Source organism: Bos indicus, chromosome 9 (genome assembly GCF_029378745.1).
Source record: "Bos indicus isolate NIAB-ARS_2022 breed Sahiwal x Tharparkar chromosome 9, NIAB-ARS_B.indTharparkar_mat_pri_1.0, whole genome shotgun sequence".
Classification (NCBI taxonomy): domain Eukaryota; kingdom Metazoa; phylum Chordata; class Mammalia; order Artiodactyla; family Bovidae; genus Bos; species Bos indicus.
The window spans coordinates 87,201,028-87,342,967 of NC_091768.1; the positions used below are offsets into that span (position 1 = coordinate 87,201,028).

General features: G+C 47.9%; 4 protein-coding genes, 1 long non-coding RNA gene and 6 pseudogenes across 7 annotated transcripts; 4 read left to right on the forward strand and 7 right to left on the reverse strand.

Annotated features, from left to right (window-relative positions):
• Window positions 1–866: 866 nt before the first annotated feature.
• Window positions 867–56,115, forward strand: LOC139184970 (uncharacterized). The gene is made up of 3 exons (XR_011568530.1): window positions 867–1,068; window positions 53,735–53,804; window positions 54,138–56,115. It is a non-coding gene; the product is annotated as an uncharacterized lncRNA (long non-coding RNA).
• Window positions 11,370–23,416, forward strand: LOC139184957 (UL16-binding protein 3-like; annotated as a pseudogene).
• On the forward strand, window positions 11,649–20,186 carry LOC139185007 (tyrosine-protein kinase RYK-like; annotated as a pseudogene).
• Window positions 29,162–33,356, reverse strand: LOC139184951 (endogenous retrovirus group K member 113 Pol protein). Its single transcript, XM_070796340.1, has 2 exons — window positions 31,384–33,356; window positions 29,162–29,929 (listed from the first exon to the last, which is right to left on the reverse strand). The coding sequence occupies exons 1-2, from the start codon at window positions 32,647–32,649 to the stop codon at window positions 29,177–29,179; spliced, it is 2,019 nt and encodes a 672-aa protein (XP_070652441.1). The 5' UTR covers window positions 32,650–33,356; the 3' UTR covers window positions 29,162–29,176.
• On the reverse strand, window positions 33,604–36,781 carry LOC139184953 (uncharacterized). The gene is made up of 2 exons (XM_070796343.1): window positions 35,979–36,781; window positions 33,604–34,959 (listed from the first exon to the last, which is right to left on the reverse strand). Exon 2 carries the CDS (start codon window positions 34,957–34,959, stop codon window positions 33,619–33,621), a length of 1,341 nt encoding a protein of 446 aa, XP_070652444.1. The 5' UTR covers window positions 35,979–36,781; the 3' UTR covers window positions 33,604–33,618.
• A 1,482-nt stretch (window positions 56,116–57,597) lies between the features above and the next one.
• On the forward strand, window positions 57,598–73,709 carry LOC109564043 (UL16-binding protein 3-like; annotated as a pseudogene).
• On the reverse strand, window positions 61,891–63,351 carry LOC139184956 (tyrosine-protein kinase RYK-like; annotated as a pseudogene).
• Window positions 73,710–82,252: 8,543 nt separating the features above from the next.
• LOC139184852 (UL16-binding protein 1-like) lies at window positions 82,253–85,221 on the reverse strand (annotated as a pseudogene).
• Window positions 85,222–89,183: 3,962 nt separating this feature from the next.
• Window positions 89,184–100,908, reverse strand: LOC139184969 (UL16-binding protein 2-like). Of its 3 annotated transcripts, none has more exons than XM_070796363.1 (5): window positions 100,112–100,454; window positions 99,878–99,989; window positions 95,965–96,737; window positions 94,899–95,031; window positions 89,184–89,841 (listed from the first exon to the last, which is right to left on the reverse strand). In XM_070796363.1, the coding sequence occupies exons 1-3, from the start codon at window positions 100,205–100,207 to the stop codon at window positions 96,466–96,468; spliced, it is 480 nt and encodes a 159-aa protein (XP_070652464.1). In that variant the 5' UTR covers window positions 100,208–100,454; the 3' UTR covers window positions 89,184–89,841; window positions 94,899–95,031; window positions 95,965–96,465. The 3 variants fall into 3 exon arrangements, 2 of the variants coding, with proteins under 2 accessions (XP_070652464.1, XP_070652463.1); XM_070796362.1 differs by having other exon boundaries at window positions 89,184–89,857; XR_011568529.1 differs by lacking the exons at window positions 99,878–99,989; window positions 100,112–100,454 and adding an exon at window positions 100,494–100,908 and having other exon boundaries at window positions 89,184–89,857.
• Window positions 100,909–114,468: 13,560 nt separating this feature from the next.
• On the reverse strand, window positions 114,469–121,667 carry LOC109564044 (UL16-binding protein 1-like). Its single transcript, XM_019967586.2, has 6 exons — window positions 121,347–121,667; window positions 118,566–118,604; window positions 117,636–117,899; window positions 116,985–117,260; window positions 115,747–115,879; window positions 114,469–114,597 (listed from the first exon to the last, which is right to left on the reverse strand). The coding sequence occupies exons 1-5, from the start codon at window positions 121,432–121,434 to the stop codon at window positions 115,764–115,766; spliced, it is 783 nt and encodes a 260-aa protein (XP_019823145.1). The 5' UTR covers window positions 121,435–121,667; the 3' UTR covers window positions 114,469–114,597; window positions 115,747–115,763.
• Window positions 121,668–136,758: 15,091 nt separating this feature from the next.
• LOC139184853 (UL16-binding protein 1-like) lies at window positions 136,759–138,289 on the reverse strand (annotated as a pseudogene).
• Window positions 138,290–141,940: the final 3,651 nt, after the last annotated feature.

The following is a 141,940-nucleotide window of genomic DNA, read 5'->3' on the forward strand; positions in this document are numbered from 1 at the left end:
TCCGGTTCTAACTGCTGCTTCTTGACCCACATACAGATTTCTCAGGAGGCAGATAAGGTGGTCTGGTATTCCCATCTCTTTAAGAATTTAGCAGAGTTTGTTGTGATCCACACAGTCAAAATAATGGGTGAGAACCATTGTAGAAAATGACCCTATGTTCCCTCCACCCTTCCACAAGGTGAGTGCACCGTGAGAAGACAGCCCTCTGTGAACCAGACATCTTCCAGTGCCTTGATCTTGGACTTGCCAGATTCCAGAACCATGGGGAAAACTTTTCTGTTGTTTGTAAGCCACCCAATGTATGGTTACTTGTTATAGCAATCCCATGGGACTAAGTCAGGGAGGAAGGGCGCTCTCAAAAGCCTGGTGTCTAAGACACGGGGTTCAAGTCCCCTGAAAGGCAGGACAGGCAGAGGGGACCCCAGACTTAGTGTCTTTCCACCCTTCCCCCATCCTCACTGATGTCTCCATTTAACCCCTGATGTTCTGTAGCCACTATGGCTGAGGACTTCCCCAGGGTACATGCTGATCCCAGTACAGTAGCCCTAACACACATTGGGGAGAGGAATCAGCTACATGGAAAGGAGAGTGCCAAGGGCAGGACATGTGAAAAAAAAATATGTGACCCTGTCTGAATCCCGCAGTTAATAAGCTAACTGAAAAAACAAACCATCCCATGGAAAGTAGTGGTAAGTATTAGGGCGACCTCTTCAGGACAGCAGGGAGGGCTTAGCAAGGTGGGTATTGGCTCCAGGGTTTCCTGGAGGGGGGCCAAGGGGTGGTGTGGGAGGAGTGGGGTGGAGTGTGGTTGGGGTGGAGAGGGAAAGGGAGAGGGAGGGGGAGGGCGGGGGGAGGGAGGGTAGGTTGCATTTAAAAGCTGCTGGGGAGTAGTCTCCAAGGTCACAGCTCAGGCTCCCAAGTCCCCACTTTTCTGTGGAAGCTGCTTCTATTCCCTCCCAGGACACATGGGCTGTGAGTGTCTGAGGGTGGGTCCGGGGGTCTTGCCATGCAGGCTCCTGGCTCCCCACCAGAGCTACTGGAGAGATCTGAGAACATCTGCGATGAGCGGTAAGAGATGAGGGAAGGTGGGGAGAAGGGCGAGGTGGGGAGGAAGGAGTTGGGGGACAGTGAGGAGTCTGGGCCTGGAGAGGTGGGAGGGGCAAGGTGGAGAGGGTTGGGTCCCCTCGTCCACCTGTCTTGCCCCCCACAGGAGTCCCTCCCCCTGAGCTTAGTAGGCAGGTGGGGATTGAAGGGAATCCTATTGCTCAGAGGCTCCAAAGTGAAAGTCACTCAGTCAGGTCCAACTGTACAGTCCATGGAATTCTCCAGGCCAGAATACTGGAGTGGGTAGCCTTTCTCTTCTCCAGAGGATCGTCCTGACCCAGGAGTCGAACCGGGGTCTCCTGCATTCCAGGTGGATTCTTTACCAACTGAGCTATCAGGGAAGCCCCAGGCTGACTAGAAACTGAGGGAGACAATGCAGTTCAGCCCCTGGGCCTGGGGGAGGTGTCAGCTGGTGAAGGCAGGTGACCCCAGTTGACACCTGTCACAAGGCAGATATTCTTGTGTGGTGTTTCAAGCTAAAAAAAGAAAGTACATGATAGGGGGTATCAGCTTCTTCCCTGTCCCTGCCAGTTTTTGGTTCCCTTGGAAACTTGGGGTCCAGGCCAGAGGGTCCAGGCCCAGAGAAAGGAGAAGCTGGGGAGCCGGTCACCACTGAGGCCTCTTCAGCAACAGTCCTGACACACTACTCACCCCACACTCTCCATACACACCTGTCTTCCCACACTTCAGCCCCCACAGTTACACACACAAGCCCCCTCGCCATCACACTGCCCTCCATCACCCACAGCCCAGCCTGACTCTCCAGCCTCCCACACAGCCCCCTCACACACACGTGTTCCCCACATAGACTTCATGCTTCTCACTTACACTCCTTCCACCCTTGTGCACGTCACCCTTCCTGAAATTTTCCATGCAGGTCTCCTCACACCCCCTTCCCTCTGTGCACACCCCATCCCCCACCCTCCCACACACTTTCTTTCACACACAAGTGCCTGCTTGCCTGCCCCACTGGCTCTCCACTCTCTGAAAATTCACACCGCGTTCCCTTCCCTCAGGGACCCTGGCTTCCTCACACTGTCTGTACACACTCCTTCACACAAATTCCACACAGAAGGCTCCCGTCTACTTCCACTGCCATCCAGAAACTTTCCCCTCACAGCCATTTCCCTTCACTCTCTTCCTCCTCTCTGGGTCCCCCAGGGCATCCCCCTCAGGGCCCTCTGCATATGCATACTGTCTTCTCCCCTTCTGTCCCAGGCTCAGCTGTCCACAGTCACACACATACACACACATCAAGGTTCCCTACATTCTCACACACCAGTTGTGGCTGCTCCCCACACATCCAACACACTCTTTCCAGCATTCCCTCCCTCTCTTCACATTCACCTTCCTCTCACAAATTACTGGCACTGCCCCACACACACCTAAGTAGGAAATGGCAACCACTCCAGTATTCTTGCCTGGAGAATCCCATGGACAGAGGAGCCTGGAGGGCTACAGCGCACAGGGTCACAGAGGCAGACATGACTGAGCACCTAACACAATCACTCCTCTCTTCTGCCCTCCTCCTCTCACGCATACCCTCTCTGTCTCTCTCTCTCTCTCTCTCTCTCACACACACACAGTCACCCTGACCAGTTCTCCCCAAGATACTGGGCCTTCCAGCTGCCGCAAAGCCACACACAGCTCGGGGTGGTTCTGGGAAGGGGCTGGCTGCCAGGACTCCGTCCCAGGGTCAAGCAGGGATTTTAGGTCTCTGTCTGGGTCCTACCTGGAAACGTGCTGTCTCCTTTTTAATGCCCCAGCCCCATATCTACAACTACTCAGCAAACGTGCTCCTACTGGCATACAGCCCCGAGCCCGCACAAACAGTCACCTTCATGCGTTGATCAACCTAAAATGAACGTTTGTGTGTTGTGCTAAATAGAAATCCTCTTTTAGTTACAGGATCAGCCAGTTCTCCCACTGTCACGTATTGAGCAGTGTACCCTTCGCTGGTATTTCTTTCCTCGTCTACTAGGTGTCTAGAAGTCTACTAGGTGTCATGTTTCTTGACGTCCCTGGGTCTGTTTCTTGGCTCTTCTCTAAAACTGCTCTCCTGCCTTCTTCTTGCTCACCAGTTTCCTTTGTGCTGGGAATGCAGTCTAAGCCCCCGCAAGCTTGGATGGGACAGTGAAGTCTTCATAAAAAATTACCACAAACTCTATGGCTTGAAACAACCAAAATTTATTCTTTCAAGATTGTGAGGGTTAGAAGTCTGAAATCAAGCTGTGAGTAGGGCCCTCTTTGAAGGCTCTAAGGGAGGCTCCATCTTTTCTCTTCCTGACTACTGGCGGCTGCATGGAGAAGGAAATGGCAACCCACTCCAGTATTCTTGCTTGCAGAATCGCCATGGACAGAGGAACCTGGTGGGCTGCAGTCCATGGCGGCGCAAAGAGTCGGACATGACTGAGGTACTGTGCACAGCACTGGTGCTTGCCTAAACCCTTGGCAGTGCGTAGCCCCAGTGTCTATTTCTGTCCTTCCATGATGCTCGTGTGTCTTGTTTTCCTATATCCGTCTCTTCTTTGTGCGTCCACATTTCTTTCAAGGCATGCCTCCTGGTAAAGGCACCAGTCTTTGGATTAGAGCCCAACCTAATCCACCCTGACCTCACCTTGGTTGGATTACATCTGCACACACCCTATTTCCAGGTGAGGTCTCCTTCACCTAATGGTAGGACTTCAACACTTTGAGCCCCTAAAATAAAGGAGTTTCAATAAACATTCATGTGATTCTCACTGGGCAAAAAAGTACAATGTATAATTGAATTCTCTGCATCACTGAATATATTCCTGACAGGAGAAAACTTCAAGTTTGTCTAGACATGAGTGAAAACTGAAAGGTTAAAATTTTTCCGATGTTGTCTTCTTCTTGTCCTGGTATGAATGTATGAGCTCAAACATCTTCTTTGTTTGAGCATTGTTTTTAGGTGTTTCTGAGGTCAGCAGTGTTCTCTGTTAGCCAGTTCAGTGCAGTCGCCCTTTCTAAGTGGGAAATATTAATCCAAGAGTTCATTCTCTTCAGTTTTGTTGTGCATGAGCTAGTTTAGAGCACCTGATAAGGGTCCATCTAGGTTGTGGATAGTCCTTTAAATAATATCTTTTCCAGTATGCATAATTTCCTGGTTGTAAGTCATGGAACATCTAATCTTCATCCATAAATTATTGAGATAAGATTTAGAATCAAGCTTAGAATGTCTTTTTAATAATTCGATTAGGGGCTTCCCTGGTGGCTCATTGGTAATGAATCTGCCCGCCAATGCAGGAGACACGAGTTCAGTCCCTGTCAGGAAAGATCCCACATGCTGCGAAACAACTAAGCTCATGGGCCACAAATACTGAGGCTGTGCCCTGGAGCCTGGGCGCTGCAGCTACTGAGCCTGTGTGCCCCACCTAGTAAAGCCCACAGCATAGAGCCTGCGCTCTGCTACGAGAAGTCATCACAGGGAGCTGCTCTTGCACCGTAACAAGAGAGCAGCAAGTAGAGAAAGCCCGCACACAGCAGTGAAGACCCAGCACAGACAAAAATAAATACATCTTAAAAAAACAATTCAGTTAAACTTCACAATAATGTAACACAACAAATAGGAGTACCATAGCGTATATATTTTTTGTGTTCAGCACTTGCCTCTCAACTCCTTTTTATGAGGCATCTATGGTTTTACTGCGGTAATGTATTCTTTATTTATTGTGTTATACTGTTCCATTCCTGGCTATATCACACTTTATCCTTTCTTCTGTCCTGGATACATTTTTACGTATTAACATGTTAGTATGTTAATACATATATTAATCTACATGATAATTCAACTGGTAGCCTCATACTTTTGTGTCATGACATCTAGGCAGTTAACACTTGATTGCAGTTTCTGCATATGTATTAGTCTGCTAGGTCTCTAAAGAAAAACTACTTTTCTATACTCAGAACACCAAATATGACACCAAAATGTGGGTTTTAGAAACTCTGATCCAGGAACCAGGACTCCGACCAAACGTACACCTCCTATTGTACCACAACACAGACTATAACCACACACCACCGACTGAGTGGTTTCAACAAGTCTTCCTGGAGGTGAGGATTTTATCACATGAATTAAGAAGAACATTCAGCCCATAAAAGCATGCGGTAACTTAACTATACATGAAAGTGAATGTGAACACATAAATTATGTCTCATTAAATCACATAGTATATCCCTAATGCATTATCTTCTTAACAGAATTAAAAAAATGCCAACCCCCGCCCCCCACCCCAATTCTACCCCACATGAAGGCAAGTCTGATGGAAAGAATAGCATTGGAAGTTTTAACTGATTGTGAGCAAATATTTGACTTTTGCAAATCCTCAAAATGACCAAGTCAATACATCTTAAGGGCCCATCAACAGTCCTGGAAAGTGAAGGAATTCTTAAGCATAGGCTTCTTTAGCTTCTTGTTAAATCCCACTCTGAGTAGAAGGTAGTATATTAGATCAACAGCCAGACTGTCATCAAGGGTCAGTTTTTGCCACCCAGAGTTGGTTTAACATTGTAACTATGTACCTTCTCATAGTCCAGGGAGAAACATCCAGATGATGGAATAGCTGTTAGACCCACTGGGGAAAATGTTGAGCTAGAGAATGCTACCATCAGAGAACAAAAGGTTTTTTTCATCAAAGGTCTGGGAAAGCCTGAGTAAGATCTCAGGACAACACCCCACCCCACCACATCTACATCTTGTACCCAGGGCCCCCAAAAGGAGAAGACACTTGTCTTCATCCCCACTCCCACTGCACTGTCTTGCTGCCCACACCAGCCTCTTCTACCCCAACAAGAGAGTGGTTCCCAACCCTACAGGGAAGTGTGGGGGCCCAAGACAAAGACAGAACATCATCTTGATAAAGATGGTTCCAGTGGACAGGGGCTTGGTGAAACCCATGGCTTACCTCTCCCAAGTCCTGACCAGAACAAACCTGCCTAGGAGCCAGAGGCCGGCTGGCTTCTCACCTGCTGTGGTCCCTGATTTCTTCATAATATTCATGACGAGGAAGCAATTAGAACTAACTGGGTGATGATCAATAGGATAATGCAAGAGACCAATCGGATGGATGCAGACTGGCTGATATCTGGGGCCATTATTAGCGGTTCTAAAATGAAAAAGCAAAAGCCTTGTCAAATCTAAGAATACACCTTCCTCAGCACCTGCTGTCCTTAGCACATGTTCCCCATATAGTTACTGACTCATGTGAAGCCACTCTTCAGATCCAGGTATGGAAAGATTAATGGGCTTGTGCTCTGTCTTTGTGGAGCTAATATCTCTCCCGAGTTGTGTTAGTCGCTCAGTCATGTCCGACTCTTTTGCGAGCTCGTGGACTGTAGCCAACCAGGCTCCTCTGTCCCTGGGATTCTCCAGGCAAGAATGCTGGAGTGGGTTGCCATTGCCTACTCCAGGGGATCTTCCCAACCCAGGGATTGAACCCAGGTCTCCTGCCTTGCAGGCAGATTCTTTACTGTCTGAGTCACTGAGACAGCAAATGTCCATCTGATTATCTTTCAGGTGGACCTGTTTAGTGTGAGGAGTCCTTTTTGAGGAGGAAACAACTGGGGGCACTTAATTCTGTCTGGGAAGGGATAAGGGCTTCATTAAGTGACATTGGAGCTGCTTAAAGGATCAGTACGACAGGCGGGAGAGGCCTGGAAACATAATGCATATATAGGTTTGGGGACCATCGAGCAGTGCCTGGGGTCTGGGTCATTGGTTAATGAGGAAGGGGGCTCCTGTGCTGAGGGAGGTGGGTTGGGAAAGGAGGATGCTGGCCAGTTCTGTGCTATGCCCATCACTGACTCTCCAGACAGGAAGTCCACCAAGAGATCAGTCACTCCATCCATCATCACATTTTCAATTACACTAACATATGTGCTCATATCCACACATGAAGGCACTAGACCTTTGAAGAGAGCTGCCACCTCCCCCACGTCCCACTCAGTTACCTGTGGGCTCTGGGAGCAGCATCTTCTTCCAGTGTTTCAGGAATTCCCTAAGCCAATAACTGCAGTCTCCTGTTTAAATGGTCCTGAAATACTCTGCCAGTTCCTGGTTGTTCTCCCACTCCTCCTTGATGCCTGTGGCTCCAGGATCGATGACTGTCCAGGTTATGCTCATGGTGTCAAGGAGAAGAGCTGTCCGTCCATTGAGGCTGAAGTGCAAGGATGCACCAGAGCATTGCTCGGCTTCACGTTGACAACACAGCTTTACCTGCAGGGTGGGAGGACCTGTGCCCCCCATACACAATGAATCTTTCTGGACTCTCCACAGTCCATCCTCCCCAGTCACTCAAGTGTGTCTGCACATCTAGGGGCTCGTGATCTTCTGACCATGACCTGCCCCATTTTACCCATCAGGTCCACCGGGTCTCTAAGGCTGGATCCTGTTCAGTCCTTTCATAGGAATGCCCTCCCTGCATGCACTCTTTCTCTTGCTGTCTCCAGCTCCCCACCCCCTTCCCATACTTACCCCTTGTCTCATTTTTGTCCAGTTTGATGACAGGCAGGACCATCCTGAGCTCTCTTCCTGCTTCTATCAGCGTTTGGCTTATTTCAGTCCACGCTTTCGTGTCGTTTACCTCCTTTCCCAGGAAACCCAAAGGTTTGACCTTGTTGCTGGCACTATCATACTGGAGGAAAGGCTTTGTGTCCACGGAGCCCTGGACTTGACACCAGGGCTGGCCAGGTCTGGACTGAGATTTGACAGTGAGGTCAAGGCACAGAGAGTGGGCATCTGTGAGAGAAAACCACAGTATGGCTGGGAGTTTCCTCCCCAAGGGCCTGGTTGCAGAGGGAGGGGTCTCTATCCCAGATGCCCTCCTCTGCTACATCCTCAGTCCTGCCTCACCTGTAACTGTCTGAGCTTTAGTTAAACATTTTGATGCCACCGTGGATGTTTTCTGTCCATATGCTATTAGCAGGAAGATTTATCTGCTATATGGTGGCTCAGGCAGTAAAGAATCTGCCTGCAATGCAGGAGACCCAGGTTCAATCCCTGGAGAAGGAAATGGCAATCCACTCCAGTGTTCTTGCCTGGAGAATGGACAGAGGAGCCTACAGAGTCCATAGGGTGGCAAAGAGTTGGACACACCTAAGTGACTAAGTATGCACATGCCAGCTTGTGAGGCAGCAAAAACAGAAGACAGTGTCTGGTTTCTAGAGACTTAAAATCTATCTGAACAGATAAGACTTTCAACAGAATGGGGAGAAGGATGCCATAGGACACATGCCACATTCACGATGGGTCCCTAGTCATCAGGAAGGTTTTACTGCAGTAGGAGGTAGGACTTGCCAGGAGAGGGAAAGCTGCTATAGGAGCACAGGCCCAGGCACCATGCCTTGGGTGGGGTCCTGGAAGGCAGGGTGTCACCTCCTGGGCAGCCAGTCCAACTAAACCACACCCTCACCATCCTAAGAGCAGGTGGACAGGGGCCCACCAGGGTGGAGCTCCTTCCCTCCCCATTTTCTCATGTCCCCCTCACCCACCAGAGCCCCAGATCCAGGACACTCACTGCCCGGAGTCTTCCTGGCTTCTATCAGCAGCAGTATCAGCAAAAGATGACCTGCGGTTTGTGCCAGTGACATTCCTCCCTGCAGTTTTAGGAGAGTGACCAGCAAAAGGTAGCCTGGGGTGTGTCTATACCTCTGTCTCCTGGCACCACCCAAAGTCTTCAGTCCTAGACTGAGGAAGCCCTGTTGAAAAACAAGAAAAATAACACTTATACCCAGGAAGTATTTCTTAAGTTTCAAATGTAATTACTCATTAAAAAAAAAAATACTCATGACATTACAAAGCCAAATTCACTTTGAATAACTATCCTCTCTCCAAAACAGCCCTTTTCTGGTGTGAGCAAGAAAAGCCCACGTTCTGTTGGCTCTTCTGCTCATTCGTTGAACCACTTCCTGCTCTAATCTTTCTTTGAACTCCTTCCTCCCTCACCCCCACCCCACAGCCGCTGCCATCTCCTGCTCAGTTATCCCTTCTTTTCTTCTACATCCACTTTCCATCTTAACCTCTCAAACCTTCTCTGTAATGATAACGATTCACTACATGTTAGTCACTCAGTCTTGTCCGACTCTTTGCGACCCCATGGACTGTAGCCGGCCAGGCTACTCTGTGCATGGGATTCTCCAGGCAAGAGTACTGGAGTGGGTTGTCATTTCCTTCTGTTAATCAAACCAGCAGCAGCCGACCCCACCAGGTCTGTCATATCGGAGGAGGGTGTACAACAGAGTCCAATCGTCCTGTTGGAGCCGAGCTCCAGAACCGCCGGGAATTTATTACCGTTCGCTCACCCGCAAGTGGCAAAGTCCTCCCAGGGCCCCGAGGAGCAAGCTCACCGCAAAACCTTGACGGATTTTCCCGAGTCAAGCAGCAGCGGCCCCCTCCCGCCTTTCCCAGCCCCCTCCCCTGCGCTACCCGTCTCCAGCACGACATCAGCCGCGCAGGTGGCTCAACTCCGCGGTCTCCGGGCTGGTGGCTTCGCTGTGGCGAGAGAAGACAGAACATTTGCGGGGGCCCGTCCTGGGTTCGCACTCACCGCCCACTCCTTCTCCGCACCCGGCTCCTGCTATCGGCGGGGCGCGGTCCTCGCCTGCCCGGTCCAGCCAAGATCGCTTTCGAGCAGGTGGAAACCCCGAGAGAACAACCACAAGAGAAATCCTGAAACTCTCCTCGGGGTTTTGAGTTTGAATCGCTCTTTCGAATCTCGGCCGGACGCCTCGTGGCCCCGGCTCGGGGGAAGCTCGGCCGGCGGCGTTCGGAGAGGTGTCGCTGAAGCGGGGATCCCCGGGCGGGCGCCGAAGAGGGGCCCCGGGCCGAGGTGCTGCGCTCGCGGGACGGCGCCCCTGGAGGCCCGCCCGGTCGGTGAGTGAGTCTTTGTAAGGAAGTGCCCAGGGTTGCGGGGTGATGACGAGGCTCTTTCTGGTTGTCAGTCTGGGCGCCGCCGCGGTGCCTTCGGGGACCCACGAGCTGGGACGAGGCCCGGCCAAGGAGCCACGGGCGATTTCTCCGTCCTTCCCCCGGGCGAGTTTTCAGGCGCTCTGGCTCCGCCCCTCTCTTCTCTACCATGGCATCTTGGGTTTCCTAAATCGATGTTACCCTGGCCACCTGTCCAGCTGCCTCAAGTCAGTCCTTCATGGATGGCATTCCTTACAAGGGCAGCTCAGTTAGAACTGGACATGGAACAACAGACTGGTTCCAAATAGGAAAAGGAGTATGTCAAGGCTGTATATTGTCACCCTGCTTATTTAACTTCTATGCAGAGTACATCATGAGAAACGCTGGGGTGTAAGAAGCACAAGCTGGAATCAAGATTGCCGGGAGAAATATCAATAACCTCAGATATGCAGATGACACCACCCTTATGGAAGAAAGTGAAGAAGAACTAAAGAGCCTCTTGATGAAAGTGAAAGAGGAGACTGAAAAAGTTGGCTTAAAGCTCCACATTCAGAAAACAAAGATCATGGCATCTGGTCCCATCACTTCATGGGAAATAGATGGGGAAACAGTGGAAACAGTGGCTAACTTGATTTTTCTGGGCTCCAAAATCACTGCAGATGGTGATTGCAGATGTGAAATTAAAAGACGCTTACTCCTTGAAAGGAAAGTTATGACCTACCTAGACAGCATATTGCAAACAGAGACGTTACTTTGCTAACAAAGGTCCGTCTAGTCAAAGCTATGATTTTTCCAATAGTCATGTATGGATGTGAAAGTTGAACTGTAAAGAAAGCTGAGCGCGGAAGAATTGATGCTTTTGAACTGTGGTGTTGGAGAAGACTCTTGGACTGCAAGGAGATTCAACCAGTCCATCCTAGAGGAAATCAGTACTGAATATTCGTTGGAAGGACTGATGTTGAAGCTGAAACTCCAATCCTTTGGCCACCTGATGCAAAGGACTGACTCATTGGAAAAGACCCTGATGCTAGGAAAGATTGAAGGCGGGAGGAGACGGGACAACAGAGAATGAGATGGTTGCATGGCATCACCGACTCAGTGGACAAGAGTTTGAGTAAACTGCAGGAGTTGGTGATGGACAGGGAGGCCTAGCGTGCTGCAGTCCATGGGATCGCAAAGAGTCGGACAGGAGTGAGCAACCGAACTGAATTGAAGGAACAAGAGCGTTTCGGTCTCCTGTAACCAGCGCACGTGGGCGCCCAGTGTAAAAGGTAGGTAGGCCGCTTTACAGGAAGGCTGGTTTACAAGAAGGCAGGCAAGTGAGTGAGGGAGCAGGCAGGAGTCCCCGCCCAGATCTGGTCGAGGAGCCTCCTCGCGGTAACCTGCGCGGGGCCTTCCGGCAGAGGGGCCGCCAAGGCAGTCAGAGCAGAGGCGGAGGTCCAGGCCACAGCTGTGGGCTAGCGGGAGAGGATCGCGGGTTCTGACTCGGCAGCCTCGCACTCCTGCAAAATTGGGATCCAGGTGGCAAAGGGAGAAATGGGTGGCTCCAAGAGCAGTCTTGACTTCCTCGTTTTGCTTCTGATTGTGTTGTTCAGCGGGACGTCCAGCGGTGAGTTCGGGGATGAACCTGCTGGGGAACGCGAGGAGGTTGGATGGGGGAAAGGGGATGGGGGTGGTGTCCGTGGGGCTTCGCGAAACTTCTTGCAGCGTGTCGCCGCCGCCCCCTCCTCTTTCCCTTCCCTCGGCCCCTTTGCTCCTCGGTGGCTCCTCCCGGCTTCTTCCCGGCTCTCTGGGCCAGAACAGGGGTGCCTTGGGTGTAGTAGTAATGCCGGGAGTTTGGAAGGTGACGCTGGGAAAAGAGGGGGCCGGGACGCGGCAGGAAATGCGGCCGAAACCCCCCAAGGGTGCAGCCCACCCCTGGGAAGTGGGAGCCCTGGAGCAGGGCCGTTTGGGACCAGTCGGCCTTCCCAGGGAGAAGGGACCCAGACCCACCCCGAAAAGCACACCCTCCCGCCCCGACCTGTGCAACAGAGACCCTTCTGGTCCCTCCATCTCCCGGCCCTTGAAGGACCGCGCTCTTTCCCGGCGGTAAGTTATAAACGCAGAGCAGACCCCGGCGCCCAGGCGGCGGCGGCGGCGGCGCGCTTCCGGGTGAAACGTGCTTGAGTTGCTCTTGTCCGAGCCGCAGCTGCTGGCTCCACTCCCGGCCCCTGGGCTCCGCGGCGCGGCTCCTCCCCGATCCCTGGGCTCCACGGCGCGGCTGCATCCTCGATCCCCGAGACTCCGCGGTGCGGCTCTACCCGCGATCCCGGGGCTTCGCGGCGCGGTTCCTCCCAGATCCCCGAGACTCCGCGGTGCGTCTCCACCCGCGATCCCGGGGCTCCGCGGCGCGGCTCCTCCCGGATTCCCGAGACTCCGTGGTTCGGCTCCTCTCCGAACCCCGGGCTCCGCTGCGCGGCCTTACTCGTGATCCCCGGGCTCCGCGGCGCGGTTCCTTCCCCAATCCCGGAGCGGGTGTGAGCCTCTTCCTGATCAGGGACCACGTGCGCTGACTCATTGGTCTAGATGCAGAACTTTTTTTATTAGAGAAGTGATCTTGTTGGACACTACGCCTATCCTTTAACCTCTTCGTACCCAGCGAAACAGATGTCCTGCCTTTCACTTGGCCTGCAGAGTCCAAGTTGAATATAAGCAGGTTTCCAGGTAGACAGTTTCGTGGACCTGCCCCAGGTCAGCATTTCTGCTTGGTGGTGGTGGGGCGTGCGAGGGGCACGGGGTAGGGGGATATCCACGCACTATATCAGTGATTTGGCTCTAGCTTTCCTTTTCTGCAAAGTAGATGATGAGGTTATGATACTAAATGCAGCTCAACTTGACAGTAAATTCTTCAAAAACTTCCCTTCTTCAAAAATTTGAAAAGAAGGAAAATGTGTTACAAAAAAGCAGAACTATTTATGATCCTGTTCATGCAGCTCCAGCTTCTTCTACCCGCGTGTTTTATATCAGCGCAGGGGTTTGCCGTGCAGTTATATTTCTTGTAGTAATAATATTAGCTGTTTTGCACCTTCATAGTGTGACAAGAATTGAACTGGAAGACAGCATCAGTGTCCAGTAGATCCCAAGGGTTGTCTCAGCCATGTCCCAGATGACTCAGTATCTGAGAGGAGACACACCCAACAATGGTACTTCCATCCCCTTATCCTACCTTGTGGGTGGGTAGAGGAGTGTTTTGAGAAGTGCCACTCTTTTAGCGGCCAAAGCTAAGGTGAAGGATATTGAAATATCCAAGGAGAGGATAACTCTATCCTTGGAGAGGATGTACTCCAAGAAGGTAGTTTAGGGCGTATTTTCCATGGGATTTATGTAGATGAAAAAGATCCAAATAAAGAACAGCAATCGTTTATAAAAACAGAGATTAAGCTTCTGAAATTCAGGTGACAATGATGCTCACTGAACATTGCAAGCTATGAGATCTTCATCACAGAAATCTTCCTCCTATTTCCCTTGTGTGTATAGAAGATAGAGAAAACCCCTGGTGATATTGCCTTACATGAATTGGGAGAATCCTAAATAGTTTTCACAGCATTGCAAATTGTGTGTGTGTGTGTGTGTATTAGTCAGTCAGTCCTGTCCGATTCTTGCACCCCATGGACTGTAGCCCGCCAAGCTCTTCTGTCTGAGGAATTCTTCAGGCAAGAATAACGGAGTGGGTGGCCATTCCCTTCTCCAGGTGATCTTTCCGACCCAGGGATCAAACTTGGGTCCCCTGAATTGCAGGCAGATTCTTTACTGTCTGAGCCACCAGGGGAGCCTCCAGCACAAATTAGTAGAGGCCAATAATCCTCAGGCAACTTCTCAACAGGACTTGGTCCACAAGGTCAGATTGCCTGTGGAATGGATTACCTGGTCAGAAGAGAAGTCCTCCACAAAGACCTGGCTGCTAGGAGCTCTGCCATTGATGACAACCTCAAGTTAAGAGTACAGATAGCCCCTCTCCAGAGCCTTGTTCCCCATGGACTCTCACTGTCTGAGGGACAATGAAAACGTGGGATCGATGGATGGCTCATGAACGTCTGGTTAAGAATGAGGTCTCCAGACTTCCCTGGTGATTCAGTCGTTAAGACTCCACACTCCCAGTGAAGGGGCCCGGTTCGATTCTTGGTCGGGGAACTGGATCCTACATGCTACAACTAAGAAGTCAGCATGTTGCAGCTAAGAGTCTTCATGCTGCAAAAAGATCCCAAGTGCCACAACTAAGACCCAATAGAGCCAAAAAAAGATAGATATTAAAAAAATAATGTTTTTTAGTTCTCCAGTGCTAGTGATGTGTGGGCCTTCAGAGTGATAGTGTAGGAGCTCATGGCTCTGGGTCAAATACCCTACACAGATGTCGACTCTTTAGAGATGTGAAAGAAGGTCATCAAATAGCCCAGCCTATCAAGTGTCCTGATGACCATTTGCTGTGATGGCTTGTGCTGGGCCTTAGATTCGGAGGAGAAGCCCAGTTCCAGCAGCTGGCCCAGTGTCTCACAGGGTTCCATGCAGCCCTGGGGGCCTGTGTCTGACTGTCCTCTCACAGTCCCCCAGCATCAGGGGGATGGTGCCTGCTGAGGCCCACTTGGAGCCAGCCAGTCACATACATCACCCAGCACCGCAGAAGCACATTGTCTTCCAGAACACCGTGCCTTAGCAATGCCATAGCATCTGAACTTTCTAAGACAGACTTAATGATGTGGGATATTTTCTAGATAACACTTTCATTAGGTTTACTGAAAATGTTTGTGTAAATATTTTGACCAAGAAAGTTATAAACAGTATTATAAAATAAATAGTTTTTAAAATTGTTTCAACACAAATACTTGGACTAGCTTAGTGCCAAGTGCTTTTTAGTTTTTACTTCATCAAAGTAATGTAGTTGATTCACCCTTGAATGTGCTGGGCTTAGTTGCTCTCTCGTGTTCGACTCTTTGTGACCCCGTGGACTATATAGTCTGTGGAATTCTCCAGGGTTGAATACTGGAGTGGGTAGCCTTTCCCTTCTCTAGGGGATCTTTCCAACCCAGGGATCAAACCCAGGTCTTCCACATTGCAGGTGGATTCTTTACCATCTAAGGCACCAGGGAAGCTCAAGAATACTGGAGTGGGTAGCCTCTCCCTTTTCCAGATCTTTCTGACTCAGGAATTGAACTGGGGTCTCTTGCATTGCAGGTGGATTCATTACCTGCTGAGCCACCAGGGAAACCCTTAAGTTTCTTTCTTCTTCTTCTTCTTTTTTATATTTATTACTAGTCTTGGGAATTATTTGTCTATAAGATAAAATACTTTTACTTAGGGGAAAAAAAACCGAAAAAATGCTATTGCCTTGTACAGGAAAAGGCAGTGTTGGAGGAAGAAAACTTAAAAAAATAAAAGGAAAAAAAGAGAAAAATACAGTAGAAACAGAAACTACGCTTTCATGAAAAATTGCCTTTTAAATTTTTTTTTTAATAAAGAGGAGTTCTGCCTTCTTACTTTGGGGAAAGTAGGAGCTGAATTAACTGAAACATCTTAAATTTGGCAGATCCTAGCATATGGCACCCCACTCCAGTACTGTTGCCTGGAAAATCCCATGGACGGAGGAGCCTGGTAGGCTGCAGTCCATGGGGTTGCTAAGAGTCGGACACGACTGGGAGACTTCACTTTCACTTTCATGCATTGGAGAAGGACATGGCAAACCACTCCAGTGTTCTTGCCTGGAGAATCCCAGGGACGGGGGAGCCTGGTGGGCTGCCATCTATGGGGTCGCACAGAGTTGGACACGACTGAAGCAATTTAGCAGCAGCAACAGCAGCAGCATTTCTCAGAGCCAGAAGTGGATTTGGGGCAGGTCAATAGTAAACAATGGTGATTTTATTTATTTTTACTTTCTGGAAAAGGAGATAACACAATTCCAGAAGGTGCAATCATGTTTTAAGGTTAAGAATACCTTTTACCACACGTAGAACAGTGCTATGCACAGAATTGGTGCCTGAGTTGTGTTGGGTTAAAAAAAAAAAAAAGAAAAATTACATATGCATCGCAAGGAAGGCTCTCCATGCCTAGCCATTGATCAGCACCTCCCTGGAGTCAAAGCTCCTCCCAGACAGCTCAGGCTGTTACTAATTGAAGCTGGTTATGACCCAGATCCTACCACTGGTGAAGGTAACAAGTGGTGGAAAAGGAGAAGCTGGTTTGTTCAGGAGCCCTGGGAAATAGTGACCTAATGTCCTCAGACTGCCTCCAAGTTTCCAGGTTAGAAAGGGGGCAGAGGTGGCGGCTGTGGGGCGCATCAGCGTCTTGAGAACAGTCAGGGTGGTTGGCACAAGGCGAACGTTTGCGCACCACCAAATTATGGTTTCAACCAGTCTGGGGGTCTGTGTGCTTGCAGCCAGCAGTTTTTATGTGCTGGGTGTCTGCTTCCTGTAGAAACAACTTGAGGCTTGTGTCAGCTCTTTGTTATCTTTCAGGGAACTGGTAATTTCATGACACTGCTATGTGGCTGGTCACAGTCTAAATTGTTACCAGTTTCCCAGCACAAGGAGTATTCGTTTCTCCATCTTCACATGTTCTAATCCTTAACTGTTAAACCACTGTTGTGAGACTCACAGGAGGCCTGGCTGACTGAAACTTTTCTACAAACAAGAGGCAGACAGAGACCATGTGGGGTGGGGGGGGCAGGTCTTTCCCACCAAGGCCCCCTAGAGCCCTTTTGGTTACAGGACCATTTATTACCCACTTTTCCATGGTCCCAAGAAGCCCAGGGCCTCCAACAGCTTCCTATCTCTTGAAGAGAATCTAAATATGCCCTCTCTCAACTGGCATCTTATCCCTTTGTCTGATAACTCACCCAGCAAAACCCGCCGACCAGACCCCCAGGACCTAACTTAGGAGGGACAGGAACAGGGTTTCCCAGAGTATGACACAGGGCTCGAGGGTGAGGCTGGGCATCCCCACTTCTACGCTTTGGTCCCACATTCATAGTGTCTAGGAATTGGGACAGCAGCAGCCTATAATGGTTATTGATTAAGGTAGGAGTTGACAGATTTTTTTCTGCAGAAGAAAGTAAATCTCGAGGTCTCTTTAGGCCATTTGGTATCTGTCTCTGGGTGCAAAAGGACCTTCCACGTTTGTGGAGCAGCAGGAGTCAAATATAATGTGTAAATCAACTGAGAACCAGACTTGTCCACTGTCCTGGTTTCTGACCCCAGGAATGAGTGACCCATCCCGTAGAGAAGCATCCAAGAGCTGCCTCAGTTGTCTGTTTATGAACCAGAAACTTACCGTGTCCTGCCTTGTAGCTTCTGGTGGTGGGAGTGTGATAGGAGTGTGGATCTGGCTGTTATGGGCTAATGCGCCACCTCTGCTGTAGTCTGGCTTCCTTGGTTCAAGGAGCCATAGGGGATACTGTGTGAAGCCACAGGTGTGAGCACACCTGTATCAACTCTGGTGTCAGGCCTAGGTCACCTGCTGGCACATCTTATTTATTCCCTGTGGCCCTGGTTATGCCAAGCCACATAATCACTTCTATCCTATGACGGCTGGCCTATCTGAACTAATGGTTGGGGTTGGTGAGCCCAGATCATGATGGGCAGCTCTGACATTCCATGACCAGAGGCCTCATCTCTGCCAGGCCCCAGGACCATACCAGGAGCCGCACTGAATGGTATGGGCTTTCTCACTGCAAGTGGTATGTCCTTTCTTCAGGACACCAGGAGTCTGTGTTGTGAGCCTCCAAGCAAAATGCCACCTACAGCATGTAGCACCTTTCTGAACACAGGAAGCTATGATGTCACCGGTTCTGTTGGGTCATCTGCCCAAGAAGCAGGTCCAGCCACACTCATCATTCATCAATTGTGACTGACTTTGTGCCAGGACAGCAGTTGCAGCAGAGACCTAGGGTCTGTGAAGCCTGAAATGTGTCATATGTACCATTAGAGGGAACCTAGGACCTCAGTGGTAATTCAGTGGAGATAAGATAGGGACCACAGCTCTGCAGGCCTAGGGAGATTGTAGGTTGGTACTCATTTTCATTATTTCCTCCAGGAGATGATACTGTCTCCATGTACTATCGGGGGATGGGGAGTCAGGGTGAGAAGAATGAATGTGGAATTCATGACTATGGTACCTCACCCATGGCAGTTTACTAACAACACAGACTGTGCATTCGTGTCAGAAGTCCAGGACGTGTGCAATGGACACTGAGTGGATCTGTGGACCCAGAGATAACCACTGTCAGCAGGACCTGGCACAGGTGTCTATTAATTGCCTGGTCCTTGGAGCATCGCTTCACAGCACGGGGGCCATGACCATGCTACCGTTCCTGTGCGTGGTGTGAGTAACACACTGGGTCCCATATGAGTGTGGGAGTAGTTTCTCCTTCTGCAGTTCCAGTTCAGTTCAGTCACTCAGTTATGTCTGACTCTTTGCCACCCCATGGACTGCAGCACGCCAGGCTTCCCTGTCCATCACCAACTCCCAGAGCTTACTCTAACTCATGTATATCGCATTAGTGATGGCATCCAACTGTCCCATCCTCTGTCATCCCCTCTCCTCTGATCTTCAATCTTTCCCAGCATCAGGGTCTTTTCCAATGACTCAGTTCTTTGCTTCAGGTGGCCAAAGTGCTGGGCTTACGTACCCCAGTAAATAACCGTGTGGCTCATCGGGAGAGTAGCGAAGGACTTCTGCACTTGCTGTGGTGATGAAAGGGCCCTCCTCACTGGGACGTGGCTTCTTTCTCTGGTGATGCCTTCTGAGAAGTAGCTTGGTTCTGGAAATTTTGGTAGGGATGTTTGGTAGGGATGGCTGCTTTCAGCCTACTGATCATCCAGTCTTGTGTTTGTCTCTCCTTGTTTTCTGTCTCTCAATCAAGCAGTTTGCATCCAGGTTCACTGACCATCTCTCTGCCTCTAGGATCACCCTGTGCTATGAGCCAGCATTGTACTCTCTGCAGTCAGGCCCTGGCTGGCATTGGGACTCTCTAATCACTTTCAGCTTCCCTGATAGCTCAGTTGGTAAAGAATCCACCTGCAACACAGGAGAGCCCAGTTTGATTCCTGGGTCGGGAAGATCTGCTGGAGAAGGGATAGGCTAGCCACTCCAGTATCCTTGGGCTTCCCTTGTGGCTCAGCTGGTAACAAATCCGCCTGCAATGCGAGAGACCTGGGTTTGATTCCTGGGTCTGGAAGATCTTCTGGAGAAGGGAAAGGCTACTCACTGCAGTATTCTGGCCTGGAGAATTCCATGGACTGTATAGTCCATGGGGGTCACAAGAGTCAGACATGACTGAGTCACTTTCACTAATCACTTTGACCGTTGTACCAACTGTGCTCCTGACATACAACACTCCACCTGGAATCTGATCTTTCCCCATTTTCCAAGCCTGTTCCTGCTGGAAGCCCACAGGAACACGGTCTCCTACCACTATCCCTGATTTCCAATAGTCATCCTTGAACTATTGGAGATGCTTCTCATCCACACTTTCCTCTCAGGCTCCATGGAGTCCATCAGCCTTTCCCATGGCGCCTGGTGGCCTGGACACTTTCCTGCCCTTTCATACCATGTCCCCCTGGCAGATGATCCCTCCTCTACCACCTGCCTCAGAAGTTCTGGATTTTCTCTTTCATGCCATGTGGGCCAGGCCTTTCTCCAGGCTTCCAAGACCCATCCTAATGGGAGATCAGCAGTGTCTCCCCGGCCTTGCTAAGTCCTGTGACCCCTAGTTGTGAACTCTCCCTTTACCAACTTGGGGTTCTATGCTCACCCGTCCCCTCTTTGCCCCTCTCCCTGTGATCGTGCTTCCTCAGGAGCATCCCCTCAGGCTCCCCATCTCTCACAGGACACGGGGTTAGATTCTGACAGTCCTCTGTCATCTAGGCTTTTCCTGCATAGCAGCCTGGCACGTCTCTGCAAAGCTTATGATGCTAGGATCAGACCTGGTGGACAACGGGACACACTCAGGATGTGTGAAATTTGCCAGGCAGGGGACTCCTTCTCCACAAGGAGAGGAGGGGCACTGGCTGTATGGTGTGTGTTGTGGGGTGTCATGGCTCTGTCAGCCCAGCCCTGCACTTTACTCTGCTCTCACATAAATGGGGGAAGGGGCCTCAGGGTCTTTTTCCCCAACCTCACCCTCACTGTGTTTTGCCTTCACAGACGCTCATTCTCTTTCCTATAATTTCACCATCGATCCTCGGCCCAGAGATGGTCAGCCGTGGTGTGAGGTTCAAGGAGAAGTTGATCAAAAGGTCTTTCTCTCCTATGACTGTGGTAGAGCTAAGATCAAGTACCTGAGTCCATTGGGAGAGGAAGTGAAAAGTATGAACGCTTGGGAAACAGAGACTGACACACTCAGAGACACTGTGGACTTGCTCAAGGAGCAGATGCCTGACATTACACCGGAGAAACACACAGACAAGGGTGAGTTAGAAAGTCCAAATGCAGGAGGAGTAGACTGGGGGCTTAGGTGCATCCACTGTTTTTGGGTAAAAAAAAAAAAAGAGGATATTGCCCTTCCCTAGTAGTCCAGTGGAAAGAGCCGCTGTTGCAGGAGAGACCAGGGCCAGATTAGCTGGGCCCAGGGGAGGTGGACCCAGGTTGGGCAACGAATCTGTCAAGCTCAGAGGCTGAGCTCTTTCTTTTCCTCGGTGGGGTCAGGCCCTCTGACCCTGCAGGCCAGGATGACATGCTGGCAAGAAGACAACGGACACATCAGTGGATCCTGGCAGTTTGGCTTCAATGGACAACTGTGCCTCCTCTTTGATTCGGACAGTGGATACTGGACAATGGTTCATTCTAAAGGGAGGCGGATGAAAGAGAAGTGGGATAATGACAGAGCTGTGACAGAGTTCTTCAAGAATGTCTCCATGGCAGACTGTCAGCGCTGGTATCAGGATTTCTTGCTGAGCTGGGAGAAAATGTTGAAGACCACGAGTAAGTGAGAAGAGTAGGAGAAAGTGGTAGTTCTCTCATGGTGACATGGACCCACCCCTCTGTGTGTGTGTAAATGATGCGTCAGAGGTGAGCTGTCCTGGGAGAACAATGGCCCGGGGATGCTCTGTCATCCTCCTTCCTCTTCCAGCTCCTGATGTCTCTCTTCACAGCACAGGCCTTTGGACGAGTGAACATGGATTCCCACGGATCCTAAACATGAGAGCATCTCTGTGATCCCAATCTCCTTCTTACTGTTCCCTCTTTCCAGAATCTTCTTTCAAATGTCACCAATCTTTCTTCTGGAAATCTGTCAATACCACCTCTACTGTCAACTCCTGAGGACTCCATCCTCAGGTCACTGTCTCTGATGTCACAGCAGGACTGAGTGGCTGTGTTGGAAACCTTGCTCCCCCATTAGCTGTCAGAGCCCCATGAAGACTGGGCTCCTCCCTTCCCCCCATCTCACCTGAGGATCTATCTCAGGGGCCTCCATGTGATGTGTGTAAACTCTCTGCACAGTAGGGGTACCTGGGTCAGGGGGGCGAGCAGGCATGTGCTGAATTTGGGGTCTGGACAAGGGCTTCACTCTTATTCTCCTTGCAGGATCACAGACCACGGGACCCTCTACAATGCAGCCCATGGCCCCAGACAGCAGTTACAGCATCTGGATCCCCACCGGGGTTCTCACCAGTTTAGTCATAATCATCGTTTTAGTCTGTATCCATTACAAGAAGAGGTACTGAGGGCAGAATTCAGAGGGAAGGCAGGGGCACAGGGCCTGGTGTGAGGCCAGGGAAGGTGAATCCCAGCCAACCCCTGCCCCTCCGTGAACCTCCTCATCCTGAAATGAGCCGGTGAAGAAGACCCCATATCACCTGAGAGCAGAATTCGGACAATATCAGGCCTCAGTTCTGAAAGGTCCTCACTGTCAGATGACAGTGGGAAGTGAGGGGTGGCTGGGGCACGGGAAGGCTGAGGGCCTATTGATGCTTAAAGGGTTCAGCCAAGTCCCCTGACTGAGCACAGACTGCTGGCTGGCAGGGCCCCTGGTAGGTGGTGTGAGAACAGCAGGCACTCAGGGCGAGGGCAGGACTCACGGGGGCTGAGAGCCGCATGGGGGCTCCACATGATGTGTCAGCAGGGAGGGGACCCACCCAGGGGGCCAAGATGAGAGGGGCCGGGCTCTCATCCCAGGAGGAAGGGGTGGGAAGGCCTTTGCAGACCCAACTCCAAAGGCCTGTTCTCACAGGAAGTGGCCTGGGTCATGCAGGTAAGGCAGGAGCCCCACAGCAGAGACTGTGGGAAGGGCTGAGGCCAGGCCTGTGTTCCTGGAGCAGCAGTAGTTGTGACTCAGCCTGTGGCCTGCAGGTCACCAGCCTCCTGGGGACCCAGAGCCTCCATCACTGAGCGGCCCTGCCTTGAGCAGAGGTGCCTGGGGATGGTGGGCCTGAGCTGGGGTGGAGGCGCCCAGCTGGGGGTACCAGGAAGAGATGGGGGGCAGGGACCCTGGTCCTGAGAGCTGTGTGTGCTGCTGGCTCAGAGGCTAGAGGGGAGCAAAGGAAGGAGGTTTGCCTGCAGCCCCCCAAGGCTGTCAGGAAGCAAGGCCCCTCCTCCCCGGACCTGCTCCCTGGTCCTTTAGGCCCTCTTCGGGGAGGATGCAGACCTGAGTAAAGGGAGCAGATTGATTCCTCAATGGCTCTAGTCCTGAGCCTAAGCAGGGGGTGACTCTGTGATGCAAGAAGGAAGCCAGGAGGTGACAAGAAGCTGCTGGGCCTGGGGTGGGGGTGACGGTGGAGGACATAGGGGCCCCTCAGTGAGGGTGGGACTGGAGGGGGAGTTGGGGAAGGGTAGCCCCAGGAAAGTGACAGGAGTTCCTCAGCCTCCTGGACCAAAGCCTCTTTCTTTTCTGCAGGAGATGGTGCTCCCAGGAAGCGCGACAGGTGCTCTGTCTGCCTTTCTCTTGCTCTTCAGTTTAGATCCAGGAGATCAGACCCCATGAATCCTGAGTCTGTTTTCTGGTTACAGTGACACAGTAGATGCATCATCTCATGGGCTTCATCACAGTTGGGGAAGAAAAGATGCATGTATGGAAGTGAAAGTGAAAGAAGGTTAGTTACGCAGTCATGTCGGACTCTTTGGGATCCCATGGACTGTAAGCTGCCAGCTCGTCTGTTCATGGAAATCTTCAGGCAAGGGATACTGGAGTGGATTGCCATTTTCTTCTCCAGGGGATCTTCCTGACCCGGGGATCGAACCTGGGTCTCTTGTATTGCAGGCAAATTCTTTACCAACTGAGCCACCAGGGAAGATAGAGACATGTATGTGTATGTTAAATCCCTAGCCTAGCTTCTTTGTATTGCTCATTCAGGACGCCTGCACTCCTTTCTGGGTGTATATTTCCGCCTTGCTTCCCTCTTAAATAAACGAACTCTTTCTGTATGTCTCCAGTAATAACTTTGGTACCTGTTTTTACAGTTTTTGCCTCCTTCAGTTCAGTTCAGTTCAGTCACTCAGTCATGTCCGAATTTTTGTGACCCCATGGACTGCAGCAGGCTAGGCTTCCCTGTCCATCATCAAGTCCCGGAGCCTACTCAAACTCATAGACTTTTCAGTATGGCCATTCTGATCAGTGTGAGGTTCCTTGAAGGGGGAAGGAAAATAAATGTCAGAGAATGAGCAGTAAGAGCTAAAGCGTCTCGGCCCCAGGATCCAGGGAACCTCCTGGGCAACAAGGACAGCCTTTAGGAGACAGAGCAGGGTTGGTGTGCATAGGCCTCTCATAGCAGTGGCTCCTCTTGTTGCAAAGCACCGGTTCTAGTTTGCTTGGGCTTCCAAAGCACATGGGTTTAGTCGTCCTGTGGCATGTGGGATCTTCCCTGACCAGGGATCAAACCTGTGTCCCCTGCATTGGCAGGAGAATTCCTATCACTGTCCCACCAGAAAGCCCCCGCCACATCTTCTTTATCCATTCATTTTTCGATTGTCATTTAAGTTGCTTCTGTGGTGTCTCAATAGCTCAGACCGTAAAGAATCTGCCTACTATGCGGGAGACCTGGGTTCAGTCCCTGTGTTGGGAAGCTCCCCTGGAGGAGGGCATGGCAACCCACTCCAGTATTCGTGCCTGGAGAATCCCACGGACAGAGGAGCCTGGTGGGCCACAGTCCATGAGGTCACAAAGAGTTGAACACGACTGAGCTACTAAGCACACACACATTCTGCTTCCCCTGATGGTGTCTAGGCCCTGGTTTCCACCTCTTACCCTGGGCCCACAATTCTCCAGCTGAACGGCCTCAGGTTCTGAGTCCTTGCCCCATGTCTCCCCCAGGGTCTGGGTCTGTTCTGAGCAGGCCTTCAAGGCATTAATTTTCCTCCAAGAGAAGCAAGGGTTTGGCCTGTTATTGTCATAATGAAGGAAAGTCTGTTTCTCCAATGCCTCTGTGGAGCCTCCATCTCACATCAGGGCTGGAGTGACCATGAAGTTGTAGCCAAGTTAAGTGTCTGTGAAAGAACTCATGTGCTAGCTAGCATGGGGAGTGCTGGCTCACTCTTCATGTGCCCCACAAAATTCATCTGTTGCAACTTTGGCCCTGAATGTGATGGTATCAGAAGATGAGCGTGTCGGAAATGATTGATGTGTTCCTTTCAATTCAGTTCAGTCTCTCAGTCATGTCTGACTCTTTGTGGCCTTGTGGACTGCAGCACGCCAGGCTTCCCTTTCCATCACCAAATCTTGGAGCTTGGTCAAACTCATGTCCACTGAGTTGGTGATGCTTTTTAACCATCTCATCCTCTGTAGTTCCCTTCTCCTCCTGCCTTCAATCTTTCCCAGCATCAGAGTCTTTTCCAATGAGTTCTTCACATCAGGTGGCCAAAGTATTGAAACTTCTGCTTCAGCATCATTCCTTCCAATGAATAATCAGGAATGATTTCTTTTAGAGTTGACTGGTTTGATCTCCTTGCAGTCCAAGGGACTCTCAAGACTCTTCTCCAACACCACAGTTCAAAAGCATCAATTCTTCGGCACTCAGCTTTCTTTATGGTCCAACTCTCACCCCTATACATGACTACTGGAAAAACCATAGCTTTGACTAGATGAACCTTTGTCACCAAATAATGTCTTTGCTGTTTAATATGCTGTCTCGGTTGGTTGTAGCTTTTCTTCCAAGGAGCAAGCATCTTTTAATTTAAGGCTACAGTCACCATCTGCTGTGAGTTTGGAGGCCAAGGAAATAAAGTCTGTCACTGTTTCCATTGTTTCCCCATCTATTTGTCATGAAGTGATGGCACCAGATGCCATGATCTTTATTTTCTGAATGTTGAGTTTTAAGCCAGCTTTTTTACTTTCCTCTTTCACTTTCATCAAGAGGCTCTTTTGTTCCTCTTTGCTTTCTCCTGTAAGGGTGGTGTCATCTGTGTATCTGAGGTTATTGATATCTCTCCTGACAGTCTTGATTCCAGCTTGTGCTTCATCCAGCCCAGAATGTAGTGTGATGTACTCTGCATATAAGTTAAATAAGCAGGGTGACAATATACAGCCTTGATGTACTCCATTCCCGATTTGGAACCAGTCTGTTGTTCCATGTCTGGTTCTAACTGCTGCTTCTTGACCTGCATACAGATTTCTCAGGAGCGAGGTCAGGTGGTCTGGTATTCCCATCTCTTTAAGAATTTAGCAGAGTTTGTTGTGATCCACACAGTCAAAATAATGGGTGAGAACCATTGTAGAAAATGACCCTATGTTCCCTCCACCCTTCCACAAGGTGAGTGCACCGTGAGAAGACAGCCCTCTGTGAACCAGACATCTTCCAGTGCCTTGATCTTGGACTTGCCAGATTCTAGAACTATGGGGAAAACTTTCCTGTTGTTTATAAGCCACCCAATGTATGGTTACTTGTTATAGCAATCCCATGGGACTAAGACAGGGAGGAAGGGCACTCTCAAAAGCCTGGTGTCTAAGACACGGGGTTCAAGTCCCCTGAAAGGCAGGACAGGCAGAGGGGACCCCAGACTTAGTGTCTTTCTACCCTTCCCCCATCCTCACTGGTGTCTCCATTTAACCCCTGATGTTCTGTAGCCGCTATGGCTGAGGACTTCCCCAGGGTACATGCTGATGCCAGTACAGTAGCCCTAACACACATTGGGGAGAGGAATCAGCTACTTGGAAAGGAGAGTGCCAAGGGCAAGACATGTGAAGAAAAATATATGACCCTGTCTGAATCCCTCAGTTAACAACCCTAGATGAAAAAACAAACCATCCCGTGGAAAGTAGTGGCAAGTATTAGGGCGACCTCTTCAGAACAGCAGGGAGGACTTGGCAAGGTGGGCATTGGCTCTAGGGTTTCCTGAAGGGGGGCCAAGGGGTGGTGTGGGAGGGGTGGGGTGGAGTGTGGTTGGGTTGGTGAGGTAAAGGGAGATGGAGTGGGAGGGTGGGGGGAGGGAGGGTAGGTTGCATTTAAAAGCTGCTGGGGAGTAGTCTCTAAGGTCACAGCTCAGGCTCCCAAGTCCCCACTTTTCTGTTGAAGCTGCTTCTGCTCCCTCTGGACAGAGTCCAGGACACATGGGGTAGGGCCCCCTTCCCTCTGTGCACCCCCCATCCCCCACCCCCCACACACTTTCTTTCACACACAAGTGCCTGCTTGCCTGCCTCACTGGCTCTCCACTCTCTGCAAAGTCACACCGCGTTCCCTTCCCTCAGGGACCCTGGCTTCCTCACACTGTCTGTACACACTCCTTCACACAAATTCCACACAGAAGGCTCCCGTCTACTTCCACTGCCATCCAGAAACTTTCCCCTCACAGCCATTTCCCTTCACTCTCTTCCTCCTCTCTGGGTCCCCCAGGGCATCCCCCTCAGGGCCCTCTGCATATGCATACTGTCTTCTCCCCTTCTGTCCCAGGCTCAGCTGTCCACAGTCACACACATACATACACATCAAGGTTCGAACATTCTCACACACCAGTTGTGGCTGCTCCCCACACATCCAGCACACTCTTTCCAGCATTCCCTCCCTCTCTTCACATTCACCTTCCTATCACAAATTAGTGGCACTGCCCCACACACACCTAAGTAGGAAATGGCAACCCAGTCCAGTATTCTTGCCTGGAGAATCCCATGGACAGGGGAGCCTGGAGGGCTACAGAGCACAGGGTCGCAAAGAGGCAGACATGAATGAGCACCTAACAGGATCACTCCTCTCTTCTGCCCTCCTCCTCTCACGCATACCCTCTCTGTCTCTCTCTCTCTCTCTCACACACACACAGTCACACTGACCAGTTCTCCCCAAGATACTGGGCCTTCCAGCTGCCGCAAAGCCACACACAGCTCGGGGTGGTTCTGGGAAGGGGCTGGCTGCCAGGACTCCGCTCCAGGGCCGAGCAGGAATTTTAGGTCTCTGTCTGGGTCCTACCTGGAAACGTGCCGTCTCCTTTTTAATGCCCCAGCCCCATATCTAAAACTACTCAGTAAACGTGCTGCTATTGGCATATAGCCCCGAGCCCCCACGAACAGTCACCTTCATGCGTTGATCAACCTAAAATGAACGTTTGTGTGTTGTGCTAAATAGAAATCCTCTTTTAGTTACAGGATCAGCCAGTTCTCCCACTGTCACGTATTGAGCAGTGTACCCTTTGAAAGGTTGTTGTTGAATCACGCGAATACACCAGGATTCTTGGCCCCCGGAGGAGAAGAATTCAATCCGGAGCCAGAGACGAGGCTTGATCGCTCAGAGCTTTTGTGTAATAAAGTTTTATTAAAGTATAAAGGAGATAGAGAAAGCTTCTGACATAGGCATCAGAAGGGGGCAGAACGAATACCCCCCTGCTAGTCTTTAGCTGGATGTTATATAGTCACTAGCAGTCTGTTAATGAAAGAAAGGAATGTCTTAAAATTCAGAATGGCACCAGGCCCCTCACCCATAAGATGCACTTTGGGATAATCTTGGCACCAAATGGTTTATCCTGGGCCATAAAATGATTAACTTGAATCTTGAAGAAGGGCAGACCACCATACAAATAGTTTCATTTACATAGATTAGGGGAACAAAATCCATACTGGTTTGTCAAGTAGGTTCTGGGCCAAGAGGCGGAACCGACTTGGAGACAGAGTTTGGGGTAAAGGCATAGTACATTAGCATAGCTTAAGACAAACATTTCCATAAGAAAAAGGCATTGGTTATCCCTAGACTCGAGAATAGCTAACTTCAGGCGAAGCCGGGTGTCATTATGGCAACACAATATTTTAAGAGAAACCTCCCTTTAAATTTGTATAGAGAAGGAAAAAATATTGCTAGTTTGTTTCCTCCTGCCGCTTAAGAGAGATAAAAATGTCTGACACTTGCAGGCTATTTCCTCTATTTGGAGACCCCTGGCCTTCCTGCCTGTTACCCTCTCATTCCCCTCTTTTCTTTTAGGAGAATTATGTTGCCTAGGGAAAAGGGGCGTCGTTCTCATTCCATAACTACTTCCGAGCTGACAAGGGGCGTTGTCCCTAAATTGGTGAGGCAACATATTCTCCTAATCCTCATATTGAGGATATCTGATCCAGGGGCCCCAAATAGTAGCTGGAGGTAGCTACAGTAGTAGCAGGAGTTTGAGCAACCATTTGTAACTTAAAAGCTTTCATGCGGCTAGAAACAAATCCAGTTATACAATTACAGATGCAGGGAGCAAACAGCAAGAACAAAACAACCAGAATTATCGTAATTAAGATAGTTGTCCACCATGGGGAATTAGTTAACGTTTTCCAAAGTGAAGCAATTGAGGCTTCAGGAGTGTCCATGGCCCTAATCATGTTGTTCATGTGGTTAGTAAAATGAGTAACATTCGTGCTCATATCAGGTATATATGTACAGCATTGGGTATGAATAATGGCACAAGTTCCTCCTTGTGCAGCTGTCAGAATATCTAGAGCCAATCTGTTTTGTAAAACCACCTTTCTAATTTGTGCTTGTTCAGCATTAAGAGCTGAAATGGCCTTTTGAGAATCTTGTAATGCCTGTTGAGTAAAATTAGTTAAAGCATCCACTCATAACATAACATCTGTAGTTCCCAAAGAGGGAACAAACGCTGCAGCCAAATAATCATACCAATGAAATACAGACCTTGCCCACCGAGTTCTAAGGTGGGGTAAATTAGCAGGCTTTTCTGGAAGCTCAGACAATATAAAGCCATGAGTAAAGGCTAGACCCAGGGTGCATCTCCCTATCCAACCAGGGGAAGCCATGCCCATAGGTAAGAGCCACATATCCAATAAGTCCCGTTTGGAGCAAGCCAGCGCGACTGAGATATCCAGTCCCAATTCGTGCCTGGCCAGACAAAGGGAGAACCTGAACTGGGATTGGAAAACACGGGAATGATTACATTGCATGTTTCCTGAGACAAATATCCCATTTGTTTCCAATCATTGTAATTAAGTTGTTGGCTAACTTTTGGGGACGGCTCTGTTTGTTCCCAGCATATAGAGGCAGTAGATATTAAACGTCCTTTTTCAGGAGTTAGCCGTGTAACCTCATCCCATATTTGATAAACGTCAGGTAAAAAGCCATTAGATCTAGACCTATTTACCTTATATGTAGCAAAATAGTCATTGAACCGAGACAATGTATAATCAAAATTAAAAGTCACATTATGTCCATAGTTAGAGTACAAAGTGTTGCACCAGTCTATTTTAGGGTTGGTAGATGTCATCAGATGACGAAGAGGCATCGCATGTGATTGTTGTCGAAGGTATTCACAGACTTGGAGAAAGTCTTTTCCTTGAAGTGGGGATGTCCACCACGGGAAGCCTTCCACTGACGAAGAGGGGAGCGCTCCGCAGACCCAGCAGTTAGACCGATTGTGGAATGCAGCATAGGAGTGAGCCCAGGACAGGAAGACATTGTCTTGAGGATCCAACGGCAGACTCAGGATATTTGGAGTCAGCAGAAGTAAGCTCACATAGGTTATCAGGCCCATCTAAAAGGTACAAAGTCAGAGCATAGAAAGTAAAGACATAAAATGAAGTCACTTAATTTTGGTCAGGGTGCCACCTCTTAACTCGAGTATGATGTACCCACGAATCAATTCCTGGCACTTTGACAGCTGTGGGAGAGGAAAGAATAACCTGGTAAGGACCTTCCCAGAGAGGCTCGAGGGATGGCCCCCCAGATCCCACTGTTTTTATGAGGACCTCGGTTCCTGGCTCAAATAGAGGCCTGCTTGACTCGGAGCCTGGGTCAGGAGTCTTCTCCCGGAGTTCTGTTAATGTCTGTTGAAAAGCTGAGAGCTGAGTTACATAATTAGTTAATTCCAAGGCTTCAGGGTCTATAACAATGTCTGTGCGTAAGAAAGGCCTTCCATAAATACATTCAAAGGGGGACAGTCCCTCTTTTTTGGGAGTAGTTCGAGCCCTCATTAAAGCTATGGGTAGGACTTTAATCCATTTGTCCTGCGTCTCTTGAGTTAATTTGCGCAGATGCCTTTTGATAATGTCATTAGCTTTTTCAACTTTCCCGGAGGATTGGGGTCTCCAGGAACAGTGTAAGTGATATTCTATTCCTAGAGCTTTAGACACCCCCTGAGTTACAGCAGCTTTAAAGGCGGAGCCATTGTCACTCTGAAGGCTCCGTGGCAGCCCAAACCTGGGGATAATTTCATGGATTAAAATCTTTATAACCTCCTTAGCCTGTTCACTACGACAGGGAAAAGCCTCAATCCATCTAGTAAAGGTATCTACTCAAACTTGTAAGCAAGAATATCCATTAGCTTTTGGCATATGAGTAAAATCAATTTCTCAATCCTCTCTAGGATACTTCCCACTTCGTTGTAATCCAGATTTTGCTAGCTTTTCAGTCTTTGGGTTATTTTTTGACAAATCTCACACCTTTTGATAATATTCTTTAAAGTTTTCATTACATTTTTACCTTCAAACAAACGAGAAACCATTTGGTAAGTACTCTCAGCACCCAAATGAAAACTCTGATGTAAACCCTTAAGAATTTTCCACTGAGCATTTTCAGGAATTATTAATCGTCCATCTTCGGACTGTAACCATCTTTTATCAGTAATCTTTGCTCCTCGTTTTTCATATCTTTCTAATTCTTCTTCAGTATATTGTGGTCTTTCCTGTTCCACAGGACCTGTCCAGATCAAAGGCGTCTGTAGTGAAGGGTTTCGTAAAGTGTCGCTTTTCTGGCTTGACAGTCAGCCAGATGATTACCTTCGGCTATTTTACTCCCATCCCTGCTGTGCCCTTTGCAGTGTATAACAGCTACTTCTTTAGGACAATATATAGCAGTTAAAAGTCTCTCGATCTCTCTGAAATGCTTAATAGGTTCTCCTGTTGCTGTTTCAAAGTGTCTCTCTTTCCATATTGCAGCATGAGCATGTAAAGTTAAATAAGCGTACTTAGAATCTGTATAGATATTTACCCGCTGCCCTTTGCTTAACTCTAGAGCTCGGGTCAGGGCCACAAGCTCCGCTAACTGAGCACTAGTTTCCTGGGGGAGAGATTTTGCTTCTAAAACCTGTTCAGCAGTCACCACGGCGTAACCTGCTTTACGCTTTCCATCCTGAACAAAAGAACTGCCATCTGTAAATATTTCCATGTCAGGATTGTCTAATGGGATATCCTTTAGATCCTCCCGAGCTGCATAGTTTAAAGTTAGGAATTGAGAACAATCGTGATCAGGTGTTTCATTTTCCTTCTCAGGAAGGAAAGTGGCAGGATTTAAATTTCCACAAACTTTAAGCTTAGTTACTGGTCCTTCTAACAACAATGACTGATACTTAAGAAGCCTACTGTCTGTCATCCAAATATTAACCTTAGAATTTAAGATTCCACTCACATCATGAGAAGTCAGTACAGTAAGGTTTCGTCCATTAATTATTTTTAAAGCTTCAGGTGCTAATAAAGCCGCTGCCCCAATTACTCTTAGACAGTGGGGCCACCCACATGAAACTACATCTAATTCTCTGCTTAGATAAGCAATAGGTTGTTGGTGAGGCCCTCGGGGTTGTGTCAAAACTCCCAATGCCACACCTTTTCTTTCAGTGACAAACAAATTAAATTCTGACCCTGTGGGCAAGCTCAGAGCTGGAGCTTGCAGGAGAGCAGTCTGAAGAACCTTAAAAGCCTTTTGAGTTTCTGGAGACCAAACCAGTTTGTCAGTTTGGGCCTGCTGAGTTTCAGCTATAAGTTTATATAAAGGCCGGGCAAGTTCCCCATAACCCGGAATCCAAATGCGACAGTAACCTGTGATTCCCAAAAATCCTCTCAATTGTCTTAAAGTCATAGGTAGGGGGTGATTTAGTATAGGTTTAATTCTCTCAGGGCCTATGGCCCTAGTCCCTTCTGATATGATTAGGCCCAGATATCTAACCGATTGTTGACAAAGCTGAGCCTTTTCTCTTGATGCCTTGTAACCACAGCCTGCCAGAAAGTTTAAGAAATCTTCTGAGGCTCTCGAACAAGCTTCCTCTGTCTCAGCACAGAGCAAAATATCATCTACATATTGTAACACCACTGCTTCAGAGCTGTTAAAGTTTTGTAAATCCCGTGACAAACTTTGTCCGAATAAGTGAGGACTGTCACGAAATCCCTGGGGCAAAACTGTCCAGGTTAACTGAGAAGCTGGCTGCTTCAAAGGCAAATAGGAATTGACTTTCTTCCGCCAAAGGCACTGAATAGAAGGCATCCTTTAAATCAATTACTGAGAAATATTTGGCCCGTTCAGGAATTTCAGACAATAGAGTATAAGGATTAGGCACCACGGGGTGTAAAGGAACTACAGCCTCATTTATTATTCGTAAATCTTGAACTAGTCTCCATTTACCATTTGATTTCTTTATACCCAAAATAGGAGTGTTGCAAGGACTGTTACAGGGTATTAATAGTCCCTGTTCCTTTAAATTTTCGATGATGGGTTTTAACCCTTCTTTAACTTCAGGTTTCAGTGGATACTGCTTCTTATGTGGAAATACGTGTGGGTCTTTGAGCTTAACAACTACAGGAATAGCATTTTGTGCTCGACCCACAGATTTTCCATCAGCCCATACTCTAGGATTTACATTTTGTTCAACTAAAGGGAGAGAAAGGGAGGGCTCCATATTCATGAAAACAGAGGCATGGACCTTGCTCAGTATATCCCTTCCCAAAAGGGGTGAGGGAGATTCTGGCACAATCAGAAACTCGTGTGAAAACAGCACAGAATCCCAGTTGCAAGATAAAGAATAACTGAAATAATACCTTTTGGCTCGTCTAGACAGTCCCATTACGGAAGCGGATCGGGAAGAAAGTGGGCCAGGGGCTTCAGTAAGCACAGAATAAGTTGCCCCAGTATCTAAAAGGAAATCGACGGATTGGCCCCCCACAACTATTAATACCCGGGGTTCCTCAGGTGTAATTAGGACGGGAGCTTGTGTGGGGACTCCCGGGCACCTTCAGTCCTGATTGTCTTGAGAGTCTGACCCCGGAGACCTACGCCTCTGGGGACAGTCTCTCTTCCAGTGTGGTCCTTTGCAGACCGGACATGGAGCCGGGGGCGGCTTAGATGCCTGAGGGCAATCCCGCTTGAGGTGCCCCTCCTTTCCACAGCAGTAGCAAGCCCATCCCTTTTCACCTGGGCCTCTCTGGGCATTTTTCTCAGGCTGTTTAAGAACGTTTTTCATAGCCATGGCGAAGGCTTCCGCCTTTTCCTTTGTCTTTTTTTGCCTTCTTTCTTTTCTTCATATTCCCTACCATAATAGACTGTCTGAGCCAGTTGTAACAGAGTATCTAAAGACTGATTTGGTCCATACGCCTGTTTTAATAGCTTACGGCGGATATCTGGAGCCGACTGAGTGAGAAATCTATCCTTTAAGATCACTTTTCCCTCTTCACTTTCGGGATCAATCTCAGTGAATCTGCGAAGGCCTTCTCTCAGTCTATCTAGGAATTTACCAGGAGCTTCTTTCTCTTCCTGTTCTATATCTGCCAATTTGCCATAGTTTAAAGGCTTAGAACGCGCCTGCCTAAGTCCTTCAAGAATACATCTAACAAAATGACTCTGATCCCATCTTCCTTTAGCTGTGTTGTAGTCCCAGTCTGGTTCTATAGTTGGGACCGCCTGATTCCCAGTGGGGAGGGCCGCTATCTCGTTCTCCCTCTTCCCTACTGATTCATTACCAAGCCACTCATCTCCATAAGCAACCGCTTTTCCCAAAACTCGAGTCTTTGACTCAGGAGTCAGCGTTTGTCCCAAGATATACATCACATCCTTCCAAGTGAGGTCATAAAGCAAAGTAACACCTTTAAAAGCTCTGATATATTTTTCTGGGTCCTCTAAATAGTCTCCCAGATCCTCCTTGATTCTTTGTATTTCTTGATAAGAAAAAGGCTTATTAACTCTCACAGACTGATTATTTCTCCCGGTGGGTGTTTCATAAAGAGGCAACAGCTTGTGTGGCTGTTCCTCAGTCTCTCTGGCTGCTCTGCGCATATGATCCCGGGGATAGATTGGAGAAACCTGTTTTTCCTCTTTTCTTTGTCTCCTGTCCTCCATCTCATCGCTTACTTCGATGGTCTGAGTTTCTACTGAAACCAGAGTAGTCTGAGGTCGTACTGAGACAGGAGTTGTTTGGACCTCCATGTGGGCAGTTTGAATCCCAGTTTGGAGTCCCAGGTACGGGGGCAAAGTAAGAGGATAGGGGGGAGCTGAAAGTTTCACGCCCAAATCTATACCCTTAGGACGTAAATCTGGCATATTTCCCAGAGAGAAAAAGGGCAACACATATGCTACTTCTACCCATTTCCCTTGTTCCTTACAGAACCGGTCTAATTGTAGAACAGTATTATACTTAAGAGACCCTCCAACTGGCCACCGTTCGCCGTCCTCCAATGGATACCGTGGCCATGCAGTATCACAAAGGAAGACCAGGTGTGTCTTCTTTAAGCCCTGGGGATCAAATCTATCCCAGTTTTTCAGGATACAGTTCAAAGGAGTGAGGCTGGAATTGTTAGCTCCCATCTGTAAGAGAGAAAAAAAGCGACCAAGGCCATTTTTCTACCGGAGGCGTCCCTCCCTGCTCTAGATGGGGGTGTAGACAGACGTTACACCACAAGCTTTTCCTTCCTGGTCGGACTTAGTCTGTCCCTTACCGACGCAGGCCCCGTACTCGTCCCTCCCGGTTCTACCACCGAGATGGGGTGGGGATGTACCAGGGGTAGACTTGATAGCATCCCTACTTGACGTCCAGCTCTTCACCCTTAACCTTGCTTGCCTCTGATGTCACCCGGGGTGAATCAGAGTAACCTTCCGGAATGCCTCCCAAGCTAAGACCATTGTGGGAAACATTCGTCACCTGAGTGCCTGTGCACGACCCTGAGTATTTCCTGACCACAATAAGACCGACGCGAACATAAAAGTGAGATGTTCTTTCCAAGCATCACCACACCAGTATAACAGCCTCCTCTGATCCACTAAGAGCCGGCATTACCAAAGAAAAAAAAACCCATCGCAGTCCCAATCTGAGTAACCTTTAACCTCAGAGATGTTCTGGGAGCTAGAGCTCCATCTAGCTTCCGAACTTTCGATTCCTAGCGAGGCTAGACACTTTCTTGACTACCAATCCAAGTCTGGGACCTAAGCCACAGTACACAGTAACAGTATAGATCACAAGTCCCTTGAAAGTCTATGATCCGATAGATTAGGTTAGTACTTCTAATTCCCAAGGAGTTATGAAATGGTCAAAGAGACCGAAAAGTTTGACCGAGAAAGGAGAGTTCGGTCCACACGCTTTGCCCATTTCTGGTCGGTTCCCGAAGGAGACATTGGGTGCCTCTTGGCATTGGCAGGTCGGTATAACGCCCCGACAGGTTTCTGTCATAAGCCGTGTGAGATCACCATGGAACCGCAGAGCAGGGCTCCTTACTTGTTTCACGCAGGGCATGCCATTCATTCACACAAGCACACGGTTGAGTTAGTAAAGCACAGCAGAAAACGTGTTCGCTAAGAGAACAAAGAACTAAAGCTCCAAGCATCCTTACCTTGTCCTGAAGGATCCCGGACGAGCCCCCAAGATGAAAGGTTGTTGTTGAATCACGCGAATACACCGGGATTCTTGGCCCCTGGAGGAGAAGAATTCAATCCGGAGCCAGAGACGAGGCTTGATCGCTCAGAGCTTTTGTGTAATAAAGTTTTATTAAAGTATAAAGGAGATAGAGAAAGCTTCTGACATAGGCATCAGAAGGGGGCAGAAAGAGTACCCGCCTGCTAGTCTTTAGCTGGATGTTATATAGTCACTAGCAGTCTGTTAATGAAAGAAAGGAATGTCTTAAAATTCAGAATGGCACCAGGCCCCTCACCCATAAGATGCACTTTGGGATAATCTTGGCACCAAATGGTTTATCCTGGGCCATAAAATGATTAACTTGAATCTTGAAGAAGGGCAGACCACCATACAAATAGTTTCATTTACATAGATTAGGGGAACAAAATCCATACTGGTTTGTCAAGTAGGTTCTGGGCCAAGAGGCGGAACCGACTTGGAGACAGAGTTTGGGGTAAAGGCATAGTACATTAGCATAGCTTAAGACAAACATTTCCATAAGAAAAAGGCATTGGTTATCCCTAGACTCGAGAATAGCTAACTTCAGGCGAAGCCGGGTGTCATTATGGCAACACAATATTTTAAGAGAAACCTCCCTTTAAATTTGTATAGAGAAGGAAAAAATATTGCTAGTTTGTTTCCTCCTGCCGCTTAAGAGAGATAAAAATGTCTGACACTTGCAGGCTATTTCCTCTATTTGGAGACCCCTGGCCTTCCTGCCTGTTACCCTCTCACCTTCGCTGGTATTTCTTTCCTCGTCTACTAGGTGTCTAGAAGTCTACTAGGTGTCATGTTTCTAGACGTCCCTGGGTCTGTTTCTTGGCTCTTCTCTAAAACTGCTCTCCTGCCTTCCTTCTTGCTCACCAGTTCCCTTTGTGCTGGGAATGCAGTCTAAGCCCCTGCAAGCTTGGATGGGACAGTGAAGTCTTCATAAAAAATTACCACGAACTCTATGGCTTGAAACAACCAAAATTTATTCTTTCAAGATTGTGAGGGTTAGAAGTCCGAAATCAAGCTGTCAGTAGGGCCCTCTTTGAAGGCTCTAAGGGAGGCTCCATCTTTTCTCTTCCTGACTACTGGTGGCTGCATGGAGAAGGAAATGGCAACCCACTCCAGTATTCTTGCTTTCAGAATCCCCATGGACAGAGGAACCTGGTGGGCTGCAGTCCATGGCGGCGCAAAGAGTCGGACACGACTGAGGTACTATGCACAGCAGTGGTGCTTGCCAGAAACCCTTGGGATTGCGTAGCCCCAGTGTCTATTTCTGTCCTTCCATGATGCTCGTGTGTCTTGTTTTCCTATATCCGTCTCTTCTTTGCGTGTCCACATTTCTTTCAAGGCGTGCCTCCTGGTAAAGGCACCAGTCTTTGGATTAGAGCCCAACCTAATCCACCCTGACCTCACCTTGGTTGGATTACATCTGCACACACCCTATTTCCAGGTGAGGTCTCCTTCACCTAATGGTAGAACTTCAACACTTTGAGCCCCTAAAATAAAGGAGTTTCAATAAACATTCATGTGATTCTCACTGGGCAAAAAAGTACAATGTATAATTGAATTCTCTGCATCACTGAATATATTCCTGACAGGAGAAAACTTCAAGTTTGTCTAGGCATGAGTGAAAACTGAAAGGTTAAAATTTTTCCGATGTTGTCTTCTTCTCGTCCTGGTATGAATGTATGAGCTCAAACATCCTCTTTGTTTGAGCATTGTTTTTAGGTGTTTCTGAGGTCAGCAGTGTTCTCTGTTAGCCAGTTCAGTGCAGTCACCCTTTCTAAGTGGGAAATATTAATCCAAGAGTTCATTCTCTTCAGTTTTGTTGTGCATGAGCTAGTTTAGAGCACCTGATAAGGGTCCATCTAGGTTGTGGATAGTCCTTTAAATAATATCTTTTCCAGTATGCATAATTTCCTGGTTGCAAGTCATGGAACATCTAATCTTCATCCATAAATTATTGAGATAAGATTTAGAATCAAGCTTAGAATGTCTTTTTAATAATTCGATTAGGGGCTTCCCTGGTGGCTCATTGGTAATGAATCTGCCCGCCCATGCAGGAGACACGAGTTCAGTCCCTGTCCGGGAAGATCCCACATGCTGCGAAACAACTAAGCTCATGGGCCACAAATCCTGAGGCTGTGCCCTGGAGCCTGGGAGCTGCAGCTACTGAGCCTATGTGCCCCACCTAGTAAAGCCCACAGCATAGAGCCTGCGCTCTGCTACGAGAAGTCATCACAGGGAGCTGCTCTTGCACCATAACTAGAGAGCAGCAAGTAGAGAAAGCCTGCACACAGCAGTGAAGACCCAGCACAGCCAAAAATAAATACATCTTAAAAAAACAATTCAGTTAAACTTCACAATAATGTAACACAACAAATAGGAGTACCACAGCATATATATTCTTTTGTGTTCAGCACTTGCCTCTCAACTCCTTTTTATGAGGCATCTATGGTTTTACTGTGGTAATGTATTCTTTATTTATTGTGTTATAGTGTTCCATTCCTGGCTATATCACACTTTATCCTTTCTTCTGTCCTGGATACATTTTTACACATTAACATGTTAGTATGTTAATACATATATTAATCTACATGATAATTCAACTGGTAGCCTCATACTTTTGTGTCATGACATCTAGGCAGTTAACACTTGATTGCAGTTTCTGCATATGTATTAGTCTGCTAGGTCTCTAAAGAAAAACTACTTTTCTATACTCAGAACACCAAATATGACACCAAAATGTGGGTTTTAGAAACTCTGATCCAGGAACCAGGACTCCGACCAAACGTATACTTCCTATCGTACCACAACACAGACTATAACCACACACCACCGACTGAGTGGTTTCAACAAGTCTTCCTGGAGGTGAGGATTTTATCACATGAATTAAGAAGAACATTCAGCCCATAAAAGCATGCGGTAACTTAACTATACATGAAAGTGTGTGTGAACACCTAAATTATGTCTCATTAAATCACATAGTATATCCCTAATGCATTATCTTCTTAACAGAATTTAAAAAATGCCAACCCCCTCCCCCCACCCCAATTCTACCCCACATGAAGGCAAGTCTGATGGAAAGAATAGCATTGGAAGTTTTAACTGATTGTGAGCAAATATTTGACTTTTGCAAATCCTCAAAATGACCAAGTCAATACATCTTAAGGGCCCATCAACAGTCCTGGAAAGTGAAGGAATTCTTAAGCATAGGCTTCTTTAGCTTCTTGTTAAATCCCACTCTGAGTAGAAGGTAGTATATTAGATCAACAGCCAGACTGTCATCAAGGGTCAGTTTTTGACACCCAGAGTTGGTTTAACATTGTACCTTCTCATAGTCCAGGGAGAAACATCCAGATGATGGAATAGCTGTTAGAACCACTGGGGAAAATGTTGAGCTAGAGAATGCTATCATCAGAGAACAAAAGGTTTTTTTTAATCAAAGGTCTGGGAAAGCCTGAGTAAGATCTCAGGACAACACCCCACCCCACCACGTCTACATCTTGTACCCGGGGCCCCCAAAGGAGAAGACACTTGTCTTCATCCCCACTCCCACTGCACTTTCCTGCTGCCCACACCAGCCTCTTCTACCCCAGCAACAGAGTGGTTCGCAACCCTACAGGGAAGTGTGGGGGCCCAAGACAAAGACAGAACATCATCTTGGTAAAGATGGGTCCAGTGGACAGGGGCTTGGTGAAACCCGTGGCTCACCTCTCCCAAGTCCTGACCAGAACAAACCTGCCTAGGAGCCAGAGGCCGGCTGGCTTCTCACCTGCTGTGGTCCCTGATTTCTTCATAATATTCATGACAAGGAAGCAATTAGAACTAACTGGGTGATGATCAATAGGATAATGCAAGAGACCAATCGGATGGATGCAGACTGGCTGATATCTTGGTCCATTATTAGTGATTCTAAAACGAAAAAGCAAAAGCCTTGTCAAATCTAAGAATACACCTTCCTCAGCACCTGCTGTCCTTAGCACATGTTCCCCATATAGTTACTGACTCATGTGAAGCCACTCTTCAGATCCAGGTATGGAAAGATTAATGGGCTTGTGCTCTGTCTTTGTGGAGCTAATATCTCTCCCGAGTTGTGTTAGTCGCTCAGTCATGTCCGACTCTTTTGCGAGCTCATGGACTGTAGCCAACCAGGCTCCTCTGTCCCTGGGATTCTCCAGGCAAGAATACTGGAATGGGTTGCCATTTCCTACTCCAGGGGATCTTCCCAACCCAGGGATTGAACCCAGGTCTCCTGCCTTGCAGGTAGATTCTTTACTGTCTGAGTCACTGAGACAGCAAATGTCCATCTGATTATCTTTCAGGTGGACATGTTTACTGTGAGGAGTCCTTTTTGAGGAGGACACAACTGGGGGTACTTAATTCTGTCTGGGAAGGGATAAGGGCTTCATTAAGTGACATTGGAGCTGCTTAAAGGATCAGTACGACAGGCGGGAGAGAAGGCCTGGAAACATAATGCATATATAGGTTTGGGGACCATCGAGCAGTGCCTGGGGTCTGGGTCATTGGTTAATGAGGAAGGGGGCTCCTGTACTGAGGGAGGTGGGCTGGGAAAGGAGGATGCTGGCAAGTTCTGTGCTATGCCCATCACTGACTCTCCAGACAGGAAGTCCACCAAGAGATCAGTCACTCCATCCATCATATTTTCAATTACACTAACATATGTGCTCATATCCACACATGAAGGCACTAGACCTTTGAAGAGAGCTTCCACCTCCCCCACGTCCCACTCAGTTACCTGTGGGCTCTGGGAGCAGCATCTTCCAGTGTTTCAGGAATTCCCTAAGCCAATAACTGCAGTCTCTTGTTGATATGTTCCTGAAATACTCTGCCAGTTCCTGGTTGTGCTCCCACTTCTCCTTGATGCCTGTGGCTCCAGGATCGATGACTGTCCAGGTTATGCTCATGGTGTCAAGGAGAAGGGCTGTCCGTCCATTGAGGCTGAAGTGCAAGGATGCACCAGAGCATTGCTCAGCTTCACATTGACAACACAGCTTTACCTGCAGGGTGGGAGGACCTGTGCCCCCCACACACAATGAATCATCCTGGACTCTCCACAGTCCATCCTCCCCAGTCACTCAAGTGTGTTTGCACATCTAGGGGCTCGTGATCTTCTGACCATGACCTGCCCCATTTTACCCATCAGGTCCACCAGGTTTCTAAGGCTGGATCCTGTTCAGTCCTTTCATAGGAATGCCCTCCCTGCATGCACTCTTTCTCTTGCTGTCTCCAGCTCCTACCCCCTTCCCATACTTACCCCTCGTCTCATTTTTGTCCAGTTTGATGACAGGCAGGACCATCCTGAGCTCTTTTCCTGCTTCTACCAGCGTTTGGCTTATTTCAGTCCACGCTTTCGTGTCGTTTACCTCCTTTCCCAGGAAACCCAAAGGTTTGACCTTGTTGCTGGCACTATCATACTGGAGGAAAGGCTTTGTGTCCACGGAGCCCTGGACTTGACACCAGGGCTGGTGACGTCTGGACTGAAATTTGACAGTGAGGTCAAGGCACAGAGAGTGGGCATCTGTGAGAGAAAACCACAGGTATGGCTGGGAGTTTCCTCCTCCAGGGCCTGGTTGCAGAGGGAGGGGTCTCTATTCCAGACCCCCTCCTCTGCTTCATCTTCAGTCCTGCCTCACCTGTAACTGTCTGAGCTTTAATTAAACACTTTGATGCCACCGTGGATCTTTTCCGTCCATATGCTATTAGCAGGAAGATTTATCTAATGTATGGTGGCTCAGGCAGTAAAGAATCTCCCTGCAATGCAGGAGACCCAGGTTGGATCCCTGGAGAAGGAAATGGCAATCCACTCCAGTGTTCTTGCCTGGAGAATGGACAGAGGAGCCTACAGAGTCCATAGGGTGGCAAAGAGTTGGACACACCTAAGTGACTAAGTATGCACATGCCAGCTTGTGAGGCAGCAAAAACAGAAGACAGTGTCTGGTTTCTAGAGACTTAAAATCTATCTGAACAGACAAGACTTTCAATAGAATGGGGAGAAGGATGCCATAGGACACATGCCACATTCATGATGGGTCCCTAGTCATCAGGAAAGTTTTACTGGAGTAGGAGGTAGGACTTGCCAGGAGGGGGAAAGCTGCTATAGGAGCACAGGCCCAGGCACCATGCCTTGGGTGGGGTCCTGGAAGGCAGGGTGTCACCTCCTGGGCAGCCAGTCCAGCTAAACCACACCCTCACCATCCTAAGAGCAGGTGGACGGGCGCCCACCTGGGTGGAGCCCCTTCCCTCCCCATTTTCTTATGTTCCCCCCTCCCCCACCAGAGTCCCAGATCCAGGACACTCACTGCCCAGAGTCTTCCCGGTTTCTATCAGCAGCAGTATCAGCAAAAGATGGCCTGCGGTGTGAGCCAGTGACCTTCCTCCCTGCAGTTTTAGGAGAGTGACCAGCAAAAGGTAGCCTGGGGTGTGTCTATACCTCTGTCTCCTGGCACCGCCCAAAGTCTTCAGTCCTAGACTGAGGAAGCCCTGTTGAAAAACAAGAAAAATAACACTTATACCCAGGAAGTATTTCTTAAGTTTCAAATGTAATTACTCATTAAAAAAAAATACTCATGACATTACAAAGCCAAATCCACTTTGAATAACTATCCTCTCTCCAAAACAGCCCTCTTCTGGTGTGAACAAGAAAAGCCCTCGTTTTGTTGGCTCTTCTGCTCATTCCCTGAACCACTTCCTGCTCTAATCTTTCTTTCAATTCACTTCCTCCCTCACCCCCACCCCACAGCCGCTGCCATCTCCTGCTCAGTTATCCCTTCTTTTCTTCTACATCCACTTTCCATCCTAACCTCTCAAACCTTCTCTGTAATGATAACGATTCACTACATGTTAGTCACTCAGTCGTGTCCGACTCTTTGCGACCCCATGGACTGTAGCCCGCCAGCCTACTCTGTGCATGAGATTCTCCAGGCAAGAGTACTGGAGTGGGTTGTCATTTCCTTCTGTTAACCAAACTAGCAGCGGCCGACCCCACCAGGTCTGTCATATCGGAGGAGGGTGTACATAGAGTCCAATAGTCCTGTTGGAGCCGAGCTCCAGAACAGCCGGGAATTTATTATCCTTTGCTCACCCGCAAGTGGCAAAGTCCTCCTAGGGCCCCGGAGGAGCAAGCTCACCGCAAAACTGACGAATTTTCCCGAGTCAAGCAGCAGCGGCCTCCTCCCGCCTTTCCCAGCCCCCTCCCCTGCGCTACCCGTCTCCAGCACGACATCAGCAGCGCAGGTGGCTCAACCCCGCGGTCTCCGGGCTGGTGGCTTCGCTGTGGCGAGAGAAGACAGAACATTTGCGGGGGCCCGTCCTGGGTTCGCACTCACCGCCCACTCCTTCGCACCCGGCTCCTGCGATCTGCGGGGCGCGTTCCTCGCGCCCGGTCCAGCAAAGATCACTTTCCGGCAGGTTGAAACCCCGAGAGAACAACCACAAGAGAAATTCTGAAACTCACCTCGGGGTTTTGAGTTTGAATCGCTCTTTCGAATCTCGGCCAGACGCCTCGTGGCCCCGGCTCGGGGGAAGCTCGGCCGGCGGCGTTCGGAGAGACGTCGCTGGAGCGGGGATCCCGGGCGGGCGCGGAAGACGGGCTCCGGGCTGAGGTGCTGCGCTCGGGAAACGGCGCCCCTGGAGGCCCGCCCGGTCGGTGAGTGAGTCTTTGTTAGGAAGTGCCCAGGGTTGCGGGGTGATGACCGGGCTCTTTCTGGTTGTCAGTCTGGGCGCCGCCGCGGTGCCTTCGGGGACCCAGGAGCTGGGAAGAGGCCGGGCGGGCGACTTCTCTGTCCTTCCCCCAGGCGAGTTTCCGGGCGCTTAGGCTCCGCCCCTCTCTTCTCTACCATCCCATCTTGTGTTTCCTAAAGCGATTTTCCCCTGGCCACCTGTCCAGCTGCCCCAAGTCAGTCCTTCATGGATGGCATTCTTTACAAGGGCAGCTCAGTTAGAACTGGACATGGAACAACAGACTGGTTCCAAATACGAGAAGGAGTACATCAAGGCTGTATGTATATTGTCACCCTGCTTATTTAACTTATATGCAGAGTACATCATGAGAAACGCTAGGCTGGAAGGAAGCACAAGCTGGAATCAGGATTGCCGGGAGAAGTATCAATAATCTCAGATATGCAGATGACACCACCCTTATGGCAGAAAGTGAAGAAGAACTAAAGAGCCTCTTGATGAAAGTGAAAGAGGAGAGTGAAAAAGCTGGCTTAAAGCTCAACATTCAGAAAACAAAGATCATGGCATCTGGTCCCATCACTTCATGGCAACTAGATGAGGAAACAGTGGAAACAGTGACTGACTTTATTTTTCTGGGCTCCAAAATCACTGCAGATGGTGATTGCAGATGTGAAATTCAAAGACGCTTACTCCTTGGAAGGAAAGTTATGACCAACCTAGACAGCATATTAAAAAGCAGAGACATTACTTTGTCAACAGAGGTCAGTCTAGTCAAGGGTATGGTTTTGCCAGTGGTCATGTATGGATGTGACAGTTGGACTATTAAGAAAGCTGAGTGCTGAAGAATTGATGCTTTTGAACTGTGGTGTTGGAGAACAGTCTTGAGAGTCCCTTGGACTGCAAGGAGATCCAACCAGTCCATCCTAAAGGAGTTCAGTCCTGGGTGTTCATTGGTAGCACTAATGTTGAAGCTGAAACTCCAATCCTTTGGCCACCTGATGTGAAGAGCTAACTCATTTGAAAAGACCCTGATGCTGGGAAAGATTGAGGGCAGGAGGAGAAGGGGACGACAGAAGATGAGATGGTTGGATGGCATCACCAACTCAATGGACATGGTTTGGGTGGACTCCGGGAATTGGTGATGGACAGGGAGGCCTGGCATGCTGCAGTTCATGGGGTCGCAAAGAGTCGGACACGCCTGAGTGACTGAACTGAACTGAAATAAATAGATGAGCTAAATAAAATACATGGCAGCAGGCTGTTTATTCTTCCGACTGTTCCGTTACTCCCACCGCCCTTCTAGGCGATCTGTGATCAAGTCTGGGACAAGATAGAGGGCACAGGGCACCACCCCACCTCTAGGAACAGTCCCTCTCTGCTCCTCCCCCACAGTGGTTCCACGTTCACCTTGAACCTCCAGGGTCTGAGGGACACGGTCTTCCCCAGCACCCCTCACTTCACACTGCCTCCCACACGGAATGTCTGTTGTGTATTGGTTTGATCTGATTTCAAATCCACTTGCTTTTAACTTAAATGAGGTTGTACTACTTGTTTATGACTTAAGTCAAATGTTCTAGTCCACTTGTTTATAACAAAAACAAAAAAGTTAGTTTTTCATGGTAAAGTTATTTTGAGACTAGAATGATGTAAGATGTGACTGAGTGTCATTTCATCCGTTGTGGTTCATAAGCACTTTTTAGATCATCTGCCATGGGTCCTCCCTGGGAGCTTGTCCAGAGAACACACCCATTATGAAGTGTGAGTTCTTTATCTATTCTAGATGTCAGTCACTTACCAGATATATGTGTGCTCATTCTTGTGTTCAGTCGCTCGGTTGTGTTTGACTCTTTGCGACCCTATGGACTGTAGACCGTCAGGCTCCCCTGTCCATGGGGTTTGCCAGGCAAGAAGACTGGAGTGAGTTGCTGTGTCCTCCTCCAGGGAATCTTCCTGATCCGGGATTGAACTTGTGTCTCCTGTGCTGGCAGGCGGATTCTTTACCAATGAGCCACCTGGAAGCCCTACCAGACAGATGACTTGCAAATATCTTCTCTCATTTTTTCACTTTCTTCATGGTATCTTTTAAAAAGCAATTTTTAAAAAAAATTTTGAAAAAGTCTTTTTTTTTTCTGTTGTCATTTGTGGCTAGTGTTGTATTTAAGAAGAGTTTTGTCAAATGCAAAGGCAAAGATTCACTCATCTTTTCTTCTAAGACTTTGATAGTTTTAGCTCTTCAATGTATGTCTATGATCCAATCTGAGTTAATTTTGTATATGGTGTAAGGGGGTGGGTCCACCTCATTCTTTTGCATGTGACTCTCCAGTTGCCCCAGCACCTTTTGCTGAAAACACTCTTCTTTGCCCTTGACTTGAAAATCAATTGACCATTGTCGACTTAAAAAATAGTCACAACCTAAAAGTTGAGAGCTGTGTTTTATTTGGTGGAAATTTTTAAGACATGAATCCCGGAGGTAGCATCTCAAGTAGCCTTGATAGAAGTCTTCCAAGAAGGCAGGGGGAGGACTCAGGTGATGCAGGACTCAGGAGGGCAGGTAGTCTGCACATCAAAAGTATTTTTGTGAATTAAAGAAAACCAGATATCTCAAGTTAGGGAATTTAGTGCTTTCCTATATATGGGAAGATGCAAGAGTTTGGGCTCACTGAATTCATTCCTTTCATATGCATCTCAGCTCTCTGAGGCCAATGTCTGTGTTTTCACCTTCCGAGTTCCTCAGGGCTCCCAGTAGCAAGTGGCTGCAGCCTGATTCCTGCCATATCGCACAGGTGTTCTTTTCCCTCCTGAGTTCTCTGGAGGGCTGGAATCACTGATGACTGTGACATCCTTGTTTACTGACATAACAGGAAATATTCCATTTTCCAGTCCTTTCCCTTGGTCAGAAATTCGACCGATATTTGGGAGACATTTCATGACCAATTTTGGTCCCACGGTGCTGGGAGGCTCATCCCAGGTCAGGTGAAGGTTTTCGTTGATATATCGCTCTAGGTGTTAGTTTCTGGATTAGACCCAATGATAGACAATGAAAGATTTTCTGGGTCCGCTGTCTTTTAACCTATTGTGATCCAGGAGATAGTTCCCTTCTTTTCTTTTCCCATACCTAGAGTCACACTCTTATAATTATTGATCACACACAGAACTAAATATTTGATTAATTGTTTTAAGTCACAGTTACGTTTGTTGGAAGCCTGGTTATACACTCTGAGACAACAATCTTATAAAATAGAATGTAAGTAATGTAGCTATTAATAGAAACATTGACAGAGTCATAGTGTAGTAGAGACACAGGCATAAACAATTTGGAAACAAAAAATAAATTAAAACAAAGATTAGTATCACTAGTTGTAATAAACCATCAAATCCATAGGAGAACCAGCTGGAGAATCCAAATTTTGCCAGTATCAGGTAGAGAGAAAAAGTTAAATGTTTCATCTTTGTTTACAAAGGCTTGATATATCAACTTGTGACAGTATCAGAGAAAAACGTTTACTGGAAGACAGATTCAAGTTAGTATGTTTTCTAAAATCAAAGTTATAAATTATATTTATTTAGTCTCATGTACTTAATTCCTATTGATCTGCAGGAATTAGTCAGGTTTTCTATTAGAATGTGTCATTTATTATCCAATTTAGTGGCATTACCTAAAGGCTATCAGAAACTTACATTTGTTTAAATGGGTTCTTTTTATGAGTCTTTTTGAAAATCTTTATTTTATACAAGCAATATAAAATTATAATACTCTATGAAGGGCAAATTTAAAATAGTATAGTTAAAACTTTGAATACAATGTAATTAGCAGGAAACTTGGATATTTCTGTAACGTATAACCTTTTAGGATAATAACTAGAATTATGACTGATAACATTATATCAGGACATATCAGATGTTAGGGATAAATTTTGGAATATCTATATTAATGACATGTATCTATACATTACAACCTAAAGTTTACCTTCAATAACTTGACAATGTTTTTGAATTAAAAATAAACTTAATTTAGTATTTCTCTCTGAGATGTCTCAGAGATGTTTTTTTGAAGTATCCCTGAGTCAGCTGGAGGCTAAAGGAGCCTTAGTTAGATTTTACTATTTGGGAATTTTGTCAGAAATATTAAAAAAAAAAAAGTTTTAAAACACAACAGGATCATAGGTCACTAAAACAGTACTTATTCACTTCACCAAAATCACAAAAACAGTTAAGATAAATATGGCTCACCTAAGGGCACAGAAACTCATGCAATTTTTTTTCAAACAGGAGCACTTATAACAGAAAGAGAAATCAAATTCCAGTCTTGCATTAGCTTACTTAACAAAATCTGTTTAGTTAGCTTCAAGGCTCAGATGGCAAAGCATCTGCCTACAGTGCGGGAGACCTGGGTTCAGTCCCTGGGTTGGAAAGATCTCCTGGAGAAGGAAATGGCAACCCACTCCAATATTCTTGCCTGGAAAATCCCATAGACGGAAAAGCCTGGTAGGCTACAGTCCATGGGGTCGCAAAGAGTAGGACACGACTGAGCGACTTCACTTAGCACTTAAGCGTTGTTCATCCTAACTATGAATAAAATTTTTTTCTTCCTCAGGCTTCCTTTGCATAATCTCTCATCACTTTCTGTATTCATCCTGTCTCTCATTTTTCCATCTAAATATGATCAACCAGCTAATTTTTTTCCTCCATAAAATGTAATCTCATTTCTCATATCTTTTTTAACTGAAAACATTTATTTATTTATTTTTTTTTTTCTTTTTTTTTTTACAAGATGGCCACTTCAAGACGTTAGTCTGGCTTTCTGAATAGAATTGTGTTTCTTGCTTCAGTGTCTCTTCTCTTGGATTCATTGACTTGTCGTGCAGTGAGCAGAGTGAGCTTGGACTTGATAACAAAGGTTTCAATCTGGAATTGTGGGTGGGCCTGCTAGCTGAAGTGTAAGTGGAGAGGAAAATAATTCTGGGTGGCCCCTGTCAAATGCTCAGTGCATCCCCGGCAGGTGTGCTGATGGTTCAGCTCATCTCTCAGCACAGTGCTAAGTCTGGGTGAAAACATTTATTTTACTTCTTACTATATACTGAAATGTTACTGTATTATTCCTTATAGCTTTACTGACATGTTTAAATTAGAATCCTCAACACTTAAAACCTTAGTTTTTAGTAAAAGCTAAGAATTAAACAATGAACTGTCTTTTACACTAGCATTTTATAGACTGGTTATCATAAACACCAGTGATAAGATTTTAAAACTTTTGTTCTCTTATAGAGAACATCTCGATGTGATAGCAACATTTTTGGATATTTTTAAATACCTTTAGTTTTTTATTTAGTAATTGATGTTTCAGTATATTTTATTTAATAAACTTTTATCACTTAAATTAACACAGTTCTAGGACTTTTAGTCAGTCAGTCATTTCAGTTGCTCAGTCATGTCCGACTCTTTGCGACCCCCTGGACTGCAGCATGCCAGGCTTTCCTGTCCATCACCAACTCCTGGAGCTTGCTCAAACTCAGTTATCAAACATCTAGAAAGATTATTTTAGGTAGACATTTCCAAAGTATAATTATTTTAAAGAGTTTATCCCAATGTTTTTATCTCATTTACATTTACTTTCAGATTTCATAATATCAAGTTATTTTTCTTATAACAGATCTAGTAAGGTGTTATGCATTAAATCTAGGTACAATAAGGAGTTACATAATTTTGATGACTCTTGACATATCTATATCAGTTAGATAAACAAACAAACATTAATACCAGATATCAACTTAATATTGAATATTTGCCAGTTCACATGAACCTGAAAGTTACTTTAGCCACTGTCTTTAAATGAAAGTGCTTTTTATTGAAATTAAATAGTTATTTATAAATTTAATGTTGATAAAACTTTTTAGAAGTAGAGATGTCTCATGTATAATGTGTACACAGAAATATATAGGCAAAACCATAGATCTCATAGCTTCACTTAAAAGCTTAACCATGAATCGGGTATTACAATATAAAGTTATTAGTTTACAAAGAACAGCTGAAATACATTAACATTGTTTGCTCAGATGACTAAGGCTTTGCTATCTGTAAGGTTTGGTTAACAGAACATTCCCAGGGCCTTTAATTTTAAAGCTGCCACTTTTTCCCCTTGGTTTCAGGTCTTGTCTGATGGAGCTGATTAGGCTCAGTCTCAGTCCTTGTGGCTTGTATTTACATTTTGGTTTGTAAGAGATTTCTAAGAGAAAGCCAGTTGCTTTTATAGTTTTCTAAAGAACAGTTCTGTCGCCTAAAGATATTAAAATCAGTGATACAATCTTTATTTTTTTATTTTATTTTGTTTTATTTTTACTTTACAATATTGTATTGGTTTTGCCATACATCAACATGAATCCACCACGGGTGTACACGTGTTCCCAATCCTGAACCCCACTTCCACCTCCCTCCCCATACCATCCCTCTGGGTCATCCCAGTGCACCAGCCCCAAGCTTCCTGTATCCTGCATTGAACCTGGACTGGCGATTCATTTCTTATATGATATTATACATGTTTCAATGCCATTCTCCCAAATCATACAGGGTTACCATCTTTCTAAATTCCATATATATGTGTTAGTATACTGTATTGGTGTTTTTCTTTCTGGCTTACTTCACTCTGTATAATCAGCTCCAGTTTCATCCACCTCATTAGAACTGATTCAAATGTATTCTTTTTAATGGCTGAGTAATACTCCATTGTGTATATGCACCACAGCTTTCTTATCCATTCATCTGCTGATGCTCAGCATCACTCATTATCAGAGAAATGCAAATCAAAACCACAATGAGGTACCATTTCATGCCAGTCAGATTAGATCTTTAACAAAACTGAAATTTCTTTTACTAATTGTCTGTTTTAGAACTTTAGAGTTTAATTTACCATGCCTTCAAAGGTTTATATATAAAGTATTTAGCAGAGATACTTTGGAGTTTACAAATTAAACCCAAAGCAAAATCACTATTTTTATTAGTCCTTGTATTTTAGTTCCCAGGTTTTTTTTTTTTTCTTACTTGTATGGCTCAGGTAACATTATTGGTTAGTACGTTTAGTTATTATCTCCTGGGTGGCAATCTATGTCTCTTATCTTATAATACCACGCAGTAGAACTATTCTCCAGTGAAACATGTCTATCCCATAGTATAATTAAACAAGAGATTTAAACATTTTCTATAAATCCATTTAAATATACCAATTTTATATACTTTTATCTAAATTCCATTAACTTATATACCTTTTAACTTCAGTTTCTCTCGTCATTGTTGTTGTTCAGTAGCTCAGTCGCATCCGACTTTTTGTGACTCCATGGACTGTAGCCCACCAGGCTCCTCTGTCCATGGATTTCCCAGGCAAGAATACTGGGGTGGGTTGCCATTTCCTTCTCCAGAGGATCATCCTGACCCAGCGTTCAAACCTTGTCACCTGCATTATGGGCGGATTCTTTACCACTGAGCCACAGGGGAAGCACATTGGAAGTTTTTTTTTTTTTCCTTTCGTTCCCTGTCCATTTTATCTAGTTCTATATAAAAAGTTCTGGGATCCCCAGAGTGGGGTTGAGCCAAGATGGTCAGGCCCCTTGGCCTAACTCTTGCCCCAAATAACTGTTGGTCAGATATCGCAATGTGAATTTCTCTAGCCCCTTAAATAATGGCTGCAGCCTGATGGCCACTAGATCATAGGTGTTCTCCTTCCTGAGTGCCCTTAGGGCTCACCAGCTCTCATAGGAAGGCTGCAATCACTGGTGACTATAGCATCCTCGTTTGCTGGTATGGCAGAAGCTATTCCATTTCTCACTTTCTTAAACATCCTTTATTTCCTCTAAGCCTACATCCCTTTCCTCTCTCATTTCCTTATTAATGTGATATTTTGTGTGTGTATATAAACTGCTTCTTATCATGTATTAAAATTTTTTGTATTGTATTGAGATATCTATAAGTTTCAGGTATACAGCACAGTGATTCACAATGTTAAAATGTTATTCTCCGCTTATAGTTATAAAATATTGACTGTATTCCTGTGCTGTACAATTAAAGGTAGTATTTAAGTCTGAATTCTAAGGAGATACTCATTTTTCCCTGGGTATCTCCCATATATACATGAGGTATACATGTTAATAAACTTAGCCACCTGAGGCAAAGAACTGACTCATTGGAAAAGACCCTGATGCTGGGAAAGATTGAAGGCAGGAGAAGGGGACAACAGAGGATGAGGTGGTTGGGTGGCATCGCTGACTCGATGGACATGAGTTTGAATAAACTCTGGGAGTTGGTGATAGACAGGGAAGCCTGGCATGCTGCAGTCCATGGGGTTGCAAAGAGTCAGACACAAGCCACTGAACTGAACTGAAACTTTTGTTTCTTTTTCTCGTGTTAATCTGTCTTTTATTAGAGCCTAGAACTCAGAGGGGTAGAGGGGAAATTATTTTTCCTCCCCTACAATACGAATATTTTAGAAAATAATTTTATGTATCTATCTATGTAGTCGTGGCTGTGCTGGGTCTTCGTTGCTGTGAAGGCTTTTCTCTAGTTACGGAGAGCTTTCCTCTAGTCATGGAGAGCCGGGGCTCTTCTCCAGTTGTGGTGCGCAGACTTCTCCTTGCAGTGGCTTCTCTTGCTGTGGCGCACCGCTCTAGGGTGCGAGGGCGTCAGTAGCTGAACCACATGGTCTCAGGAGTTGTGGTTCCCGGGCTCTAGAGCAATAGTCATGGCACAAAGGCTTAGTTGCTCTGCAGCACTGGAACCTTCCTGGATCAGGCAACGAACCCCAGTCTGCTGCATTGACAGGCAGATTTTTTACCACTGAGCCAGCAGGGAAACACCCCTGTGTTTACAAAAAACTCATTCTTTCTCAAGCTGAGTGCTTTGTCTGGCTTTTGCTTGTTGGGCTTGAGAAGGTGCACCTTAGGTCTTAAACTAGAGTGTGCTTACTTGACCGCAAGCCCCAAGCTGAGCTCTGAAGTCCATCACTGTGTTTGTGTCAAGGTCATTCTCCCCATGTCTGCTCCCAGCCAAGAAGTAAGCCTGATAGTCTTGGGGGCTGAGGCAGACCCCTTCCTGGGGGACATGGATTCCTTGAGAGCCTTATGGAACTTTCCCCAGCTGACACGGCAGTGTGGGATGCCGCCACCCTGCCTCCCGCCCCTCTCTCCTTCACTTTGGGTCAGAACTGCGTCCATCTGAATGGTTCTCCAGCCTCCTCAGACTTCCTCCTTCTCTCTCACAGGGGTTTTCTTCAATGAAATCCCTGTAGGTTAACCCCATCTTGAAATCTTCTTCTCAAACCTGGACTACCGTCTGGATTTATGAACTGAATGCATCTTATTTATTGAATATCAGGAGAAAAGTAAGAGAAGGGGGAACACGTAAGTTAAGCAGGGCTGTCCAGGTTTGGAACGAGTACAGAGAGTGAAAAGGTAGTCCAGAGAGTGAGCAGCTGAGAGAGGAACACTCAGGTGAGCGCTGGGTGGGGAGAAAAGGATGCTTTATGTCCCCAGTGACCCTGGGACCACAAGGAAACCTCTGAAGGGCTGGGCCACCAGTGGGAGGGGCCTCCATTCTGGGTCCCAGCGGTCTCAGCCCCCAAATCCTCAGCCCTAACTCCTCTGACTCTCTGAGGTTCAGAAAAATTGGCAAATTCTGCACATCACTGAGAGCATGTTCTCTGTTGCCAGGTGCATTCCCATGGTCAGACGTTGGGGGAGCAGCTACTATAAGCAGAGCGTGAGGTAGGGTATGGGACAAATTATGACAGTACAAGACAGAGTCTGTCCTCCACCAGGGCTTCCCAGGTGGCTCAGCAATAAGGAATCTGCCTGCAATGTAGGAGGCATGAGTTGGATCCCTGTGTTGGGAAGATCCCCTGGAGAAGGAAATGGCAATCCATGCCAGTATTCTTACCTGGAAAATCCCTGGTGGGCTATAGTCAGTGGGGTTGCAAAGAATCAGACATGCCTGAGCTACTAACACACATATCCTCCAAAGGCTCACAGTCTGTCTGGACACACAGGACGTTCAGCGGATAGTGAAGAGGTGGAACATCCTGGAAAACATGGTAAGTGAACACAGGGCACAGGGTGGCCAGAGGCCTCCTGGGGAAGAAGGTAGGACACAGCAACAGGCAGAGTGAAGAGGAAGACTAGAGGGAGGAGTTATAAACCAAGGATCTGCTTTCCAGAAGATCCCGAGAGAGGCGCAGTGCGAGGAAGGATCTACCTTGGGGTCTAAGAGGCAAGATTCCAGAGTAGTGATGAAAGAGATTTTCACATATTGGGATATAAGGAAGCCATTCTGGCTTATACATGAGTTCACTTGAATTTTATGTTAGTTAAGATAGCCTGGTTGTGGCCTATCAAACATACTTTGTACGTCTGCTTTAATTACTAAGGAAAAGGACACCCTGACCAGAAGTAAAGAATGTCCATGCTAAAAATGAAGAATTAAATGCCCTTCCTCCTGGGATTCCAGTGCTGGTCCTTCTTTGATGGTAAGACGCCCTTCCCAGGGGCCAAGGCTGTACTGACTGGATGTGTACATGCTGGTCTGTTCTTTTTTGAATCATTGGAGAAATATAAGCCTCACTTCTTTAATGTTCTTTGTTCTGACAAGATATAAGACTGTGCAAAAAACCCCTGCTTCTCTGGAGCATGTTCTCAGAGTAATCTGAAAGCTGGCTACTGGGCTAGCTGTTCGTTTGGCTCCAATAGAACTCTTTTTTATTCTTATTATAAATTGTTTTTTGGTTATTTCTGTTGACAGAGGGCCAGGCTCTCTCTCAAACACTGGGAGGGGACAACTTCCCTGGTACCTCCTGGCTAACCTACAGGCCCCTCTAAACACACCTGGAAATCAGACAGACAGACACACGCACATCTGAAGAAAGAAACAGGCAAAGCCCCAAGCACCTGGCTCAGAAGATTGAGGGAAGGATGAGAAAGACTCATCTTCTTCCTCCACCAAGACAGAGTTCCCTCCTCCTTGGCTGAGGGGACCCAGCTCTGCAGAACGATGACCAGTTCCAGGAGAGAGAAAAGGCATCGTGCAGCCGTGCTCCACAGACAAGGCAGTGGCAGGAGCCTCAGCTTCACCTAAGGCCACAGGGATGGGAGGCCAGGCCTGAAGCTGCAGCCCCTCCTGCCTTTCCAGGTCCTGTGCTGCTGTTAGGGGTGGGTCCCCAGAAGTGGTACCGACCCGGGTTCTGGTGAGGTAGGCAACAGTGGGCCTCTGGGCTGGACACCTGGTATTTGTCAGGTGGAATAAAATTCAAGCTTTGTTCTCACTCCAAGGACAAAGTTAGTGGCAAAAGTTGAGCTCTGCTGAAGCAGAGATAAGGTGCCCACTCCTGAGGTTAAGGAAGACTTCCCTGTGTGCACATGTGCAGGAAGGCTTCTTGGAGGTCAAAAAGGGAGGCCCCCCATAATAAGTGTGAACATGTATGTATAGGCCTCTGTGATGGGATCCAACTTAGAAAAACATTTCACATGCTACAGTTCGCAAGGGGCTCATAGCGTATTGTTAAAATATGGCCCATTATGGTGCCCTGACAAACAAGGGATGAAGTCACAGTGGCCACATTTCCCTGGGGGCAGACTGTACCTTCCTTAAGGCGATATCCTGTTTTTCCCTGCTGGTGCCAGTTTCTCAAGACTACGTGACCATCCGACTGTGAGACCCCTTCGACTAAATGACCATAAGACCCCAGTTGCAGGCTAAAGATAAACTGAGGCCCCCTTCCTCCAGGGCACAATTTCCCATCGATAGGGTATTATAAGAAGGGTTGGCTGTAAAAAGAGAGCACTGGTTTCTCTCTATAGCCAGTCACTTTCTTTCTTTCTTCCTATAATAAATCTTTCTCTGCTTGAATGCCTGGCTCACTCTCTTTTTCATCGCGCTTGCCTTACGTTTCTGGTGCTGAAACATGGGAGGGAAGACCCACTGCGGCCAGGTGGGATCCTCTCCTGAGCCCACCTCTGGTAGTTCTCTCCCTTGGACCTTGCTAAGAAACCGAAGGGAGTCCCCAGGATGGGACTCTCCACTTGCCTTCCTGGATTGACATCCACACGCAGGCTCTAATTTCATCAGCTGCAGGGGTGAGTGAATTCCTGCTCTCTGGGATCCTCTTTCTCTGGTCTGGTTTTTGAAGCCCTAGAGCTAGGCAAAGGATCCCCTCAGCCCTTGGGCTCTGGTCTCACTTTGAAATAGGGGATGCCCACTTCAAAAAAATAAAATAGCTGAGCACCGAACAATTGGTGCTTTTGAACCGTCGTGTGGTGTTGGAGAAGACTCTTGAGAGTCCCTTGGACAGCAAGGAGATCTAACTGGTCCATCCCAAAGGAAATCAATCCTGAATATTCATTGGAAGAACTGATGCTGAAGCTGAAACTCCAATCATTTGGCCATCTGATGTGAAGAACTGACTCATTTGAAAATACCCTGATGCTGGGAAAGATTAAAGGCAGGAGGAGAAGGGGATGACAGAGGAGGAGGTGGTTGGATGGCATCACGGATTTGATGGACATGAGTTTGAGTAAACTCTGGAAGTTGGTGATGGACAGGGAGGCCTGGCGTGCTGCAGTCTATGGGGTCGCAAAGAGTCGGATACGACTCAGTGACTGAAGTGAACTGATTTCAAGGCAGACCCTGCCGCTGTCTGGCTGTCTGAAAAGCCTGTGAGAGTGGGTACGCCTTTTCTGTGAGGCCTTTCTCCTCATTTTTCTCTCGCCCTAGTTTGCCCTCCCTCCGCATTTGTCTATAATGGGAAATTCTCAGTCCCAACCTACAAAATCTACCCCTTTAGGCTGCCTTCTCCAAAACCTAAAAACCTTGGGTTTTCAAGGAGAGATAAGGCCAACATGGCTCACTTATCACTCTAACACTGCCTGGCCACAGTCTCGACTGGATATTAGGTTCCAATGGCCAGAAAACGGAACTCTCCATTCCAGTACTTTACGGGACCTCTATAACTTAGGCCGCCGCGATGACAAGTGGTCAGAGATTCCTTATGTTCAGGCCTTCTTTGCTTTCCACCCTTGGCCCTCTCTCTGTACTTCCTGTTCTACTTCTCAAATACTTTTAGCCCATCCCGGGCCACTTCCCCCCAATGCTATATCTCCTGATCCCTGTTCGGATTTTTCCTCCTCTTCTTTTGACCCTTCTGACCACAGTGCACCTCCAATCGCCTCTAATCCCACCGTAGCAGACCCGGTTCCCCAACCTCCACCTTAGGTTCCCCCTCTCCTCTTGCTCTCAGGTGCAGGCTGCCACCACTTCTCACCCTCCCTCCAGGCCTGTTTGGAAGGGGCTCTGGGGCTTTGATCCATCCCTGCTACCAGAGTCTCAAGTCCCATCCTGACCTCCCTAAATCCCCTCCTCACACCTGGCTGCAAAGGGCCTTAAAGAAACAGGACCCTGAATCCCTCCTGCTCCCCTCCTTCCCTTAGTAGAGGTGGCTGGTACAGAAGGCAGTGTTCGGGTACACATCTCATTCTCCCTCTCTGATTTATCTCAAATCAAGAAACGTCTTGGCTCTTTTTCCTCTGACCCTGGCACTTGTTTCAGTTCAGTTTAGTTGCTCAGTCATGTCTGACTCTTTGAGACCCCACGGACTGCAGCACGCTGGGCTTCCCTGTCCATCACCAACTCCTGGAGCTTACTCAGATGCATGTCCATCGAGTCAGTGATGCTATCCAACCATCTCATCCTCTGGCATCCCCTTCTCCTCCTGCCTTCAATCTTTCCCAACATCAAGGTCTTTTCCAATGAGTCAGTTCTTCTGTTTAGGTGGCCAAAGTATTGGAGTTTCAGCTTCAGCGTCAGTCCTTCCAGTGAATGTTCAGGATTGATTTCCTTTAGGATGGACCGGTTAGATCTCCTTGCTGTCCAAGGGACTCTCAAGGGACACTTTTATTTAAAATAATTTAAATACTTCACCCAGTCTTATGACTTGACCTGGCATGATATTTACACTAGACTGTCTTCTACCCTCCTCCCAGAAGAGGAAGAACAAGTCTGTCAAGCTTCTCAGGCTCATGCCATGAAATACATCAAACTGATGGTACTAAACCTGTAGACCTAGCTGCCATTCCCAGGGACAACCCTGACTGGGCCTACCAGGCAGGGCATCTGGGGTAAATAGCCCATAATCACATGGTGACTTGCCTTACTACAGCCCTCCAAAAAGCAGGACATAAGGCTGTTAACTTTGATACACTCAGAGAAATAACTCAAAGACCAGATGAAAATGCAGCACAAATTCTAGCTAGGTTAACAGAAGGCATTGTTCTGTTAACCTAGCTAGAATTCTGTCCCCACAAAAATATACAAAATTAGATCCAACTTCAAAAGAAGGTACTATTGTCCTGAATACCCATTTGATTCCCAATCGTCCCCAGACATTCAAAAAAAGCTAAAAAAAGGCAGAGAGGAAGGCCCGCAAACCTCTCAACGAGATCTTTTAAATTTGGCTTTAAAATTTTTCAATAAATGGGAAGAACAGGCAAAACTAGTAAACGCTCAAAGAGATTAGGCTAAATATCATCTCTGAACCTCTGCTCTACACAGCTCCAAACCTTAATCCTCTGACAGAGAAAAGAAATCATCTAGGCCCTGTTACAAGTGCAGTAAAGAAGGGCACTGGGCCCGCTCATGCCCAAAGCCCAGGTCCCCTCCGGGTCCATGTTCTAATTGTGGCATAAAGGGACATTGGAAGGTGGACTGCCCTAATCCTCTCTAGGGATCCGGACATCTCCTCCCAGTCCCGAGCAGGAGTCCTCAGACCCAGCTCTGCCCAGGCTCCTTGGACCGGCTGATGAAGACTGAAGGTGCCCAGAGCCCCAGGCCCCAACTCTCATCACCTTTACGGAGTCCAGGGTATCTCACAGTGGCAGGGAAGCCCATCTCTTTTCTTATCAACACAGGGGCCACCTGTTCTGCCACACCTGCTTATTCCAGAAAAACTAGTCTTTCAGATCTCTGTCGTGGGGTTGACGGTTTAGTGCCTACACCACAGATTACCAAGCCTCTGCCTTGCACACTTCAAAATACCCCTTTCTCTCATTCTTTCCTCATACTCCCAAAATGCCCCACTCCAATCCTTGGAAGGGATCTACTCTTCAAATTCTAGGCTTTCGTCACTGTTCCAAATCTTTCTCCTGACCTGGCCTGGCTACTCCTTCTTGAACCTACTATTTCTTCACCTCCCCCATTACCCTCCTCATCTGTAAACCCTATAGTCTGGGATACTCCCACCATACTCCCATTTATATTTGTCTAAAAGATCCAACAAAGTTTCCCAATCAACCTCAATATCCTATTTCCCAAATACATCAACAGGGATTAAAACCCAACATCTCTAAGCTACTGCATCAGGGTCTCTTGTGCCCTACTCACTCTCCTTATAAAACGCCTATCCTACTTGTTAAAAAGCCAAATGGCTCCTACTGTCTGGGTCAGGACCTGACCCAGGGATTAAACCCAGGTCTCCTGCATTGCAGGCAGGTTCAGAGCTACCATATGATACAGCAATCCCACTCCTGGGCATATATCCAGAGGTGATAGGTGATGGAGAGAGAGAAACTGGGAGTTTAGGATTGACATATGCACACTACCATACTTAAAATAGATCACCAACAAGTACTTACTGTGTGGCATAGGGAACTCTGCTCAATATTCTATAATAACATAAATGGGAAGAGAATTTGTAAAAAAATAGATACATGTATATGTTTAATTGAATCACTTTGCTATACACCTGAAACTAACACACATTTTTAATCAACTATATACTCCAATCAATATAAAATAAAATTTTTAATTAATTAAAAATAATAAATATTGATATTGAGCATCTTTTCACATGCCTATTGGCCATGTGTATGCCTTCTTTGGAGAAATGTCTATTTAGATCTTCTGTCCATTCTTTAATTGGGTTCCCCGTTTTTATTACTGAGTTGTAACAGTTTTTCGTATATTTTGGAAATTAAGCCCTTGTCAGCTGCATCATTTGCAAGTCTTTTCTCCCAGTCTGTAGTTAGCCTTTTTTGTTTTATGGTTTCCTTTGCTGTGCAAAAGTATGTAAGTTTGATGAGGACCCATTTCTTTATTGCTTTTCCTCATCTTTTTGTTTTCTGTTTCTACCAGAGTAGAAGCCATCTTGAACGGGCCTTCTGTCAGGAACTTTAATTCCCCTTAGATGGTTGCTGGGAGGAAGAGAAAGTTAGTTTTTTTTTTTTTTTGAATGACAAATAATACTGGATCATTATAACTTATGTAATTTCCAAAGTTGTACAATTATACAAAAAAAAAAAGGAGGGCACACAACCTGTAGAATTACACAGAATCCTCTTCAAAATGCATTGGCATTGAAATTTTGAAGGAAAAAATAAACAAATGGGACAGAAGCAAACTTGCAGAGTGATGAACTGGCCTAATTTCAATACTGTTGTGTCTATGGGACTCAGGAAGCTGGAGGAGAGGGAGAGGGTGAGAGAAGGGCAGGTCAGTGGAACGGTCAGGACACAGACGACGTTTATCAATTAAGTTTGCCACCTGAACTGGCACCGGAAACAATAACTGAGTTGGCTGAAAAGTTTCTTCAAGTTTTCATAAGATGGTATGGAAAACCCTAAGGAAACTCAATACAATGAAGAGGTCAGTGATCATCCAAGGCAAGCTCAAGATAGGGAAGCAGGAAGCCCTGAGCTCGCCCCTCCATGACCTTCTTGCCAGAAATTCTTCCCTGACGACCTCTGATCAATTTCTATTAATTAGGAAGACCAAAATGACAAAATGATCTAACTAGGAATGTTCTGGCTATCAGACCACGAAACGCTAAAATAAGTGGTTAGAGGAGGAAGTGGCAACATCCTGGTCGCGAGCTAGCAGTCTGGGGAAACCGCAGGTTAATGACTTCACCGGCCTGGCCCTGGGGCGGGGCGCCCGGGCTGAGGAACGCCCGCAGCGCCCCAGAAAGGATCCGCTCCTCTGACCTGCCATCCTCCACTCCTGCAAAATCGAGATCCAGATGGCAAAGGGAGAGAGAGGTGGCCCTGAGACGCGTCTTGGCTTCCTGGACTTGCTTCTCATTGTCTGGTTCAGCGGGACGCCCGGCGGTGAGTTCCGGGATGAACCTGCGCGGGGCGGGGGCGCGGCGCGGGGAAGTTGGGTGCGCGCGGGTTCGCGAAACTTCTTAAGGGGTGGTGCCGCCGCCCTCTCTTCTTTTCCCTCCCCTGGGTCCTTTACACCTCGGTGGCTCCCCCGGGCTACTTGCGGGCTCTCCGGGCGAGAACAGGGGTGCCTTGGTGAAGCAGTAATGCGGGGACTTTGGGAGAAAACGGGGCCAGAACGTACAGGAAATGCTGTTGAGGCCCGCCAGGGCTCAGCCCGGCCCTGGGAAGTGGGAGTCCTGGAGCCCGGGGAAGGGACCCAGAGCCGCCCTGAAAACCACAAGCCCATGATCTGCCCTTCTGCGCCTTCGCAGCCGCCGCGCAGCCGCCGCTCTCCTGCGCCAGGCTCCAGCAATACTGAACCTTGAATTTCCACATGATCAAGCTGGTTTTAGAAAAGGCAGAGGAACCAGAGATCAAATTGCCAACATCCGCTGCATCATCCTAAAAGCAAGAGAGTTTCAGAAAAACATCTATTTCTGCTTTATTGACTATGCCAAAGCCTTTGACTGTGTGGATCACAATCAACTGTGGAAAATTCTGAAAGAGATGGGAATACCAGACCACCTGACCTGCCTCTTGAGAAACCTGTAGGCAGGTCAGGAAGCAACAGTTAGAACTGGACATGGAACAACAGACTGGTTCCAAATAGGAAAAGGAGTCTGTCAAGGCTGTAAATTGTCACCCTGCTTATTTAACTTATATGCAGGGTATGTATGTATGTATATACATGTGCATGTATATATATCATATAATATATATCCATGGGATTTTCCAGGCAAGAGTACTGGAGTGGGGTGCCATTGCCTTCTCTGACCTCAAAGGCAACTATGTGTAAAATTTACATAAACATTTTCAGTTCAAGCTAATAAAAGTGATATTGAGAAAGTATTCCACATCATTAAATCTGTCTTCGAAAGTTCAGATGCTAAAGCATTCCTAAGGCACGTGTTCTGGAAGACAAACGTGCTTCTGTGATGCTGGGTGATGTATGTGACTAGCTGGCTCCAAGTGGGCCTCGACAGGCACCTTCCTCCTGATGCTGGGGGACTGTGAGAGGAGAGTCAGACACAGGCCCCCAGGGCTTCATGCAGCTCTGTGAGACACCGGGCCAGCTGCTGGAACTCCACCTCTCCTCTGGATCGAAGGCCCAGCACAAGCCAATACAGCAAATAGTTCATCAGGACAGTTGATAATCTGGGCTATTTGGTAACCCTCTTTCAGGTACTGGGCCACATCAAATGGGTAGATGTCCACTTAGGGCATTTGGCCAGAGTCATAAACACGTGGGCTCTTTTAGTAGCAGCATGCTGACTTCTTAGTTGTGGCATGCAGGATCCAGTTCCCCGACCAGGGATCAAACCCACGCCCCTGCATTGGGAGTGTGGAGTCTTAGCCACTGGATCACCAGGGAAGGATGGAGAACTCATTTTTAACCAGACTTTCAAAAGCCATCCATCGATCCCGTGTTTTTGTTGTTCCCCAGACAGTGAGAGTCCATGGGGAACAAGACTCTGGAGAGGGAATGGCTTTGCTCTTAACTTGAAGTTGTCATCAATGACAGTGATCCTAGCTGCCAGGTCTTTGTGGAAGACTTCTCTTCTGACCAGGTAGCTCATTCCACAGGTAATCTGAGCAGCCATGTGAACTAGGTTTTGTTGAGAAGTTGCCTGCAGACTATTGGTCTCTACATATTTGCACTGTCGTAAAAACAATTTAAGATACCCCCAGTTAATGTAAGGCAGTCCACCATGGGCTTTTCCACTTCTTCTGTTCACACGTGGCTAATAGGAAGATTTCTGTGATGAAGATCTCATAGCTCTCAGCTTTCAGGGAGCATCGCTATCAGCTGAATTTCACAAGCTCGAACTCTAACTGTTTTTACAAATGCTTGTTGCTCTTTATCTGGATCTTTTTCATCTACATAAACCCCATGGATACTACACCAAAAGGTACCTTCTGTGTATATCTTTTGAGTTCCTCTCCCTGGATAGATATTTTGATATCATTCACCTAAGCTCTGGCCTCCAAAAGAGCGACACTTCTCAAGTCGTACTCCTCTAGCCACAAGGTCAGATAACTGGAGATGGGAGTTGTATTGTTGGGTGTGTTGCCTCTCACATACCGAGACATCTGGGAACGACTGGGACTGAGACAGCCCTTGGGAACTACTGCTGGTGCTGATGCTATCTCCCAGTTCAATCCTTTTCACACTATGAACATGCAAAACAGCTAATACTAGTACTACAAGAAATATACCTGGACAGCAAACCCCTAGGCTGATATAAAACACACGTGTAGACATGGCTGGAGCTGCATGTACAGGATCATAAATGGGTTCCTCCGCTGGTCGTTTTGTCCAAGGCTGAAGTTTTCCTTCCTTGATTTCTGGATGGCAACTTTTCCTTTGTTTCAACTCTAAGATGTGAAGCTTTTTGAAGTTACTGTCAAGTTGAGGTGCATTTAGTGTCGTAACTTCGGAATCTACTTTGCCAGGACAGGACAGCTCAAGCCCAAACACTGATACAGTGCGTGGGAGTTCTGGGGCCAAAGGGCGCTGGGGCGGCAGGCAGCCTAGTGGACCCAAGCGGTACTGGCGGCGGCCTGCCGGATCCCCATCCCAGGGAGACCACCCTGCACATCCATCCTGCTGTGAGTGCCTGCCTCTACCACCCAGGAGAAGCCAGGCCACCTGATGCTGCCCACCTGGCCTGAGCCCTTGAAAGGTGAATAGCTCCTACCCCGGCCACCCTGCTGGTGTTAACTGATCCATGATAAAGAGCGCTGGTCCTTCAAGGGCCTAGAGCAGTAGAGAAGGGACCTATTCCTTCAGCAGTAGTAAGAAGGGACCAGAGAGCAGTAGGGAAGGGACCTCCTTCCCTTCAGCAGTAGTAAGAATGTCCCAGAGAGCTGTAGGGAAGGGACCTACTTCCCTAAGTAGTAAGACGGGACCAGAGAGCAGTGGGAAGGGACCTGCTGGTCTTTCAAGGGCCGAGAGGAGTATGGAAGAGGCCTACTTCCCTTTTGCAGTAGTAAGAAAGGACCAGAGAACAGTAGGGAAATAACCTACTTCCCTTTAGCCCCAGTAAGAAGAGACCAGAGAGTCATAAGGAAGGACCTGCCACTCCTTCTTTTGCCAAGAACAGTATGTAAGGGGGCTACTCCCCTCAGCAGTAGTAAGAAGGGACCAGAGAGCAATAGGGAAGGGACCTGCTGGTCCTTCAAGGGCCGAGAGCAGCAGGAAAGGGGCCTACTTCCCTCAGCAGTAGTAAGAAGGAACCAGAGAGCTATAAGGAAGGGAACCTGCTGGTCCTTCAAGGGCCGAGAGGTGTAGGGAAGGGGCCTACTTCCCTTTTGCAGTAGTAAGAAGGGACCAGAGAGGCTCAGGGAAGGGACCTACTTCCCTCAGCAATAGTAAGGAGGGACCAGAGAGCAGCAGAGAAGGGACCTGCTGGTCTTCAAGGGCCGAGTGCAGCAGGGAATGGGCCTACTTCCCTTCAGCAGGAGTACGAAAGGACCAGAGAACAGTAGGGAAATTACCTACTTCCCTTTAGCCCCAGTAAGCAGGGACCAAAGAGTCATAAGGAAGGACCTGCCACTCCTTCTTTTGCCAAGAACAGTATGTAAGGGGGCTACTCCCCTCAGCAGTAGTAAGGAGGGACCAGAGAGCAGTTCAGAAGGGACCTGCTGCTCCTTCATGGCTGAGAACAGTAGAGAAGTGGCCTACTTCCCTCAGCAGTAGTAAGAAGGGACCAGAGAGCAATACGGAAGGGAAACTGCTGGTCCTTCAAGGGCCGAGTGAAGTAGGGAAGTGGCCTACTTCCCTCAGCAGTAGTAAGAAGGGACCAGAGAGCAATAGGGAAGGGAACCTGCTGGTCCTTCAAGGGCTGAGTGAAGTAGGGAAGTGGCCTACTTCCCTCAGCAGTAGTAAGAAGGGACCAGAGAGTGTCAGGGAAGGGATCTCCTTCCCTTCAGCAGGAGTAAACAGGGACCAGAGAGCAGCAGGGAAGGGACCTACTTCCCTTCAGCAGTAGTAAGGAGGGACCAGAGAGCAGTTCAGAAGGGACCTGCTGATCCTTCATGGCTGAGAACAGTAGGGAAGTGGCCTACTTCCCTCAGCAGTAGTAAGAAGGGACCAGAGAGCAATAGGGAAGGGAACCTGCTGGTCCTTCAAGGGCCGAGTGAAGTAGGGAAGTGGCCTACTTCCCTCAGCAGTAGTAAGAAGGAACCAGAGAGCAATAGGGAAGGGAACCTGCTGGTCCTTCAAGGGCCGAGTGAAGTAGGGAAGTGGCCTACTTCCCTCAGCAGTAGTAAGAAGGAACCAGAGAGCAATAGGGAAGGGAACCTGCTGGTCCTTCAAGGGCCGAGTGCAGTAGGGAAGGGGCCTACTTCCCTTCAGCAGTAGTAAGAAGGGACCAGAGAGTCTCAGGGAAGGGATCTACTTCCCTTCAGCAGGAGTAAACAGGGACCAGAGAGCAGCAGGGAAGGGACCTACTTCCCTTCAGCAGTAGTAAGAAAGGACCAGAGAACAGTAAGGAAATTACCTACTTCCCTTTAGCCCCAGTAAGAAGAGACCAAAGAGTCATAAGGAAGGACCTGCCACTCCTTCTTTTGCCAAGAACAGTATGTAAGGGGGCTACTCCCCTCAGCAGTAGTAAGGAGGGACCAGAGAGCAGTTCTTAAGGGACCTGCTGATCCTTCATGGCTGAGAATAGTAGAGAAGTGACCTACTTCCCTCAGCAGTAGTAAGAAGGGACCAGAGAGCAATAGGGAAGGGACCTGCTGGTCCTTCATGGCTGAGAACAGTAGGGAAGTGGCCTACTTCCCTCAGCAGTAGTAAGAAGGGACCAGAGAGCAATAGGGAAGGGAACCTGCTGGTCCTTCAAGGGCCGAGTGAGTAGGGAAGTGGCCTACTTCCCTCAGCAGCAGTAAGAAGGGACCAGAGAGCAATAGGGAAGGGAACCTGCTGGTCCTTCAAGGGCCGAGTGCAGTAGGGAAGGGGCCTACTTCCCTTCAGCAGTAGTAAGAAGGGACCAGAGAGTCTCAGGGAAGGCATCTCCTTCCCTTCAGCAGGAGTAAACAGGGACCAGAGAGCAGCAGGGAAGGGACCTACTTCCCTTCAGCAGTAGTAAGAAAGGACCAGAGAACAGTAGGGAAATTACCTACTTCCCTTTAGCCCCAGTAAGAAGAGACCAGAGAGTCATAAGGGAGGACCTGCCACTCCTTCTTTTGCCAAGAACAGTATGTAAGGGGGCTACTCCCCTCAGCAGTAGTAAGGAGGGACCAGAGAGCAGTAGGGAGGGACCTGCTGGTCCTTCAAGAGCCGAGAGGAGTATGGAAGGGACCTACTTCCCTTTTGCAGTAGTAAGAAGGGACCAGAGAGTCTCAGGGAAGGGACCTCCTTCCCTTCAGCAGTAGTAAACAGGGACCAGAGAGCAGCAGAGAAGGGACCTGCTGGTCTTCAAGGGCCGAGTGCAGCAGGGAATGGGCCTACTTCCCTTCAGCAGGAGTAAGAAGGGACTAGAGAGCAATTCAGAAGGGGTCTGCTGATCCTTCATGGCTGAGAACAGTAGAGAAGTGGCCTACTTCCCTTCAGCAGTAGTAAGAAAGGACCAGAGAATAGTAGAGAAATTACCTACTTCCCTTCAGCAGCCTGGAAAATCCCATGGATGGAGGAGCCTGGTAGGCTGAAGTCCATGGGGTCACTAAGAGTCGGACACGACTGAGCGAGTTCACTTTCACTTTTCACGTTCATGCATTGAAGAAGGAAATGGCAATCCACTCCAGTGTTCTTACCTGGAGAATCCCAGGGATGGTGGAGCCTGATGGGCTGCCGTCTATGGGGTCGCACAGAGTCGGACACGACTGAAGCGACTTAGCAGCAGCTTTTGAGGTATAGGTATATTTTTACAAAATAGTTTTAAAAATTGTTTAAACACATATTTGAACTAACAATCTTACTACCAACTGCTTTTTATTTTCTTAACTTCTACAAGGTAATGTAGTTGATTCACCTTTAAAGTTTTGCTTTCTTTCACTAGTGTTGAGAATGATTTGTCTTCAACATGCAGTACTTTTTATTAGGTAAATAAAAACCATCCAGCAGTTATGGGCTAATGCTCCCCGCTTCTTTATTACAGAGTAGCTACCTTGGTCCAAAGTGCCATACAGGAATCCACAGGTGTGAGCAGAGGATAGTGGCCATATAACAACTCTGGGCTCACATCTAGGCCAGAGATGTGGGTCTTGTTTGTTCCTTGTGGCCCTGCTTATGCCAAAACACATAACCACTTCTGTCCTATGACGGCTGGCCTAGCTGAACTAATGACTAGGGGTTGATGAGCACACATCACGATGGGCAACCCCAGTCCCTGACCAGAGGCCTCATCTCTGCCAGGCCCCAGGACCACACCAGGAGCCACGTTTAAATGGTGTGACTTTCCCCACTGCAAGTGGCATGGCCTAGCTTCAGAACACTCGGGATCTGTGTTGTGAGCCTTCACATAGAAAATGGCACGTAGCACCTTTCTGGCCACAGATACCTCTGATGTCACCGGTTCTGCTGGGTCATCTGCCCAAGAAGCAGCTCCAGCCATGCCCATCGTTCACCTATTGTGACTGCTTTTGTGCTGGGACAGCAGGTTGCAGCAGAGACCTAGGGTCCGCAAAGCCTCAAGAATTTCTTCTGTACCATTACAGGAAACCTAAGGCCACAGTGGTATTAAATGGAGATAGGATAGGGACCACACCCCTGCAGCCCTCGAGAGGTTGTAGATTGGTACCTGTCTCTGTATTTCCTCCAGGATGTTGTACACACATACTATTGGGGATGGGGAAGTAGGGTCTGAAGTTTGAATCTGGAATTGACTACTACAGTAGTCATCACCCCATGATAATCTACTAGCTACTCAGGTCTCCATGCCTATCACAAGGCCAGGGCATGTGAAATGACCGCTGTGTGGTCTGTGGACCCAGTGATAACCACTGTAAGCAGAACCTGGGACTGCTGTCCACTGATGGCCTGGTACTCCAAGCATGGCTTCAACAATTAGGGGACCATGATGATGCTACGATTCCTGTGCCTGATATTAGAAACACACTAGGTGCAATGTGAATGTGAGAGTAGTTTCTGCTTCTGCAGGTTCACTTACCCCAGTAAATAACCGTGTGGCTCTTTGGGAAAGAATGGAAGGACTTTTGCACTAGATGTGGTGATGAAAGGACCCTCCTCTTTAGAACATGGCTTCTTTCTCTGGTGACACCTTCTGAGAAGTGGCTCAGATCCGGAAAATGGGCCTGGATCAGGTGTTTGGTAGGAATGGCTGCCTTTGGCTTCCTGATCATATCGCCTTGTGTTCTGTCTCTCTTTATTTCTTTCAATGGTACAGTTTGTATCTAGGTTCCTGCCTATCTGTTTGCCTTTAGGATCGCCCTGTTCTATGAGCCAGTATCATATTCTCTGCAGTCAGGCCCTGGCTGGCATTGAGACTCCCTAATCACTTTGACCACTGCACCTACTTTTCTGCGGCCCTAGAGCACCCCTACTTGGAATCTGATTTTTCTACAACTTCCATCCCTGTTCCTGGTAGAAGCCCACAGGAGCACGGTCTCCTACCACCATCCCTGACCTTCTGCAAAAGTGAACCTTGAGCTGTTGGAGATGCTTCTCATCCACGCCTTCCTCTCAGGCTCCATGGAGTCCATCAGGCTTTCCCATGGAGCGGGTGGATTGCACACTCTCCTGCCCTTTCACACCGAGTCCACCCTGGCAGATTCACTTCTCTGAGCCTTGGATCGCCTCCTCTACCACCTGCCTCGGAAGTTCTGGACTTTCTCTTTCATGCCCGATGGGCCAGGCCTTTCTCCAGGATTCCAAGACCTGTCCTAGTGGGAGATTACCATGTCTCCCCAGCCTTGCTAAGCCCAGTGACCCGTGATTATAAACTCTCCCTTCCCCAGCTCTGGGTTCTGAGCTCATCCTTCCCAACCCCAGCCTCACTGACTGTGATCCGCTTCCTCAGGAACAGCCCCCTCACCCTCTGCATCTCTCACAGGACACTCAGAGAGAAGCTGACAGTCCTCTGGGTTTAGGCCTTTCCTTCTGAACCAGCCTGGCCCATCCCTGGGAAAAGCATGTGTCGGTTAGTGCCACGTGCGGAGCTTGTGAGCAGAGTGGAAATGGGGCATATCCAGGGTTGTGGTGTTTCTTGCCTGACTGAGGCTTTTCGTCTTCCTCAGTCGTACCGGATGAGGGGCTGGGGAGGGCAGGCCGGGCCATCCTGCTCTGTCAGCCTAGACCTGCAGTCCTACTGTGCTCTCACAGAACTGGGGTGAGTCTTCTTCCAACCTCACCCTCACTGCGGTTTGCTTTCACAGATGCTCACTCTCTTTCCTTTGACTTCACCGTCGATCCTCAGCCCAGACCTGGACATCCGTGGTGTGAGATTCAAAGCCAGGTGGACGGAAAGGTTTTTCTCTCCTATGACTGTGGTCATGCAAAGATCATAATCCCAAGTGTATTGGGAGAAGAAGTGAAAACCATAAAGGCCTGGGAAACACAGATCGAAACACTGAGAGACATCAGGGACTGGATCAAGGACCACATGCATGACTTTACACTGGAGAAACACATGCCCAGAGGTGAGTTAGAAAGTCCAAGTACAGGAGGGCCAGATTAGGGGCTTAGCTACATTCACTGTTTATAAGTAAAAAATATAATTGAATACTGGTCCTTCCCTAGTAGTCCAGTGGAAGGAGTGGCCTCTGGGGAGAGCACAGGGCCACATTAGCTGGGCCAAGGGAGGTGGACCCAGGTGGGGCAAAGAATCTATCAAGCCCAGAGGCTGAGCTCTTTCTTTCCCATGGTGGGGGCAGATCCTCGCACCCTGCAGGCCAGGATGACATGTCGCTGTGAGGATGACAGACACGTCAGTGGATCTTGGCAGTTTGGCTTGAATGGAGTAATGATCCTCCACTTTGATTCGGAGAATGGACACTGGAGAGTGGATCACCCTGGAGGCAGATGGATGAAAGAGAAGTGGGAGAATGACAGAGCTGTGACCGACTTCTTGAAGGTCTCCATGGGAGACTGTCGGGGTTGGCCTCAGGATTTCATGGTGCGATGGAAGGAAATATTGAAGACCATGGGTAAGTGAGAAGAGGAAGAGAAAGTGATACTCCTCTCATGGTGACATGGACCCACCCCTCTGTGTGTGTTTGTGTCTCTGTGTGTGTTTGAGGAAGTGATCCGTAAGAGGTGAGTTGTTCCTGGGAGAGCAATGATCCGGGATGCTCTGTCATTCTCCTTCTTCTTCTACCTCCTGACAGCTCTCCTCACAGCACAGGCCTTTGGACAACTGAACATGGATTTTTGCTGATCCCAAACCTGTAGACATCTTTTTGATTTCTGGGATTTATTTTTCACTGTACCCTCTTTCCAGAATTTTCTTTCAAATGTCACCAATCCTTCTTCTGGAAATCTGTCAATACCACCTCTGCTGTCAGCTCCTGAGGATTCCATCCTCAGGTCACCATCTCTGATGTCACAGCAGGACTGAGTGGCTGTGTTGGAAACCCTGCTCCCCCATTAGCTGTCAGAGCCCCATGAGGAGTGGACTCCTCTCTTCCCTCCATCTTGCCTGGGGATCTGTCTCAGGGGCCTCCATGTGATGGGTGTAAACTTCTGCATAATAGGAGTACCTGAGTCAGGGGAGCGAGGAGGCATTTGCCAAGTTTGGGGTCTGGACAAGGGCTTCACTCTTACTCTCCTTGCAGCATCACCGACCACAGTCCCACCTACAGTGCAGCCCACGGCCCCACCCATCAGTCACGTCACCTGGATCGCCCCTGGGGTTCTCGTCAGTTTTGTCATAATGGGCATCGTAGCCTGGATCCTTTACAAGAAGAGGTACTGAGGGCAGAATCCAGAGGGAAGGCGGGGGCACAGGGCCTAGTGTGAGGACAGGGAAGGGAATCCCACAGGCTGAGTCACAACTGTTGCTGCTCCAGGAGTACAGGCCTGGCCTATCCCCTTCCCACAGTCTCTACTGTGGGGCTCCTGCTTGCCTGCTTGACCCACTTCTAATATGCCACTGCATATTAGAGCCTTTGGAGTAGGGTCTGCAAACACCTTCCCACCCCTTCCTCCTGGATTTGGGAATCCCATGCAACCCCTGCCCTTCACTGAACCTCCTCATCCTGGAAATGAGCCAGGTGAGTGAGACCTCATATAACCTGAAGCAAGAACTCAGACAAGCTCAGGCCTCAGTTCTGATAGCTCCTCACTGTCAGATGACAATGGGAAGTGAGGGGTGGCTGGGGCACAGGAAGGCTGAGGGCCTATTGATGCTTAAAGGGTTCAGCCAAGTCCCCTGAGTGAGCACAGACTGCTGGCTGGCAGGGCCCCGGTAGGTGGTGTGAGAACAGCAGGCACTCAGGGCGAGGGCAGGACTCACGGGGGCTGAGAGCAGCATGGGGGCTCCACATGATGTGTCAGTGGGGAGGGGACCCACCCAGGGGCCAAGACGAGAGGGGCCAGGCTCTCATCCCAGGAGGAAGGGGCAGGAAGGCCTTTGCAGACCCAACTCCAAAGGCCTGTTCTCACAGGAAGTGGCTTGGGTCAAGCAGGCAAGGCAGGAGCCCCACAGGAGAGACTGTGAAAAGAGGTAAGGCCAGGGCTGTGCTTCTGGAGCAGAAGCAGTTCGGACTCAGCCTGTGGCCTGCAGGTCACCAGCCTCCTGGGGACTCAGAGCCTCCATCACTGAGAGGCCCTGCCTTGTGCAGAGGTGCCTGGGGATGGGTGGGCCTGAGCTGGGGTGGAGGCGCCCAGCTAGGAGGGACCAGGAAGAGATGGGGAGCAGGGACCCTGGTCCTGAGAGCTGTGTGTGCTGCTGGCTCAGAGGCTGGAGGGGAGCGAAGGAAGGAGGTTTGCCTGCAGCCCCCCAAGGCTGTCAGGAAGCAACACCCCTCCTCCGAGGACATGCTCCCTAGTCCTTTAGGCCCACCTCGGGGAGGATCCGGACCTGAGTAAAGGGAACAGGTTGATTCCTCACTGGCTCCAGTCCTGAGCCTAAGCAGGGGGTGTCAGGGCCTGTGGTGACTCTGTGATGTAGGAAGGAAGGAGGAGGTGTCTAGAAGCTGCTGGGCCTGGGGTGGGGGTGGGGGTGGAGGACATAGGAACCCCTCAGTGAGGGAGGGGCTGGAGGGGAGGTTGGGGAGGGACAGCCCCAGGAAAGTGACAGGAGTTCCTCAGCTTCCTGGACCAAGGCCTCTTTCTTTTCTGCAGGAGACTGTGTTCCCAGGAAGCCCCTGACAGGTGCTCTGTTGGCCTCAGGACTCAATGTTTGCTTGGCTGCTTTTGTTCTCCTGCGTTCACTTTAGAGCCAAGAGATCAGACCTTAGGAGTCTCAAGTCTGTCTACCAGTTATGATGACACAGTGGCTGCACCATCTCGAGTCTCTTGTCAAATCTGATGAGCATCCTCCTCAACATCTTTATTTTTTTCAAACGTAGTTTCTCTTGGTGCTGAGTGACGGAATCCCTGAACTGAAACTTTCAACTACTTGAACAAGAGATCTCCACAAACAGAACTCTTTCAGTCTTCTTCTAATTTTTGGAAAATTAGACTTTTCCCTGCATTGTGACCTTATTCTTACAAATGATGATATTGCTGGAAAAATACATCTGTTACTACAGGACTCAGGGATTTTTTTCTATGTCCAGAGAAACAACTTCAGTGTATTTTCAATGGAACAAAATTTTACGTTGACTGATTCCCTTCATAATTTATTACTCTATTGGCACTGAGTCATGTTTGATTCTTTGTGACCCCATGGACTGTAGCCCACCAGGCTCCTCTGTCCATCAGATTTCACAGCAAGAATACTGGAGTGGGTCCTTATTTCCATCTCTAGGGGATCTTCCTGACCCAGGGATGGAATCCTTGTCTCCTGTGTCTCATGCGTTGGTGGGCCAATTCTTTACCACTAGCGCCACCTGGGAACCCTTTATGCTGCTGCTGCTGCTGCTGCTTCTAAGTCGCCTCAGTCATGTCTGACTCTCTGCGACCCCATAGACAGCAGCCCACCAGGCTCCCCCGTCCCTGGGATTCTCCAGGCAAGAACACTGGAGTGGGTTGCCCTTCCTTCTCCAATGCGTGAAAGTGAAAAGTGAAAGTGAAGTCACGAAGTTGTGTCCGACTCCTAGCGACCCCATGGACTGCAGCCTACCAGGTCCTCCCTTTATACTGATCCTTAAATTAATATTGCAAAAGAGTTAAGTACTTCGTGCCTGTTTTCTAATCCAGGAGAAAAGTCATGGTATTTCACCATTCCTCCACATTATGAGACTAAATAAAACCAATGATAACGCTTTATTTCTTGTGGAAACAGAGAATTTAAAGATCACTCCTAAACAAACATGCAGTCCAGTTGTGGAGTGATCTTTAAATTCTCTGGATTTTTAAATGTATATTTCACCATATCCCAACACTAGGTCATATGTTCACCCTACCATGCAGCCATCCCAGTGTTAGTTCTAGGCTGGAAAACGTGGACTAAAAGCCATGTAAATACAGGCAGACCTCAGAGACATTGCAGGCTGGGTTCCAGACCAGGGCGATAAAGTGAATTTCACAATAAAGGGAATCACACAAACTTTTTCATTTCCACTGCAATATAGTGTTATGTTGACATGGAATTCTGTTAAGGGTGCAATAGCTTTATGTGCAAATAAATAATGTACAGACCTTAATACACAACACTTTGTTTCTAAATTAAAATATGTTGAGCATCATCTGAGCCTCCAGGGAGTCATCATCTTTTTGCTGGTGGAGGGTCTTGTCTCAAGGTCTGTGGCTGCTGACTGATTAGGGTGGTGGTTGCTGAGGGTTGCGGTGGGTAGCACAATTTCTGAAAATAAGACAATGAAGTTTGCCACATTGTTTGACTCTTCCTTTCACAGAAGATTTCTCTTCGCATGAATGCTCTTTGACGGCGTTTTACCCACAGTAGAACTTTCAAAATTGGAGTTAATCCTCTCAAACCCTCCTGCTGCCTTTGCAACTAAATTTATTCTAAACTTAATATTCTAAGTCCTTTGTTGTCATTTCAACAGTCTTCACAGAATCGTCACCAGGAGTAGATTGTATATCAAGAAACCACTTTTTTTGCTCATCCATTAGAGTCAACTCTCATTTATTCCAATTTTATCATTCAGTTCAGTTCAGTCACTCAGTCGTGTCTGACTCTTTGTGACCCCATGAATCGCAGCACACCAGGCCTCCCTGTCCATCACCAACTTCCAGAGTTCACCCAAACTCATGTCCATCAAGTCGGTGATGCCATCCAGCCATCTCATCCTCTGTCATCCCCTTCTCCTCCTGCCCACAATCCCTCCCAGCATCAGAGTCTTTTCCAATGAGTCAACTCTTCACAAAAGTACTGGAGTTTCAGCTTTAGCATCAGTCCTTCCAAAGAACACCCAGGGCTGATGTCCTTCAGAATGGACTGGTTGGATCTCCTTGCAGTCCAAGGGACTCTCAAGAGTCTTCTCCATTAGAGTGCAACAATCAGCCCCATGTTCACATTAGGCTCCACTTCTAATTCTAGCTCTCTTGCTATTTCCACCACATTGTAGCTACTTCTTCCAGTGAAATCTTGAACCCCTCAAAGTCATCTAAGAAGGTTAAAATCAACGTTTAAATTTCTATTAATGTTGTTATTTCAACCTCTTCTCATGAATCACAAATGTTTCATGAATTCGCTCTAGAAAGTTTTCAGTTGACTTTGCCCAGATCCATCAGAGGAATCACCATTTGTGGCAGCTATAGCCTTACTGAAACTGTTTCCTAAATATGTGACTTGAACATCATGACTACTCCTTGATCCGTGGGCTACAGAATGGATGCTGTGTTTGCAGGTGTGAAAACAACATGAATCTCATTACTTGTCCGTCAGGGCCCTTGGGTGCTTTCTCAATGAGCAGTGATATTTTGAAAGGAATCCTTTTTTGGGAGCAGTAGGTCTCAACAGTGGATTTAATATTTTTGGTAATCAGTGTCGTAAACAGATATGCTGTCATCTCGACTTTGTTGTTCCATTTGCAGAGCACAGGCAGAGCAGATTTAGCATAATTCTGAAAGTCACTAGGATTTTCAGAAGGTAAATGAGGCTTAGCTTCAGCTTCAAGTCACCAGCTGCATTAGCCCCTAACAAGAGAGTCAGCCTATCCTTTGAGTCTTTGAAGCCAGGAACTGACTTCTTGCTAGCTATGCAAGTCCTCGGGGCATCTTCTTCCAATAGAACACTCTTTTCTCTACACTGGAAAGCTCTAATTTAGGATAGCTATCAACATAGATTATTTTATTAGATCTTCTGGATAAATTACTGCAGCTTCTGCATCAACCCTCGGTCTTCCACTCTGCACTCTATGTTAGGAAGATGGCTTCTTTCCTTAAACCTCATGAACCACCTCTGCTGCTACTGCTGCTGCTGCTAAGTCGCTTCAGTCGTGTCCAACTCTGTGTGACCCCAGGGACGGCAGCCCACCAGGCTCCTCCGTGCATGGGATTTTCCAGGCAAGAGTACTGGAGTGGGTGCCATTGCCTTCTCCGAACCACCTCTACCGGCTTTCAACTTTTTTCTGCAGCTTCCTCACCTCTTTCAGCCTTCATAGAATTGAAGCCTAGGGCCTTGCTCTGGATTAGGCTTTGGCCTAAGGCAGTGTTGTGGCTCTTGTGATCTCTCACCCAGACCACTGAAACATTCTCCATATCAGCAGTAAGGTTGTTTTGCTTTCTTCTCATTCGTGAGTTCACTGGAGGAGCACTTTTGATTTCCTTTGCTTTGCGTTCACAACTTGACTAACTATTTGGGGCAAGAGGCCTAGTTATTGGCCCATCGTGGCTTTGATGTGCCTTCTTGAAAAGCTTAACCATTTCTATCTTTGGATTTAAAGTGAGAGATGTGTGATTCTTCCTGTCAATGGCATAATTTTGATATTGCTGTGTCTCAGGGACTCAGGAGTCTCAGGAGAGAGATGGACAGGTCAACAGAGCAGTCAGGACACACACACATATCGGATGGCAATGTGCCCATGGTTCTTGGCACCCAAAACAATTACAATACTAACATGACAGATCATTGATCACACAAAGGCAAAATCAAGATGGCCAAGTAGGACGCCCTGAGCTCCACTCTCCCATGAACACACCAAAACTACAACCACATACAAAACAGCTCTCTTTCCGAGAAAATGACCTGAAACCAGCAGAACATCCCCTCTACAACCAGCATAGAGAAAGAACCACAGTGAGAAGGGCAGGAACAGAAAAGAAGGGATCTAGTTGGGACCCTTTGGCCAGGTACTCTGAAATGGAAGGGTCATCACAAACTGGAGCATTCCATCTAAGGAGCAGGAGGTTTTGGCCCTACATAAGGCACCCCAGCCCTGGTGCAGTGCTGGGAGAAGCAGCCCCACACCCCCACTCCTGTTCTAGAAACCAAGAGGGTTTATGATCTGGAGCACTGGAGGACTGTGGGAAATGGAGACTCCACTCCTAGAGACCATGGGCACAGAATTGCTTGCTCCCTGTCCCAGCACAGAGTCAGCAGATTGCAAAGTGTCTGGTGTGCTGGCCAACATTTGGAGACCATGCCTAGCATTGGTTGGGGCTGACAACCAACAGAGCTCCAGACGGGAGACTCCCTGCAATCCATTCCCGCAACACACATACACACACACACACACACACACATATACACACAGGCACACAGGGAGAAGCCAATCTCTCAGCTCTGCCCCATCTCCATGTGACACCAGCCCAGGCTAAGACAATCACTGCAGGTCCCTGGGATCTTGATGAGTTGTGTGACCGCAATGCCACAGGCAGGCTTATCTGGTAGAAGCCCTGACTCACACCCAGTCTGGTGCCATGCTCTAGCTTGGGGTGACACAAGCTGCCGCTCAAGGAGAGCAGCAAACTCTGTGAATCAACAGATGCAAAGAGATAAGAAGGTTCTCAACGGACTCACTAGAGTCTCTTTGTGGGACAGACCTGTGCTGGGAGGCTGGTTGGAGGACAAGAGACCCACAAGGGTGGGCAGGACTCAGGGTTGGGTGGGGCAAGAGCTTGGTGGGGCTAGGTGAGCTGAGTAGGGAGACTCTCCCTTCATAAAAGGGCCGGGGGCGGGAGCCTGGGTTGAATCCCCCAGAGGAGGCAACCCGGAAGCCCCTGGTAGACTCAGACCACAGGGAGGAAGGACTGGGAGAACAGGAGGAAGTCAGAGGCTGCCGTGAGAGATGGGCCGGGTCAGCCCCGTGTGAGGAGTGTAGGCCCCAGGGACCTGGGCACCCAGACTCACCCCAGGCATGTCCCTGACGCCCGGCCTCACCCCAGATCCCCAGGCGTGAGGTCAGAGGTGGAGGGCTACAGAGATTGGAATTAGTACCTGAAGCAGTTTCACAGATGTGGACTATAGATACCTCCAGAAACAGGAATCTAGACAAAATTCTGACTCTGCTAGTTTCTTCATCTTGCCATGCCTCAATTTACACATTTGTAAATGGGAAACGCTACCTACGGGAATGAAGAGAGGCTAAACATTCATTTAGGACCTGAGGAGATCATGCAGGTAACCCTGAATTTGTACATGCTGAGGACTCGCCAACCCCCGTCTCAGGAGTTGTTGTTTAGTCACTAAGTCGTATCTCTGTGATCCTGTGGACTGTAGCCCGCCAGCCTCCTCTGTCCATGGGATTTCCTCAGGCAAGAATATTGGAGTGTGTTGCCATTTCCTCCTGCATGGGATCTTCCGCATCCAGGGATGGAACAGACATCTCCCACATTGACAGGCGGATTCTTTACCGCTGAGCCACCTGGGAAGCCCCTTATCAGGTGTTAGTGCCGCTAAAAAAAACACAAGGACCACTGGGATCCAGAGAAGGGGATGGATAGAAGAAAGGTGAGGGACAGATCACTGAAATTTTGAGGAACATCAGTCCCACAGAGGGTGTGGGGAGCCTGGGGGAGCCCCCAGAGGAGACTCCTGTGGGAGGACTCTGGGGACTCATTCTCTTCTCAACTGGCCAACCAGGCTCCTCCCCACGAGTGGATCAGGTGGCATGGGCTGCTGGCATCAACTTCAGTCTTGCCATCCTGGTCCTGCTTCTGCTGCCCAACTGTGTCCACGAAGCACAGCGTGGTGAGTTCCCAGTGAACCTGCTGGGAGGGTGTGGGGTTGATGCATTATAACCAGAGAGCGGGACCCGAGCTGGCCTTGGTTAGAAAGTCCACGGGCGTGGTGTTGCCTCCGCCTCCTCCTCCTCCTCAATCCTTAGGTGAGCTCCTTTCCTTGTTGGCACCTCCTGGGCTGGTTGGCCACTTTCAGGCCAGCAAAAGGGCAAACTGGTTGAAATTGCAATGCTCACACAATGGGAGGTGGGGAGGCGAGAGGACAAGGAGAGCATGGCAGGAAACACTGCCATCCCTAAGCTCCCAGCCCCTCAGCCATGCCTCCAGGAGTGGGACCCCCCCGTGGCAGGCCTGGGACAGGCAACCTTCCTGTGGGGAGGAACCGGGACACCCCCTGAAAAGCACCACACCACTGATCTCATCTGTTCACACAAACCCTTTTCCTCGACATGACTCCCTGCCCTTGACTCCCAGGCCACTTTACCAGCTATAAACCACCCGTGCCACCTGGAAAGGCTCTCCCTTCCCCAGACACATCCCCTTAGTGGCCACACTCCTGCCCCACAGCTCACTAAGTTCATTCCACATCTTTGCATCCCGAGAAGCCCAGGGCGTCCAATACCTTCCCACCTGTGAAGGGACCTGAATCACACTCTCCACCACAGGCATCTTATCCCCTTGCCTGAGGGCTTACCCCAGCAAAAGCTTCCCAGCCTGGTCCCCAGGAGGGATGAGAGCCCAGTCGCCCAAAGTGTGACATGGGGCCTGAGGGTGAGGAGGGGGAACCCCCACTTCTACCCTTTGGTCCCACATTCATATCATCCACAAATCATGGAGATGGCAGCCTATAATGGTTATTGATTAAGACAGGAGTTGGGGAAATCTACAGAAGACAAATCTGTTCATCTCTTCAGGCCTTTTGGCGTCTGTCTCTGTGCACCTCCAGGTTTGTGGTGCGACAACAGGCAAAGACAATGTGAAAAACCAAAGGAATCCCTCTGACCACTGCCCTGGTTTGCAAACCCCAGCACTGGGTGACTCATCGCCTGGGGAATTATCCAGGGGCTCCCTCAGCTGCCTGTTTATGAATCCCAACCCTGCCCGGTCCTGCCTTGTAGCCTCTCATGGTGGGAATGTGATAGGAGGGTGGGTCCTGCAGTTACAGGCTAAGGCCCCCCTCCTCTGCTGTAGAGTGGCTTCCTCGGTCCAAGGGGCCACGGGGACCCTGTGTAACCACAGAGGTGAGCAGAGGACAGGGAGGTACCACAGTTCTGGTGTCAGGTCTTGGTCCCCTGCTGGTCATCTTATCTGTTCCCTGTGGCCCTGCTTATGCCAAGCCACACGATCACTTCTATCCTATGACAGCTGACCTCTCAGCTGAGCCCAGTTCATCAAGACCGGAGGTCCCTTCTCTACCAGACTCAGGACCATATCAGTAGCCATGTTTAAATGATAGGGTTTCCTCACTCAAGTAGTGTGGTCGTGCCTATGACCCTGTGGGGCTGGGTTGTGATGCTCTGATTAGGATGTCACAAGCTGTCCCTGGGGGAGGGTATGGCAACCCACACTGGTATTCTTGCCCGGAAAATCCCATGGACAGAGGGACCTGGTGGGCTACAGTCCATAGGGTCGCAAAGAGTCAAACATGACTGACGTGACTTAGCAGGCAGGCAGGTTACCCCTGGCACGATTTCCCCCACTGGTGGACTTCTGTGTCATGGGTGCTACAGGGTCCTAGGGTCCCAGTGGCAGTTCCCGCCACACTCATTCCTTCATATCCTTCCCATGAACACCTTCCACAGCTGAGTTGAGCAGTTGCAGAGGCCTCTGGTCTGCAAATTCTGAAATATTTAGTGTCCGGCCATTGATAGAAATGCTTTACACCAGGCAGATATAAAAAGGAGATGTGAAGGGATCACAGCCCTGCATGCTTTCAGGCCATGATTGTCACTAATCTGTCATTTTACCCAGAAAAGGGTGGTCTTGCACATTCTGTTTGTAGCAAAGGAAAGGCAATATGAGAATGTACTCATACTTCTCAACTATGGCAGCCTTCACCCCATTCCTAACTACGGAGACTTTTCCGTCACTGGTTCAAATCTGGAGAATGTGAAATAACCACTGTGTGGGTCTTCACACACTGTGATACCCCTATAAGCAGGATGCAGGATGGTTATGTATTCAATACCCTGCATCTCATGCATCACATTGATAACAGCAGGGTCACAATGATGGTTCAGATCCCTGGACATGATGTGAGTCACACACTGGGTCCATAGGAATGTGGGGTGGCTTCTGCTTCCCAGTGTGCACTTACCTGAGTCAATGGCCGTGTGGCCTCCAAGGATGGGGAAGGCCAGAGGACTGCTGCACTGCGCTTGCCATGGTGATAAGAGGGCCCTCCTGCTGGAAACTGGCCTTTCTCTGTAGTAATGGATTCTCAGTTCTGATAACTGTCTCAGTTCTACAAACTGGGCAAAGTATCCAGACAAGCTGTTGGGATGGCTGTTTTCAGCGTCCTGATCATCCAACTTGTGTTCTACTTTCTTTTCGTTTCTTGGGTTTTTTGTTTTTTGGTCTGCTGCCTGGCATTGGGGATCTTAGTTCCCTGACCAGTGATCAACCCGGGCACCTGGCAGCGAAAGCCCAGAGTCCTAACCAGTGGAGCCCCAGGGCCTTCCTTGGTCTCATTCCTTTCAGTCGTGCAGTTTGTATCTAGGTTGGCTGCCCATCCAGGGTGTTTGCCTCTAGGATTTCCCTGTGCTGGGAACCATCATCATACTCTGCAGTCAGGACCTGGCAGCCATCCCATCTCTCTACTCATATCAACCATTGCGCTTGCTTTGTTCCTGACACGGTGCATCCCCACCTGGGATCTGCATATGTTCAATCCCTGTTTCTGCTGGAAGCCCACTGGAGACACCATCTCCAAGCAGCATCCTGACCTTCAGCAAAAGCCCTCCTGTGTTACCGACCAGTGCTCTTGGACTCGATCAATAGAAGTTGGTAAAAGGCCAGACACAAATTCAGGGGGAAAGAAGCTTTATTGGGACTCATGAGGGAGCAAAAACAAGTAACATGTTCCCTTGCTGACTCCAGAGGGTGGGGGAGCCGGTCCCGCATATGAGTTGAGGGTGGGGGCGGGTCCTGGGTTCAGGCCAGAGAGGTGACCTGGGTGGTTTGTTCCCCCTTGGTGGTGCTGTGTGCAGGGATCATGACCAGTACCCTGCTTTTGCTCCTGGCTGCTCTGAAATCCCCTTGGGTTTTTGGTCTTTTTGTATCTTGTTTTGATTATTTGCCCCAACTGCACATGCATGCAATTATTTTCAGCCCTTTATAATTTCTTCATATTTTGATGCTTGATGTGACTTTTGTCCAGGTACATTCACTGCAGCAAACTGTCCCAGCCTGTCTCATTCCCCACTGAGGGGTTCTACACACTTATTCTTAAGGGTTAAGGGGCTGAAGCTTTCTTCTATCAAAACTTCTCCCTGCTGGACAGGGACCACTGAACTGAGCCTCCCCTCAAGGTATAGAAGTTTTTCACAAAGACCTACTGCTGCTGCTCCAGGAGCACAGGCCTGACCTCAGCCCTTCCCACAGTCTCTGCTGTGGGGCTCCTGCCTTGCCTGCTTGACCCAAGCTACTTCCTATGAGAACAGGCCTTTGGAGGTGGGTCTGCAAAGGCCTTCCTGCCCCTTCCTCCTGGGATGAGAGCCCGGCCCCTCTCATCTTGGCCCCTGGGTGGGTCCCCTCCCCGCTGACACATCATGTGGAGCCCCCATGCTGCTCTCAGCCCCCGTGAGTCCTGCCCTCGCCCTGAGTGCCTGCTGTTCTCACACCACCTACCAGGGGCCCTGCCAGCCAGCAGTCTGTGCTCAGTCAGGGGACTTGGCTGAACCCTTTAAGCATCAATAGGCCCTCAGCCTAGTGAGGGCCCCTCCCTTTTCACAATGTCACCTGACAGCGGGGACCTCTCAGAACTCAGGGCTGAGCTTGTTGAGTTCTGCTCTCAGGTGATATGGGGTCTTATCCCCCTGCTCATTTCCAGGATGAGGAGGTTCAGTGAGGGGCAGGGGTTGGCTGGGATTCACCTTCCTCGTCCTCACGCCAGGCCCTGTGCCCCTGCCTTCCCTCTGAATTCTGCCCTCAGTACCTGTTTCTGGAACTCAGCCCAGAATCCGGGCTGATGAAACCAGTTGTGATGAAATGCATGAGGACCACAGAGAGGATCAAGGTGATGGACTTGATGGCTATGGTTGTCGACTGGACTGTGAGGGGAGCTTCAGTTAGTGATACTGCAAGGAAAATAAGAGTGAAGCCCTTCTACATACCCTAAACTGAGCAGATGCCTCCTCAACCCCCCTTACTCAGGTAGCCTACTATAGAGTCTGGGTTTTTTTTTTTTAATTGGAGGATAATTTCTTTACAATGCTATGTTGGTTTCTGTTATAGGACAAAGCAAATGAGCCATAATTATATATATACCCACTCCATCCTGAGCCTCCTTCCCTGCCCCCATCCCAACCCTCTAGGCCATCACATAGTGCCAGGCTGGGCTCCTTGCGTTATATAGCAGGTTCTCACCGGTTAGCTATTTTCCACATGATAGTGCGTATATAGGGGCTTCCCTGATAGCTCAGTTGGTAAAGAGTCTGCTTGCAATGCAGAACCCTGGTTCAATTCCTGGGCTAGGAAGATCCGCTGGAGAAGGGATAAGCTACCCACTCCAGTATTCTTGGGTTTCCCCGGTGGTTCAGCTGGTAAAGAATCCGTCTGCAATGTGGCAGACCTGGGTTTGATCCCTGGGTTGCAAAGATACCCTGGAGAAGGAAAAGGCTTCCCACTCCAGTATTCTGCCCTGGAGAATCCCATACAGTCCATGAGGTTGCAAAGAGTCAGACATGACTGAGCAACTTTCACTTCCAGTGTGCATATACGTCACTGCTACCGTCTCAGTTCCTCCACCCTGCCCTTCCCCTGCTCTGTTCACAAGTCTGTCTCTGTGTCACGCAGTCATTTCAACCAACCATATGGCAGCCCCTGTGACAGGTCCTGAGGTGAGATGGAGGAAAGGAGGCGCCCCATCTCCACAGAGCTCAGACAGTGGATGGGCGAGCAAGGGTCCCCAGGCAGCCCCTCAGTCCTGTGTGACATCAGATGAGGCGACATGAGGATGGGAACCGATTAAGTCCTCTCAGGAGCTGATGTTTGAGGTGGTATTGACAGATTTCCAGAACTAGAATAGCCGATATTTTTAAAGAGTTTGTAGAGAGAGGGTCAGTAAAAAGGAAATCTCTAGAATCGGAGTGGTGCCCTCATGTTAGGGGTGAGCAAGAATCCATGTACAATGGTTCAAAGGCCGGTGCTGTGAGGGAGATGTCAGGAGGCAGAAGAGGAAAGAGGATCACAGAGCATCCCCAGGGCCATTGTTCTCCCAGGAACTGTTCAGCTTGAATAGATCACTTTCACACACACACACACACACACACACACACACACACACACAGAGGGGTGGGTCCATGTCCCTTTGAGTGGACTACCACTTCTCCTCATCTCACTTACCCGTGGTCTTCAACATTTCCTCCTAGCGCACCAAGAAATTCTGAAGCCAGACCCGACAGTCTCCCATGGAGACCTTCTTGAAGAAGTTGGTCACAGCTCTGTCCTTCTCCCACTTCTCTCTCATCTGTTTCCGTCCAGAATGAACGACTATCCAGTGTCCATTCTCTGAATCAAAGAGGACATTTGTCCATTGAAAGCAAACTGCCAGTATCCACTGGTGTGTCCATCCTCTTCACACCAACACGTTATCTTGCCCTGTAGGGTGAGAGGGGCTGCCTCCACTGTGGGAAAGAAATAGCTCAGCTTCTGGGCTTGACAGAGTCTTTGCCCCACTTGGGTCCACTTCCCCTGGGCCCACCTAATCTGGCTCTGGTCTCTCCTCCTAGTCCTGGTCCTTCCACTGGACTACTAAGGAAGGACAATATTCTTTATTTTTTACCTGAAAACAATGAATGTAGCTAAGCCCTCAATCTGGCCCTCCTGCCCTTGGACTTTCTTTTTCCATTTATTTTTTACTTGAAGGATAATTGCTTTAGAATATTGTGTGGTTTCTGCCATGCATCAGCATGAATCAGCCATAGGTGTACATATGTCTCCTCCCTCTTGAACCTCCCTCCCACTTCCCTCTCATCCTACCCCTCTAGGTTGTTATAGAGCCTTGGTTTGAGTTCCCTGAGTCATACAGCAAATTCCCATTGGTCATATATTTTACACATGGTAGTGTTTCCCTGTTACTCTCTCCATTTGTCCCGCTCTTCTCCTTCCTTCTCTCACCCCACCATGTCCATAAGTCTGTTCTCTACGTCAAAGTCTCCATGCTGTCCTGCAAATAGAGTCATAATAATTTCTGTATATATGGGTTAATATATGGTATTTGTTTTTCTCTTTCTGACTTACTTCACTCTGTATAATAGGCTCCAGGTTCATCCACCTCATTAGAACTGACTGAAATACATTCCTTTTTATGGCTGAGTAATATTCCACTGGATAGATGTACCAAAGCTTCTTTATCCATTCATCTGTTGATGGATATCTAGGTTGTTTCCATGTCTTAGCTATTGTAAATAGTGCTACAATGAATATTGGGATACATGTGTCTTTTTCTCTTTTGGTTTCCTGAGGGTATATGCCTAGTAGTGGGATTGCTGGATCATATGGTAGTTTTGTTTCTAGATTTTAAAGGAATCTCCATACTGTCTTCCATAGTGGTTGTATCAATTTACATTCCCACCGACCTAACTCACCCAGGACCCTGTGTTTCTCCATGTAATGTCAGGCAGTTGCTCCTTGAGCAACTCCCTGATGCCCAATGTCTCTGCTTCTGTTTTCCAGACCTCTGTAGTTTTCACTTCCTCTCCCAGTGGGCTGATGTACTCGATCTTAGACCCACCACAATCATAGGAGAGAAAAGCCTTTCCATCCACCTGGCCTTGAACCACACACCATGGTTGCCTAGGTCTGGTCTGAGGATCAATGGTGAAATGATACGAAAGAGAGTGAGCATCTATGAAGGCAAAACACAGCAAGGGTGGGGTCGGGAAAAAGAGATCCATAGCCCTCCCAGCACCCCTCCACCCCTAGTTATGTGAGAGCAGAATAAAGCTGCAGGTCTGGGCTCTCTAAGCAAGGACCTCTCTGCCTGGCACCACCCTCAGCAGTTACAGGCTGAGGAAGAGGATGAAGCCTCTGTCAGGCAAGAAGCCATGCAACATTATGTCCACTCTGTTCACAAGGCCAACACCTAGCATTAGCCAACATATTTTTCTCCAGAGCTGTGCCAGGCCAGTTCAGAAGGAAAGCCCTAAACCTAGAGGACTGGCAGAATCTAGCCCAGTGTCCTGAGGGGAAATGGGGAGCATGGGAAGGCCGCTTGTGAGGAAGAGGGGTCAGGTGTGTGGTCACTATTGCACTCATCTCACACGCTAGCAAAGTAATGCTCAAAATTCTCCAAGCCAGGCTTCAACAGTATGTGAACTGTGAACTTCCAGATGTTCAAGCTGGGTTTAGAAAAGCCAGAGGAACCAGAGATCAAATTGCCAACATCTGTTGGATCATCAAAAAAGCAACAGAGTTCCAGAAAAACATCTATTTCTGCTTTATTAACTTCTGCTTATTAACTTAGGCTTTATTATTTACTTCTGCTTATTTATTTTTATGCCAAAGCCTTTGACTGTGTGGATCAGAACAAACTGATTCTTCAAGAGATGGGAATATCAGACCATCTGACCTGCCTCCTGAGAAATCTATATGCAAGTCAAGAAGCAACAGTTAGAACTGGACATGGAACAACAGACTGTTTCCAATAGGAAAAGGAGTATGTCAACGCTGTATATTGTCACCCTGCTTATTTAACTTATATGCAGAGTACATCATGGAAATGCCAGGCTGGATGAAGCACAAACTGGAATCAAGATTGCCGGGAGAAATATCAATAACCTCAGATATGCAGATGACACCACCCTTATGGCAGAAAGTGAAAAACTAAAGAGCCTCTTGATGAAAGTGAAAGAGGAGAGTGAAAAAGTTGGCTTAAGATTCAACATTCAGAAAACTAAGATCATGGCATCTGGTCTTATCACTTCATGGCAAATAGATGGGGAAACAATGGAAACAGGGACAGACTTTATTTTTGGGGGCTCCAAAATCACTGTGGATGGTGACCGCAGCTATGAAATTAAAACACACTTGCTCCTTGGAAGAAAAGCTATGACCAATCCAGACACCATATTAAAAAGCAGAGACATTACTTTGCCAACAAAGGTCCGTCTAGTCAAAGCTGTGGTTTTTCCAGTAGTCATGTATGGATGTGAGAGTTGGACTATAAAGAAAGCTGAGTGCCAAAGAATTGATGCTTTTGAACTGAGATGTTGGAGATGACTCTTGAGAGTCCCTTGGACTGCAAGGAGATCCAGTTAGTCCATCCTAAAGGAAATCAATCCTAAATATTCATTGCAAGAACTGATGCTGAAACTGAAACTCCAGTCCTTTGGCCACCTGATGCGAAGAGCTGATTCATTGGAAAAGACCCTGATGCTGGGAAAGATTGAAGGCGGGAGGAGAAGGGGACAACAGAGTATGATATGGCTGTATGGCATCATCGACTCGATGGACATGAGTTTGAGTAAGCTCCGAGAGTTGATGATGGACAGGAAGGCCTTGTGTGCTGCAGTCCATGGGGCCACATAGAGTCAGGAACGACTGAAAGACTGAACTGAACTGATACTTGGCTATATCTTATGAAAGTTGTTAGCTTAAATTCTTACTTGTGACTTTACTAATACGGTTGCATGAAGGGGAACCCCTTCCAGGGCCCAAGAGTGGGCTCCTGTGTAACACTTAGAAATGAGTTGTCCGAGGAGACATATGTGCTGGCAAAGAAAGATACTGTATTGAGAAGGGGCACCCAGGCAGAGATCAGTAGGGTAAGGGAACTTAGGAGAACAGCTCTGTGATGTGGCTTACAGTCCTGCATTTTATGAAGTGGGATTAGTTTCCAGCTTTTCTTTGGCCAATCATTCTGAATTAGGGGCGCAGGCATTGCTCAGCCAAGATGGATGCCAGCAAGCAGGATTCTGGGAAGTGGTAGGACACATGGTGTCTCTTTTTGACTTTTCCCAAATGCTTCCAGTTGGTGGCTGCTTATTAGTTTCTTCTTCCTTATTAAGACTTCCTGTTGTAAAATAACTCATGCAGATAGTTACTATGGTGCCTGGCCAGGGTGGGCGGTTTCAGTCACTATGCTTTCCCTAACAAAAGGGCAGAAAAGTGTCCAGTCCGCCATGCTCCGTGGGAAAGACTAAGTGGAAAGGATGGATGAGAAGCATCTCCAACAGTTCAAGGATGACTTTTGCTGAAGGTCAGGAAAGGCGGTAATAGATGGTGTGCCCAGTGGGTTTCCAGCAGGAACAGGGAGGGAGAAGGTGGAAAGCGCAGATGCCAGGTGGGGTTCCTGTATGTCAGGAGCAAAGTTGGTGCAATAGTCAATCAGACTAGAGAGTCCCAGTGCACCCAGGGCCTGACTGCAGAGAGTACAATGCTGGTCAGTAGCAGAGGTCGATCCTAGAGGCAAATAGATAGGCAGCCAACTGGGATACAAACTGCATGACTGAAAGAAACAAAACAAAGGGAGACAAAACACAAGGCGGAATGATCATGAGGCTGAAAGCAGCCATCCCCAGAAGAAGTCTAGATCCTCTGCCAAGTTTCCAGAACTGAGTCGGGTCTGATACTCAGAATCCATTACTGCAGAGAGTGAGAGAGATGCCAGGTCCCAGCAAGGAGGGCCCTTTCATCACCATGGCAAGTGCAAAAGTCCTGCTGGCCTTCCCCATCCTTGAAAGCCACCTGGTCATTGACCTGGGTAAGTGTACACCGGGAAGCAAGATACCCCCACATTCATATGGACCTACTGTGGGACTCACATCATGTCCGTGGATCTGAAGCTTCAGGACCCCCTGTCATTGAAGCGATACATAAGGTACTGGGTGATGAATAGACATCTGTCCCAGGTCCTGCTCACAGAAGTGTCACTCGTCCACAGACCCACACAGTACTCATGTCACACGCATTGTATTTGTAACATGAGTGCACAATCTTTGCAGTTAGTAAGTGATCACGGAGTGAGGTCTACCATAGTAGTGATTTCCACTTTCACACTTCTAACCTGACTCCTCACCCCCCAGTTGTATCTATAAACAATATCATATCCTGGAGGAAATGACAGAGATGAGTACCAACCTACAACCTCTCTACAGCTGCAGAGGTGTCATCCCTATGCTGTCTCCATTTAATTACCAGTGTGGCCATAGATTTTCTGTAATGGCACATCTGAAATATTTCAGGCTTTGGAGATCATAGGCCTCTGCTGCAACTGTTCTCCTTGCACAAAAGCAGTTACAGATGATTGGTGAATAATGAGCATGGCAGACCTGCTTCTTGGGCAGATGACCCAGCAGAAACTGTGACATTAGAGGTGTCTGTGGTCTGAAAGGTGCTATGTGCAGTATATGGCATTACTACTTGGCTGCTCACAACACAGACTCCTTGTGTCTTGAAGCAAGGCCATCCAACGTGCAGTGGGAAAGCCATACCATTTAAAAGTGGCTCCTGGTATGGTCCTGTGGTCTGACAGAGATGAAGCCTCTGGCCACGGAATGTCAGAGCTGCGCATCATGACCTGAGTTCACCAACCGCTAATCATTAGTTCAGATAGGCCAGCTCTCATAGCATAGAAGTGATTATCTGGTTTGGCATAACCAGGGCCACAGGGAAAATAAGACGTGCTAGCAAGTGGCCTAGATGTGATACCAGAATTGTGGCATGGCCACTACCCTCTACTTACACCTGTGGCTTCATGCAGTATCCCCTGTGACTCCTTGGACCAAGGAAGTCAGTCTACAGAGAAGGAGGGGGAACATTAGCCTTTAACTACCAGATCCACACTCCTATCACATTCACAACACCTAGAAGGTACAGGGCAAGTTTCTGGTTCATAAACACACAACTGAGGAACCCCTTGTTTAATTCCCTTTATTGCTGTTCAATCACTCAGTCATGTCTGACTCTTTCCAACCTCATGGACTACAGCACGCCAGGCATCCCTGTCCTTCACCAACCCCCAGAGTTTGCTCAAACTCATGTCCATTGAGTCGGTGATGCCATCCAACTATCTCATCCTCTGTTGTCCTCTTCTCTTCCTGCCTTCAATCTTTCCCAGCATCAGGGTCTTTTCCAGTGTGTCAGCTCTTCGCCCTTCCATGGGATTCTCCAAGCAAGATACTGGAGTGTGTTGCCTTTTTCTTCTCCAGGGGACATATTCTGCATATAAGTTAAATAATCGGGGTGACAATATACAGCGCTGGCGTACCCCTTTCCCAATTTGGAGCCAGTCTGTTGTTCCATGTCCAGTTCTAACTGTTGCTTCCTGACCTGCATATAGGTTTCTCAAGAGGCAGGTCAGGTGGCCTGGTATTCCCATCTCTTTCAGAATTTTCCACAGTTCATTGTGATCCACACAGTCAAAGGCTTTAGAATAGTCAATGAAGCAGAAGTAGATATTTTTCTGGAATTCTCTTGCTTTTTCTATGATCCCGTGGATGTTGGCAATTTGATTTCTTGTTCCTCTGCATTTTCAAAATCCAGCTTGAACATCTTGGTTCAAGTACTGCTGAAGCCTGTGGAGACAGCAGCCTGTAATATTAATATTCATTAATTAAGACAAGAGTTGGAGAACTTTTTCTAAAGAAGACAGTAAATCTGTTTGTCTCTTCAGACAAACCAGATAGATTTTGTATCTGCATTTGTGTCCACTTAGAGACCTCCACATTTGTGAGACAACAGCAGCCAGAGAGAACATGAAAACCAACTGGGTTTCCCAGTGCAGGAGACACAGGAGATGTGGGTTCAGTCCATGGGTTCCCTGGAGGAGGAAATGGCAACTGTAGGGTAAGGGAGTTAGAGAAGGCAAGGTTCAGAAAAAGAATGAGACTGGCACTTTACAGGAACAGATCACCTTTAAAGAGGCGAGAAGGGGCAGCAGTCAGATTAGTGAGCTGCTGCACTAACCCAAGAAAAGAGTAAGTTTATATAGACATATAGGTGGAAGTCTACTGTCTTAAGGGGGCCTATTCTTCTTCAAGGTTGTTTGGAGTAGTTCTTGGGAGTAATCAACCTTAATGTTCATTTTTTTTCTTCAGGTGAAAGAGTTCTTTGTTTTGCATAGAATAGTGGGGAGGACCCGGAGGGGAATTTTAACTCCTGGTTATTTTGAGCCAAGAAACTTTCCTTCAGCAGCCCACTCCACAATTCTTGTTGGGATACTCCCATGGGCAGAGAAGCCTGGCAGAGGAGCCTGGTAGAGTACAGTCCTTGGGGTCAAAATGAATCAGACACATCAAACAACTAAGCATGACTAGGATTTAACCCCAGGACTGGTTGATCCATCCCCTAGGGAATTATCTACTGAATAACCATAAGGGGTTTGACTTAGGTCACACCTGAATGACCTATTGTGTGGATAACAACAAACTGTGGAAAATTCTTAAAGAAATGGGAATATCAGACCACCTTAGCTGTCTCCTGAGAAACCTGTAGGCAGGTCAAGAAGCAACAGTTAGAACCGTACATGGAACAATGGACTGGTTCCAAATTGGGAAAGGAGTAATGTATATTGTCTGCATATTGTCACCCTGCTTATTTAACTTATACGCAGAGTACATCATGCGAAATGCTGGGCGGGATGAAGCACAAGCTGGAATCAAGATTGTTGGGAGAAATATCAATAACCTTAGATATGCAGGTGACACCACCCTTATAGCAGAAAGCAAAGAGGAGCTAAAGAGCTTCTTGATGAAAGTGAAAGAGAAGCATGAAAAAGCTGGCTTAAAACTCAACATTCAAAAAATGAAGATCATGGCATCCAGTCCCATCACTTCATGGCAAAGAGATGGGGAAGCAATGGAAACAGTGACAGACTTCATTTTCTTGGGCTCCAAAATCACTGCAGATGGTGACTGCAGCCATGAAATTAAAATACGCCTGGTTCTTGGAAGAAGAGCTATGACCAACCCAGACACCATATTAAAAAGCAGAGATATTACTTTGCCAACAAAAGTCCATCTGGTCAAAGCTATGGTTTTTCCAATAGTCATGTATGGATGTGACAGTTGGACCATAAGGAAAGCCGAATGCCAAAGAATTGATGCTTTTGAACTGTGGTGTTGGAGAAGACTCTGTAGAATCCCTTGGATAGCAAGGAGATCAAACCAGTCCATCCTAAAGGAAATCAACCCTGAATATGTATTGGAAGGGCTGATGCTGAAGCTCCAGTAATCTGAACACCTGATGTGAAGAACAGGACTGAGCGAGTGAACTGAACTGTTTCCACAGTCTGTAGACATGAATGTGAGACCAGAGGGCAGAAGTGGGTGTGCCCATCCTCACCCTCATGCCCCGAGTCATGCTTTGGGAGACTGGGCTCCTGTCTTTCCTGGAGGCCAGGTTGGGAGGCTTTTGCTGGGGCGAGTCCTCAAGCAAGATGATAAGATGTCAGGTGATAGAGGGCATGTTTAGGATCTGTACATAGATGAGAAAGTTGGAGGCCCTGGGCTTCTTGGGATGCACAGAGATGAGTAATAAATGGTGCTGTAACCAAGCAGGACCCTGAGGAAGGAGCCTTCTAGGAACAGATTCCACCCATTCCCTGGACTCCTTCCCCCTGCACCTCCTCCCCAATCATCACAACATGACCGAGTCCCCCCAGCCCTCCCCTCCACCCCAGTGGGTTTGGTCCTTCAGGACGGCCACCTGTTGCCCCCCCCACCCCACCCCGCTCCAGTGGCTACAAATTCTGGATGGGTGGGCTGGGGGAGGGGGGCTGCAGGAGCATTTTCTGCCACTGCCCTGGCTCCCACATCTCTCTGCCTCACCTCCCTTCCAGCTGGGATTACTTTTTCACCCAAATCATCTCTTTTCCTGCCAGGAGGAAAGGAGCCTGCAGAGGTTTAAGAGGAGGGAGGGTGGCACCCCACTGGGAAAGTTTCCAGGATGCCCAGGACACCCCCACTGCTCTCCTGGGTTCACCCTGAACTCACAGCCTCGGGGGCCATGCAGAACCAGAGAGGAGCAGCACCAGGAAACCAAGACCAACCTTGGAACAGTGGTCCAAGACATACCACCTGGAGCCTGGAGACGACCCAACTCAGCGGACTGAGACCCTGCTTGGATGAGAAGGAATGAGAGGAAAAGAGATTTTCCAGTTCCTGCAGCAAAATGGGGAAGTGGGCATGGGGCCTCCTTCTCTGGTCATACCACTCCTCACATCATCCATGCCCCAACAGCTGCCCATTCCTGCAGTTTCCAATCATTCCAAACCTGTCTCCTGCCCCTCTTCCTTTTTTTCACCACATGGTTCTTCTGATACCTCAGCTTTCCTCCTCTCCATTCTCAGTTTTAGTCATTCTGAAACTGAGTCATTTTCAGCTCCGAAATCCCTGTGGATAGTGAGTGCATCCATGAAATTAAAAGACACTTGCTCCTGGGAAGGAAAGTGAAGAGAAACCTAGACAGCGTATGAAATGCAGAGACATCACTTTGCCAACAAATGTCTGTCTAGTCAAAACAATGATTTTTCCAGTAGTCATGTATGGATGTGAAAGTTGGACCATAAAGGAGGCTGAGGGCCGAAGAATTGATGGTTTTGAACTTCAGTGCTGAAAAGACTCCTGAGAGTCCCTTGGACTACAAGGAGATCAAACCATTCAGTTCTAAAAGAAATCCATCCTGAAGAGTCATTGGAAGGACTGATGCTGAAGCTGAAACTCCAATACTTTGGCCACCTGATGCGAACAGCTGACTCATTGAAAAGACCCTGATGTTGGGAAAGATTGAAGGCAAAAGAAGAGAGCGGCACAGGGTGTGATGGTTAGATAGCATCACCACCTCAGTGAACAGAGTTTGACCAAACTCTGGGAGATAGTGAAATACAGAGGAGCCTAGTATCCTGCATTCTGTGGGGTCGCAGGAGTCAGACGTGACTGAACAACAACATGAAAGGGATAGAAGACAGCCACTACCTGCAGTGCCATCAACAGTACGTTCTCTAGTTGTTTCTGTTCCAGGGGAGCCCAGGACATTTTGTGGACCAATGTAATTGCTCTTTAGAAAAAGTTTGAGGACTCAGCTTGGAGTGTCTCTTTCCAAGTTTGGCAGGGAGACTGGAATCCAGAGCCGCCACTGTCGGCCACCTGGAGACGTCTTAAGGTTTTTTGTTCTCCAAATGACACTCGTAACCATAATGAAAGACTTTTTTTCCCCTTGGTGTTTGTCTCATTCGTTTTCTTTTGCACAACCTCCAACCAGTGTTTTAATATCTCAGAATTCTCATCTCAGGGCTCTCTGGTGATGAAGAGTGAAGCCAGAGACTGACAAGGCCTCCTAATTCTTGGTAAATAGGTAAACAGGTCCTTGTCTTTGGTCATTATTTCCATCCAAAGAGATTGTTAATGACCTAGAGAGGTCAAAGCCTGTGACAGAGGGCTCCATCTCTTTGTTATCATGGGGCTGCTGGCCTTTGCTGACTTCAGGAGTAACTGAGCCCTGAAGTAGGAGTGTGCTGAAACCTTAGCACAGGCAGTGCCCCATTTCATGTCTTCTCATTCAGTGAGGCTGGGATTCCTATTGACATATGTGGAAACTACACGTGCAGAAGTTTAAGAAAGAAACACAAAGCGATCAGATAATTTCATCATGACCACTGTTTTGGAAGTATGTTCTGTTGCTGACACCCATTAAAATCACCTGCTGGTTGATTTCACTCCCATCTGGGGTCTGCACTGTGTCCAGGTGCCAGGAGCATGCACGGGTGGGGGTGGCCAAGCCTGTCCAGAGAGCCCCGTCTTCCCCCACCTGGCTGTCCTGACCAGGACTCTAAGGCTGTCCTTCTGTCTTTCTCCTGCTCTCCCAGTCACTTACCTCTTCACCAGCCTCCTCCACTGAGGTTACCAGGTCCCCCGTGTTGCCTCTTCCCAGGAATTAAACCCAGGCCCCTGTCCTCCAGGTCTGTGCATGAGAACCTTTCCCTGACACACAGATCACCTGCTTAGGCTCAGGACTGAAGCGAGTAAAGAATCAATCTGCTCCCTTTACTCCTGTCCTGATCCTCCCTCATGGGGCAGGTCCAGGGAGGAGGGGCCTTGCTTCCTGACAGCTTTGAGGGGTTTCAGGGAAACCTCCTTCCTTCACTCCCCTCCAGCCTCAGAGCCAGCAGCACACACAGCTCTCAGGACCAGGGTCCCTGCCCCCCATCTCTTCCTGGTCCCCCCAGCTGGGCACCTCCACCCCAGCTCAGGCCCACCCATCCTGTCACCTCTGTTCAAGGCAAGGCCTCTCAGTGATGGAGGCTCTGGGTCCCCAGGAGGCTGGTGGCGTGCAGGCCACAGGCTGAGTCACAACTGCTGCTGCTCCTGGAGCACAGGCCTGGCCTCAGCCCTTCCCACAGTCTCTGCTGTGGGGCTCCTGCCTTGCCTGCTTGACCCAGGCCACTTCCTGTGAGAACGGGCCTTTGGAGTTGGGTCTGCAGTTCTTGCTCTCAGGTGATATGGAGTCTTATTCACCTGCTCATTTCCAGGATGAGGAGGTTCAGTGAGGGGCAGGGGTTGGGTGGGATTCACCTTCCCCGGCCTCACACCAGGCCCTGTGCCCATGCCTTCCCTCTGAATTCTGCCCTCAGTACCTGTTCCTGGAAAGGACTCAGCCCAGGAAGACAGTTATGATGAAACTGGTGAGGAGCACGGGGAGGATCCAGGTGATGTGCCTGATGGCTGGGGCTGAGGAGTTGACTCTGAGGGGAGCTTCAGCTGGTGATGCTGTAAGGAAAGTGAGAGTGAAGCCCTTGTCCCGACCTCTAAACTAAGCAGATGCCTTCTCAGCCCCCCGGACCCGGGTACCCTACTATGGAGTCATTAGTGCATAATTTCTTTACAATGTTGTGTTGGTTTCTGTTGTAGGACCATGCAAATCAGCCATAATTAGATACATATATCCCCTCCATCCTGAACCTTCTTTCCCGCTCCCATCCCACCCCTCTAGGTCATCACATAGCGCCAGCCTGGGCTCCCTGTGTTATATAGCGTTTTCCCACTGGTTAGCTATTTTCCACATCATAGTACGTATATACGTCACTGCTACCGTCTCATTTTGTCCTGCCCTGCCCTTCCCCTGCTCTGTTCACAAGTCTGTCTCTGTGTCATGCAGTCATTTGAACCAACCATATGGCAGCCCCTGTGACAGGTCCTGAGGTGAGATGGAGGAAGGGAGGCGCCCCATCTCCACAGAGCTCAGACAGTGAATGGGCGAGCAAGGGTCCCCACGCAGCCCCTCAGTCCTGCATGACGTCAGATGAGGCGACACGAGAATGGGAACAGATTAAGTCCTCTCAGGAGCTGATGTTTGAGGTGGTATTAACAGATTTCCAGAACTAGAATAGCCGATATTTTTAAAGAGTTTGTAGAGAGAGGGTCAGTAAGAAGGAAATCTCTAGAATCAGAGTGGTGCCCTCATGTTAGGGGTCAGCAAGAATCCATGTACAATGGTTCAAAGGCCTGTGATGTGAGGGACAGATGTCAGGAGGCGGAAGAGGAAAGAGGATCACAGAGCATCCCCAGGGCCATTGTTCTCCCAGGAACTGTTCAGCTTGAATAGATCACTTTCACACACACACACACACACACACACACACAGAGGGGTGGGTCCATGCCCCTTTGAGTGGACTACCACTTCTTTCTTCTAGTCTCACTTACCTGTGGTCTTCAACATTTCCTCCCAGCGCACCAAGAAATCCCGAAGCCAGGCCTGACAGTCTCCCATGGAGACCTTCTTGAAGAAGTTGCTCACAGCTCTGTCCTTCTCCCACTTCTCTCTCATCCGCCTCCCTCCAGAATGAACCTCTGTCCAGTGTCCATTCTCCAAATCAAAGAGGAGGCACATTTTCCACTGAAGCCGAACTGCCAGGATCCACTGATGTGTCCATCATCTTCACACCGACATGTCATCCTGCCCTGCAAGGTGAGAGGGTCTGCCTCCTGCGGTGGCAAAGTGCTCAGCCTCTGGGTTTGACAGATTCTTTGCCCTACCTGGGTCCACCTCCCCTGAGCCCAGCTAATCTGGCCCTGTTCCCTCCTCCAAGGCCTGCTCCTTCCACTGGACTACTAGGGAAGGAACAATATCCTCCATTTTATTCTTTACCCAAAAACAATGAACGAGTTTAAGCCCCCAGTCTGCTCCTTCTGCTCTTGGACTTTCTAACTCACTGTGACCGTGCGTTTCTCTGACGTAACATCAGGCAGTTGCTCCCTGAGCAAGTCCCCGATGTCTCTGAGTGTTTCAGTCTGTGTTTCCCAGGCCTTTGTCGTTTTCACCTCCTCCCCCAATGGGCTTGTGAATTGGATCTTAGCACGACCACAGTCATAGGAGAGAAAAACCTTTCCGTCCACCTGGCCTTGAACCACACACCATGGTTGTCCAGGTCTGGGCTGAGAATCGACGGTAAAGTTATAGCAAAGAGAGTGAGCATCTGTGAAGGCAAAAGGCAGGTGAGGGCAGGGTTGGCAGAAAAAGGCCCATAGGCCTCCTCCCCTCAGTTACGTGAGAGCAGAGTAAAGGAGCAGGGCTGGCCTGGCAAAGCAAGCATGGTCCCTCCTGCTCCATCCCTGACACTCAATAGAGCCAGTGCCCCTCCCTTCCTTGTGGAGAAGGAAAGGTCCCCTGCTGGGCAGAAACTGCACATCCTGGATATAGCCCCTTGCCCACCAGTCAGTACCCAGGGTTGACCAACACACAGCCTTGCTGGATTACATGCCAGACAGCTCTGCAGGAAAAGCCTAGATGGAAGAGGACTTTCAGAATTGAACCCAGTGTCCTGCCAGAGATGGAGAGCATGTGGGGGCTGCTTCTGAGGAGCATTTCATTTTTAGAACAGAGCCTCTTTTCAGAACACATCCCTGGAGAAGGAAGCCACGTTCCAGTGAGGAGTGCCCTTTCATCACCACAGTAAGCATGGAAGTCCTTTCCTTCTTTCCCAATGAGCCACATGACCATGGACTCAGGTAAGTGAACCTGAAGAAGCAGAAACTACTCCCAAATTCATGTTGGACCTGGCATGTTACTAGCATTATGCACAGGGACTGAAGTATCATCATGGCCTCCCTGTTTCTGAACTGAGGCTCGGGGCTCCAGGCGGTCAGTGGATAGCTGTGCCTGCTAAGAGTGCTTGTCCCTGGGTCCACAGATCCACACCACGCTCATTTCACATCGCCTGGATTTCTGACATGAATGGACAATCTTTGTAGTTAGTAAAGTAAAGTAATGCTCAAAATTCTCCAAGCCAGGCTTCAGCAATACGTGAACCGTGAACTTCCAGATGTTCAAGCTGGTTTTAGAAAAGGCAGAGGAACCAGAGATCAAATTGCCAACATCCGCTGCATCATCCTAAAAGCACGAGAGTTTCAGAAAAACATCTATTTCTGCTTTATTGACTATGCCAAAGCCTTTGACTGTGTGGATCACAATCAACTGTGGAAAATTCTGAAAGAGATGGAAATACCGGGCCACCTGACCTGCCTCTTGAGAAACCTGTATGCAGGTCAGGAAGCAACAGTTAGAACTGGACATGGAACAACAGACTGGTTCCAAATAGGAAAAGGAGTCTGTCAAGGCTGTATATTGTCACCCCGATTATTTAACTTATCTGCAGAGTACATCATCAGAAACAGTGAGCTGTTGGAAGCACAAGCTGGAATCAAGATTGCTGGAAGAAATATCAATAACCTCAGATATGCAGATGACACCACCCTTATGGCAGACAGTGAAGAGGAACTAAAAAGCCTCTTGATGAAAGTGAAAGAGGAGAGTGAAAAAGTTGGCTTAAAGCTCAACATTCAGAAAACGAAGATCATGGCATCTGGTCCCAATCACTTCATGGCAAATAGATGGAGAAACAGTGGAAACAGTGTCAGACTTTTAATTTTTGGGGGCTCCAAAATCACTGCAGATGGTGATTGCAGCTATGTAATTAAAAGAGGCTTACTCCTTGGAAGGAAAGTTATGGCCAGCCTAGACAGCATATTAAAGAGCAAAGACATTACTTTGTCAACAAAGGTCCATCTAGTCACTGCTATGATTTTTCCAGTGGTCATGTATGGATCTGAGCTGGACTACAAAGAAAGCTGAGCGCAGAGGTATTGATGCTTTTGAACTGTCATGTTCGAGAAGACTGTTGAGAGTCCCTTGGACTGCAAGGAGATCCAACCAGTCCATCCTAAAGGAGATCAGTCCTGGGTGTTCATTGGAAGGACTGATGTTGAAGCTGAAACTCTAATCCTTTGGCCACCTGACTCGAAGAGCTGACTCATTTGAAAAGACCCTGATGCTGGGAAAGCTTGAAGGCAGGAGGAGAAGGGGACGACAGAGGATGAGATGGTTGGATGGCATCACTGACTCAATGGATATGGGTTTGTGTGGACTCTGGGAGTTGGTGATGGACAGGGAGGCTTGGCGTGCTGCGGTTCATGGGGTCGCAAAGAGTCAGACACGACTGAGCGACTAAACTGATAAAAACTGATCTCCCTGGATATCTCAATATCCTTCACCTTAGCTTTCGTCTCCAAAAAGTGACACTTTTCAACTCCCACTCCTCTCTCCCAAGGGTACAATAACTGGAGATGGGAGCTGCACTGCTGGGTGTGTTGCCTCTCAGATGCTGAGTCATCTGCAACATGGCTTGGGACGTGTTGGGAACTACTGGGACAGGATCATAAATAGTTCTGCTAGTGATTCTGTACAAACTGAAGTTTTTACTTCAAATTTTTTGTGGCACATTTTTCGTCGTTTCAACGTTAAGACTGTAAAGCTTTTTGAAGACTACTGTCAAGTGGAGCTGCACTGGAAGATTAAAAGATTCTTATAACCTCAGAATCTACTTTGCCAGAACAAAAACTCAGTCCGAAACACAGACACAATGCGTGGCCACTGCCCCCGAGTAGAAACGATGAAGAGGGAATTCCCACGAAATTGTTTACTTGGAAACCTGCTTTATGTTCAAACTGACTCTGTAAGCCAAGTGAAGGGCAGGGAATTTGTCTCGCTGGGTATTAACAGGTTAAAGGATTAGTGTTAATCGCTCAGTCCTGTCTGACTCTGCGACCCCATGGACTGACTGTAGCCCTCCAGGCTCCTCTGTCTATGGGATTCTCCAGGCAAGAAGACTGGAGTAGGTTGCCATTCCCTTCTCCAGGGGATCCTCCCAACTCAGGAATCAAACCAGGCAGATTCTTTACCCAAATAAGATCATTTCTCACACAATGAAGTTATGCATCAAGACCGAAGAGCCAACACGCCCGGTTCTCGCTAAGGTAGAGGGTCGCGCTGACCTCCCTCCCCCAGCCCCTTCCCCCCACCATCTCCCCCGACCCCCGCAGCTGGTGGCAGGGCGCTGGGAGCTGGAGGGGCGGGGGGCGGGGGGCGGGGCCTCGCGTGGCTGGCGCGAGCGCAGCAGAGCCAGCAGGAGCAGCACCGGCGGCAGCGGCAGCCCGCAGGATGCGCGGCCCCGGGTAAGGCCGAGCAGATCCGTCCCGCTTGGGACCGCGCCTCCGCCGCCCAGGAGAAGCTGGGCCGCCGCGGGCCGTCGCCACCGCCGCCCGCGAGCCCTTCACAGACCCGAGCTTCGGCCGCCGCGCAGCTCATCTCGTCCTAGCACGTGGCAGCCAGCCGCGGCCGCCACTTCCGCGCTCTCAATCTCGGCCCTGCCTTCTCTGCAGCCCCGTCCGTTCTGCAGGTGAAATGTATTACCTGTAAAGAGCTCTGGTCTTACAAGGACAGAGAGCGGTACCGATCTGAAGGGTTTGTGTGAGCAGATGGGGTCGGGGGAGGGCGTGCTTTTGGAGGAGTTACCTGGGTCTCTTCTCCCGGGGACGGCCACCTGTCCCAAACACCCTGGCTCCAGGGCTCCCACTTCGCAAGGGCAGGCCGGGGTCTTGAGGGCAGCATTTCCTGCTGCTTTCTCGCCACCTTTTCTACCAACTTCACCTCCGAAACTCCCGGCACCAACCACTGTTTCACCAAAGTCACCTCTTTTTTGGCCCAGAGGGTGGGTAACCAGCCCGGGAAAGCCCCCCACCCCAGGAGCAAAGGGGCCAGGGGAAGGGACAGAGGAGGGCGGGGGTCACACAGCACAAAGTTTCCCTAATCCCCTCGTATACCCCCATCCCTTCCCGGGTTAAGTCATTCCCTCCACCCCTCCACCCACAACCGAGGAGTTCATCCCTGAACTCACCGCCTGGCGTCGCGCTGAACGGGTAAAACAGAAGTAGAAGCAGAAAGCAAAGACCGGGCTTGAAACCCCGGATCCAGGCCATTGTCACCTCATCCCAATTTCGCAGGAATGCTAGGTTGCCGGTTGGAAGTGGGGATTATCTGAGACCTAGCTGGCTCTGGCTGGTTTCTTTGTGCCTGCTCCTTTCCAGCGGCACGCCTCTGGGTCCCGCCCGCTGGGCTGGGCTGAACCAACTTGGCCAGGCTTGTCCTGAAAGACCGGCTGGTTCCTGATTGCCAGTTGCTGTGTCCCATCCCTTCCCTCTAGAATCATGGGCTCATAGCTAGAATCTTTGCAGTCAGATGGCATGGGGAAGCCTTACAAATAGCTGTGAAAAGAAGAGAAGCGAAAAGCAAAGGAGAAAAGGAAAGATATAAACATGTGAATGCAGAGTTCCAAAGAATAGCAAGGAGAGATAAGAAATCCTTCCTCGTCAATGAATGCAAAGAAATAGAGGAAAACAACAGAATGGGAAAGACTAGAGATCTCTTGAAGAAAATGAGAGATACCAAGGGAACATTTCATGCAAAGATGGGCTCGATAAAGGACAGAAACGGTATGGACCTAACAGAAGCAGAAGATATTAAAAAGAGGTGGCAAGAATACACAGAAGAACTGTACAAAAAAGATCTTCATGACCAAGATAATCACGATGGTGTAATCACTCACCTAAAGCCAGACATCCTGGAATGTGAAGTCAAGTGGGCTTTAGAAGGCATCACTACGAACAAAGCTAGTGGAGGTGATGGAATTCCAGTTGAGCTGTTTCAAACCCTGAAAGATGATGCTGTGAAAGTGCTACACTCACTATGCCAGCAAATTTGGAAAACTCAGCAGTGGCCACAGGACTGGAAAAGGTCAGTTTTCATTCCAATCCCAAAGAAAGGCAATGCCAAAGAATGCTCAAACTACCGCACAATTGCACTCATCTCACACGCTAGTAAAGTAATACTCAAAATTCTCCAAGCTAGGCTTCAGCAAGACATGAACTGTGAACTTCCAGATGTTCAAGCTGGTTTTAGAAAAGGCAGAGGAACCAGAGATCAAATTGCCAACATCCGCTGCATCATCTAAAAAGCAAGAGAGTTCCAGAAAAACATCTATTTCTGCTTTATTGACTATGCCAAAGCCTTTGACTGTGTGGATCACAATCATCTGTGGAAAATTCTTCAAGAGATGGGAATACCAGATCACCTGACCTGCCTCTTGAGAAACCTGTATGCAGGTCAGGAAGCAACAGTTAGAACTGGACATGGAACAACAGATTGGTTCCAAATAGGAAAAGGAGTCCGTCAAGGCTGTATATTGTCACCCTGCTTATTTAACTTATCTGCAGAGTACATCATCAGCAACCCTGGGCTGGAAGAAGCACAAGCTGGAATCAAGATTGCTGGAAGAAATATCAATAACCTCAAATATGCAGATGACACCACCCTTATGGCATAAAGTGAAGAGGAACTAAAGAACCTCTTGATGAAAGTGAAAGAGGAGAGTGAAAAAGTTGGCTTAAAGCTCAACATTCAGAAAACAAAGATCATGGCATCTGGTCCCATCACTTCATGGGAAATAGATGGGGAAACAGTGGAAACAGTGTCAGACTTTTTATTTTTGGGGCTCCAAAATCACTGCAGATGGTGATTGCAGCCATGAAATTAAAAGATGCTTACTCCTTGGAAGAAAAGTTATGACCAACCTAGATAACATATTGAAAAGCAGAGACATTACTTTGCCAACAAAGGTCTGTCTACTCAAGGCTATGGTTTTTCCAGTAGTCATGTATGGATGTGAGAGTTGGACTGTGAAGAAAGCTGAGCACCGAAGAATTGATGCTTTTGAACTGTGGTGTTGGAGAAGACTCTTGAGAGTCCCTTGGACTGCAAGGAGATCCAACCAGTCCATTCTAAAGGAGATCAGCCCTGGGTGTTCTTTGGAAGGAATGATACTAAAGCTGAAACTCCAGTACTTTGGCCACCTCATGCGAAGAGTTGACTCATTGGAAAAGACTCTGATGCTGGGAGGGATTGGGGGCAGGAGGAGAAGTGGACGACAGAGGATGAGATGGCTGGATGGCATCACCGACTCGATGGACGTGAGTCTGAGTGATCTCCGGGAGTTGGTGATGGACAGGGAGGCCTGGCGTGCTGCAATTCATGGGGTCGCAAAGAGTTGGACACGACTGAGCAACTGAACTGAATTGAACTGAACTGAGCATTCACTCATGGAGAAGGCAATGGCACCCCACTCCAGTACACTTGCCTGGAAAATCCCTTGGATGGAGGAGCCTGGTCGGCTGCAGTCCATGGGGTTGCGAAGAGTCGGACACGACTGAGCAACTTCACTTTCACTTTTCACTTTCATGCATTGGAGAAGGAAATGGCAACCCACTCCAGTGTTCTTGCCTGGAGAATCCCAGGGATGGTGGCTGCTGTCTATGCGGTCGCACAGAGTTGGACACGACTGAAGTGACTTAGCTTAGTAGCATTCACTCAAGATACCTCCACAGTGCAACAGAACCAGAATTTCTGATTTCAGAAGGCAGAATGGCCATCACATATCATAACACAGAACACAAACTATACACTTAGGCCCAGCCGCCCTAATTGGTTGCCCCTGTAAATGAAAGGCTGCAGTCTCTCAGAAAACCTCCTACAGAGACCCAGAACTCAGCTCCAAGTACTAACAGAGTAAACTGAAATAGCTCGGGTCTTGAAATGTTGCAAAGGGAGGAAAGGAGGCCAGGTTGAAAGAAGAGGGGAGGAGGGGGGACTAAAGGGGGCCTTGTGGACATTACCTGCCACCAGGCCTTGCAGGACTTTCCCCTGGACTTCCAGGCAGGGAGGACTGGAGCTCAGCCCTCCAGAAACCAGACAGCAGGCCAGAATTCGAGTTCTCTGCTCACTGGAGGTCATCAGGCTCCGACCCTCAGTTCAGGCTGAGGCCCTTCAACTAGACTCCTGCATTCGGGACCAGGATAGAAGAAAAAAGTACAAAAGGAGGGACTGAAAAGAAGAAAGGGGAAAAGGTCAATAAAGTCTCTTGTTTCTTACCCAGTTGGGGCAATAGCCAGTTGTCTGCATTAGGAGGAGAACAGGGACAAAAAGTCCCTGTTTCTACCACTGGGTCTGGTTGGTCAGCAGACGAGCTGGTCCCTGAGTACCTGAGTGGTCAATTGTATTGAAGAAATCCCACCAGAGTTGCCCTTTGTTGCAGGAAGGGGGAGCCCTTCCCAGGAACAAGAGTGGGCTCTTGTCTAACATTCGGAAGTGAATTGTCCGAGGAGACCCAGGCACTGACAACGCAACAGACTTCATTGGGAAGGGTTGCCCAGGTGGAGAGAAACAGCGTAAGGGAACCCAGGAGAACTGCTCTGCCACGTGGCTCATGGTCTCGGATTTTATGGTGATGGGGTTAATTTCCAGGCCTCTGGAAATTGTCTCTGGCTGGTCACCTTGCTTGATCCATATTTGGTCTTAGGATTCTTTCTGGAGGTGCAGGCATCTCTCAACCAAGAGATGGATTCCAGGGAGGATTCCGGCAAGCTGGTAGGACATATGGACTGTCGTATCCTCTCCCCTTTGGACCTTCCCCCAGTTCTTCTGGTTGATGGTATCTTGTAAGTTCTGCATTCCTCACCAGGACTTCCGGTTGTAAGACAATTCATGCAAGTGGTCAGTATCAGGCCTGGCCAGGGCCCGTGGTTTTGGTCAGCGGTTCCCGTAACAGAACCTTTGTGGAGGATTTTCCCCCCTCACATTTGTCTCATTCATTCAGTCTTTTGTGCTGCTTCCAACCAAGATTTCAACATCTCTGAATTCACGTCTTGGGGCTATCTATCTGGTGATGAAGAGTGAGCTCATCTGCTGTTGGGACTGACAAGCCCTCTTAATCCTTAGAAAGTGGGTCCTTGTCTTTGGACATTATTTTTCACTCCAGGAGACTGCCAGTGACATTAATATCTGTGACAGAGGGCTCCATCTCTGTTATCATGGGGGTCCTGGCCTTTGCTGGCTTCAGGGGTGACTGAGCCCTGAACTAGGAGGGGCATGCGGAGTCCTCAGCATGGGCAGTGCCCCATTTCATGTCTTGTCACTGAGTGAGGCTGGGTTTCCTATTTAAAGATGCAAGCAGAATTTTAAGGAAGTAGCAAGAACAATGCGGTTCTTGGAAGTATGCTCTGTTGCAGACACCCATTAAAATCACCTCCCAGTTGATTTCACTCCCATCTGGGGTCTGCAATGTGCCCGGGTGCAGGAGCATGCACGGGGTAGGGTTGGCCAGGGCTGTCCAGGTGTCAGGAGAGGTCCGTCTTCCCCCACCTGGCTGTCCTGACCAGGACTCTAATGCTGTCCTTCTGTCTTTCTCGTGCTCTCCCAGTCACTTGCCTCTTCACCAGCCTGCTCCACTGAGGCTACCAGGCCCCCCATGTTGCCTCTTTCCAGGGATTAAACCCAGGCCCTTGTCCCCCAGGCCTATGCATGAGTCTTCCCCTGACACATTGATCACCTGAACCCACCAAGCTGGTGCCTCACCCAAGCCTGCGTCCTGTCCTTCTCCCAGGGCCCCCTGTGTCTCTTGTCCCCAAACCATCCAGGCCCCCTCCTGAATAGAGACTTGAGTGAATAAGTGATGTGAAAGTAAAAGTCGCTCAGTCGTGTCCGACTCTTTGCGACCCCATGGATTATACAGTCCATGGAATTCTCCAGGCCAGAATACTGGAGGGGTAGCCTTTCCCTTCTCCAGGTGATGTTCCCAATCCAGGGATCGAACCCAGGTCTCCTACATTGCAGGCGGATTCTTTACTAGCTGAGCCACAGGGGAAGCCCAAGAATACTGGAAGAGTAATGCCTTTTCTTTATAATTGGTAATTTACAAACCTGCCGTCCCATGGCCCTGCCCCAGGGCAGAGACAGATCCTGTGTCCTGGTACAGGTTCTTCTGCCTCCCCACAGCTGCAGCACAGTAGAATTTATTGTCAATAGATGCCTTGCCATCAGTTGATGAATGTGTAGTGTAGGAGGGCTGTGACTCCTATTGTTTGGTGAGGAAAGGGCTCAGGTCTTAGGATTGGGCCCACGCAGCTCAAACACCTAATATGGGAAGCATAGGTTGTATATGCAGTCACTCCTGCTGTGACGGAAAATGAGGTGACTCATGAGGAAGGTAGTAGAGAGTGTTTCCAGAAGCTGGCATGTCAGGTGGTATGAAGGTATTCCAGAAATAGAACAAGTGAGACGAAAAAGAAGATTCTGGAAAGAGGGGATAAGAAGTAAATCTCTGCAATCAAAATGATTCCATAGTTGAATCTTTTCAATTAGTGAATAGTCCAAAGGCCTGTGATGTGAGGAAGAGATGTCAGGAGGTGGGAAGAGAAAGGGAGGATGACAGAGCATCCCCAGGGCAATTGTCCTCCCTGGACCAAGTCATGGCACATGGACCGTTTTCCCGAACACACACACACACACACACACACACACACACACACACACACACACACAGAGTGGGATAGGTCTATCTCATTTCGAGAGAACTACCACTCCATCCTGAGCATCTCAATTACCTATTGTCTTTGGCAATTTATCCCAGTGCACGAAAGCTTGCTCAAGCCAGCCCTTACAGTCTCCATTTGGGATTTTCATGAGGAACTCAGTCACAGCTCTCTGATTGTCCAATGTCTGCCTCCAAGATGAACCACTGTTCAGTTTCTGTTCTCTGAGTCAAAAAGTATTCTTTCTGTCCTTGAAAGCCAAACTGCCAGAATCTGCTGGAGCATCCATTGCTTTGCCCTGACACATCACCCTCCCTGCAGGGTGGGAAGTCCTACCCCCAGCAGAGGAGGTCTGTGTCTGGTCTAGACAACCTGTCTCAATGCCCCATCACTCCTCTGCTTTTCTTCCAGTCTCCTGGTCCTGCTCTATCCTCTCTGTCCCTGCCCTGGCTGCTGGGCCTCTTAGGTGGGACCAACTTCCAGTCTGTATGCAAACACATAGTTCTGTAACCCTACAGTGATTCTTCTGCCTCTGCCCTGGGCCTTCCTACTTCCCATTGGTTGTGACAGTTTCCAGCTTCATGTCAAGCTGGCTTTGTTTTTAGTTCTTCCCCAGGTTTTTTGGAGTCTCTGTCTGTCTTCCCTGGCCTTCACCTTCATGTCCCAGAGGACCAAAGAATTTAACCTTCTCACTAAACAAGGATAGTAAATGAAAGTCTCACTGACCTGGCCTAGACCACACCCTGTGGTTATCCTAGTCTGGGCTCAAGATTGGTGGTGAAGTCATCGCAAAGAGAGTGAGAGTCTGTGACAGAGAAATGCAGGTGATGGTTGGGGTTGGGAGGAAAGGACCCACAGGCATCCCTTCCTGATCCCTGTGACAGCAAGTGTGTCCCTCTGTAGGGCTGCGCTTGGCAGAGCAAGGACTGTCCCTGCCCAGCCCTCCCCATCACCAGTCAAAAGGGTGCCCTTTGCTGGCTTGAGGCAGAAGAGGAAGTTGCAGGGAGATGGAAAACATGTGGAGGCCGCTCTTGAGGAAGCGGGAACACAGAGGGGGCGAGGAGCACAGAATCTAAAGCTGGATACCATAGGATATCAAGGGACCTGGCAACCCAGGAGTGCCCGTCGTGATCTGCACTCCTCAACCCAGTACTCATTAAGTCAGGTGGGCTCAGTGGTCATCAGATACACCCTCTCCTCACACCTTCAGCTTCACAAATCATCTCTCGTGGCCCCTTAGACCAGGAAGGCACTCCATAGCACACCCACACTCCTAGCACATCCACTGTCCCAAAACCACAGCCAGGGCTCTTCAAAGACAGGCTGAGGAGCCCCTCAGCAGGTTCACTAGGGGTGAGGCTCCCATTTCTGGGACCCCATGTACCCTAAATCTGAGGATGGTAAGCTGGGACAGTGGCACTCCTGTCCCCCTCATTGATTTGCCTGTTGTCTTCAGCTGCTTTTGCTCTACAAAGGTGGGGGTGGGTCCCTGAGACAGAGACTGATTCCAAACGGCCTGCAGGGAAAAGTTTGCAGAGTCCCGCCTCAGTCAAGTACCACTGTGACGTTTGTGTCCCCAGCAGGTGACTATACGGATCTGGGACCAGAGGGTAGAAGTGGGGTGCCCATCCTCACCTTCACGGCCCAAGCCCCACTTTGGGAAACTGTACTTCCATTCCTCCTACTTCAGGAACTGAGGGCTTCACTGGGGTTTGTCTCAGGCAAAAGGGTAACATGCCAGTGTTTGGGGGAAGTGGGCGCTAACTCACTTTGATTAGTGGTTTTCCTCTGGCAAGTTCAAGAGTAAAAGCAGAGGTGTCATGAATTTATCAGCTGAGGGGGAGGGGTGTGTTTGTATGTGTGTCTGTGCGCGTGCGTGCATTCACTTGCTCACTTGCTTTTTAAAGCATTTCAGGTCTTCTCAGGGTTCTCCAGGGAACCACAGGGAGGAACTGCCTTATCCTGCCCTGCCCAACTCAGGGGCTCCTGCTTTCTGAGGGGGAGGGGCGGCCTGTGGGCAGCAGCATTTCCTGCCACGCCCTCTTCTCTGTGTGCTACCTCTCCTCCATACTGTACATTTTTTTTTTTTTTGCCAGTTTTTAAATTTTATCTGGCCTTGCCTTGACCGGGGGATGTCAACCAGCCCCAGGAGAATTTACAAGGAGGAAGAGCCTGCAGGGAGAAATAAGTCAGGGGTAAGGAACCACCAGCAAGAAACTTCTGGGGCACCCCCTCCTAGTCCTGGGTCTTAATGGCTTCCCAGTCCAGAAACTCTAAGGAAATGGCTTCTGTTAGTGATCTAGTGAGGTGGGGAGGAGGGGTGCGAAGCTGATTCCTCTCAGGGCCCCAGGCCAGGGGCCCAGCTGGTCCACACTTTGATTTCAGGCTGGGGAGGACCAGAGCAGCGAAACTCAGGGAGTCACCTCGGACTTCTGTCCTGCAGGCAAGAAGTGTGTGAAAATAGTGGGTTTGATTTGAGCAGCTGAGTCTGTCGTGTGTTATGGCAGAAATAGAAAACTAATACACACACCCATCCCATTTAAATGAAACTGTCTGGATATAAAACTGTAGGCCCCAAACTCTTTTCCTGTAAGACTTTGGCGACAGAGCTCCTAGGGGCTTCCCAGGTGTCTCAGTGGTAAAAACAATCTGCCTGCCAATGCAGGAGACCTGGTTCCATTCCTGGCTTGGGAAGATCCTCTGGAGAAGGAAACGGCAGCCCACTCCAGTATTCTTGCCTTGAGAATTCCATGGACAGAGGAGCCTGGCGGGCTGCGGTCTGTGGGGTCGCAAAGAGTCAGACACAACTGAAGCAACTTCACATGCGTGCACACACGGGCAGTCATTTAGTCCTAGTGGAGGGGGGGAAGGTTTAAAAACCGTTTCCAAACAACAGATCAATAGATGTGCTCATAGGTGGGACAAGTTCACTGTTTTTCTTTTGTCCCACTATTATTAGTCTTCTCTCTTTCCGTCTTTAATGTACATCAGTTACTGAGACATAATTTACAGACAGTTATAATTGAGATATAATTTACAGAAAGTTATTGAGTTATAGTTTATAGAGTGCCTTCCTTTTGAGTAAAGCAGCTTAAAGTCCTTTATCTTTGGGAGTATATTAGAAACATGTAGGCATTTGGCAAAATTATAAGACACGTTCCCAGGCTATGGAAGTAAGAGCAGATGAATGATATTACTTCAGCCATGAATCATCATACCAACCTGTAAATTCTGTGGAGAATCATATTTCCAAGCAGTACTATTTTCAAGTTTGCAGAACTGAAAAAACTAATGATTTTTCTCAGTGAAGCCCTTGATCTTTTAGACCAAGTGAATGCCAGAACTAGAAGTCACTTCCACTTACTATGATGTTTATAGTTTATGAGCTTCATAAAATTAGTCCATATAATACTATACTTATTACAAGTATGATAGGTATTTTAACGAACTGCCCACTCACTTTTAGTCACTGGAAACACTGATGTTGATTATAGACTTTAAAAGATATGGACCTCCTTGGTGGTCCAGGGGTTAAGACCCTGTGCTTCTACTGCAGGGGCATGGGTTCAGGCCCTGGAAAGGGAAGTCCTACCTGCTGCATGGTGTGGGCCGCCACCCCCTAAAAAGGAGCCACAGCGATTGGTGACAACGTGGGTGGACCTAGAAAGTGAAAGTGAAAGTCGCTCAGTCATGACCGACTCTTTGCGACCCCATGAACCATACAGTCCATGGAATTCTCCAGGCCAGGATACTGGAGTGTGTAGCCTTTCCCTTCTCCAGGGGATCTTCCCAACCCAGGGATTGAACTCAGGTCTCCCACAATGCAGGTGGATTCTTTACCAGCTGAGCCATCAGGGTAGTCCAAGAATACTGGAGTGGGTAGCCTAACCCTTCTCCAGTGAATCTTCCCGACCCAGGACTCAAACTGGGGTCTCCTGCATTGCACACGGATTCTTTACCAACTGAGCTATCAGGGAAGCTAAGTGGAATAAGTCAGACAGAGAAAGACAAATATTGTATGCCTTTGCATGTGGAATCTAAAAAACAAAACAAACAAACAGAGTCATAGATGCAAAGAACAAACAAGTGGTTGTCAGAGTGGGTGGAGGGTGAAAGAAGTAGGGGATGGAGATTAAGAGGAACAGACCCGCAGTTGCAAAATAAATGAGTCAAGGGCATGAAAAGTACAATGTGGGGAACATAGTAGAGTTTAACATCTTTGCATGGTGGCAGAAGGTAGCTCAACTTACTGACTTACGGTGATCATTTTGAAATATATAGAAATATTTAAGTCTGAATTTGGCAATAAGGAGTTCATGGTCTGAGCCACAGTCAGCTCCTGGTCTTGCTTTTGTTGACTGTATAGAGCTTCTCCATCTATGGCTGCAAAGAATATAATCAGTCTGATTTCAGTGTTGACCATCTGGTGATGTCCATGTGTAGAGTCTTCTCTTGTGTTGTTGGAAGAGGGTGTGTGCTACGACCAGTGCATTTTCTTGGCGAAACTCTATTAGTCTTTGCCCTGCTTCATTCTGTATTCCAAGGCCAAATTTGCCTGTTACTCCAGGTGTTTCTTGACTTCCTACTTTTGCATAATATATATCAGATCAGATCAGTCGCTCAGTCGTGTCCGACTCTTTGCGACCCCATGAATCACAGCACGCCAGGCCTCCCTGTCCATCACCAACTCCCGGAGTTCACCGAGACTCACGTCCATCGAGTCAGTGATGCCATCCAGCCATCTCATCCTCTGTCATCCCCTTCTCCTCCTGCCCCCAATCCCTCCCAGCATCAGAGTCTTTTCCAATGAGTCAACTCTTCGCATGAGGTGGCCAAAGTACTGGAGTTTCAGCTTTAGCATCATTCCTTCCAAAGAAATCCCAGGGCTAATCGCCTTTAGAATGGACTGGTTGGATCTCCTTGCAGTCCAAGGGACTCTCAGGAGTCTTCTCCAACACCACAGTTCAAAAGCATCAATTCTTCGGCGCTCAGCTTTCTTCACAGTCCAACTCTCACATCCATACATGACCACTGGAAAAACCATAGCCTTGACTAGACAGACCTTTGTTGGCAAAGTAATGTCTCTGCTTCTGAATATGCTATCTAGGTTGGTCATAACTTTCCTTCCAAGGAGTAAGCGTCTTTTAATTTCATGGCTGCAGTCACCATCTGCAGTGATTTTGGAGCCCAGAAAAATAAAGTCTGACACTGTTTCCACTGTTTCCCCATCTATTTCCCATGAAGTGGTGGGACCGGAGGCCATGATCTTCGTTTCCTGAATGTTGAGCTTTAAGCCAACTTTTTCACTCTTCACTTTCACCTTCATCAAGAGGCTTTTGAGTTCCTCTTCACTTTCTGCCATAAGGGTGGTGTCATCTGCTTATCTGAGGTTATTGATATTTCTCCTGGCAATCTTGATTCCAGCTTGTGTTTCTTCTAGTCCAGCATTTCTCATAATGTACTCTGTATATAAGTTCAATAAACAGGGTGACAATATACAGCCTTGACGAGGCTATGGTTTTTCCAGTGGTCATGTATGGATGTGAGAGTTGGACTGTGAAGAAAGCTGAGCACCGAAGAATTGATGCTTTTGAACTGTGGTGTTGGAGAAGACTCTTGAGAGTCCCTTGGACTGCAAGGAGATCCAAGCAGCCCATCCTGAAGGAGATTAGTCCCGGGTGTTCATTGGAAGGACTGATGCTGAAGCTGAAACTCCAATACTTTGGCCACCTCATGCGAAGAGTTGACTCATTGGAAAAGACTCTGATGCTGGGAGGGATTGGGGGCAGAAGGAGAATTGGACGACAGAGGATGAGATGGCTGGATGGCATCACCGACTTGATGGACGTGAGTTTGGGTGAACTCCGGCAGTTGGGTTTGGACAGGGAGGCCTGGTGTGCTGTGATTCATGGGGTCGCAAAGAGTCGGGCATGACTGAGCGACTGATCTGAACTGATATCTTATATCCCCGGGACCTATTTATTTTGTAGCTGGAATTTTGTACTTTTGCTGCCGTCACCCCTTCCTCCCATCCTCCCCAAGCCCGGTCTCTGACAATCATCATCACTCTGTTCCATAATATTTGAGGCTTTTTTAAAAAGTTATTTTTGGTTCCACTCAAGTATGATAATATAATTTTGCCTTTGTCTTTCTGGCTTATCTCACTTAGCAAAGTGCCTTCAGGGTCATTCAGTGTTGTCACAAATGAGAAGATTTCTGTTTGTTTTATGGATATCCCTTATGTGAATATATATATCTCTAACTTTTTCTCGACACTCATCCATTGATGGAGACTTAGGTCATGCCATGTTTAGTGCTGCTCTCACTCCAATCTGTCTGTTGCTCATGCCTTGGGTTCTGCTGTCTCCACCTCACCCCACGTGAGCCCCTCCCAAAGTGAGTCTGGTTTGAGTCAAGCCTGATTTTGCTAAATCCCTTTAGTGTCAACAGGCCATAAAACTGGACTTGGTGTGGACTTCTGTCCTTTCCCACAGGCTTTTGGAGGTGAGGAATTATCAGAACTCAACACTGCGTTTGCCTAGTAACTGCTATCATGCAATATGGAGCCCTTTTCCTGGTTAATTAAAAAAAATTTTTTTTAATTGGAAGATAACCTGGAGAATTCCATGGACAGAGGAGCCTGGTGGGCTACAGTCCATGTGGTCGCAAACAGTCGGACACCACTGAGCAACTAACACACACACACACCTGCTTTACAACGTTGTATTGGTTTCTGCTGTGCAACAATGTAAGTCAGCCATAAGTATATATATAGCCTCTCCCTCATGAACCTGCCTCCCACCCTGTTCTGATTCATTTTCTGTGTCACTTGACAAGGCTGAGGATGCCCCTAGAGCTGGTAAAACATGATTCCTGGGTTTGTCTGTGAGGGGGTTTCTGCCAGACATTAGCATGAGAATGTTCACAGAGAGAGCATGAGAGTGGTTTTATATGAAGTTGTACTTTAAAAGTAAAGTAAAAAGCAAAGTCAAGTCGCTCAGTAGTGTTCGCCTCTTAGAGACCCCATGGACTGTAGCTTAACAGGCTCCCCTGTCCATGGGATTTTCCAGGCAAGAGTACTGGAGTGGCTTGCCATTTCCTTCTCCAGAGGATCTTCCTGACCCAGGGATTGAACCCAGGATTCCGGCATTGTAGGCAGATGCTTTACCATCTGAGCCACCAGGGAAGTCCAGGGAAGTTGTACTTTAGGTGTGTTCATAGGAAGGGGGCGCTCAGGGCTTCCTATTCGTCCATCTGGTTCCTGCTTTTGTGTGATCAATGATCTTTGATGCTTATTGTAATTGTTTTGTGGGCCAGGACCTGTGCCCACATTGGATGGCAAACGTAATCCATAAATGCTGTGTGTTCTGACTGCTCCACTGACCTTCCCTTCCCTCATCTCTCTCTGTGTCCTCAGACCTCTTGAGTCCCTGAGACACACAATACTGAAATTAGGCCAAAAATAACTTTACAGTGGCCTCAAAGTGTCCTAGTGAAAGGAAGAATCACACGGCTCTCACTTTAAATCCAAGGCATGGCCAAAGCCAGGACAAGCCAGGAGACAGGCCATTTGCATCAGTTAATCAAGTTGTGAATGCAAAGGAAAAGTTCTTAAATGAAATCAAAAGTGCTCCTTTGGTGAACACATGCATGATAAAGAAGGAAAATTTACCACCAAGGGAAAATGGTAAAATTGGTTGAAAAAAAAAAATCCTAAGTAGGATGGTCATCAGATGTGGTAACAGACATGATATGGTACATCTACTGTGTCACTGTGATTGGACACCAGCTTTGGGATTCCTAGGGTCTGAACTCCTGAGGTCTGAAGTGAACAGCATTCTCTGCCATCTCATTTTATGAACAACAAATTATATGTCAGTAAAATGATAGCTTTTAAAATAAATAAAATCAGTTCCAATCACCAAGAAGATAATTGGTAAATAATTTCTAAAGCTAGAAAACTACATTCCAAGGGAGAAATAGCTTCAGGACCTGTATAGCTTTGAGCCAGCCTTGTGTGAAACTGTCAAACTGAAACTGTCCCAGGATCTTCCAGTGGTAGTTGATTAGCCACACCAGCAGGATCATTCAGTAATGGATTCATCGCTGAATGAGGCAGAGTGCCCACTGAGACAGAACTGGACCAATTCTATAAAGATAAATCACAGTTTTTTCATCATGTGCTGTGTGTGCTTAGTCTCTCAGTCATGTCCAACTCTTTGTGATACCATGGACTACAGCCTGCCAGGCTCCCCTGTCCATGGGATTCTCCAGGCAAGAATACTGGTGTGTGTTGCCATGCCCTCCTACAGGGAATCTTCCCAACCCAGGGATCAAACCCAGGTCTCTTGATTTGTACGTGAATTCTTTACCGTATCAGCCACCAGGGAAGCACTTTTTTCATCATACTCACTCTCAAAACATAATATGGAACAAAAAAAATTCATCATCTCTCATTAAAAGATTTGTATTAAAAAATATGCAAACTATGCAAACAGCAGGAGATCAAAGGGGGCCAAGCAAAGACTGAGTCCTGAGGCCAACAGAACACCTGTTTGGGCTTCCTGGGAGCACCATCACCTGCAGAAAAGAAAGAGGTGTTGGCCCAGGAGATTGAGGAAATTCTGTCTCTATCCTGGGGCTGCCCCTCCCCAGCCCCCCTTCCAGACCCGCCCTCACTGAGGGGCTTCTATGTCTTCCACCCCCACCCCAGGCCCAGCAGCTTCTTGTCATCTCCTCCTTCCTTCCTGCATCACAGAGTCACCCCAGGCCTTGACATCCCCTGCTCAGGCTCAGGACTGCAGCCAGTGAGGAATCAATCTGCTCCCTTTACTCAGGTCTGGATCCTCCCTGAGGGGGTCCTAAAGGACCAGGGAGCAGGTCCCCGGAGGAGGGGCCTTGCTTCCTGACAGCCCTGGGGGGCTGCAGGCAAACCTCCTTCCTTTGCGCCCCTCAAGCCTCTGAGAAGCACACACAGCTCTCAGGACCAGGGTCCCTGCCCCCATCTGTTCCTGGTCCCCCCAGCTGGGCACCTCCACCCCAGCTTAGGCACCCCCATCCCCAGACACCTCTGCTCAAGGCAGGGCTGCTCAGTGATGGAGGCTCTGGGTCCCCAGGAGGCTGGTGACCTGCAGGCCACACTGAGTCAGAACTGCTGCTGCTTCAGGAGCACAGGCCTGGCCTCAGCCCTTCCCACAGTCGCTGCTGTGGGGCTCCTGCCTTGCCTGCTTGACCCAGGCCACTTCCTGTGAGAACGGGCCTTTGGAGTTGGGTCTGCAAAGGCCTTCCCACCCCTTCCTTGTGGGATGAGAGCCCGGCCCCTCTCGTCTTGGCCCCTGGGTGGGTCCCCTCCCCGCTGACACATCATGTGGAGCCCCCATGCTGCTCTCAGCCCCCGTGAGTCCTGCCCTCGCCCTGAGTGCCTGCTGTTCTCACACCACCTACCGGGGCCCTGCCAGCCAGCAGTCTGTGCTCAGTCAGGGGACTTGGCTAAACCCTCTTAACTTCAACAGGCCCCCAGCCACCCCCCACTTCCCACTGTCATTTAACAGTGAGGACCTTTCAGAACTGAGGCCAGAGCTTGTCCAAGTTCTGCTCTCAGGTGATATGGGGTCTTATTCACCTGCTCATTTCCACGATGAGGCGGTTCAGTGAGGGCAGGGGTTGGCTGGGATTCACCTTCCCCATCCCACACCAGGCCCTGTGCCCCTGCCTTTTCTCCCTCAGTACCTGCTCCTGGAAAGGACTCAGCCTAGGAAAACAGTTATGATGAAACTGGTGAGGACCACGGGGAGGATCCAGGGTTTGGACTTGATGGGTGGGGCCATGGGCTGCACTGTAGGGGGGCCTGTGGTCGGTGATGCTGCAAGGAGAGTAAGAGTGAAGCCCTTGTCCAGACCCCAAACTCGGCAGATGCCTCCTCACCCCCCTGACTCAGAACCCCTACTGTGCAGACAGCTTGCACCCATCACATGGAGGCCCCTGTGTTAGATCCTCAGGCGAGATGGGGGGAAGGGAGGAGCCCAGTCCTCACGGGGCTCTGACAGCTAATGGGGGAGCAAGGTTTCCAACACAGCCACTCATTCCTGCTGTGACATCAGAGATATGAGGATGAAGTCCTCGGGAGCTGACAGCAGAGGTGGTATTGACAGTTTTCCTGAAGTGGAATTGGTGACATTTAAAAGAAGATTTTGGAAAGAGGGTACAGTGAGAAATAAATCCCAGATATCAAAAAGACGTCTACAGGATTTGGATCAGCAAAAATCTACATTCAGTAGTCCAAATGCCTGTGCTGTGAGGAGAGATGTCAGGAGGTGGAAGAGGAAGGAGGATGACAGAGCATCCTGGATCATTGTTCTCCCAGGATCAACTCACTTTTTAAATTTTTTTTTTTACATTATTTTATTTTATTTTTATTCATGACCAAACCATTATTAATTGGGGTATAGCCATTAACAGTGCTATGACAGTTTCAGGTGAACAGTGAAGGGATTCAGCCATAGATACACATGTACCCCTTCTCCCCTAAACCCCTCTCCCATCCAGGCTGGCACATAACACTGAGTAGAGTTTCATGTGCTATACAGTGGGAGCTTGTTGGTTATCCATTTACAAATAGCGGTGTGTACATGACCTTCCCAAAGTCCCTATCTATCCCTTCCCCCGGGTAACCATAAGCTTGTTTTCTAAGTCTGTGAGTCTCTTTCTGTTTTGTAAGTTTTCTTGCACTATTTCTTTTTAGATTCCACATATAAGGCATGTCTTATGATATTTCTCCTTCTCTTTCTGACTTAAATCACTCAGTATGACACTCTCCAGGGCCATCCGTTTCAGGAACAGCTCACTTTAGATAGGTCACTTTGCCAAAACACACACACACAGACACACAGACACACACATGCACACACAGACATTGGGTCCATATCACCTTGAGTGGACTACCACTTCCTTATACTCGTCTCACTTACCTGAGGTCTTCAACATTTTCTCCCAGCATACCATAAAATCCTGAAGCCAGGCCCGACAGTCTCCCATGGAGACCTTCTTGAAGAAGTCGGTCACAGCTCTGTCATTCTCCCACTTCTCTTTAATCTGTCTCCCTCTAGAATGATCTATTGTCCAGTGCCCATTCTCTGAATCAAAGCGGAGGCACATTTCTCCATTGAAGCCGAACTGCCAGGATCCACTGATGTGTCCATCTTCTTCACAACGGCACGTCATCCTGCCCTGCAGGGTCAGAGGGTCTGACCCCATCGAGGAAAAGAAAGAGCTCAGGCTCTGGACTTGACAAATTCTTTGCCTCACTGTGGTCCACCTCCCCTGGGCCCAGGTAATTGGCCCTGTTCTCTCCTCCAAGGTCTGCTCCTTCCACTGGACTACTAGGGAAGGACCAATACCCAATTGAATTTTTTACCCATAAACAATGGATGCAGCCCCTTCAGTATTTGGACTTCCTAACTCACCCCTGGACTCGATGGACATGAGTTTGACTTGATGGACATGAATTTGAGCAACCTCTGGGAGTTGGTGAAGGACAGGGAAGCTGGCATGCTTCAGTCCATGGGGTTGCAAAGAGTGGGACACGACTGAGTGACTCAACTGAACCGAATTGAACTCACCTCTGGCCGTGTGTTTCTCCGGTATAATGTCAGGCAATTGCCCCTTGAGGAAGTTCCCAATGTCTCTCAGTGTTTCTGTCTGTGTTTCCCAAGTGTTCGTAGTTTTCACCTCTTCTCCCAAAGGACTTGTGGATTGGATCTTGGTGCCACCACAGTGATAGGAGAGAAAAACATTCCCATCGACCTGGCCTTGAACTACACACCACGGCTCTCCAGGACTGGGGTGAGGATAGACGGTGAAGTTGTAGCAAAGAGAGTGAGCGTCTATGAAGGAAAATGCAGGTGAGGGCAGGTTTTGGAGAAGACCCATTACCTCTTCCCCCAACTTATGTGAGAGCAGAGTAAAGCTGCAGAGCTGGGTTGGTAGAGCAGGAAGGCCCCCCTGCCCCCTAACACCACCTACAGGCTGAGCAAGTGGAGAAACCACATAACATTATCTCTACTCTGCTCATAAGGCCAACACAGAACCCAAAGCTGCAGAAAGGAGAATTCACAGGATTTAGCAAGGCCAGGGAGATGCTGCTGATCTACCACTTTGATGGGTCTTGGAATCCTGGAGAAGGCCTGGCGCACATGGCATGAAAGAGAAAATCCAGAACTTCCGAGGCAGGTGGTAGAGAAGGGGATCAAAGGCTCAGAGAAGTGAATGTGCCAGGGCGGGCACGGTATGAAAGGGCAGGAAAGTGTGCAGTCCACCAGGCTCTATGGAGCCCGAGAGGAAAGAATGGATGAGAAGCATCTCCAACAGCTCAAGGGTGACTTTTGCTGAAGGTCAGGGACAGTGGTGGGATTGGTGTTCCTGTGTGCTTCCAGCAGGAGTGAGGAAGGAGAAGGGGAAAGAGCTGATGCCAGGTGGAGTGCTCTATGTCAGCAACAAAGCAGATGCAGCGGCCAAAGTGACCAGAGAGCCCCACTGTAGCCAAGACTTACTGCAGAGAGTACGTCGCTGGCTCACAGCACAGGGTGGTCCTAAAGGCAAAGAGAAGAGCAGTGAGCCCTGTTAAAAACTACATGATTGAAAGGAAAAATTATATAAAAAAATAGAGACAAACACAAGGCTGGATGTTCAGGAGGCTGAGTGCAGACATCCCAACAAAATGTCTGGGTCCTTTGTGCAGTATCCAGCACTGAGTCAGGTCTTATATTCAGAATCCATCACTAGAGACAGAGATGCCAGGCATCAGCAAGGAGGGCCCTCCTCTCACCACAGCAAGTGCAGAAGTCCTTCTGGCCTTTGGAAGCCACACGGTCATTGACTGGGGTAAGTGTACACTTGGTAGAGAAGCCACCCCCACATTCATAAGGACCTAGAGTGGGACTCTTATCATGTCCAGCAGTCTGAAACATCATCATGGCCCGCCTGTTATTACTGTGGTGTCTGAGATCTGTGGTAAGGAGTACACATCTGTCCCACGTGCTGCCCACAGGAGTGTCACCCATTCACTGGTCCTCATAGTGCTCATTTCACATTCACTGCATTTGCAATATGAATGAAAAATCTTCACAGTTAGTAAATTACCATGGGGTGAGGGCTACCATAGAAGCGATTTCCAAGTTCACACTTCTGACACTGACCTTCATCCCCCAATAGTACATGTAAACAATATCATATTCTGGAGAAAATGACAGAGAGGAGTACCAATCTACAACCCTCCAGGGCTGAAGAGTGTCGTCCCTATCCTATCTCCATTTAATTCCCAGTGTGGCCATAGATTTCGATAATTGTACATATGATATATTTCAGGCTCTGCAGACCATAGTTTTCTGTTACAACTGCTGTCCTAGCACAAAAACAGTCACAGACGATTGGTGAATGATGATTTGCTTCTTGGGCAGATGACCCAGCAGAACCTGTGACGTCAGAGGTGCTATGTGCCGAATATGGCATTTTACTTGGAGGTTCACAACACAGACCCTTTATGTCCTGAAGCAAGGCCATGTGATTTGCAGTGGGGAATACTACAGCATTTCAATGTGGCTCCTGGTATGGTCCTGGGGGCTGGTGGAGGTGAAGCCTCTGGTCATGAAATGTCAACGTTGTCTATCATGATCTGGGCTCATCAACCCCTAGTCATTAGTTCAGATAGACCAGCCACCATAGGATTAAAGCGATATGGTGGTTTGGCATTAGAAGGGCCAGAGGCAACAAATAGGAAGAGAGCAGCAGGTGGCTTAGGCCTGACATCAGAATTGTAGGACCACTATTCCCTGGGGCCTGCCCTGTGGTTCAGCGATATGGAATCCGCTTGCAATGTAGGAGCTGGAGTAGATGTGGGATCTATCCCTGAGTGAGAGAAGATCCCATGGAAGAGAGCATGGCAAGTCACTCCAGTGTTCTTGCCTGGAGAAACGCTTGGACAGAGGACCCTCGTGGGCTATAGTCCATAGGATCACAAAGAGTTGGACATGACTAAAGTGACTTAGCATGCACACACTATTCCCTGCTCATGCCTGAGGCTTCGTGCAATATCCCCTATATCTCCATGGACCAAGGAAGCCATTCTAGAGCAGAGGGGTCAGGGGACAGTAGCCCATATCTGCTGGACCCACACTCCTTTCACATTCACACCACCCAGAACCTACAAGGTAGGACAGAGCAAGTTTTTGGTTCACTAACAGGCAGCTAAGGCATCCCTTGCACTAGTCCTTAGGGGAGGAGTCATCTGTTACTGTTTTGTGACCCAGGGCAGTCACATGGTTCTTTTGCTTTTTTCAGGTCGTCTTTTCCTGCTCTTGTAGCACAAATGTGGAGATGCATAACACACACAGACACCACATGGCCTGTGGAGACCAACAGATTTACTCTCTGTCTTTTGAAGAAAAGGTTCTCCAACTCCTGTCTTAAATATAGCTATAAGAGGCCACTGTCTCCATAGTCTCAGGGAATATGAATGTGGGACCAAAGGGTAGAAGTGGGGGTGCCCGTCCTCACCCTCGTGCCCTGTGTCACACACTTTGGGAAACTCTTCTCCCATCTCTCCTGCTTTACGTCCTGGGGGCCAGGCTGGGAGGCTTCTGCTGGGGTGAATTCTCAGGCAAGAGGATAGGGTGCCAGTTGACAGAGGACAGGTTTAGGATCCCTTCACAGATGGGAAGTTGTTGGAGGCCCTGAGGTTCTTTGGACGGGGAGGGATATGGAAAAAATAGTGTTGTAACCAAGCAGGACTCTAAGGAGGCTTCCCAGGACAGACTCCACCCATCTCCCCGCCCCTCCCTCCTGCGCTGGCCCCCCACTTCCCGCCCAAGTGGCGGACTCCACCTAGACCCTTGCCCATCTCCCGCCACCTCTCCTGCGGCCAACGCAACTGGTCAGACTCCACCCAGCCTTCCCCTGAACCGCGTGGGTTCGGTCCCTCGGAAGCGGCCGCCACCTTTCCTGCACCCGCTTCGGTGACTCTGAATTCCGGACGGGGAAACCCGGGGGGGCTGCAGCAGCATTTCGTGACGCCGACCTGGCTCTTTCGTCTCCTTGCCTTCCCTCCCTTCCTGCTGGGATTGATTTCTTTTTCACCCAGATCTTGTCTTTTCCCTGCAGGGGGACGGCAACCTGCCGCGAGTCGGGGCGGGGAGCAGGAGCCCAGCGGGAAAGGAGCGCGCGGAGCTTTAAAGCAGGGAGGCGGCCTCGCCGCGGCGTTCCCCGAACCGCCTCGGACACCCGATCCGGTCTTATGGCCCCGTGTCCGCTCCCCAAAGGTTAATCCCCGAACTCACCGCCTAGCGCCGTGCAGAACCGGAGAGCCACGAGTAGCACCTGAGCCGCGAAACCAAGACGCGCTCCGGGGCCAGCCTTCCTGTCCATCACCACGTGGAAACTGGTTGGATCCGACCTTGCCGGGAGCTATTTATACGAGGGCTAGCCCGGCATCAGTCCCTTCTCCGCCCCCCTCACTGACGCCGGGCAGTAGCCGCGCCCTCCCAACTCACTCCTTTCTCCTCCAGTCCCTCAGCGGGGGACTTTTCTCCTCCAAGACATTCTCGCCTCTCAACCTTCCTCCTCATTCCCGCCTGCAGTCTTCCTGCGGTGGTGGTTTACTCGCTCAGTCGTGTCTGACTCTTGCGACCCCGAGGACTGCAGCCCGCCGGGCTCCTCTGACCATGGGGATTCTCTAGGCGAGAGTACTTCAGTGGGTCGCCATGTCCTCCTCCTTGGGATTTTCCTGACTCGGGATCGAAGCCGGATCTCGTACGTTGCAGGATGAGTCTTTACTGACTGAGCTTCGAGGGAAGCCCTGCTTTTCTTAAAAGACTCAAGATTGCACCCTGCACCGCACCCCCCCGCCCCCAAAAAAAACCACCACCCCCACCGGAAAACTCTGTGGATCTCTTGAAAGGGCCTGGAGAGAGCCCTTAAGTGCAGTGTCATCAGCAATATATTTTCTAGTACTTTCTGTCCGAGAGTAGTCCTAGACCTTTTGTGGGCCAAAGTAACTGTTCATTAGGAAGTTTGAGGACTGAGGCCGGAATCCGATTTTCCAGGTTCCGCGTGGAGACCGGGATCCAGCGCTGCCACTGGGCGCCCCCTGGCGGTCTCTTCCGGCTGCTTGTTCTACTCTGGTGCGTTCGTGCATGCGAAGTCGCTTCAGCCATGTCTGACTCCTAGTGCCCCATGGACTTTAGCCTACCAGGCTCCTCTGTTCGTGGGGATTCTCTAGGCAAGAATACAGGAGTGGACTGCAATGCTCTCCTCCAAGGGATCTACACTGTAGGCTGTGTGATCCATTTTCTTCCCCCTCATAATTTACTTTTATGCAGTGTCCAAGCAGCATTGAGCATCTCACGTTCACGTCTCAGGGCTATCCACTGATGAAGAGTGAGATCATCCATCACTCGTTGGGACTGACAAGGCCTCCTAATTCTTGGGAAGTGGGTCTACCAATAACATTGAGAGGTCAACATCTGTGATAGAGGGCTCCATCTCGCTGTTATCATGGGGCTCTTGGCCTCTGCTAGCTTCAGGGGTGAGTGAGCCCTGACCTCGGAGGGTCATGCTGACACTTCAGCACGGGCAGTGCTCCATTTCATGTCTTGTCACTGAGTGACTCTGGGTTCCCTATTTATAGATGTGGAAATAGATTCGAGCAGAGTTTTAGGGAAGTAGCAAGAGCAATCAGGTGGAGTTTCATGTTCTTAGAAGTATGCTCGTTGTCAACACTCATTAAAATTACCTCCCAGTTGATTCCACTCTCATCTGGGGTCTAGACTATGTCCAGGTGCCAGGAGCATGCACGGGTGGGGGTTGCCAGGCCTGTCCAGAGAGGCCCATCTTCCCCTACCTGGCTGTCCTGACCAGGACTCTAATGCTGTCCTTCTGCCTTTCTCCTGCTCTCCTAGTCATTTGCCTCTTCACCAGCCTTCTCCACTGGGCTACGTGGTCCCCATGTTGCCTTTTGCCAGAGATTACACCCAGGGCCCTGTCCCCAGGCCTATGCATGAGTCTTCCCCTGACACATCGATCACCTGAACCCACCAAGTTGCTGCCCCACCCAAGCCTGAGTCCTGTCCTCCTCCCAGCCCCCATGTGTCTCTTGTTCCCAAATTGTTACACACCAGGCTCTTGGCCTCCTTCATCAATAGAAATCAATCAGAGGCCAGACAATAGAAATAAATTTCTTAAAAGAAATTGAGGCATGCATGGCTTTACTGGGGGTCCTGGTTCAGCAGAGGGGACAGAGAACAAATGACAGTTTCCTTGCTTGCTCACTCCCCGAGGTGGTGGGGTGAGCTGGTTCCTTCTATGGGGTGAGGGGAGAGGTGTTCCCAGGGGTCAGTCAGAGGGGTGGCTTCGGGGACTGGCTGAACCCTCAAGTGTTGTGTGCTGGGGGCATGTGAGGCATCCTGCTTTTGCTCTGGGCTCTTGAAAAGTGGCAGTTAGGCTTTTCATCTCTTTGTATCTTTCTCCCAGAATAGCTTCAACTACTCCAACTAAAAAACAGTCTATTTTTAAAAACCTTTTTATTTTGTATTGGGTATAGCTGATTTACAAACCGTGTTGGGATAGTTTCAGGTGAACAGCTAAGGGACTCACCTGTACACATACATGTATCCATTCTCCCTATACTCCCATCCTGACAGGGCAGTCACCTAACATTGAGCAGAGTTGTGGGTTCGTTCTTTGTGCTGGGAAGATTCCCTGGAGAAGGAAAGAGCAAACTACTCCAGTGTTCTTGGTTGGAAAATCCCATGGACAGAGGAGCTGGCAGGCTACAGTCCATGAGGACAGAAAGAGTTAGACACACACAGAAAGAGAGCACACACACAGACACACCATGTGACACACTTTGGTCCTGGACAGTTATCCATTTTAAATAGAGCAGGGTGTATATGACCTTCCCGTACTCCCTAATGATCTCTTTTCCCCATCCTACCCCTAGCAACTATAAGTTTGTTCTCTAACTAAGTTTGTGAGTCTCTATCTGAGAATGCAAAACGTCCTTAATTGCTGATATGAAGAAAGTTTTATGGGTTTGGATGGAAGGTCCAACCAACCACAACATTTTCTGAAGCAAAAGCCAAATCGAGATCAAAGCCCTAACTCTCTTCATTTCTATGAAGGCTGAGAGAGGTGAAAAAGCTGCAGAGGAAAATTTGAAGATAGCAGGGGGTGCTTCATGAAGTTTAAGGAAAGAAGGCATCTACATAACATAAAGTGCAGAGTGGAGTAACTAGACCTGATATAGAAGCTGCTGCAAGTTTTCCAAAAGATTTAGCTAAGAGAATCTATGAAGGTGGCTCCACTGAATCAGAGATTTCCAGTGTAGACAAAATATCCATCTATTGGAAGAAGATGCCTGCCAGGACTTTGATACCTAGAGAGGAGTGGTCAATGCCTGGCTTTAAAGATTCCAAGAACAGGCTGATTCTCTTGATAAGGACTAATGCAGCAGATTATTGGAAGTTGATGGCCATTTACCACTTGAAAAATTCTAAAGCCCTTTAAAGTTAGGCCGAATCTGTTCTGCCTGTGCTTTGTAAATGAAACAGTGAAGCCTGGATGACAGCACACCTGTTTACGACATTGGCGCCAAATGTTTTAAGTCCAATATTGAGACAAATATTGCTCAGAAAGAAAGATCACTTTCAAAATATTACTGCTGACTGACAAAGCATCCAAGAATGTGATGGAGAAGTACAATGAGATTCATGTTATTTTCATGGCTGCCAACACAACATCCACATGGATCATGCAGTAATTATGATGTTCAACTCATAGTATTTAGGAAGTACATTATAGGCTATAGCTGCATAGATAGTTATTCCTCTGTTGGATATGGGCAAAGTCAACTGAAAAATTTCTGCACTGAATTCATTTTTTGAAAAAACTTATAATCTTTTAAAAAAACATTTACTAATTTATTTTTTTGGTCACATTGGTTTTAATTGAGGCATGCGGGATCTTTGCTGGGTCATGCAGGAACCTTCATTGCAGCACACAGACTCTCTAGTGGTGTCGCCTGGGCTCAGTAGTTGTGACACGTGGGCTTAGTTGTTTGGCGACATGTGAGATCTTGGGTCTCTGAACAAGTAGTTTTCTGAACAAGTATCAAGCCATCATTCCTTGCATTGGCAGGTAGATTCTTCACCACTGGACCACCACGGAAGTCCCTTTACATTGGATTCATGATTATAGATTCCACTGAAAACAGTGAATCACGGGAATAGGTTGAAATGTCAACATTAATGTGAATATAGAGAAGTAGATTTCTACCATCACAGATGACTTTGAGGGGTTCAAGAATTCACTGGAGAAAGTATGTGCAGATGTAGTGGAAATAACAAGGAAGCTAGAGTTAGAAGTGGAGCCTGAAGATGTGGCTGAATTGCTGCAATTGCATTATAAAGCTGAAGTGAATGAGGGTTCATTCTTATGCATGAGCAAACAAAGTGGTTTCTTGAGACAGAAACTGCTCTTGGTGAAGAAGCTATGAAGTTTATGGAAATGACAACAGAGGATTTAGAATAGAACATAAACTTAGTTGAAGAAAGCAGCAGCAGACTGCAGAGGATTAACTCCAATTTTCAAAGAACTTCTACTGTGGGTAAAAACACTGTTAAAGGGCACTGCATGCTCCAGAGAAATCTGTGAAAGGAAGAGTCAAAGGATGTGGCAAACTTCATTGTTGTCTTCTTTTCAGAAATTGCCCTACCCACCCCAACCTTCAGCAACCACCATCCTGATCAGTCAGCAGACAGACACTGAGACAAGACCCTCCACCAGCAAAAAGATTTTGACTTGTGAAGACAGAGATGATGCTCAAACTACTTTATTTTAGAAACAAAGTGTTGTTAATGAAATTCTGTATATTGTTTATTTAGTTGTAAAGCTATTGCACACTTAACAGATGTCAGACAGTGTCAATTAACTATATACAAAGTGAGAAATGAAAAATTTGTGTGATTTACTTTATTATGATATTCAATTTATTGCCCTGGTCTGGAACACAGCCTGGACTATCTCTGAGGTTTTGCTGTATCTACATGGCTTTTGGTCTACATTTTGCATCCGGAACTAACATTGGGTTGGTTGTGTAGTAAGAAGGACAAACGATCTACTCGAGATACACTGAAATACACATCTCAGGACAGGATTCAGTTTTACTCCTACAAACAATGTACAAAAACTCCTGTTATTGCATTTCCTGTACCACTTGATCCAGATTTATTTTAAAGGCTGTCAGTTATATGAATATATGAGGATACCCCAGCAATTTTTTGTCAAGTTGATTATTCAGGATATGTTCAATCTTTTCACAGGTTTACAGTTCTATGAAGACCTACATGACCTTCTAGAACTAACACCAAAAGAGATGTCCTTTTCATCATAGGGGATTGGAATGAAAAAGTAGGAAGTCAAGAGATTCCTGAAGTAACAGGCAAGTTTGGCCTTGGAGTACAAAATGAAGGCAGGAAAAGGCTACTTTGAGTTTTGTCAAGAGTACACACTAGTCATAGAAAAACACTCTTCCAACAAAACAAGAGAAGACTCTACACATGGACATTACCAGATGGTCAATACTGAAATCAGACAGATTATGTTCCTTGTAGCCAAAGGTGGAGAACCTCTATACAGTCAGCAAAAGACCTGGAGCTGACTGTGGCTTAGATCATGAGCTCTTTATTGAAAAATTCAGACTTAAATTGAAGAAAGTAGGAAAAACCACTAGGCCATTCAACTATGACTTAAATCAAATCTCTTATATTATTCAGTGAAAGTGACAAATAGATTTAAGGGATTATATGTGGTACACAGAGTTCCTGAAGAACTATGGATGGAGGTTCATGACATTTTACAGCAGGTGCTGGCCAAAACCATCCCCAAGAAAAAGAAATGCAAGAAGATAATATGATTTCTGAGGAGGCCTTACAAATAGCTGAGAAAAGAAGAGACATGAAAGGCAAAGAAGAGAAGGAAAGATCTATCCATCTGAATGCAGAATTCCCAACAGTAGCAAGGAGAGGTAAGAAAGGCTTCCTAGATGATCAATGCAAATAGAGGGAAAAAAAAAAAACAGAAAGGGAAAGCCTAGAGAGCTCTTCAAGAAAATTTGAGATACCAAGGGAACATTTCATGCAATAATGGGCACGATAAAGGACAAATTGAAAGGACCTAACAGAAGCAGAAGAGATGAAAAGGGGGTAACAAAAACGGACAGAAGAAGTGTACAAAAAAGGTCTTAATGACCTGGATATCCACGATGGTGTGGTCACTCATTTAGAGCCAGGTATCTTGGAGTGTGAAGTCATGTGGGCCTTAGGAAGAATTACTAAGAACATAGCTAGTGGAGGTGATGGAATTCCAGCTGAGCAATTTAAAATCCTAAACAGAGATATTCTCTAAGATGGCAGAGGAATAGGACGGGGAGACCACTTTCTCCCCCACAAATTCATTGAAAGAACATTTGAATGCTGAGCAAATTCCACAACATAACTTCTAAATGCTGGGAGAGGACACCAGGCACCCAGAAAGGCAGCCCATTGTCTTTGAAAGGAGGTAGGGAAAAAACTATAAAAGATAAAGGAGAGACAAAAGAGGGAGGGACGGAGATCCATCCTGGGAAGGGAGTCTTAAAAAATAGAGAATATTCCAAACACCAGGAAACACTCTCACTGGTGAATCTTTGGCGAGCCTTGGAACCTCAGAGAGCAACATAACCAGGAGGAAAAGTAAATAAATAATTAAAACCCACAGATTACGTACCTAAGGCAACTCCCAGCGGAGAAGCCATGCAGTCCCTTGCGTCTGACACTAGCAAGCGGGGGCTTGGCAGGGAGGCACGGGTTGCATTGCTTAGAGTAAGGACTGGGCCTGAATGCCCCGAGGGCAATCTGAGGAAACTAACTTGAGATAGCAAGCCAGACTGTGGAATAGCTATCCTGTGAAAAGCCCTAACCTAAAACACTGCCAGGGCCGCTCACAGAACAAAGGACTGAGCAGAGCTAGCCGGCTGTGGACTGGCCCGTCCCCCGCCGGAGACAGACAGGCAAGGGCAGCCAGAGCCGGAAGAGGGCAATCGGGGCCCCAGAGATGCATCATCTACCAAACTGCAAGCAGGCTTCATTGCTAACCAAGATTCCTTGGGATTCTGGACGGTCTACATCTGCCGGGAGGGTAACAGCCAGAGATCAGCTCCACAGAGGAGACACAGGCACACCTGAGAAGGCGCGCCTATTGTACACCCAGAAAACTGAGCCACTGAGACGGGGGAGGGGATAAGTAGCAGCCTGCCAAGCACCTGGTCAACTAAGCTGCTTGGACAGGGGAAGGGCACAAAATGCAGGCCCAATCAAGTCTGCGCCTTTGTGGAGTACCCGAGAACCTGAACCTGAGTGGCTTTGACCTGGGAAGTGCACTCAACCCCGGACCGGCCTCAGACAGTTCCTGGCAGAGCAACCTCGAGCCTGAGCAGTGTAGACGGGGAAAGCTCACACGCCATGAGCAGGGGCAAACCCAGTATGGCCGAAACACTGGGAGCACTCCCCACAGATGCCAGTGATATTTGTTTGCCATGTTCCTCCCTCCCCTCAGCACGACTGAACAAGTGAGCCTAAAAAAAAGTGATCACCACCACCCCCTTGTGTCAGGGTGGAAATTAGACACTGTTCAGACACTGTAGAGACCAGCAAACAGAAGCTAAAATAAACAGAGGGAACCTCATTGGAAGTGACAGTTGCAATAGATTAAAACCCTGCAGTTAGCACCGACTACATAGGAATGGATCTATAGATCTTGAGAAGTGTAAGCCAGATCAAGGAAGTATCTGAAAATGAACTGACCCCACACAGTCCACAACAACACCAGAGAAAGTCCTAGATAAATTTTTACTTTTATCATTTAACAAAAAAAATTTTAACTCCTCTGCTGCTGCTGCTGCTAAGTCACTTCAGTCATGTCCAACTCTGTGTGACCCCATTGACAGCAGCCCACTATGCTCCCCCGTCCCTGGGATTCTCCAGGCAAGAACACTGGAGTGGGTTGCCATTTCCTTCTCTGGTGCATGAAAGTGAAAAGTGAAAGGAAAGTTGCTCAGTCGTGTCTGACTCTATTACTCCTTTAATTTTCAGTTTTATAACCTACTATTACTTGGGGAAAAAAAAGACCCTATTTTTAAAGCAAACTTCATATATATATATTTTATAATTTTTGTGACTTTGCTCTTTTCTTTAATATTGTATTTTTGAGAATCTAACCTCTACTCTAGATTTTTAGTCTTTGCTTTTTGGTATTTGTTATCAATTTTGTACCTTTAAGAACCCAATCTTCAGTAATCGTTTTTACTTGGGAGTGAGATTACTGGCTGGATTACTCTCCCCCCTTTGGATTCTCCTTTTTCTCCACCAGGTCACCTGTATCTCCTCCCTCCCCCTTCTCTTCTCTATCCAACCCTGTGAATCTCTTTGTGTGTTCTGGGTTGTTCAGAACACTTAGGGAACTGATTACTGGCTGGATCTTTCTTCTTTTGATTCCCCCTTTTATCCTCCTGGCCACCTCTGTCTCCTTCCTCCCTCCTCTCTTCTCTGTGTAACTCTGTGAACATCTCTGAGGGATCCAGACTGTGGAGAGTGCATTAGTTCAGTTCAATTCAGTCACTCAGTTGTGTCTGACTCTTTGCGGCCCCATGAATTGCAGCACGCCAGGCCTCCCTGTCCATCACCAACTCCTGGAGTTCACTCAAACTCATGTCCATCTAGTTGGTGATGTCATCCAGCCATCTCATCCTCTGTCATCCCCTTCTCCTCCTGCCCCCAATCCTTCCCAGCATCAGAGTCTTTTCCAATGAGTCAACTCTTCACATGAGGTGGCCAGAATACTGGAGTTTCAGCTTTACATCATTCCTTCCAAAGAAATCCCAGGGCTGATCTCCTTTAGAATGGACTGGTTGGATCTCCTTGCAGTCCAAGGGACTCTCAAGAGTCTTCTCCAACACCACAGTTCAAAAGCATCAGTTCTTCAGCGCTCAGCCTTCTTCAGAGTCTAACTCTCACATCCACACATGACCACAGGAAAAACCATAGCCTTGACTAGACGGACCTTTTTTGGCAAAATAATGTCTCTGCTTTTGAATATGCTATCTAGGTTGGTCATAACTTTCCTTCCAAGGAGTAAGCGCCTTTTAATTTCATGGCTGCAGTCACCATCTGCAGAAATTTTGGAACCCAAAAAAATAAAGTCTGACACTGTTTCCACTATATCTCCATCTATTTCGCATGAAGTGATGGGACCAGATGCCGTGATCTTCGTTTTCTGAATGTTGTGCTTTAAGCCAACTTTTTCAGTCTCCTCTTTTCCTTTCATCAAGAGGCTTTTTAGTTCCTCTTCATTTTCTGCCATAAGGGTGGTGTCATCTGCATATCTGAGGTTATTGATATTTGTCTCGGCAATCTTGATTCCAGCTTGTGCTTCTTCCAGCCCAGCATTTCTCATGATGTACTTTGCATATTAGTTCAATAAGCAGGGTGACAATATACCAGTCTGTTGTTCCATGTCCAGTTCTAACTGTTGCACATAGGGAAGTGATTAGTGGCTAGCTTGCTCTCTCCCCTTTTGATTCCCCATCTTCTCCTCCTGGTCACCTCTATCTCCCTCTTCTCTGTGTAACTCTGGGCCCTTCTCCGTGTGTCCCTCACTGTGGAGAAACTTTTCACCATTAACCTAGATATTTTATCATCAGTGCTATATAGATGGAGAAGTCTTGAGGCTACTGTAAGAATATGACTGAAAACCAGAGGCAGGAGGCTTAAGTCCAAATCCTGAGAACATCAGAGAACTCCTGATTCCAGGGAACATTAATCAATAGGAGCTCATCACATGCCTCCATATCTACACTGAAACCAAGCACCACCCAAGGGCCAACGAATTCCAGAGAAAGACATACCACGTAAATTCTCCAGCAACACAGAAACATAGCCCTGAGCTTCGATATACAGGCTGCCCAAAGTCACACCAAACCCACTGACATCTCAAAAATCATTACTGGACACTTCAGCACACTCCAGAGAAAAGATATCCAGCTCCACCCACCAGGACACCGACACAAGCTTCCCTAACCAGGAAACCTTGACAAGCCCCACGTCCAACCCCATCCACAGCGAGAAACGTCCACAATAAAGAGGAACCACAAACTGCCAGAATATGGAAAGGCCACCCCAAACACAGCAATATAAACAAGATGAAATGGCAGAGAAATACCCAGCAGGTAAAGGAACAGGAGAAATGCCCACCAAACCAAAGAGGAAGAGATAGGGAATATACCTGATAAAGAATTTCAAATAATGACAGTGAAAATGATCCAAAATCTTGAAAACAAAATGGAGTTACAGATAAATAGCCTGGAAACAAGGATTGAGAAGATGCAAGAAATGTTTAACAAGGACCTAGAAGTAATAAAAAAGAGTCAATATATAATGAATAATGCAATAAATGAGCTCAAAAACACTCTGGAGGGAACCAACAGTAGAATAATGGAGGTAGAAGATAGGATTAGTGAAGTAGAAGATAGAATTGTAAAAATAAATGAAACAGAGTGGAAAAAAAAAGAATTAAAAGAAATGAGGACAACCTCAGAGGCCTCTGGGACAATGTTAAACACCCCAACATTCGAATCATAGGAGTCCCAGAAGAAGAAGACAAAAAGAAAGGCCATGAGAAAATACTTGAGGAGGTAATAGTTGAAAACTTCCACAAAATGGGGAAGGAAATAGTCACCCAAGTGCAAGAAACCCAGAGAGTCCCAAACAGGATAAACCCAAGGCGAAACACCGCAAGACACATATTAATCAAATTAACAAAGATTAAACACAAAGAACAAATATTAAAAGCAGCAAGGGAAAAACAACAAATAACACACAAGGGAATTCCCATAAGGATAACAGCTGATCTTTCAACAGAAACTCTTCAGGCCAGGAGGGAATGGCAAGACATACTTAAAGCGATGAAAGAAATTAAACCTACAGCCCAGATTACTGTACCCAGCAAGGATCTCATTCAAATATGAAGGAGAAATCAAAAGCAAAAGCTGAGAGAATTCAGCACCACCAAACCAGCTCTCCAACAAATGCTAAAGAATCTTCTCTAGACAGGAAACACAGAAAGGGTGTATAAACTTGAACCCAAAACAATAAAGTAAATGGCAATGGGATCATAGTTATCAATAATTACCTTAAATGTAAATGGGTTAAATGCCCCAACCAAAAGACAAAGACTGGCTGAATGGATACAAAAACAAGACCTCTATATATGTTGTCTACAAGAAACCCACCTCAAAACAAGGGACATATACAGACTGAAAGTGAAGGGCTGGAAAAAGATTTTCCATGCAAATAGAGACAAAAAGAAAGCAGGAGGAGCAATACTTATATCAGATAAAATAGACTTTAAAACAAAGGCTGTCAAAAGAGACAAACAAGGACACTACATAATGATCAAAGGATCAATCCAAGAAGATATAACAATTATAAATATGTATGCACCCAACATAGGACCATACAATATGTAAGACAAATGCTAACAAGTATGAAAGGGGAAATTAATAATAACACAATAATAGTGGGAGACTTTAATACCCAACTCACACCTATGGATAGATCAACTAAACAGAAAATTAACAAGGAAACACAAACTTTAAATGATACAATGGACCAGTTAGACCTAATTGATTGTCCTAATGAAATGTCCTATAGGACATTTCACCCCAAAACAATGAATTTCACCTTTTTCTCAAGTGCACATGGAACCTTCTCCAGGATAGATCACATCCTGGGTCATAAATCTAGCCTTGGTCAATTCAAAAAAATTGAAATCATTCCAAGCATCTTTTCTGACTACAATGCAGTAAGATTAGATGTCAATTACAGGAGAAAAACTGTTAAAAATTCCAACATATGGAGGCTGAACAACACGCTGCTGAGTAAGCAACACATCACAGAAGAAATCAAAATATGCATAGAAATGAATGAAAATGAAAACACAACATCCCAAAACCTGTGGCATATTGTAAAAGTAGTGCTAAGGGGAAGGTTCATAGCAATACAGGCTTACCTCAAGAAACAAGAAATAAGTCAAATAAATAACTTAACTCTACACCTAAAGCAACTAGAAAAGGAAGAAATGAAGAACCCCAGGGTTAGTAGAAGGAAAGAAATCTTAAAAATTAGGGCAGAAATAAATGCAAAAGAAACAAAAGAGACCATAGCAAAAATCAACAAAGCCAAGAGCTGGTTCTTTGAGAAGTTAAATAAAATTGACAAACCATTAGCCAGACTCATCAAGAAACAAAGGGAGAAAAATCAAATCAACAAAATAAGAAATGAAAATGGAGAGATCATAACAGACAACACAGAAATACAAAGGATCATAAGAGACTACTAAAAGCAACTATATGCCAATAAAATGGACAACTTGGAAGAAATGGACAAATTCTTAAAAAAGTACAACTTTCCAAAACTGAATCAGGAAGAAATGGAAAATCTTAGACCCATCACAAGCATGGAAATTGAAACTGTAATCAGAAATCTTTCAGCACACAAAAGCCTAGGAGCAGATGGCTTCACAGCTGAATTCTAGCAAAAATTTAGAGAAGAGCTAACACCTATCCTACTCAAACTCTTCCAGAAAATAGCAGAAGAAGGTAAACTCATTCTATGAGGCCACCATCACTCTAATACCAAAACCTGACAAAGGTGCCACAAAAAAAGAAAACTACAGGCCAATATCACTGATGAACATAGATGCAAAAATCCTTAACAAAATTCTAGCAAACAGAATCCAACAACGTATTAAAAAGATCATACACCATGACCAAGTGGGCTTTATCCCAGGGATGCAAGGATTCTTCAATATCCACAAATCAATCAATGTAATACACCACATTAACAAATTGAAAAATAAAAACCATATGATTATCTCAGTAGATGCAGAGAAACCCTTTGACAAAATTCATCATCCATTTATGTTAAAAACCTTCCAGAAAGCAGGAATAGAAGGATCATACCTCAACATAATAAAAGCTATAAATGACAAACCCACAGCAAACATTATCCTCAATAGTAAAAATTGAAAACATTTCCCCTAAAGCCAGGAACAAGACAAGGGTGCCCACTCTCACCACTACTATTCAACATAGTTTTAGAAGTTTTGGCCACAGCAATCAGAGCAGAAAAAAAAATAAAAGGAATCCAGATTGGAAAAGAAGAAGTAAAACTCTCACTGTTTGCAGATGACATGATCCTTTACATAGAAAACCCTAAAGACTCCACCAGAAAATTACTAGTACTAATTAATGAATATAGTAAAGTTGCAGGATATGAAATCAACACACAGAAATCCCTTGCATTCCTATACACTAACAGTGAGAAAACAGAAGGAGACATTAAGGAAAAAATTCCATTCACCATTGCAACGAAAAGAATAAAACACTTAGGAATATATCTACATAAAGAAACAAAAGACCTATATATAGAAAACTTTAAAACACTGGTGAAAGAAATCAAAGAGGACACAAATGGATGGAGAAATATACTGTGTTCATGGATCAGAAGAATCAATATAGTGAAAATGAGTATACTACCCAAAGCAATCTATAGATTCAATGCAGTCCCTATCAAGCTACCAATAGTATTTTTCACAGAACTAGAACAAATAATTTTACAATTTGTATGGAAATACAAAAAAAAAAAAAAAAAAAAACCTCAAATAGCCAAAGCAATCTTGAGAAAGAAGAATGGAACTGGAGGAATCAACCTGCCTGACTTCAGGCTCTACTACAAAGCCACAGTCATCAAGACAGTATGGTACTGGTACAAAGACAGAAATATAGATCAATGGAACAAAATAGAAAGCCCAGAGATAAATCCACACACCTATGGTCACCTTATCTTCGACAAAGGAGGCAAGAATATACAATGGAGAAAAGACAAACTCTTTAACTAGTGCTGGGGAAACTGGCAAACGACTTGTAAAAAAATGAAACTAGAACACTTTCTAACATCATACACAAAAATAAACTCAAAATGGATTAAAGATCTAAACATAAAACCAGAAACTATAAAACTCCTAGAGGAGAACATAAGCAAAACACTCTCCGACATAAATCATAGCAGGATCCTCTATGACCCACCTCCCAGAATATTGGAAATAAAAGCAAAAATAAAGAAATGGGACCTAATTAAAATTAAAAGTTTTTACACAATAATGGAAACTATAAGCAAGGTGAAAAGACAGCCTTCAGAATGGGAGAAAACAATAGCAAACGAAGCAACTGACAAAGAATTAATCTCAAAAATATACAAGCAACTCTTGCAGCTCAATTCCAGAATTCCTGGGTCTGCTCTCCGGGCTCTAAAGTGAACAGAAGGAGAACAAAGGTAGCCAAGCAAAGACTGAATCCTGAGGCTGACAGAGCACCTGTTGGGGCTTCTTGGGAGCAGCATCACCTGCAGAAAAGAAAGAGGCCTGGGTCCAGGAGGCTGAGGAACTCCTGTCAATTTCCTGGGCCTGCCCCTCCCTAACCCACCCTCCAGCCCCGCCATCACTGAGAGGCTCCTATGTCCTCCACCCCCACCCCCACCCCATGCCCAGCAGCTTCTTGTCACCTCCTCCTTCCTCCCTGCATCACAGAGTCACCCCAGGCCCTGACACCCCCTGCTCAGGCTCAGGACTGGAGCCAGTGGGGAATCAATCTGCTCCCTTTACTCAGGTCCGGATCCTCCCCGAGGGGGGCCTAAAGGACCAAGGAGCAGGTCCCTGGAGGAGGGGCCTTGCTTCCTGACAGCCTTGGGGGGCTGCAGGCAAACCTCCTTCCTTTGCTCCCCTCCAGCCTCAGAGCCAGCAGCACACAGAGCTCTCAGGACAAGGGTCCCTACCCCCATCTCTTCCTGGTCCCCCCAGCTGGGCGCCTCCACCCCGGCTCAGGCCCACCCATCCCCAGGCACCTCTGCTCAAGGCAGGGCTGCTCAGTGATGGAGGCTCTGGGTCCCCAGGAGGCTGGTGACCTGCAGGCCACAGGCGGAGTCAGAACTGCTGCTGCTCCAGGAGCACAGGCCTGGCCTCAGCCCTTCCCACAGTCTCTGCTGTGGGGCTCCTGTCTTGCCTGTTTGACCCAGGCAGCTTCCTGCGAGAACAGGCCTTTGGAGTTGGGTCTGCAAAGGCCTTCCCACCTCTTCCTCCTGGGATGAGAGCTGGGCCCTTCTCATCTTGGCCCCTGGTTGGGTCCCCTCCCCACTGACACATCATGTGAAGCCCCCACACTGCTCTCAGCCCCTGTGAGTCCTGCCCTCCCCCTGAGTGCCTGCTGTTCTCACACCACCTACCGGGGCCCTGCCAGCCAGCAGTCTGTGCTCAGTCAGGGGACTTGGCTGAACCATTTAAGCATCAATAGGCCCTCAGCCTAGTGAAGGCGCCTCCCTTTTCACAATGTCACCTGACAGTGAGGACTGCTCAGAACTCAGGGCTGAGCTTGTCGAGTTCTGCTCTCAGGTGATATGGGGTCTTATCCCCCTGCTCATTTCCAGGATGAGGAGGTTCAGTGAGGGGCAGGGGTTGGCTGGGATTCACCTTCCCCATCCTCACTCCAGTCCTGTACCCCTGCCTTCCCTCTGAATTCTGCCCTCAGGACCTCTTCCTGGAAAGGACTCAGCCCAGGAAGACAGTTGTGATGAAACTGGTGAGGAGCACGGGAGGATCCAGGCTTTGGACTTGATGGCTGTGGCCGTGGGCTGCACAGTAGAGGGGCCCGTGGTTGGTGATGCTACAAGGAGTGTCAGAGTGAAGCCCTTGTCCAGACCACAAACTAAGCTGATGCCGCCTCGCCCCCCTGACTCAGGTACCCCTACTTTGCAGACAGTTTACACATATCACATGGAGGCCCCTGAGATAGATCCTCAGGTGAGATGGGGGGAAGGGAGGAGTCCAGTCCTCAGGGGGCTCTGACAGCTAATGGAGGAACAAGGTTTCCAATACAGCCATTCAGTCCTGCTGTGAGATAGAGATGGTGACATGAAAATGGAGTCCTCAGGAGCTGACAGCAGAGGTGGTATTGACAGATTTCCAGAAGTAGGATTGGTGACATTTGAAAAATGATTCTGGAAAGAGGGTAGAGTGAGAAATAAATCCATGAAATTAAAAAGATGTCTACAGGTTTGGGACCAGCGAAAATCCATGTTCAATCGTCCAAAGGCCTGTGCTGTGAGGAGAGACGTCAGGGGGTAGAAGAGGAAGGAGGATGACAGAGCATCCCCAGGTCATTGCTCTCCCAGGACAACTCACCTCTGATGGATCACATTCTCAAACACACACACACACACACACACACACGGGTGGGTCCATGTCACTATGAGAAGACTATCACTTTCTCCTCCCTTCTCACTTACCCGTGGTCTTCAACATTTTCTCCCAGCACGCCATGAAATCCTGAAGCCAAGCCCGACAGTCTCCCATGGAGACCTTCTTCAAGAAGTCGGTCACAGCTCTGTCATTCTCCCACTTCTCTTTCATCCATCTGCCTCCAGGTTGACCCACTCTCCAGTGTCCATTCTCCAAATCAAAGTGGAGGCTCATTTGTCCATTCAAGCCAAACTGCCAGGATCCACTGACGTGTCTGTCATCCTCACAGCGACATGTCATCCTGGCCTGCAGGGTGAGAGGGTCTGCTCCCACCATGGGAAAGAAAGAGCTCAGCCTTTGGGCTTGACAGATTCTTTGCCCCACCTGGGTCCACCTCCCCTGGGTCCATGTCAACTGGGCGCAGCTAATCTGGCCCTGGTCTCTCATGCAATAGCTGCTCTTTCCACTGGACATCTAGGAAAGGACTAATATCCAACTGTATTTTTAAGCCTCCAATCTGCTCCTCCTGTACTTGGACTGTCTAACGTACCTGTGACTGTGTGTTTCTCCAGTGTAAAGCCAAGCAATTGGTCCCTGATGTCTCTGAGTATTTCGATCTGTGTTTCCCAGGCCTTTATGGTTTCACTTCTTCTCCCAACGGACTTGTGAATATGATCTTAGCATGATCATAGAAGAGAAAAACCTCTCCATCCACCTGGCCTTGAACCTCACAGCACGGCTGTCCAGGTCTGGGCTGAGGATCGACGGTGAAGTTAAAGGAAAGAGAGTGAGCATCTGTGAAGGCAAACCGCAGTGAGGCTGAGGTTGGGAGAAGACACATAGGCCTCTTCTCCCAGTTCTGTGAGAGCAGAGTAGGGCTGCAGGGCTGGGCTGACAGAGCAGCATTGCCCCGCTGGGCCACCCCACCCCCTCACCAGTTACGACTGAGGAAGATGATGAAGCCTCAGTCAGGCAAGAAACACCACAACCCTGGATATGCTCCATTTCCACTCTGCTCACAAGCTCTGCATGTGGCACTAACCGACACATGTGTTTCCCAGGGATGGGCCAGGCTGGTTCAGAAGGAAAGGCCTAAATCCAGAGGACTGTCAGCTTCTCTCTGAGTGTCCTGTGGGAGACGCAGAGGGTGAGGGGGCTGTTCCTGAGGAAGCGGATCACAGCCAGTGGGGCTGGGGGTGGGGAGGATGAGCTCAGAACCCAAACCTAGATAAGGGAGAGTTTTTAATCACGGGTCACTGGGCGTAGCAAGGCCAGGGAGACGTGGTGGTCTCTCACTAGGATGGGTCTTAGAAACCTAGAAAAAGGCCTGGCTCACATGGCATGAAAGAGAAGATCTAGAACTTCCGAGGCAGGTGGTAGAGGAGGGGATCCAAGGCTCAGAGAAGTGAATCTGCCAGGGCGGACACGGTATGAAAGGGCAGGAAAGAGTGCAGTCCACCCGCTCCATAGGAAAGCCTGATGGACTCCATGGAGCCTGAGAAGAAAGCGTGGATGAGAAGCATATCCAATAGCTCAAAGATGACTTTTGCAGAAGGTCAGGGATGGTGATAGGACATGGTGTTCCTGTGGGCTTCTATCAGGAACAGGGATGGGAGTTGTGGAAAAATCAGATTCCAGGTGGGGGTGCTCTAGGTCAGCAGAAAAGTAGGTGCAGGAGTCAAAGTGATTAGGGAGTCTCAATGCCAGCCAGGGCCTGAGTGCAGATAGTATGATGCTGGCTCATAACACAGGGCGATCCTAAAGGCAAGCAGATGGGCAGGAACCTAGATACAAACTGTACCATTGAAAGAAATAAAGAGAGACAGAACACAAGGCTGGATGATCAGGAAGCCAAAGGCAGCCATCCCTACCAAACACCTGATCCAGGCCCATTTTCCAGATCTGAGCCACTTCTCAGAAGGTATCACCAGAGAAAGAAGCCATGTTCTAAAGAGGAAGGCCCTTTCATCACCACATCTAGTGCAAAAGTCCTTCCATTTTTCCCAAAGAGCCACATGGTTATTCACTGGGGTAAGTGAACCTGCAGAAGCAGAAACTACTCTCACATTCACGTTGCACCTAGTGTAGTCCTAATATCAGGCACAGGAAGCGTAGCATCATCATAGTCCCCCAGTTGCTGAAGCGATGCTTGGACTACCAGGCCATCAATGGACAGCAGTCCCAGGTTCTGCTTACAGTGGTTGTCACTGGGTCCACAGACCACACAGTGGTCATTTCACATTCCCTGGACTTGTGACATTCTTTGAGACCTGAGTAGCTGGTAAATTATTGTGAGGTGAAGGCTACCATATTAGTGAATTCCAGATTCAAACTTCAGACCCTACCTCCCCATCCACCAATAGTACATGTACACAATATCCTGGACGAAATACAGAGACAAGTACCAACTGACAACCTCTCAAGGGCTGCAGGGGTGTGGTCCCTATCCTATCTCCATTTAATACCACTGTGGCCTTAGGTTTCCTGTAAATGGTACAGAAGAAATAGTTTAGGCTTCGCAGACCCCGGGTCCCTGCTGTAACCTGCTGTCCTAGCACAAAAGCAGTCACAATTGGTGAATGATGAGCACGGCTGGAGCTGCTTCTTGGGCAGATGACCCAGCAGAACTCATGATGTCAGAGGTATCTGTGGCCAGAAAGGTGCTACGTGCCATTTTCTACTTGAAGGCTCACAACACAGACCCTGAGTGTTGCACTGGAGAAAGTCACACCATTCAAATGTGGCTCCTGGTATGTTTCTAGGGCCTGGCAGAGATGAGGCCTCTGGTCATGGAATGTCAGAGTTGACCATCGTGATATGGGCTCATCAACCCCTAATCATTAGTTCAGCTAGACTAGCCATTACAGGATGGAAGCGATTATGTGTTTTGGCATAAGCAGGGCCACAGGGAACAAGCAAGACCCACCAGAAGCTGGCCTAGATGTGACACTAGACTTGTTATATGGCCACTATCCTCTGCTCACATCTGTGGTTTCCTCCATGGCACTTTGGACCAAGGTAGCTACTCTGCAGCAAAGGAGAGGCGGGCATTAGCCCATAACTGCTGGACAGTTTTTATTTTCCTAAGGAAAAGTACTGTATGTTGAAGACAAATTACTCCCAAAAGAAAGAAAGAAAGCAAAACTTTAAAGGTGAATCATGTGCATTATCTTGCAGAAGTTAAGAAAATAAAAAGCAGTTGGTAGTAAGATTAATATGTATGTTTAAACAATTATAAAAACTATTTTGTAAGAATATACCTATACCTCAAAGGCAACTATGTGTAAAAAATTTACACAACATTTTAGTTAAACCTAATAAAAGTGATATTGAGAAAGTATTCCATATCCGTAAGTCTGTCTTAGAAAGTTCAGATGCTAAAGCATTCCTAAGGCACGTTGTTCTGGAACACAAATCTGCTTCTGTGATTCTGGGTGATGTATGTGACTGGCTGGCTCCAAGTGGGCCTCGACAGGCACCTTCCTCCTGATGCTGGGGGACTGTGAGAGAAGAGTCAGACACAGGGCCCCAGAGCCGCATGGACCTCTGTGAGACACTGGGCCAGCTTCTGGAACTCCACCTCTCCTCTGGATCGAAGGCCCAGGACAAGCCATCACAGCAAATCAGGACAGTTGATAATCTGGGCTATTTGATAACCCTCTTTCAGGTACTGGGCCACATCAAACGGGTAGATGTCCACTTAGGACGTTTGGCCAGAGTCATAAACACGTGGGCTCTTTTAGTAGCAGCATGCTGACTTCTTAGTTGTGGCATGCAGGATCCAGTTCCCCCACCAGAGATCGAACTCAGGCCCCTGCATTGGGAGTGTGGAGTCTTAGCCACTGGATCACCAGGGAAGGATGGAGAACTCATTTTTAACCAGACTTTCAAAAGCCATCCATCAATCCCGTGTTTTTGTTGTTCCCCAGACAGTGAGAGTCCATGGGGAACAAGACTCTGGAGAGGGAGTGGCTTTGCTCTTAACTTGAAGTTGTCATCAATGACAGAGATCCTAGGAGCCAGGTCTTTATGGATGACTTCTTTCTGACCAGGTAGCTCATTCCACAGGCAATCTGAGCAGCCATGTGAACTAGCTTTTGTTGAGAAGTTTCCTGCTGACTATCGGCTTCTACATATTTGCACTGTCATAAAAACAATTTAAGATACCCCCAGTACATGTAAGGCAATCCACCATGGGCTTTTCCCCTTCTTCTGTTCACACGTGGCTAATAGGAAGATTTCTGTGATGAAGATCTCATAGCTCACAACTTTCAGGGAGCATCATAGTCACCTGAATTTCAGAAGCTCGATCTCTAACTGTTTTTACAAATGCTTGTTGCTCTTTATCTGGATCTTTTTCATCTACATAAACCCCATGGGAAGTACACCAAAAGGTACCTTCTTAGAATATATCTTTTGAGTTCCTCTCCCTGGATAGATATTTTGATATCATTCACCTAAGCTCTGGCCTCCAAAAGAGCGACACTACTCA

Coding starts and splice junctions, on each gene's coding strand:
- LOC139184951 (XM_070796340.1), bottom strand. CDS start 32,649: ATGCCTTCTATTCAGTGCCTTTGGCGGAAGAAAGTCAATTCCTATTTG. Junction 29,930..31,383: donor AGTTAAGCAAAGGGCAGCGG/GTAAATATCTAT, acceptor TGTACCTTTTAG/ATGGGCCTGATAACCTATGT.
- LOC109564044 (XM_019967586.2), bottom strand. CDS start 121,434: ATGGACAGGAAGGCTGGCCCCGGAGCGCGTCTTGGTTTCGCGGCTCAG. Junction 117,261..117,635: donor GGAGAAACACACGGCCAGAG/GTGAGTTCAATT, acceptor CGATGGGGTCAG/ACCCTCTGACCCTGCAGGGC. Junction 115,880..116,984: donor GAAAATGTTGAAGACCTCAG/GTAAGTGAGACG, acceptor CTCTCCTTGCAG/CATCACCGACCACAGGCCCC.
- LOC139184969 (XM_070796363.1), bottom strand. CDS start 100,207: ATGCTGCCCTCAAGACCCCGGCCTGCCCTTGCGAAGTGGGAGCCCTGG. Junction 99,990..100,111: donor CCCCGGGAGAAGAGACCCAG/GTAACTCCTCCA, acceptor TTTCACCTGCAG/AACGGACGGGGCTGCAGAGA. Junction 96,738..99,877: donor GCGCGGCGGCCGAAGCTCGG/GTCTGTGAAGGG, acceptor TTGCCTTCACAG/ATGCTCACTCTCTTTGCTAT.
- LOC139184953 (XM_070796343.1), bottom strand. CDS start 34,959: ATGGGAGCTAACAATTCCAGCCTCACTCCTTTGAACTGTATCCTGAAA.